General features: G+C 47.3%; 4 protein-coding genes across 9 annotated transcripts; 1 reads left to right on the top strand and 3 right to left on the bottom strand.

Annotated features, from left to right (window-relative positions):
- Positions 1 to 3,540: 3,540 nt before the first annotated feature.
- LOC142588206 (serpin B9-like) lies at positions 3,541 to 8,523 on the bottom strand. The gene is made up of 4 exons (XM_075699739.1): positions 7,827 to 8,523; positions 7,591 to 7,749; positions 7,014 to 7,169; positions 3,541 to 4,720 (listed from the first exon to the last, which is right to left on the bottom strand). The coding sequence occupies exons 1-4, from the start codon at positions 8,289 to 8,291 to the stop codon at positions 4,181 to 4,183; spliced, it is 1,320 nt and encodes a 439-aa protein (XP_075555854.1). The 5' UTR covers positions 8,292 to 8,523; the 3' UTR covers positions 3,541 to 4,180.
- A 3,045-nt stretch (positions 8,524 to 11,568) lies between these two features.
- Positions 11,569 to 18,787, bottom strand: LOC142588208 (D-beta-hydroxybutyrate dehydrogenase, mitochondrial-like). Its single transcript, XM_075699741.1, has 4 exons — positions 18,442 to 18,787; positions 14,381 to 14,533; positions 13,349 to 13,557; positions 11,569 to 11,959 (listed from the first exon to the last, which is right to left on the bottom strand). Exons 1-4 carry the CDS (start codon positions 18,785 to 18,787, stop codon positions 11,654 to 11,656), a joined length of 1,014 nt encoding a protein of 337 aa, XP_075555856.1. The 3' UTR covers positions 11,569 to 11,653.
- A 13,101-nt stretch (positions 18,788 to 31,888) lies between these two features.
- Positions 31,889 to 86,757, top strand: Sos (Son of sevenless guanine nucleotide exchange factor). The gene is made up of 23 exons (XM_075699730.1): positions 31,889 to 32,406; positions 40,898 to 41,158; positions 41,508 to 41,669; positions 43,169 to 43,360; positions 45,013 to 45,153; positions 45,455 to 45,565; positions 48,068 to 48,166; positions 58,718 to 58,845; positions 59,693 to 59,823; positions 60,633 to 60,827; positions 64,401 to 64,518; positions 64,917 to 64,994; positions 65,119 to 65,328; positions 66,246 to 66,380; positions 69,411 to 69,567; positions 70,596 to 70,703; positions 72,907 to 73,062; positions 77,249 to 77,431; positions 79,005 to 79,122; positions 80,905 to 81,074; positions 82,046 to 82,162; positions 83,203 to 83,422; positions 85,595 to 86,757. Exons 1-23 carry the CDS (start codon positions 32,311 to 32,313, stop codon positions 86,122 to 86,124), a joined length of 3,816 nt encoding a protein of 1,271 aa, XP_075555845.1. The 5' UTR covers positions 31,889 to 32,310; the 3' UTR covers positions 86,125 to 86,757.
- BBS8 (tetratricopeptide repeat protein 8) lies at positions 86,334 to 126,833 on the bottom strand. 6 transcript variants are annotated; one of them, XM_075699735.1, is made up of 11 exons: positions 126,816 to 126,833; positions 115,720 to 115,930; positions 111,437 to 111,619; positions 110,242 to 110,391; positions 109,011 to 109,181; positions 101,702 to 101,812; positions 101,061 to 101,200; positions 93,429 to 93,600; positions 87,409 to 87,531; positions 87,251 to 87,334; positions 86,334 to 86,872 (listed from the first exon to the last, which is right to left on the bottom strand). In XM_075699735.1, exons 2-11 carry the CDS (start codon positions 115,909 to 115,911, stop codon positions 86,768 to 86,770), a joined length of 1,431 nt encoding a protein of 476 aa, XP_075555850.1. In that variant the 5' UTR covers positions 115,912 to 115,930; positions 126,816 to 126,833; the 3' UTR covers positions 86,334 to 86,767. The 6 variants fall into 6 exon arrangements, 5 of the variants coding, with proteins under 5 accessions (XP_075555850.1, XP_075555849.1, XP_075555847.1 ...); XM_075699734.1 differs by lacking the exon at positions 126,816 to 126,833 and adding an exon at positions 126,655 to 126,805; XM_075699732.1 differs by lacking the exon at positions 126,816 to 126,833 and adding an exon at positions 120,567 to 120,769.
- Between the last annotated feature and the right edge of the window lie 1,525 nt (positions 126,834 to 128,358).

The raw sequence follows: 128,358 nt of genomic DNA, 5'->3' as shown, positions 1-128,358 counted from the left end.
GCAATGGCAATAAAAATCAAAGAAGCAAGTAAGAAAAAGACTTCGGACTTATCAGCTAATTCGATTCCAAACAAAACTAAATCCTGGGATTTCACGTGCCATCATCACGACCTGATTATGAGGCACGCTGTAATGGGGACTCCCACCCGCCGTGGTTGCTCAGTTGCTATGGTGTTGGGCTGCTGAGCACGAGGTCGCGGGATCGAATCCCGGCCACGGCGGCCGCATTTCGATGGGGGCGAAATTCGAAAACACCCGTGTGCTTAGATTTAGGTGCACGTTAAAGAACCCCAGGTGGTCAAAATTTCCGGAGTCCTCCACTACGGCGTGCCTCATAATCAGAAAGTACTTTTGGCACGTAAAACCCCAAATATTATTATTATTAGTAATGGGGACTCCCGGATCGATTTTGACCACTTGGGATTCTTCAACGTGCACCTAAATCTACGTGCGCGAGCGTTGTCTTTTCTTTTTTTTTTTCATTCTGCCCGCATCAAAATGCGACTCGGAATCGCATCCCCGAACTCGTTCTTAGAAGCGCAACGCCATACATCAACTGCAAGCTACCGTGGCGGGATCTCCTGCAAGCAGTATCTGTAAAAAGATACGCGTATAAAACGAGATAACCGAGTGACAGAAGTTAGGGAGCTGTGGATAAGGCGTTGCAGAAACAGTTTCCTGCAGCTTTACGAAACAATTCGCGCATGCACTTATCGGTTCCTCGAATGGCACACCGGTGAGCGGGTGCTTCGGCGGACCAAAGCGCGGACGTGCCACCCGGCAGTTTTCACATGGCCCGCCGCGTTACAACACCATACATACACACTGAGCGCAATGTCGGCAACGTATACACGGCACGGTTTGCAGCCACTCACACGGATCGTCGTCCATGGCATCGGCCCACCTCACCCAGTGTTTGGTTTGGTTTCGCGCCTGGGGTTAAGGTTCGACCCACTACGGGGCGTAGGCCATGAATTGGGGTGGTAGTAGGGCGAAAAAGAAATGAAGAAAACCAAAAGAGAATTTTGTAAATTAAAGAAGAAAAGAAACACAACAGAGGGATAACGATAGTTGGTAATATTAGGTTTAGGGATATATTTAAAAAGCGGTGCCGTTAAACTTGTTGCTGTTAACGAGAAGGATAGAAATTTGGCCTTGCTGGTGCGACATGCTGCAAATGAAGCTCAAAATACACGGACAGAAGGAGATTACAACGCGTGCGCGATTTGCATGCGATATGGTATACGCAGGATGTCCCAACTATCAAGCGCAGCGCTTTTAAAAAAGATGGCCCGTTCTACGCGAATACAAGCAAGTGAACATTGTTCGCAGTCGAGTAGAGTAGCCGCCACTAATTTTTTATTCGTGACATTCAGTTTAATAATTCAGTGGAATTAGCTATTATTTTTCAAGTTATTGCTTTAATACCGAGCTGTCAATGAAGCATCTGTAGGAAATTGAAAGAAACTTGGAACAGGAATATTATCAGCCAGGTACTTCTTGCCTCTATTTTTTTCGACTGATAAAAAAAAGCCCGCGAAATAGAAATAAATATCACGTGACTATCCGTCCACCCGCACTTGAGTTACTGGCATTTACAGTAACCTCTAGCCCGCACCGAAAAGCAGCGCCCTCAAGCAAGCTCCGTAGCAGTTAACAGAGCCGGCGCTTTATCATGGCACGCCCCGCCCGCGACAGTGGGGCACGACAGATCGCCCACTGAAACTAACACGAGCGAGATTGAGCAGATAAGATTGTCGCGGGGAAGGCTTGCTATCGATGTGTAACTGAGAGTTTGTTTACTACATCTAACGGACTCTCCAATGCGCGAAGAGAGAGAAAGAAAGAAATAAACGTTTATTGTTGGAAACAGCGTCCCGATCGAGGCCCGGTGTCACCCTGAGGCGGGGAGGCTCCATAGTCCAGGAACCCTCTGGCTTCGACTGCCCTCTTGGCCCTGGCGACGAGTTGTCGACGGTCTTCCAGGTCCACGAGGGCGATCCTGGCCTCTTACGTTTGGAATAGCTAGAGGGTCTTCGTTTGCTTGTTGCGCTCGTTTCGCATTCGTTTCCGGTTTCATTCCGCTGCTTTCCAGCCACGGGCATTCCAGGAGCAAGTGTGCCAGGGTGTCGGGTACGTTGCAGAGTGGGCAGAGTTAGCCGTGTAGCGTCGGGTAAAGGTGGTGCATCATCGTTCCGCGAGTGTAGGTGTTACTTTGTAGGCGTCTGAGAAAAAAAGATGTACCAGGTGTAAATGCAAACTTAGTAAAGGTCACGTCGTGGCAGGGTGCATGTCCTGCTGCCAAATGTATATACGGCGCCACGAACAGCGCGGGACTGCTGCACACTGTGCACATGTACTGACACACGGCGGACTGCGAAGGGGCCTCACAGCTCTGTCCAAGAGATCTTGCGGCGTGCAAGAGTTCTATTTAATGTTTTGTAGAAGCAGCGGATGGCTCTTCTCAAGCTCTCGTGAAATTGTATAATGCGTATCCGTGAGTCGTGAGGCTCATAACTGCTGTTTACAGCCTAACTGAGTCAGAGGAATCGAATAACCAATGGAGTCGGGCAAATATTTTTCTGCGACCGTCTTAGTCCCTGGGTTCAAATCCGGCATCAGAGGGGGTCGAATCAGAAGCCGGACTGAGACAGTCCGACTGTTTTTAGCTGGAAAAAGAAAATGTCAGCGACGCCGTCGAAGCGAGGATGATGATAAATAAATGTTAATGAAAATGAGCAGACGAAAGTTTTGGTCGTCCCCATGTGTGTGGCTTCCTCAGTCAAGGATTCCATGGTCTTCGCCTGGCTCGCAGGACTCCCCCCCCCCACCCGCACCCGAGGCTAAGTCGAGCGGAGGCGGTAGTACTGAGACAGCTCCAGACCGGATCGCTACCGAGCCCGAGACTGATGAATCGCATGTACCCCGAGACATATCCGACCGATAAGTGCAGAGTCTGCCGGAGGGAGACCGCAGACTACACGCACATCTTGTGAGACTGCGTTAAAAATCCAGAAGATGCAACATCAAGAACGCTCCCACCGCGGCTCGAGGCAGCCGCGAAGAGCTACGACCGAGACGAACAGCTCTGGGCCCTCCAGCAGGTCTTCGAGGCGCTCGAAAGGCAGGGACCCAGCGAGCCGGCAACGGCGAGCGAAGACCCGCGCCGAGTAACGGCGACTTCGTAGATGACGTAGGCCCTCGTCGGGGCGCGCGAGCGCCCAACTGCAGGCATAAATAAAGTTCACTCCAATCCAATCCAATCCAATCGCCGCGGTCTGGCCTTGTCCATCTGTCGGGACTGGTCCTCAGGGCTAGAGCTGGTCAGCTGGTCCTGCCACTGCTCCGCGGCTGGGTGGGAAATGGGTTGTGTGTATGTGTCGTGCTCGCATTCCCATAGTAGAGTGTGTTGGGCTCTTGACAGTTCTTAAATCTGAAATCGTAGTTGGTTGAATATATAGCGCGAAGTAACGTACCATGCGTGTTTGTAGTTGTCCAAGTGTGACGGCATCTCTTCTGGACAGGTTGGCGTGTGGGAGAGGGTAGTTCATTCCCAAAAACTTACTTTCTCTTTTGTGTACAACAGATCAGTGACATGTTGTACTAATAATGTTTTTTACCTAACCAGACGGTGTTCCGACGAAATATCACACTCGCACATTAGTTGTGCCGTAGAAGAGTGGAGGCGGCCCGAATAGCACCAGCGAATACAAACGAGGTGGCATGGAATGTGGTAGCTTCAATAGAGCGTCGAGCCTTCGCTCACGGGCTCAACGGTAATGGCCATCGTAATGACATATAGCTATAAACTCATTCCAGACATAAGTTACGCGGAGTAGGGAGACTTGACCGGGACACTTCATCAGCGATCGCATGACGTCACCAATGGACGTACGGACGAGGATGCTTCGATCCTTGGGAGCTGGTTTATGAGTAAATTTTATTCAGCTGCAGGCAAGGTATGGCAACCTGTTCTAGAAAATTTATCAACGTTCGCTCCGAATCGGCCCAGGAATATCGTTGCGAACATGAGCTCACACTAGTTTGACTCTGCACTATATAGACAACTCGAACAGCTGCGAGACGGTCATACAATATCCGCGGATAATTAGAAAAAAAATTACAGTTCCTGGAAATCTTTTTCATTCGTCAGATGAGCGCGGCGGGACTAGAGAGGCGTTCACGGTCTGCAGACGGCGCCCATGTAGACGATGGAGTGGTTGTAGTGGTGCATCAGCACGTACAGAAACGGCCTGTTGGCACGGAACGCGATCATGGAGGCATCGAGCGGGTTCGGCGGCCGGGTCGCTTCGCCCACCCCTTCTTCGGTGGTGTCGAACAGCGCCTCGTGGATGAAGTTGTCGACGCAGAGGCCCGAGCGTGCGCCCGTCATGCGGCTCAGGTCGACGATGTGGTCGTCGAACAGGTTGGTGATGCCGAGTGCCTTCAGCGCCGGCACCATCTCGTACGACTTCTGCAGCCGGAAGCGCGGAATCCACACGGCCATCGACGTCACCGGTTTGAGGTCCTTGAGCAGGCGGCGCACGGTGCTGTAGTTGAGCGCGGCCACCAGCTTGCCCAGCGGAACGTGCCGGTCGGGCAGAATCAGCAGCAGGCTCAGCGAGCGGCAGACGTAGGACAGTTCGAGCGCCTCGCACGGGATGTGCGTGCTGCGGCAGTAGAGAGCCGTGCGACACGACTCCATCGTGTCCACTTGCGCCTGCGCGGTGCGAAGAAACTTTGTAGGGCAGCCCCGCAGAACGACGGACCCTTTTTTCGCGGAGCAGTTTGCTGTAGAGGCACGAGATGGCGCTTTCGGCGACGCGCCGTGTGTTGCCTCGGCGAAAGCGCGCGTATGCGATCAGCTGTCGGGAATACAATTGGGTATTCGCTAACGCACTGTGCTCTACTCATGCTGCAAAATGTGGAGCGCTAAAGGGAAGACATGTACAGTAGCAGGATGCAACAACAACATTACCGATGATTACGATACTTCCTAATGCGAAATTTGATCGCAGCTGTTAACGTGTTTTCATATAGTTTGATCGCAGCTGTTAACGTGTTTTCATATTGCGATATGTTTGCTAGCGCGGACAATCTAGCTCGTGCGGCGCATTGCAAACGGAGCGATGTGTGGCGCGACTTCCTCGCTAATCGGGAGATCACGAATGGCAGCGCGTGGGTGACGTGTGGGCTTGGTCCACAGCAGGCGCCGCAGACAGACCTCCGCTCAGGCAGCGCTTTGTTTCCGTATAGGGCATCGGCGGACGCGCTCGCCGCATGCCATCGGTGAACAGACGATGGCGCGCTACTCTGGCGCCATCTCTTAGTGGTCGTCGCCGCAGAGCCCGTGTTGCGCGGCACTAAGTTTTTCTTATCACGCTTTCCTCATACCCTCCTCCTCCGTTTTCCCCCTCTAGAGCCATAGCTGAGCTCATTTAGGCTTCGCTATTGCCGCCTTTCATCCCCCGCTGCGCTCCGCGTTCGCTCTTTCATCCTTCGCTGTGCTCGTTCGCTCGGTTACGCCGAGGGACGCCGACGCTAAACGCAGGAACGGGTGCTTAAGAGCTAGGCTCTAATAGTGTTTGCCCTAGGAACGAGTGAATCTATGTGACCAAGCCCTCGGACAGCTGCTACATAAGAACTCTGTGTTTCCGGCCCTTCGCGATGCACGGCTTTCCTTGAGGATAAATAAATTAACTCATCTATCACCGTTGTATCGCTGACCTTCAAGGAAAGGACGTCAACTCCGGAACGTCGGCGAGAGTTCGTAGCGCTCGTTACACATGCTAGTGACAAAGGGAGTTTCCGCCGCTTCCTGGCATAGTACATTTCCAGCACCTTATCTACACATTCATCCCCTCTCACTCACAAACTTACGCCAACTGTGTCGCCAACGTGTCAAGAATAAATGAATCAACGCAGGCTTGAATAAATGCGCCAAAGCATGGCTGACGGCGACTACGCCTATACAGCACACGGATGTACGACGCTTACCCTACGGTTCATAGGGTAAGCGAGTGACTAGCGATAATGCGTATTTGCTACAAGCTATTACAAAGTACAGAACATCTATGTTCCAAGCCTTATGCGCTGCAAGAAAATGCCTATCGCAAATGAGCACCCGCGAGCGATTAGGCAGAAAATAAACAGTCAGATAGTGACCGCACTGAGGAAAGTTACTGAGTCAGAAACGTGACAAGACGCTGCGTCAAAGTGTTTGCCGAACAAAGGACGATGAGAAACACGCTGATCATGATTTAATTCACATGCGGAAAGTTTGGGAAGCTTGGTATACATATCTAACCCCGCTTTTAGTACAAGCGCCGTATACTCTGCTCGCGCAGTTTTGACAAGGCGTAATGCTTCGAAAGCGCTTACACGTTCTCTGAAGCTATGGTCAAAGCTTTATGTTGTCCACCCAGTCATCGTCTACGATATCCGCCGAAACAGAGGTTTCCTGAGCCGCACCAGTGTCATGCCATCCACGGAGACAACGCAGGCAGCTGAGACAAGCAATGGACGCGTCACCACGTGATCAAACATGGCGGCGCCCAGGGAATTGCTGTGAAAAGGATCTATTCGTCCATCTCACAAGTCGTTTGCAGCCCTTTTGAAGCTGAAGGACTCCTTAGCCAAAAGGAAGGCCGAATGCTGCTCCAGACGTGTTCATCCACGCCGCGTCGTCTGCTCACCGCCACAGTAATTTGCGCAAAGGTAAGCGCAAAGGTCACCGTCACCTATCGCTGTAACCTATCATGTATACCTAGCACAAATAAAACTATAATACTACCAATAACGAGACAGTTGTGCCCGGAACTATATTCCGCTGCACAAAAATATTACCTGTGTACGCCTCGCACCTTCGGCAGTGCTGCAGACGACTTGTGAGATGGAGAATAGAATACCGAGCATACATAATTTGTTTAGGCTGCTTTGAACGCAGGCTAATCTCGGGCCTGTGGGCCTGTAACGCGTCTGCATTGCAGAGGAAAACAAAAGTGTCGGCCAACCGTCTCCCTGTTGCTGACGTAGAAAGGCGCCTTGACGGGTCCGTAAAAGGGCTCGCTCCATACACCCCGAAAGTAGATGGCGCTGACCAGCAAGAGTCGAGTGCTCGCCGACACGTCGCCTTCTCGCATCAGTTGCGTCAGGTTGCCGTCGGTCGCCTGCATCAAGGCACGCTTGGCGCTTTTACTTCACAAAATGTCATCTCTACAATCACTAGAGCTCGAGCGAGTATATACAGTAGAAGAGAATGGAGTCTTACGAATGTACTACTTGCAAAGTTTAGACGCAGTGTGTTGTGCCGTAGCTTAGCTCATTTAGTTGAATTAAGACGGCAAGCTGGGCGAGTTGGTGATTGAACATGTTCCTATGGGTGGGCAGCGCAACCCGGACGAAGGACGAGAGGAAGTACACAACACTAGTTGTTAGTCTGCGCTCGTGTTGTGTACTTCCTCTCGTCCTTCGTCCGGGTTGCGCTGCCCACCCATAGGAACATGCTCATTTAGTCGCAGTAAAACCAATTCTGCGCGGCTCTTGACCCGTTCCAAAGTTATAAAGTCATGCATGTGTGGCGCAAGTCACCTGGGCGGCCCAAGCGTTGATCTCCTGGGCGGCCGCCTGCGGGTTCTCCTTGAAGTTGAGCCGGCCCAGGTCGCACGAGAAGGTCTCCACCAGCGTCTCCCTGAACTCTGGCAGCACCGGTATTTCCTTGGACACGTATATCCTGCTGCCCAGCGACACCTGCGTCCAGGAGGACACACCGCGAGAAGAAAGTGAAGCGCGGCGTCTCCGTCCCCGCGCACGGCTGAGGCGCGCACCTTTGTGTTGGGCATGGCGCCGTTAAGCATGGACAGTATCCTCTCGCAGGTGCGGTACAGGTTGTTGGAGTCGATGGCGCCCAGGGCGTGCACCACCTGCGCGGTGGTGGCGTCGCCGCTGCCCACGATGGCCATTCCCAGGGCGACGGCCACGCCGAACGGCGACAGGCACACGTTGGCATCCTGGGACTCCTGCAGCGCGTACGACACCAGCTTCAGCCCGAAGTCGGTCAGGGTGCAGAAGGGCCGCCCCGTCGTCGGTGTGCCCGGCGTCGGGGGCGACGTGGTGCCCAGCTGGGTCCGCATTGGGCTCGCACTGCCGGCCGACGCCATCGCCTGTGCGGCCGCGATGTCGATGGCCCGGCGGCTGACTGAGAGGCTCGCGGGAATCATTCCGCGCCATTGTTTCTTTCCTCTGTTTTCCAGACTGCGTGCACTCCGCCCAATACTCCTCCACCTTGGCATTCCTATCAGGTTTCAACGTCGATGAGGATCTCCCGGCCTTCACCTTGAAAGGCTTAGACTATGCGCGTGCGCAGTTGTATTTGCTGCATTTTGGCTCGCTGGACATTTTGTTTTGCGGCCGTGACGATGGTGACGACCAACTGAACGAATTTTCGGACTGACTTGTTTCTGGTAGAGTGAAACAGTGCATCCTGGCGGCGGGTGACAGGAAAGCATTGTCGGCGGCGGTTGTGGAAACGAATCACGACTTATAATTGACTCCTGTTTATATTGCAAATTCGATCTTACCCAACGCACGATCAGTGGGAGGCGTTGCTGACCAGTTCGGCATTGGAAGGCCAGCGAAAGCTGATCGCCGGAGCCGGAAGTGCTGCCACCACTGTATGGTGTCCTGGACTGAAGGCTCCACCCAGCCTCGGGCTCTTTCTCCTCCCCGCGTCCGATCGAAATAAAGTTCTCTCTCTCTCGCTCTCTCTCTCTCTTTCATGTCGCATGCGGCGGCTACAATTTTATAAGGCATGCCCCCGTTTTTTCTAAACAAATCTACAACCTCCGCGTAAAACGCGCCTCGCCAGTGGCGGATTTATTATTTATTCAAGGGGCAGTATAGCAACCTTCTTTAAAGTGGGGGTTCCTTTGACTTTAACCGACTGTTTGTGTGGACGGCATTACGGAGTCTCAAACTTGGCCGCGATCCTAGAGACAATGTATAATTAAAGGTGCTGACGTATGCTTGGTGGACCAATTCTGATACCGGAGAACAATGTGTGACCGCGTAAGGATCTTAATGGGCTTTGTAACGTGGGTATAGGGCCGTCGAGGCAGTTCAACGTCGCAGCGCCCCACACGCTTCATGAGAATGACAAGTATAGCTACAACCGATAAGTGTCTATACGAACCACGTGACGTCGTCTATGCGATACTAGAGCGCAAGTTATACGTTCCGGACAACATTCATTTGAGCTAGATGGTGCATACTTGAACTAGGAAAGAACAGCATTAACTAAGACAATCACGAGCGGGAGAACGACACAGGACGAGCGCAAACTTCATCTATTCATTGAAATAGCAAATATAAGGAAAATCACAGACATGCGCACAAGGACCACAATGTATCATCTGCCAAAACGTTCAAGCTATGACATCTCGCTCTAAGAGAGGGTCACAGAAGTATCACTAACACAGGTTTTTTTTTTTCTCTCTATTCTCTATATGGAATGCTTCCGAAACCTCACGTGCCTTTGCATCTCTGCTTCGGGTATCGGTAACAGACACGACTGGGACGCAGTGTCTGTTTGCCACCTTTTTTCACATTGTGAGCGATTCTATATGCATACGGAACCACTTCCGGCTTCGCAGCTTGTTTTTCTTGTGCGCACGGTTTCTTGACCGTGGCACCTTTGATTTTCTGCAAGAGCGCTTCAGCCACTGCTGTGATGACCGTGCATGGGAACCCGGCCGAAACCAACCTATGAAATTGCTTGTCATAGCTCGCACACATGGCATGGCGACACGATTTCACAAGCGCAGGCTCAAGACAAAGTTCAGCAACGGAACGTTTTGCAGTTTTTGAATGAGCCGACGCATAAGGAAACAGCTCCTTTTGTTCTCGATGCGCGTACTGCATGCCAACATGCATGCTCTTCGCCCACGGTTAATGTCCAAAAAAACTACAGGTGCCCCCGCGAGTGTAGTTCATGTGTGAATACCAACATCCGCCCCTTCTCTTTAAAGCTGTCTAGGACAGTGCGTACACGGATCCGGTCGTATCAATCTCTTCTCTACTTTCTTTTTTAGCAATAAGACGCTTTGCAGAACCACCAAAACGAGGCTATATAGCTTCGCATAGCATCGATTCCTACAGTCCTCATGGAATCTGCAAGTTTTGTTTTGTGTCAAAATGTTTGTCTAATAAAAGTGTGTGGAACTTTGCTGAAGCTATGCAAAATACGTGTATGAATTTTGTACATTCAAATTTTCAGCCATGCGTTCGAGAATATACTCGTCACGTGACTGCGAATGTGGCCCTCTGCAGTACATAACACACGCTGGCACGCTGCTCGTGTTTTATGTAGTTATGTACAAGTCGCAGCCATGTCGTAGCAACTATGGCTTGGCTATGACTGCGACACTGCATGACGGCCATGCCCTGTACTAACGTTGTACCTCCAGGTTTACATGCCTACACGTCATTTGCAGCGAGGAACAGTCTATTTTTTTTCCTCCACTTTCCTATCAGCAGTGGATCAAGCTACAAGACTTAAAAATTTTAGGCCCACCTGTTTGCCTTGCCTCAAATAAATTTGCTCGACATGTTTGTAGGCGTGATGTACGCGGAAGACACTGCCTTGCACGGTCGCTATCTCACCTGAGGTGTCGCCGGCAGTTGGCTCTTGCCTGGAGGCGACCTCGTGGTTTGTTGCTGTGATTTGAATTTCAGCTCACAATGGCTGGGGAGTCTCACACTCTCGTACCATGGTGCCCTATAGCCAGGGGGTGGCACACCGGTCACGAGCATCCCCTCCCCCCTGATTTCTCTGTCAGTATAAGGTCTGCCCAGACCCACGCCTCCCTCGACAAATCCACCCCAGCCGCAAAACACAATTACTAGAGCTCAATAAAGTTTTCACTCACTCACTCGCTCTGACTACACCACTCTCGTATTGTCACCACTGTATACGCTGATGGCTGCGTCCAATCGCGGAGGCAACAGCGCGTCACTCATTCCTCCAGAAAGGTACGAGCGAGTTCTCGACCGTAAGCGCCCGCACAACTCGCTGTTGAAGACCTTGTGGATAGTGCTGCCTCGGTGACAAAGCGACACCGCCAGACGCGAGAGAAAGCAACAGAAGGAAAGGCAGGGATGTCAACTGGACGAGCGTTAGGTCTGCTACCCTGTACTAGGGTTAATCGGAGGGGGAATAGAATTGTAAAAGAGAGGGGACAGTGGACAATGCGTGCACGCGGGCGGATGCACAGGACTAGGCAAACGGTCACTCGATGCACTTAACAAAATCCACTACTGCGCGAATAGCTATTGGCGCCACCGAAAGATGTGGCCACGGCCCGAGTATCCTTGACTCAGAAAAATGGTCTCCAGTCCAGCCGGGCTAAGTTGTTCCGGAGCGAGAGGCGTTAGACGTCGTACCGAGAGCGCAGGTACACAACTGATGCTCAAAAGTTACCTTGCACCTGGAGTAGTCGCACGTCAGGCTATGGGTCATTCCACTACAGTAGGAGTCTGACAAAACACCGAAAAAAAAATCTTCCCGTATCTTTTTTGCCGTTGAAGAAAAACGTTTTCTTTCTCTCTCTCCAAAACGGACCACAGCGATACAGTGCAATGTACAGACACGCGCATCCTAAGAAGCTCTGTCGCCGCCGAGGCGCCCGAGGAAGATGTAGTAGAGCGCCCACAGCGCGTCGGACGCGGTCGTGGGCAGCAGGGCCAGCGTGCGCAGGAACAGCGGCCAGAGGCCGCTGTCGCTCACGTAGAGGGCGCGCGGCCGCCGGGAGCCCAGCGCGTGCTCGACGTGGCCGAACAGCGGGCTGTCGTCGAGCCGGCCCGGAGACAGCGCGCCCTGCTTCGTCCGGCAGCCGCGCGCAAAGCCCGCCAGGTGGGGCCCGTGAGCGAGACGCTGCTCCTCGTCCATGGACTCCCACATAGCCTGCGTGCGAAAGAGACCGTTATAGGGAAAAGGATCTATAGGAGATCATGGGAGGTGGACCAGAGGCAGTTCTGGTCATTGCGCTGTAACTTTTACAACTTTAAAAGGTGTAAGCGCGCGAGCTGTAAACCCTATTTGCACCCTTATTCACTTTTAAGGGTGTAAATTGTTTAACGGCGTATCATGAAAAAGACGAGAACCACGTGGAGAAACAACAACTGGGCAGGAGAGGGCGTGTCATAGCTCTGAGAAAGAAACGAGACTTTTGCATCAGCGATTCGTCGGCCTGTGGCCCTGCGCAGCAATGAATGACAATTTTTTTGCGTGCATACACTCTTAAAACGGTTGCACCCTTTGGGGTGTATATTTGTCCCGCGATAATAATCGTCATCTGCCTTGCTTGCATTTCCTTTCTTGAAAACTCAGCGCTCGCTACTTTCCTGCCGATAATGCTATGTCACGCTGATATTGCTCAAGCCGCTAGTGACATGGAAGTACCGGGCTCGCAGCGTTAAAGAAAGGAAACGCGGTAAAGTCAGATGACGATTATCGTTGTGGGACAAGATATAAGCCCTAAAGGGGGTAAATTTTTTAAAGAGTGCACGCCATAGCAATTTCGAATGATTTATTTGTCCGATTTCGATGCGCAAATGTGTTTGGGCACGTCGGCACACCTCCCACGTCTTCTCTGAATAAACCGACATTGCGAGTGATGCTCTTTCCTGTCCGGTTCTCTTCTCGTGGTTTCACGCGCCTGTCTCCTTCTGACGTGCACCCCAGCCCAGCCAATCAGAACTTCAGCAGCAGACGAAATGGACATGTTCACTAGGTGGGCACTTACAAAATGACTCCCCCCCCCCCCTCACCCCAGGTGTCACGACGAGCATTGTTGGCATTGTACGCGATTCGGCCGTATTGTCAAATTCGCCATCTTGGAAGCTGAGATAGGCTCAAAACGCCGTCTCGACGGAATTTGACCACATAGCGGAACCACCCTTGGCGCATCGATCCGCGGCGTACGCATATTCTTCAGCAGGGAAGAAGTTTGGGCGTGTTAGTAGTTCAGTCGTAAACTGGGATACATAGCGCAATGACGACACGAGGACGAAGTGTGACGAGCGCTAACTTTCAACAATTGACTTATTGCAGCTGGTAAGCATGTATATACTCACGGAGAAGCCACTGCAATAGAAGCATAGTAGTCACATGACTGCTTTTCCTTTTCTTCTTTCCCTTCAGTATGTCTATTGCAGTGGCTTCCCTGTGAGTATATATATGCTTACCAGCTGCAATAAGTCAACTGTTGGAAGTTGGCGCTCGTCCCGTGTTCTTGCTTCGTCCTTGTGTCGTTCTTGCGCTATGCGTCCCAGTTAGAGTGCACACACTCGCCTCGTTTTCGTCGGCCTGGTGGTCCATGAGCGCCGTGTGCTTGACCAGGTCACCGGGCCGGACGACGCTCGCGTGCGCTCCGTGCCGGGCCAGCTCGAGGCGCAAGCAGCGGCTAAATGACTCGACGGCAGCCTTGCTGACGTAGTAGGCGGCCATGCAGGGGAAGCTGGGCGCCGCCGACACCACGGTGCTCAGGCTCACCACGCGCCCTGTACGCGAAAAGAGGGATTGAGAATGTTTCGATTCATTTTATTTTTGTTTTCCTTTTTAGAGCGCATTATTAGGTGGCCGTTCCTGCGTCGGCGTCGTCCTCGTAAACGAGCGCAGAGAATGATGAAAGACGGCGGTAGCGAAGAGAGCGCGAGCAGGAAGGTGCAGCGGAACCATGAGGTGGAAATCGGAGGAGGAGGGTATGGCGATATCGTGAAAGGAAAAGCGTAGTACCGCGCAGTACGGGCTTTGCGGCGGCGATGGTTACGAGATGGCACCAGAGTAGCGCGCGTCGTCTGTAAACCGATGACGCTACCGATGCCATACATAGAAACAAAGCGCTGCATGAGCGGAGGTCTGTCATGCGCGGCGGCTGCTGTGAATCACGCCCACGCCTTGGTCACGCGCTTCCTCTCTCGATCTCCCGACTATCGAGGCAGTCGCGCCACACTTCCCTCCGTTTGCAACGTGTCGCACGAGACAGATTGTCCGCGCCAGCCAATATATCGCGAATTGAACCGTCTCGCGAGGCCTCGTTCGAACGCGCCACCGTTCGCGTGACCGTACGCGCGAACGACCAAGCATCGGTGTCCAGCACGGGGGCGAACATATTCGCTCGCGATCCGGTCGCAGTGAGTTGGACTTACTCGATTTGTCGAGCGCCCATCGGCACGTTTTGTGGATAGCAATTCGGCTAGCAGGCATTAGTGTATGAAAGGCACAATAAGTGCCCTTGCACTACTGTGTCGTCGTTCCTCTGTCCCAAGAGCACGGGTGAGGCCCCCCGCAATTTCACTGCGAGAACGTGGCCCCGCGTCGAACCTTTGCTGCGTCGGATGAAGGGCAGGCAGGCCTTTGTGAGCCGTAGGGTGCCCAGCAGGTTGACGGCCATGGTGCGCTCCACTTGCTCCGGTGTCATCCACTCGAACTCGCCGAGCACGCACACTCCGGCGTTGTTCACCAGTCCCCACAGGCCTGCATGCGGTGAGCCACGTGATCGTTTATAGCGCGCTGAGTTTGCAGAACACCCGCACTTACCTTGTCACGCACGTGTCATAAGCCACGGTTCAGAGTTAACAGACGGGCGTCGTATGGCCTTCTAAATGGAGGTGATTACGGCGGAAAAACGCGAAACCATATGAAGAAAAAGCTCGGCAGGAAAGAGCGTCACTCGCTCTTGTTGTAATAACCTGTTGCAGTAATAAGTTGCCCTTCCAAAATGCAACAAGAGCCACTTTTACCACAAGGGCAGGCTTGAGAAGTCATCAGAAGAAACGCAAAACCCAAGCGCGGTTGGCGCCTCTGCTCCTGCACCACCTCGCCGTGACGTCATGGATACTGGTGTCGTCTGCTTAAGCCTAGTTTTTTTGTTTTTTTAATCCACAAGTATGAACTCCATTGTATAATATAACAGGGCCAAATAATGAACTTATCAAGCATGAACAACTTTTGCTCTGCCACAAGTGCGTAAATAATAAATACGGAGAATACGCTATACGAAAGACCGGCGAATTCCTGAGCATAATTATATATATATAGTGTGCGTGCGTGTGTGTGTGGGTGGGGGGGGGGGGGTTGTAGTCGACCGTGCAATAGCAAAGCCACCGTGTACATGGTTGGTACCGAAGCGAAACTGGTCGACGGCCGATGTTTGGCAAAACTTGGGGGGGGGGGGGGGGAGAGCTGACACTGCCAATTTTCCCGACCAGCCATGCATCGGCAATAGGCGGGCCAAGTTCGCTGGCCGACCATATACGCTGATGCAGAATTGGTCAGAGGACGGCGTACAATTAAGAATGCCACACAATATATTTTTTTCAGGTCATAGCTACAACGGGCCGATATATTCCTGCTTTGCCGGAATGCAAAGTTGGAATGCGTGACATGGCAAATTCTTGACACTAAAGTAGCGAGCCCAGAGTTTTCAAAAAAGGAACGCAAGCAAGACAGATGGTGATCGTTGCCGTGGGACAAGATACACCGTGAAGTATTTAAAATGTTCGTTTTTTTTTTTCGGGGGCGGGGGGTGCTTACATAATAATGGGCCAACCCCAGGTCTCGCCAGAATTCGTTAGCGTTTTCGACAGCTTCACCTCGTCTCCTATTTTAAAGCGAATAGTTATCTCTGACTATAGCGTGAGAAGGTCGACAAAACCCGGGGCACTATATCGTGCGCTTCGTTTTTGGACGCGGTACCTTGCGTATAAAGGAGAGCTGGCGACAGCCCTTCTCCTCAAGTAGTAAAAGTAAACGTATTTAATATGCAGTGAAACATGATAGATCAAGGAGGCTAGGTGACTAGTCGCCGCCCAGCTGGGGGAGCCAGTCATCATCATCATCAACTCTCCCGCCGCCGCCCGCCCCGTCTGGTGGTTGCAAGAGAGGGATTAGGCACCAGGAGAGGAGACCTGCGCTGTTCTCCACATAATTACGCCGTGAAACAACGAACGCTACCTAAATAACCTCACTGCAACGAATGCTTTACAAGCGTAATGCGTGGCCGAACTTTAGCGCATCGAAACTTGGAGCGCAGCAAAAAAACACGGAACCTCGTCTTCCGCTGCGCTGTAAGTTTCGATACAGTGTAATGCATTACCAAATCGCCCACGTCTATCCATCATATCCCGAGTATGAGATTTTCTGGGGTAATTATGAGCTTTGGAGATAATCACTGAGCAGTCGTCTTCCTCGATGTCTTAGAGGGCTCTTCACCAGCAACCACCGGGAATTTGGCTACTGCGCTAGAATTTATGAAGATAATACGCCATCTTTGAACCGTTTTACTGCAACTTTGTTTCTTTTCTTCTTTTTTTCAAATTGGTTCAGAATACAGGTGATAATAAATATACTGAGATGTCGCGAGACCGTGCTGCAAGGAGGCAACCTTCACTTAGGCACTCTCTCCCTCTGTCTCGCAAGGCTCTGCAAGCAACAATGCGCGTCATCCTTATACGTCGCGAGCCCCGCTTCAACTGAACGTGTATTTCAAATACTTAAAGTTCATTAATTCAGTCAATCTATTTTTTTTTCTTTCCCCTCTTCCTTTGATGCTGCACGGCGCACTTCCGGGTCGTGGGTTCACGCGTATCTGCGCTTGGAGTTCCCGCGCTTTTCTCGATGCTGCTGCTTTGTGGCGCGAAGACGACACTTGGCAAAAAAAGAAAGAAAGAAAGAAAGAAAAACCGCACACACGCGCAAAGCACTCGAAAGCGTTATACAAGCGTTACGAGCATTTCTTCCAGGCGTCCCGAGGGGAACAAAATGTGGCTCCGAAGTTAAATTTACAGGAAGCTCACAGAGGCCGTACCGTGGGTCTTATGTTAACGAAGTTTTCGTTTGTGTAGTTTAATTACACGCATTAAAATGATTAGAAGAGAACAGCTTGAAATAAACAGCTTCGCTGGAAATTTGTTTGCGATTCTGCAAGGTCGCATAGCTAAGCTGTTTTTTTTTTTTTTAACCTTCATACAGTCAGGTCTGTTTTTTGTGTGCTCTTGTCTTTAACTTTATTGACGCATTATGGTGCTTTTATGACACTATATTCCTTACGTGTCGTTTCTGTACTAGTAGCAGTACATGCGAGTGAAAATACGTAACGAAAAAAAATAGAAATGTTTATGGATTCTGCGCACCCATCGCATGCGCGTGAGCCGTGCAACATCAACCGAGATTTTCAGTGCCCTGCTGCGATTTTCTGTCTTTTAAATGATCGTTAACTTTGCTCGGCGCACTTGACGCAGAACTCGCCGCTGTGGCTATATGACACTGATGCCGAGTACAAGGTCAGCACGGGTCAAAATTACTCCGCATTGAACGCCGTGGATCAATGATGCGTCTCTCATAACCCGCCGTGCGGTTTCGCGACGCTAAACACCTGAATTTGAACTTATCAATGCGAATACACTATGTGACCCATGAGGCAGAAAAGCCGGCCCTGTCCGCAACGAGTGGTAACGAAAATCATCGTCGTCAGTGACGTCATCAGCATCTTGTATGACGTCGCAGTAGTAATACAGGATTAAAGGGCAACTCCGGCGATTTTTCGATGTCCACTGACCTTAATAAAATTTTGAATATACGTTCTCTTTTGTACTCTGATTATCTGTGGCAAGCAACATGGCTGCAAGTCATTCAGTTTTCCTGAAAATGAATTTTAAAGATTGGTTGCGTTCCGGACTCGTGACTTTTTACTGGCCACCCTGTGTTTGTGACGTCAGAGTCTACATCGCCACCGTCGCTGAAATCGCCGCTGTCTAGTTCGAAAAATCTGTAAAAGCTGCCTGTGTCGTCAGGAGACATCACCAGCTTCGCTTGTTTGCTGTTAGCGCCACGTGTACTGCGTGTTCAGCACGCGTTCTGCGTGTTTCCGTTATGGTAGTGTGGAACCTGACGTCATCGAGTCATCGTGACGTCAGACGCAGCAGCTACCCGCTTTGGTATCTCATTTATCGGTTATTATCGATGAATTTCTAAGCAAATTGAACCACCCCACCGGTGACAGGACTATCTATGCCATTTGAAAATGACAATGTGCTAACATGGTTAAAAAACGCCAGAGTTGCCCTTTAATGTTAGGACGAGTTAGAGTAAGCTGACTTAAGGTTAAGTAAAGTTATTTAAGCTGGAATAAAGTAAATGAAGATGAATTAAACTGAATGAAGAGGAATTAAAGTGAATGAAAGTGACTTAAAGTTGGTTAAGGCTGACACACATTATCGCTAGGTGAATTAAGGTGGAATAAGGTAGAACGGTGAAGGACACGTGGCAATATATGACGTCACGTATCACAGACGTAACCAATTGATTTGAGGCGTCACTATGCTTTCGCATTCAAATCACGTAAGGGTACATAAATCGCTGTCAGTTTTCCAGACTCGGCTGACCTTTGTCCTGCACCTGTCCCTGGACGAGAGCCCGTTGGACGCTCCGGTCACTGGTGACGTCCAGCGGCAGCACCTGCACCGGACACTCGCCGTCGCACAGCGTCGCCAGGTGCCGGGCGCCCTCGCTGTCGGCGTTCAGGCAGCCCGCCAGCACCCGGTAGCCGGCGCCTTGCAGCCTCTGCGCGAGCCGCAGGCCGATGCCGGAGTCGCAGCCGCTCACCAGCACCCGCCTGCCTTCGCCCGCGAGACGTTCGCGGCCGACCGGTAGCCAGCCGAAGACGAAAGACGCCAGACGTACTAGCCACCGTACCAGACGGCTCACCAACTCGAATGCGTGCCGCAGCATGGTCTCCGCCGCCCGACTGGGACGACTCGCAACCGACTTCGCGGCTTGTGCTGTACGCGTTGACTAACCGCGCGCGCGCGGAAAAAAAACAACTACGGCCCTACCGTATGAATGCGAACACGCGGCCCAGTTTTCGTAACTCTTTATGCACGCATCGGCGTCTGCTCTGCGAGCCATTCGGTTGCCGAGGTGCGCTAACGCCACCTAGAGGAAATTCGTTACACGGCTGGTCGGATCGCTCTCGCCCGACGGAAGAAACCGATAGGCGGTCGCTAGCCGATAAGACGTGCCCTTGATAGGGTAGGTTGGAGCCGGCGACCGGATCCGCACGTTAGCAAACAACAACACGCCCTGCGTGACGACGAATGTGTAAGGCGTGCGTAAAAAGACGCGGCGCAGCTTCTGCGAGCGCCACTCGTCTTGTTCTTGCGGAGTCCAGAAAGAAAAAAACGCAGCTGTCTGCGCTTTAATGACTTGTTTGCGGGCAGGTTGTTTTTGGGGCGATAGTGCACGTCTTGCAGAGCGAAAATGCTGGTGAGTGATAACGAAAGAGACGACGCGCACACAGGGGCGCTGTACTTTCAACTTTATTTAATTTTCGCAAGTGCGCACGATATACTGTACGTATGTACAGTGCAGCGAATATATTAAAACAAAGAAGCAAGACGTACAGACAAGTATCGCACACATATGTGGTCACCACATAACTGCGATCGCGTCCATCAGGAACATGGAAGAAATCTGATTCCTTTTTCCTGTGAACGCTATGGAAGCCATGCTTGCGTATGCGTCCTTTATTTATTTATTATTGTTATTTAATTTTGCATGCCTCTATACTTTCGTACGTCTACTTATTTGCCGCTCTGCGTGTAATGCAGCAGTTTCGGCCAAAAATGAATGGAACGTGCTTATGCACTGGGTATCACACGGCAAACGAGTGAATGAAGACCTGAATGGCCGGAAACAACCTTGGTGACGTTGTGGAGTTATGCTCGTTGAACCTATCGTTCAAGCAACGGGCAGTTTGTCCGATATAGTGTGCCTTCCCGCAGGATAAGGGGATTGAGTGTACACTACGTTCAAAGCACATTGCACGAAGGACGAAGCACTTACGATATTGGCTATAGATTACAGAAATTCTTCACCTTAGGCGTTCACACGCAATTGGAACATTTCTGGAAGCGTTCAGGAGCGTTAGATACCCCATGAACACCTGCCTTCCTCATACCTTTCTTGAGATTGCTTGAAATGAGGTGATGGCCGGTGTGTTGAGAGAGAAAAGACGAATGGGACCTTATTTTTCTTATCATTCACCGCTCACGACTCGCTGATTCTACCGATAACCTATAAGGGGGAGCGCCGTTCGCGCCCCTTACGAAGCGTGAAGAGGAACATAATTGGAATGGAATCGTTGCATTAACCCGGCCCCTATGTCGCCACCTCTGGTAATGTTACTCTACTCTGGTACGTACCAGTAAGTTACTCTGGTAAATATACTCTACTTCGTGCCGGGAAAATCTTTTAAGGGCTCCTGACCAGGCCTCGTCGGAAATATTATACGTGGAGGGATGCATTTGTTGATATCACCTTTGAAACGGGGTGGTGACGGATGCTGTCAAGCTTGTTCACTTTTTTTGCTTTGGTCGCTTAGATTTTTGCGTCGTTAATTAGCGGCTCTTTAAAGGTACGCTATAAGAAAATGTTAAGTGGTACTTCATTGAAAGATTGGGCTTCTATAATAACGAATTCGTCATTCCTAGCGAGAACAGAGCTTTTGCAAGCGAGAAAATGGCTAAAAGGAAAAAAAAAATGGCAGTGGCTTAGCTCGGCTATGCCATGATATACGTAGCGAAAGCTAAGGCATAGCATGGTTAGCCTTGGTTAATCTTGATTGCAAGTCCAGGTTAGTCTGGTTGTCTAGCTATGTTGCGGCGTTCAGCCAGTCGTTCGGCGCGCTGATCGTCTGTTTCCTGGGCGATTCGTTTCCTCTTCATCTCGTTCCGATGTCGATTCCAGGCCTCCTCCTGCTTAACAGAATTGTCGCCGTCCATACTGCCGCCTCAACTGTGGTTGCGGTGCACGCGAGCTCTCCTTTTCAATCCTCCTACATGTTATCAGGCATGCGACGCAGCTGGCGAAGCGAGCGGAGGTGAACGCAACGACGAGGAACGCGGTGTGACGTCATGTGTCTCCTCGGTCCACCGCAACGGCGAAATCGCAAGTTCGCGGCCAGTAAAGCTTTCGCTTTAATATCCTCGGCGAGCCGCGCGTTATGACGTCATGTGCCTCCTCGGAGCACCGCAACGGCGAAATCGCAAGTTCGCGGCCAATAAAGCTTTCGCTTTAAAATTGGAGTGGCGCCGCCTGTTTGGGACCATAATACCCCTCATGTGACGTCAGCTCTTGCAGATTCGCAGGGAGCGGAAGAAAGGAAGGTCACGTGAGTATTACGTCAACTCGTCCGTTTTGGTGCAGGCGATTCCAGTTGAGGAGTAACAGCGGGACCTTCGGATGAAATTCGTTACTCAAGAAGTCATACCGGGTGTTCCTGTGAAGACATTAAGTAAACTTTAAAGATACTCTGTGGGTGATATCACAGTTTTAACCCTTGAGCAGGGTTGCCCATAATGCAGTTTTTAACTAATTACTTCGCATCACATGTTGCATTTTACAAGCTGTAGCCCGGCAGTTCGCAAGGTAGGACCGATTGAAACGAATTCTCAGGACGACACCAGTTTCGATATAATAATTCCCGAACTATGCGAAGAAATACAGCGGCGCACGGTCCAGTTATTTTTGTCCTTCAATGCGTAAAACGGCGTTTTGTTTAAAAAATAGAACGACAGTGCATTTTTACAGCAAGTTTGATGGTGCATATATGTCGAAAATGGTGCAATGCACAGAATTCTTTTCAAATGGATATGCCTTGCAGTCTCACGTGTTAAAATTTTTAAATTGCCATATGTGACGTAAGGTAATTAGCTTAAAACCTAAATTAGTGAATCTTTGTTGATTAGTGGATTCCGCCTCTTCGAGTAGACCAGCTCAAGGACTGGAATTGTGCTATCTAGGCCATTTTTAAAACTACTTAAAGTCTTCGCAGAAACACTTCGTACACGGCGCACAGAAGACGACGATAAGAGTTCTAGGCGAATAATATATCTATCTAATTTAATATGTTCATTTAGTATCCCATAAAGGGACTGACAATGGCGCCAAAATGTGTTGTGAGACGTTGATGGAAATGAACTGACCATCACTTATAGCAATGGGAAATCGAGCAAGCTGTTCACAATTTGAGTAGTAATTATACTTTGATATTCGCAAAGAAAGTGTCAAAAACCAGTAAGTTGCGCGAACTGGCGGTGAAACCTTGGTACTTCGGATGTAGTCTGTGAGATTACCGTACGTAAGCCGTGTGTTATTAAACATCGCATACTTGTCGTTTAAAATTAGTTAGTATGTTATCATATAGGCTCTCGCGCTTTATTTTAAGCACGTTTAGTAAGTAGAGTGCGTGCTAACAAGCCGTGCTCGCGTCCCTGGTTGCATGGCGGCGCACATGATTACTGTCGTGCGCGCGCGAAATTATGAGCACGCATGCGAGGTAAGATCTTTTGTTCCAGCTTGCTCAGGTCTTCGAGAGACGACGTGCTTCGGAAATCAAGAACGCCCGCGTTGGCTAGGGTAACGCGTTGAACTGCGTATAGCACGTGTAGAAGCGTCGTTTCGTTTTTGAAAACTTGGCTTGGCTTGGCTAAAAAAAAACCTTGTTAATGACCAAAGCTGTTGCACAGGAATCCGCGAAATCACGTAGCTATTGTCTAAATAATTCAACACTTCAGGAAACATTAATCGCAGGCGCATCGGCTTGATGATGATGATAATCTATTTTTCTTTCCACTGCAGGACGAAGACCTCTTCCAGCGGAGGACGTAGTGGGCGTGGCTAGAACGATTTCATAGGTGACCCCGGTCACTTAGTGGAGCACGCGATACGGGCCTGTGTAACAGGAGAGTAGTTTTTCACAAAGGCCAACTTTACGCGATGTTGACCAAAGCAACACGAGGGTGCCGGGTGCAAAATGGACATCACGGTGACGGAGGTCGTAGCGTTGCTTCTGTTTGTCTTGAGACACTTGTAGACGAGCGAGCGCAAGTTGGCGAGCATGGTCAGCATGGGCGATTGCATCACGGGAACAATCGCTAGTTGAAGATGTGGTGGACGGAGGCACAGTGTCCAGTGGTAGCGTCGGTTCTCGGCCATACAAGAGGTAAAACGGGAAAAAGGCAGCAGTTTCGAGACGGGAAGAGTTGTACGCAAAGGTAATGTAAAATAGAGCCAGGTCCCAGTCTCCCAGTGGTCTCCTATTACCTCTGTCCTGCGCCCATTCCAACTTGCGCCTGCAAATTTCCTATTTTCATCACCCCACCCAATTTTCTGCTGTCCTCGACTGTGCTTCCCCTCCCTCGGCACCAATTCTGTAACTATTATGGTCCACCAGTTATCTGCCCTACGCATTACATGGCCTACCCAGCTGCATTCTTTTTCTCTTAGTGTCATCTATATAGAATATCGCCTATCCCCGTTTGCTCTCTGATCCACGCCGCTCTATTTCTGTGTCTTGATGTCACGCCTAACGTTTTTCTTTACATCGTGCATTGCGCGGTCCTCAACTTGTTCGAGCTTCTTTCTCAACCTCCAGGTTTCTGCCCCATGTGTTAGCACCGGTAGAATGCAATGATTGTACGCCTTTCTTTTCAGTGATAGCGGTAAGCTTCCAGTCATGATTTGGTAGCGCCTGCCGTATGCACTCCAACCCATATTTATTCTTCTGCAAGTTTCCTCCTCGTGATCACGGTCCCCTCGAAGTAATTGACCTATAGTGGGATACAACTTAAGTCTGCAGTGAAGCCCCGCCCACGCCCTCATAACCGTCAGCCACTGTTCCTCCGCTATAGGCTGCAAATAGTTCGCACTTCAAACTTTCCCTGTTACCTAAATAAGGCGGTAACCGCGAAAATAAAATTATAAACGCGTCATTTTGTACGTTTTCACTCGTCTATTACAGCGGGACGGGGAAAGCCTAATTCTTTATTGAACTGAAATAAAACGCTTGCTCCGCTCGACTCAATGTCAAGTTTTCACTTCATTTGGCAGTGAAGTTTCACGAGTAAAATGGTCTCAGCAGTGAAATGAACTGTACCGCGGACTTTTGAAGAGTGAAACTCTCAGACTCCACACACTTTGTCCATGTCTGTTGCACACCTCATCGCTTCCGCCGATGAAAACTATCGAGAACAATAGATGCTCCCGAGGTATCAAGTACGACGCCATTTTGAATATGTCGCATGACGGCGATATTGTTTGCTTCTGTGATTGGCTGGCGGATTAACACAATCCCGCGCGGTGCGTATGCCGTGGTTGCCAACTGCTGTTTTTTTTTTATGTTGTGTGCTACTATAGATAAACGTGCGCGAACAAACTGCGCAAACTCTATAGGGGCTGACTGGCGATCGTTATTTCTTGTTCCCTTGCCGGGCTATTGAACATTACTTTTCTCTTCTGCATATTAATCTTCGACCCTACTCTTACACATTTTTCGATTAAGGTTCTCAATCATGTGTTGCAATTTATCCTCAGTGTTGCTGAACAGGACAATGTCATCTGCAAACCGAAGGGTGTTAAGGTTTTTGCTGCTGATCTTCACAACTAAGCCTTCCCATTCTGAAAGTTCAATACTTTTTCTAACCATGCAGTGAAAAGCATTGGAGAGGTGGTCTCTTCTTGTCTGACGTCTTCCTTAATCAGTAATTTTCTACTTTTCTTGTGGAGAACCAAGGTAGCCGTGGCTGCCTTGGACTTAATATCTCCTAGCTATGAACGCACTTGTCTGCCTCCCACCAATGCCGGCATATAATCGCTATCGTGCTCACCTAGCATTGTCTCCAGTATGCTTCCAGTCAGCGAACTTCAACATCCTCGCTGCAGGTCGAGAAATTCGGATAAAAAATGTTCTACGGCGTTTTCCGCGCTACCACTGCATGATTCGACACGCTGCCCGGTAACCTTTCCACTGCATCAAAAAAGTGGGTGCCATAAATGTTGGTCGTCGGTCCTTTTAAGATCGTCGTTGATAAGCCTAAGGCTTCGGATAGTGTGCCTACGTCGTCATTTGCCGCTGGGTAAATAGTACGACATACTAACAAAATAGGGTCTCTGCACTATATTTGCACACGCTACGCATATACATATGTATACATATTCTTCAGCGGCAAAATCTCGTGTCAGCACCTATTTTCTCAGACATCGCTATCTGGCTTCGATCTGTAGTGCACTCACGGCTTTTTCAGCTATCGCAGCAACTTTTTTTTTTCTCTGGATTTCATTATTTTTTTGCTGTCTGATATAGTTACATCGCTGGTAATTCTTCATCGTGCCTATCCAGTGTGATGTTTCTGACTGTCATGCTGAGGCTTCGGAAGTGTTATTTAAGATTTTGTGTGTTAGGGTGTAGGGGAGGAGGCCCAGGGGGTTTAAAAGATTTACAAAGGCGTGAGTTTTTGTTGGCTTCTCTGTGGCATACAAGTTCGCATCTTCTCGACCACTTATTACCGATGTGCTATGCCCGGAAACACCGGCGAATACAACATAAAAAGTGGAACAACGGTGCAGCAGAAAAGAAAACACAATCTTACTACTGAGTGTAATTCGAAAAAAAAATGAAGAAAAAGGGAACAATGATTAAGATACGAGAAATGGGTCTTTCTGGGAAAGTGATCTTTAGGATCATATAATTTTAAATTAAATTCTAGAGTCTTATGTCCCAAAACCTCGTTATGAATATAAGGCGCATGCCGTAGTAGTGCACTTCGGATTAATTTTGACCACCTGGGGTTCCTCAACGGGCACCCAATACACTGTACACGAGCGCTTTTTTTTTTTTTTTTTTTGCGTTTCGTTCTCATCGAAGTGCGGCCGCCGTGGCTGGGATATGATGCCGTGCCCTTGGGCTTTGCAGCGCAATGCCAAAGCCACTACACCACCATGGCGTCTATAGGATTAGAATAATTGAAGATAAAGAATAGATGCGCGTTCACAATCTTCATTCCCAAAGTTATTACCGCATTTGTTGGACAATCACTGGATATCCGCTGCAGTACCACAGCGTGAATAATCGCAACTTCATAATAATTGTACTTTTCCCGAAAGCTATAGGATAAGAAATAATCTTTACATAAGGACATTTTTTGTGTAAAAACCAGAAACGTCTAATATATGAACAAGACATGTTTCGTATACAGTCAAGAAGAGGTTTGCTGCACTTAGAAGGCAGTAAAAACTACAAAGGATAACAGACTACGAATCAAGCAAATACGCTTACAAATAGACAAGGACACGTTCCAGCGCGTGAGAATAATGAAAAGAGGGGCAAAGACATAAGGACAGCATGTATTTGACAATTTCCGGCTAGCCCAGCTCTCTGCCTCAATTGTTTAGAAATTAAAGCAACAGCTGTAATTACAATCTTGAAGATATTAATGAAGGCGGAATACATATGCCCTTATTTGAAGTTTCCTATATATGTCGGTGCGCTTACAAACATGTAAGATCCTTTGAAAGATCATTCGACGTCCAGTTCCGCCCGAAAGGTGAAGGCATCGATTGCGATAGCAAATTGATAGACAGCTAGCTATATGGAGTAGGAATAGTAGATTTATCGGCCGTATAAACTTGTAAGTATTCGCTTGATAACTAAATTAACCAGGATGGTGTCACGCGCGCACAAGCAAACATGAACATATCTCACTCAGTGACCGCGGAGACTCGCTGTCAAAACGCTGAAGTGATGAAGCGCGGCAGCAGCAGCGAGCGAATCGACCTTCGTGCTGCACCTCGCTTCAACGCAAACTAAGCAGCGAAAGCACAACGCACGCGAAGCTATCAGCACTCCGCGCACTCCATCGCAGATCGCTTTCAAGCGGGGTGTCGGAACGAAATCTTTTTCGTTCTGGTTTTTGTTTCGTTCCACTGAAAAAGCTGCGTTCTGGTTCTGCTCCGGAACGAAAAAAAAAAGGATCCGTAATGGTTCGTAACGCTTTTTGTTTGCATGCAAAAATTTTTGAAGCTGAGTAACGATAAGAGCACTATCTATTGCTCTCCACGATTCAATAATAAATTCTGAGATCATGCTCAGTGCCTTAATTCTCAAGGCACTGAGCATGATCTGAGAAGCAGAGCGTCATTAAGTGTACTCGACAATCGACAAAATGCGAGACCGCTGTTCTGATAAAACGAACTTAATCGAAGATAAAACCTCGGTACCGAAGCGGTGTACCCGTAGAAAGCGAAGCGATAAGCTCTTCAGTGCACACGCGCTGGGTTTTGCTACGATGCCGATTTGCTAGTGCACTGAGCGGCAGGCTTAGATTAGAGAAGCGCTCGAACGGCTCTCGCTCGCACTATCCCTGCCTGAGATATGCTGACGTTGCCTGACGTCGGTTTCGGATTGCCGACTTTCCCGTTGAACCGAAAACCGATAAAAAATATTTCGGTTTTAATAGCCTTTCGGTTACGTTTTTGTCCAGGTCAAAAATATCGCGTTTTTTTTTTTTGTTTTGTTTTCGTTACGTTACAACGCACTGCTTACAAGATGGCGCCCGCGCGGTCGCACCATACGCAGCAGCCGCCGCAGTAAACCCCCCCCCCCCTTTTTTTCGGTGCCTTTCGCGCGACAGAAGACGGCGCGCTTCCTTCCCGCTTTCCTCCCTTGCGCGCGCGAGATTTGAGCCGACATCGTCGTCTCACCTTCGCACACTTTCACTCGCATATATACAGCATACGCCGCGCCGCCGCGTTATCTCCCTTGAACTTCACACGGAGCATCACGATGACGGCTACAACAGCGGCAGTCCGGTTTTCTGTCGGTGAGCATGAAGAGTCTCGTGAGACGGGTCTGCGTCGTCATTTAGCTGCGTAAGTATAGGTCTTTACGCGCCTCAGCACGTTGAATGAGCGCTCTCCCGAGGCCATTGTTGAAGGCACAGTTAATAAAAGTTGTACGAATCTCACAAGCTCATCTAAGAGATTCATTGCAGTTTGAGACTCGGCCTTTAGCGCTGTCGCGGTGTCTTCAACAGAAGTCACGTATGTATAAAGTATGAGACTTGGCTAGCTATATTGGTGTTCTATATCTTGTTGAACATCGCGAAAACGAGACAAAATCGAGACTATATACATAGTTGGAAGTCAGCGCTTGTCTTCGTAATAGTTCATTGTTCGGCTAGTTAGTTCAACATATTGCAAAGGGGAGCGCATAGGCGGTGCGGATAAAAAGAAGAAAGACTAGACGGGAGAGACGTCCTCGTCTCATGTTTTTTTTTTTTTTTCGTCCTTTGTCGCATTTCGCGCAGTTTAGCAAGAAGTCCCGTCCCGGCCCGAAAGAACGTTTGGTGGAAGCGCAAGTTATGTCATTAAACTACTGCAGGTCAACATCACTGCTGCGGACACAGAGCGCGTCCATTATTAGCTCCTTCGCTGTGAATCGCTGTCCACTTGCACTACTAATAAGCATCGATCCCAGTTTCACCACCATGTGATACCGGGCTGGTCGAGCCGGTGCTTTAATTCGGTTGATACCGAGTCATTGGCTGTAAAAAATTATTTCTGCGTGAGGTCAGCCTCCTCACCAAGCGCGACAGGAGCAGTGGGAGTACTCGTCAAATACCTAAATTGGGCACGTTGCTTTACAATTCTAGTCCTGTAGGTGTCCAGTACCAGCTTGGCAGCAGCGTCTTTCGTCTGTTCCCGAATTCCAGTGAAGATTTGTTCTGTTCTGAGCTCTAGCATCGCAGGACACAGCGTTGCAGTTGGTTGCTTTGTTCCAGACGCGCTTGGATTACCCTTCTAAAACGACCTGGCGAGTTGCCGACAAGGCCCGAACAGCTCTGCTGACACGAAGCCGAAAGGCGTCTCGAACTGATGAAGCAACTGTGACTATCATTTCATGATTGCTCTCCGGTCATCCCAGATTGAACCGGTTCGGAGTCTGGAGCAGTTCTCAGATCGTCGTCAAAACTCTGCTACAGTTCTCGACAAAGCGCTCCATAGACTTAGCTCTAACTGACCAGCACGTTGAACAAAGGTGCAAAAGACTGGCTGTCTTGGCAGGCATTTCTTGTGCATCTTGACGCACGCGTGGAAGCACTATATACCTTTGTAGACGCTTTTTGAGTCAGAATGGTATTCGATCAATGGTGTCAAGTCAGAATGATATTTGACACCCCTCTTACAACGAAGAGCGCTTCTGCAGTTATCCTGCTGCTTCGACCAGCTTCCGGTAGGTGTCAGATCTAAGGAATGATTGGCGCAGTGCTCGTACGGCCCAGCTCTTCTAGGGGTGAAATTACCCGCGTAACGAAGGAATAATTGTGGCCTTGTTCTATTGTGAGCTGTGCTGCGCGCGACCTTCACTACGAAGTGACTTGTATAACGAATGATTTCGGAGGACCCAAGCACTTCGTTGTAAAGACATGCGACCGTATGTAGACTTCGACTGTGTGGGGTCTCTCACACCCATACTCTTGGGACAAAGGAACGACAACAAAGTAGTGCAAACAATCACAAGGGCATTTATTGCACCTTTCATAGATCAATGCCTATCCACAAAACATGCCGATGGGCGCGCGACAAATCTAGAAGTCTGACTCACCGCGACCGGAAGCGAGCGAATATGTTCGCCCCATGCTGGATCCCAACGCCTGGTCCTTCGCGTGTATGGTCACGCGAATCGTGGCGCGTTCGAAGGCGGCCACGCGAGGCGGTCTCGCAGAAGCATCGTCGGCGGCGCGCGGGATGTCCACGCCGTTCGCCGACGCGCCGGGGAAGAGACAGCCCGTCCTCCCCTGCGCCCCCAATTAACCCTGCCGTGAGGCGGCGTTAGCAACGCAACACTCGCGCCATCTCTCGCACTGCGCCCCAACCACATCGACCGCCGTGGGCATCACGCAGGCCACGCGGCGAAGCCGGATTACAGGAGACGCGCCATGCGGGAAAAACATATCAGGGGACGCGCGAGAGTCGCGCATCCCCACAACTGAAAGTCACTCACCTTCTTCTTAAGACCTGTGAAGCGGCCCGTCGAAGCAACCACCTCGTAAAGCGCTCCGATCGTGTCCCAAACGACCATGAGCAATGTGTCGTCCTTGTAGTATGGAGGGCTATACAGTCCAATAAATTCCTCTTCAACATCGAGCGAATCATTTTCAACCCAGCACAAGCACAATGTGAACTGCTCGTCACCTGCCAAATACGTTGTACCGCCAGCAATGGTGACAAAAAAACGGACTGTTTCTAACTTCTTGGCCTGTGCTGCCTAAGGATAACAGAAGCTGACGGCTAGGAAAAGGAGCGAACTTAGCCCTGCCCCCGACTTCGGAAGCTCCTGCTGTCAAGTCCACACCGTTAACGAAATATTTGCCGATAAGTTTTCTCATTCTTTGTCTTCACTGTGAGTTGTTTATCTCTCCCCCCTCTCTCTCTCTTTCTCCCACCCACCGATGCTACCCTGTATCCTCCCCTGGTACACATTCACAAAAGCACCGCCCTTATTTGAAGAGCACCTTATGGAGTCGCTGGGCGTGTTAGATGCGAAATATGTTCCTTCCAAGAAACAAAAAACAGCACTGAAGACGTGACATGAAGAAGGTGACGTACATACGACAGTGCTGAAGTAACAACCAAGTGTTTATTGAGCTGGAAGGAATATACAGTCGAGTCTCGTAAAAAGCGTCAAAAAGAGGAAAGAGTACACGGAGTGATTCTGGGGAATTCACGCTGATAGGAACTCGATTTCTTTCTATAGAAGTGACGTAGACTGATAACTTACGCATGCGTCACGGATATATTGAATGATAAAAGCTTCAGAACGCAACTTTGCGCGCTCATAGCGAATTTTAGCCTAGCGTTGCCGTTCTGTCGACACTAGCGGGTCCCGAGGGGGAGCCCCCCCTCCTCCTCCCTCTCAGGTGAATGATAAAAGCTTCAGAACGCAACTTTGGGCGCTCATAGCGAATTTTAGCGTAGCGTAGCCGTTCTGTCGACACTAGCGGGTCCAGAGTGGGAGCCCCCTCCTCCTCCCTCTCCCACTTGCCTTTATTCCGCCTCTACCAACACATTAGATACTTCTGTAACAAAGGCAAGTCTGCGTAAGTTACGTGCACCGTGGCCACGTGTTCCACCATGTCTTCCATTTGTCAGTGTTTCTCTTGCGCTACCTACACCAAATCTTCGATTCAAATTTCGCGCAATGCTCCTATCCCAGCGGTATATTTCGTTTATATTCCTATGGTGGCGTGTGGTCATGAAGTGTCTTCCGTGTAAACGTTATCGCTTTAGAACTTTAAAAAAAGTGGAAACGTCGTCACATCGTTCGTTAAAGTGCCCAGCTGGTGCGCATATGTCCTCTCCGCAGCACCCCGGACAGCTTTCAGAGTAATGGAAAGCAATGGGACGCAGCATCATAACGAGCCCCTCCCCCGTCCACTCCCCCTCTAAAAACAAAGGCAATGAACTACTCTCCATTGGACCATGTCATTTTTGCTGCAATTAAATACTTCAGAAGTAATATGAAGCCTTATATTTTCATTAAACACTTTCCAACTTCATAATAATTCGTGGTTTTAAGTGTGCAAAAACTTTTGCATGGCCTCCGAGATAACAGCGTTCTGCGATTGCATGCGTTGTCAATTGCAACGACGGCTGCAACAGCCGTCGCGCGGAAGTTTTCTTATGCGCGAAAGTTCCGCACCGTATCAAAAGCATGCAAAAGAGCTTAGAGAAAGGAAAATTTATTTTCTTTGTCATACGAAAAATAAGCATTGATGACGTCATGACTGCCATAAGTAATTTTAAAATATGGCAGCATTGACGTCATAATTTTGTTTGAAGTATGCAAAAGTATCGCCTTTGAGATCCGGATATAATATTCTGCAGGGACCGTTGCCAGGGGTGCGATGTGGACACCACTTATTTTCTTGGACGCCGATCCTGACCGGCCGCTTGCTTGCGCCATCGACGGCCGGTTTCTCGTCTGGCTAGTGTGGCTCCGGCTCGGGGAGTAGACAACGGCAAACCTTGATTGCCTGCATGTATTCAAAAACAAATACAAAAGAGCGAAACAAGCGTTCCCTCCTCACCACCGCTGCATTGGCTGCATCTTGAGGGACGCGCAGAGATCTGCTGCTTTGTGTTTGTGTGTTTATTGCGGGAAGCGTACACAGAAGTGCTTCCAGCCTGCCGACACAGCACGGTGATGTGGAGCCTATGCCGAGATCGGACCGAGGCGTGCCATGGCTAGCGGCGAGACCGCCGCCGCACCCTTCGGCTTTATCGCGCTCGGGGTCGACCGTGCTCGAGACAGCAACAAGGCCTAGGCCTAATCAGACCGTCGGTGCGACTTCGAACCCGCGGCTGCGACCTCGAGGCCGTCATGGAGCAGCCGCCGAGCTTCTGACTCCTGCGACATGTTTTCTGTCCGGGACGCGGACTCCAACTTGGATTTAGACGGCCAGGAGATCGCGTCCAAGTGGAAGGGTCTGCTGGTGGCAGCGCTCAAGAAGGTGAGCGCAGTGGCTGCTGCGAGAAACCACCAGAACAGCTGTGCGTGCGGCTCGGCGTCCCCGCATGGTCCCCGCGCCTGCACCCGCGGTCACTGCGCTGCTCGCGCGCGCCACGGACCAGCTGCGCGTTCGCGAGCAGGGCTCAACGGGCGCGGCGCAAAGAACGGCCAAGTGCACTGCACCGCGAGCTCACGCGGGGCGCAACCTTGTTTGGCACCCCTGTCCGGTCCGAGCACGCGCGGCGCAAACTGTGCGCTACATCGCGCCTGACAACACCGTCGGCACCAGCAGAACCCGTTTTTTTTTTTTTTTTCTCCCTGACAAAAAAACGGCTGGTGGGCTTTTATCTAAGCTCCGCTCGCGCGTCCATCCTAGGCGGCAAACGGTCACACCTCATGTGTGTTATTTGAGATAAGTTTTCGTCACACGGCGTTTGCTTGATTGAGCTTCTTTCTTTGCTCGCAGAAGGGTTTCAGTGTCTTCATTTCTTGCGTCGCACGGTGTAGCAATTGCGCGGGCACCGAAGTGTTATCGCAGCCCGTTGGCGATGCATTTAGGCCTCGTACCTTATCAGAATTCTATCTGCAAGTATCCATGAGCGCAAATGCAACCTTTAGGATTGCACATGCTAAGACGAACTTTCCTTTAAAGGTTTGAAGCAATAGCCGTGTAAATGCACTTGACATACTTCGGATGTCATGATGTGATTTCGTTTAGAAAGGTGTTCTACGGTTTATTTAATGCTCTGGTTTTGATATGCAGTGCATTCAAGAAGAAAAAAATCATTTTTTCTCGTATACTAGTAAGCTTCTCTAGTATTACGATTTCTGATCATCACGAGTCGTAAACTTTCTATTCTTAGACCATGATATACTGAATTTCTTCTTTACGTCAGATGAGCACCATATGTAAACAGCAGTGTAAGTTGTTACCATGCTGCCGAGAATATCTTGCCATTGTTTCGTGTTTCAACCTCCTAGCACAGCGCCGCATTCCCTTAGCTTGCAAGGAAAAACAACGTTTGCACATGATGCATCAATGCGAAGTGGCCGAGCTTGAAACTGAACAACCCCAATTACAGATGTCTATCCAATTTCTGAAAGCCATCTCGTCCTTTGCTCGCAAATGTTGACGTCACTTTGTGGTTATGATCACTGCCTGCATCCTGGTAAAAGTAGAGAGAAAAGAAATAACGCCTTCATCCTGGATGCACAGTTACCTGCTCATGTGGAGGTATGTAAGCAGGGTAGGGAAGCCCTTTCATTGATCATGGAATGAACAGTACTGGTTGATGCTTCCAGGTCAGCATGCATATGTTGTTCAGTTCGTACAGGCCATCTCAGGTGCATGTGCACTCTGCAGTCGCGCAGACAAGTTAAATTTACGAGCGCTGTGACCACAGGTGCATTGGTGGGCATGGCAACTATACAAGCATTAATGTGACAACCTGCTTTGTTTACACTCTGTGGAAAGACAGCTGCTTTAAAGTAGTTCAGCTTATGGTGGTCGCCGTCAGTCCCGTTTCATACTGCTGGTATTAGTGCCATAATACTCGACAAACACTGAAGGCAAGGAAAATGAACATTTTTTTAACCATACAATTTACAGCTAAGGTTTGAATTTGTAATTTTTCTATTAATAAATGGACTAAAACGGAAGAAAAGACATTTTGCCACTGGTGAAAGCACATCCATGGTGGGGTTCAGCTCCCACCATTGGCAAAAACGTTTTGTTTGCTTTAGAAAGTCTAATGGCTGCAGGAGCGTTGCATACTTTCAAAGCAAGGCAATACCTTCAAGCAAAATGCTGCCAAAAGTCTTCATGCCAATTGCATACACTGCTGCAGGGATGTTTACTTTTTTTTTTTTTTTTGCTGATGATAGTACATTTGGCACATCCAATTAATGGTGCTTAGCCTTCGGAACTCATATTGTGCCTATTGAAAATTGTGCCACTGTGTGTTCATTCGAGTGCCACATTTGCATATGCATGCTACTCTTTTAAAGCCCTCCCCCCTCACTAGGCACCACCTGAAGTTTCGGTTTACACTATACGTTTTAAAGGGTCATCCAAGGATCATTCTGCCACAAATAAAGTCCTAAGGAATTGTGAGGAGACAAGCTACCCTTCCTGCGTGAAGGCTCTCTCCTGTTGCCTACAGCCAGTGTCCAATAGTGATCTTCATCCCCTGCCTTCTCCCATTATTTGTTTATTTATTTATTGATACTGCAATCTTGGTATCCGGATTATAGCAGGGTGAGAAAAAAGGAATTAAGCAGATTCACAAAAAATGGCAAAATGTAAGCAAAGGAAATAAGGGTGCAGGTTGAAGTTCTGCAGCCAGCATCAGGCATACATTTGAACGAGATATCAAACAGTAAAAAAATAAAATACACAATAGATGTTGATACTCCATGTTTGAGTAAAGGGGCCTTCTCTCCTTTGTCACAGCCCTAGTGTCCATAGAGTTTCCGTACAAAAAATTACTAAAAGAACTTAATGCCTTGGGGTTTAGAGTGGGGACCTTGTGAAACTTTCGTGGCTGTAATTTTGGGGTGGGCGGCACCCTGATGACAATGTGTCAACTCTGAAGGCAGACTGCAGCCACAAGGAATGCATTGTGGCCGATATCGCATGCTGCAATATTGATGCACTGACACTGGGCAATTCCTACGTTAAAATTATGGCCGAAATGTGTTTCATGCCATGCAGGACACTCACGTGCACAGCTTCTCAACTATTTATGGTGTCGAGATGTGGCAGCATGCTTGCATGCACGTCTTGGCTTGTCTGCTTGTTTCATTTCGTTGCTATCTCGTAGCAGTGAATGGCAGTCGAGGGGGATTTTCAGTGCATTTTGTGTCTGAGAGCATGGTAAATGTCACTCACTTATGGGAGGCAAAATGCACAAGGTGACACAGTGTGTTCTTGTATATGCCGTAGACTTATGATTACATGAACACTGATAAATTCTAGATAAAATGAATTACTTTGAATACTTTGGTTGGTGCACTGAGCTTTCAATGCATTCTGTGCAGCTAAATGAGTGTTTTTGGTTATTCTCAACTGTCAGGTTTTGCGAAACAGAGAAATGCAGTTGTTTGAAGAAGTATGTTCATAAGCTACAATTAGGTAAAGCATACTCTGATACTGAATCTGCCGTGTGTGTTTATGAGGTGCCACTGGTACACCATGTGCTTTCATGTATCTGTTATAGTCGAGCATCATTGGGAGAGTTAAACAGCATTTCTATTACTGGTATTTCTAAAACCAATTTTTCGTGTGCTGCGCCGCTGTGTAGTCTTCCGGCGCCTTCAACCACGGACACCGTGTTGCAGCTCATATTGCACGTGACTGTACATGTTTACAGCTGTACATTGTCATGTTGAAAGCGTTTAGCAAGTAAGGTGTCGCAAAAATGGGGGAAGGTAACAGCATAAACTTCGGGGGATGCGAGGATAAAAATGGTAGTGGTTTGAACAACTGGGATGCGAGACCTGTTGTGAATGGCTGGTGCACCAAGGTGCATACATAGTGGATGTGTGGTGAAGGCCTCTGCAGAATTCATAGCAGTTGGCAATCTATGGGCTGTGGCGAAGGTGATGTTCAGGAAAGCTAGCATAATGTTGGAGCTGATATGGTGCTCATACTACCAGCATGCTAGGACAGGTCTTTACACACAGTAACACTTTAGCGTTTGTATGATTGAGCTAGTGTGAGAGACCTGCTATTACATATGCAAAGGAACATGAAGCGCTGTAGGAAAATGTGGCTACATGAAGTGCTGTAGGAAAACGTGGTTTTATACCTTTTGGAATTAAGTGTAGTTGTCAAAAATACTGCCCAGGTTATCGGCCTCACTGTACGTCCTGTGTTTCACTGCTGCCTTCTTCGAAACATAGCTAACCATCTAGGCACATTCTGCACCTTGATAAATAAGGCAATCATTGAGAAGCAGGCTGATGGTAATGGAGGTTTGCAGTGGTCATTTATTGATATACTGAGAACAATAGCAGACTGCAGGCACATCCTTGATACCCTGATGTTACTGGGACGGAGTTGCTTAGGTACTTAATTTTGTGAGTAGTTCTGGACAAATCCTTCATCTATACTAGAATGTTAGGGTGCAAGTATGAAGAGCTTTATCAGTGATCAACACGGAACCTTGTTGAAAGCCTTAGTCATATGTAGAGAAATGTTATATTCCTATCAATTAAGTTGTACGTCACAAAGACAGATTGCCAGCTACGTCTTGCATGAAAAATATCTTTTGACATTCATGCTGCAAAGTTGGAAGTAAAAGATTGAAGTCCAAGGAAATCCATATTTAAATACTGTGTTTTATGTTTAATTTCTTTTTTAAGTTTTGAATTTAATTGCTACTTGGGATAAAGGTTCAATGTTGTGATTTATACAGGAAAGACCATTTATACTCGAAGTTTAATTCTCTCAAGGTATAGTTTTCCCCATATGTTAATATAAAAGGCAGTATGTAAGGCGGCATATAAAAGGCAGCAGTTATGCAGTGAAAACAGCGGCAAATGTGGAATATTGTGAGGTAATATTTTTGGCATTTCTAGTGTTGACTACTATCCAAAATTTGTTTGGATTATTGATTAGCAAGTTTTTGTGGGGAAAGGAGCACATTGCATTATGCAATACGTCCACATTGGCATTTTCACTTTTGCATCACTTCTTAGCATCTCCTAACCAAGTTGTGTTGAAATTTTAGTGAACCACACTTTGTGCTCATGAGAAGGGAAGCCAATGTTAGAAACACTGTTGTTAGCCTGAATTGATCGTCTAATTGGTAGACCCTTTTTGCTGCTGCACAAAACAAATGACACAAGAGCACAGAAAGGCATACATCGGTACCTGTTTGTTAGCTTGTTTACTTTATATTGAAACCATTTGGCAATAGCAAAAATGGTAATAAAGGTTTGTTTTGGACAAGGAAAATGAATTGATAAGGGCTGTGTTATAGTTGGTGTAGCCTCCTTTATGCATAAACACATGATTTATTTTCTATGTCTCGTGTTTCAGTGGGAAAAAAGAAAAAAGAAGTATGATTGATTTATGATAAAGCTTAGATTACCCCCATTTTTTAAACTACGATGCTTTGATAATTATACAAAGATATATGATTCCTTTGATCTTGAATTAATGCAAGTTGACTAATTTTGAGGGCGCTATTGTTATAATGTTTATTACTTGAATTGGTATCGATGGTGTGCTGCATAGAGGAGTTGACTACATGCTAACAACTTTATTTCAGTAATAGTAAGAACTATGTTTATGAATAGGTGATATGGTTTTCAAGATCTGTAATGCTTCATGGAACTTGTGTGATGACGATCTTTATGTTTGATCATCTGTGTGATGATGATGACCTTGCATGTTTCATCAGCAACCAACAAATGTCTGTTGCATTGCATAAGCATACACAAGGTTGCCTTACGAGCAGGCCAAGCAGGGAACTCCTAAGCAACTGTCCATAAAGTGACACCATTCTAACATCTAGTGCAGGACTTTTTTATATCAGTGAGCACTTGTTGACATTAATATTACTTTCTTCTGCTCATTGTGTTATGCGGTCATCATCAGTGACTGAAAATGGCACTTAAAGGGATACTGACATAATGTTTTCTCTAGTCTCTCTCTCTCTATCTCTCTCTCTCTCTTTATAAGTGAAGGTCCAGTACTTGTAAACTCCAAAAAAAAATACTTTGAAGCCCCACATACCCTATATAATTTAAAAATTTGGAGGATGCTTAAGTTTGTTTTTTGAGAGCGGAACGCGATAGCATTCAAAGATCCCCAACTGCTTTTTAAGCTTCCTGGCAACTGCAGCTTCTGCAACCATACTGTTTACTGGGTAGCATTGGCAGTGAACGCTAGGCGCTAAGGCAAGCTTTCTGGTACAAGCACGGCGTCTTGTGTGGGCCAATCCCGGAAGTAGTTCACAGCCACGCCATAAGAATTGCAGCATTTTCAGGTTTCTTTTATTGTTTCGCGCATTTAATATTTCAGTCTGAGAAGATTTAACATAAAAGGCATGCACTGTTGATGTTTTGTTTCATAACATTTGTTTGTGGACTGTCATTGTCAAAATTTCGAGGAATAACTTTGTCAAGAATATAAGACAAGGTATGAGCAACTTTAGGGATAAAATGGTGCGGCAGTATAGCCTGTATACACCGCAGGTCAAATAGCAAGGCATGCCATATACATATACATAAATATATATGGGAATTTTCGCTCATGGATTCACCGAGCGCTGACGTTGACACCGGATTTTCTGTGACGTGGGGCCCTTATTGCTCTCGTGTTAATATAAGAACTTTTCTACAGGCAGTATAGGTTTCGTTTCTACCGTGTTGTGTTGTCATGATGCACAATGTGGTCAAGTGAGAGCAGGACATTGTGATGTTTTAACATGTGCTCTGACTCGCTCACTTGACCGCTATGCTGCTACATCGGCCCTCACTATTGAGTAGCAAGCAGCATACGAGGCGACCGAGCAATTGTCGAGACATCGCGATGTTCTGGTCCCAAGTGACCACACAGTATCCTCCTGGGAAACAAAAACAAAAGTGGCTGTCGAAAAGATATCATGTTTAATTATTTAGTGCTTTGACACTTGTCACAATTTTTTTTTCTAAAGTTTAGAAGTCTAGGACCATCATTTAACAAAAAGAAGTTATTTATAATTGAAAATATCATGTCAGTACTTCTTTAACGCAAGTCCACCCTCCTACTGGGTTCTTTTTGGTTTAACAAGTGTCCTGCTCAATACAAACAGCAGTGTCCACTGAGCTGACATTCTGGAAGATGATCAGTTGGCAATCTGGCCTATGTACCCGGTGTTGCCCAGTATGCATAATGATTCTTTATCGTTATCTGCTTAACCGGGGAACGTGTCTTTAGATGCCCGCATTTTTTAACTTGATAATGGGAGCTGTGTCTAAGGGCTCACTGCATATTGTTTGGTGCCGAAAATTCTGTCTGTGCATTGTAATGATGTTGATAATTTAAACTAGGAAAATGTAATAAATTTTCACAGAAACTTCAAGCTAGCCCAGATTTCTTCTCTGGCTATGCACCTTGTCAGGCTGGTTAAATTTTTTTTTTACTCGTTGCATAGACAAGTATTACATTATCTCCTGATGGAGAAAAACATGCAGAATTCCAGATGTTTGTATTATATGAGCATTACTGAGCATTGGATGTTATTGCATGCGTAAGTGACAAACATATGAATGAAGCCAAACTATGGTGGCCTCATGCATGGCTTAGAGAGTGTGGGCGTGTTACATCATTGAACATGTTTTGCGTTGCGCTATAAATGTGTCCTTTGCTTGTCTCTGCATACAGTTAAACTCCATCCACTAATTTAGCAATGGCGCTTTCACTGAGCAATCGTGGAGAGCCGCGAGAATGCACAAAAATGCTGCGCCATCCATTTTCACTGCTCACAGCATTGCACATAAGTGAAGCAGGGTGCTATTGCACTGCCACCAGTTCCCATGAGCAGCACTTGGTACTAGAGGGATGGGAAGCTGTGAAACAGTTGTTGGTTCTAGTAACGTCGGCATGAACCGGGACTTGACTAGTCTTGCATATGTGAGAGGAGCACGAGATCACATGGAGGTAAGAATGAAGCTGCAGCTCTGTAGCCTCTGAATGTTCTTGTACTTTGGGCAGCGTGTCCCTGTTGACTTGGAGGCACTGTCTCTGCTGGAAAGGACAAGCTACGTGTGAGATTGTGCACTGGGAACTGCCGGACCTGTGGAGCCTCTGCTTTTATTACCGTCAGGTGGGGTTTTGGAGAAAAATGTACCTTGGGCCTCGGAGAGAAGGTCAGGCATGTCTTGGTAGTGCGGGAGGAAGTGGTGAGGCCAGACAGTCTGCTGAGGTGGTGTCGCGCTCTGGTGATGCTAGAGAATGCGATTACGGTCGTATTGAACAGGTGAATTTTCACTGGAAAATTCCACATTCTCATAGAAAAACAGTCATGGCATACTTATTCTCCTGGGTAATAGTTGTGGAAAAGGCAGCACAACAGGGGCAGTAATAGATGGCAAACCGGCTCCCAGTCTGTTGTGGGGATTGTTGTATGCCAGGGGACTCCCAGAGATCTCGTATCGGGAAGTAGTTGCATGAGAACACACAGCTGTGTTAGTTTGGCCATCATTGTCCTTGGCATTGCCACACATATTGATGGTGTGTTCCATTTATTGTGTCAACTTTCATATTTTTGGTCAACGTGTGTGCACCTACACCCTGCCCTCTTCTGTGGCTCATGTTAACCACGTACCAGCTGCAAGTTTCTCAAATGAAGCCATCGAGAAAACATTTAGTGAGAGATGAAGGACTGAAGTACCTGTCACTTGCTCACACCCATATCGGCAGCCGGCCACTGCTAGCTTGTGCGTCTATGCATTGTCTACACTGCATTGCAGTTGGTAAATGTGTTGTGTCCCCAATTCAGGTTCAGTGCCAGGTGCATCCCACGCTGACTGCCACTGAGGAGGCCCTGCAATATGTCGAGGGCCTGGTTCTGCGGCTGCTGTGGACGCTGTGCGGAGGCCGACCGCACTCGGTGCAGGACGTGGAGGACCGTGTGCGCCGCCTGTTCCCAAACCCCATCGACCTGTGGGCCATCCGGGATGCCCAGGCGGCCCTGGAGCGTGGCCGTCGGCGCTCCTCCCTGGTGCTGCCGCTTGACAAGATACACCCTCTCCTGAACAAGGTAGGCTCAGCTGAGGCTCTTCATGCAAGTGTGCAGCTGCGTCAGAAACGCTGTTTTTGTACTTGTCTCCCATACTTGTAGCTCCTACTTGAATATCGCAGTTTGTAGGCCAGTGGCCAACTCCACTCAGAAACTGCAACTTCTGATACTGCACGCATGTCAATCATGTGCCTGTACTTGCCAGCACTGGTACTAGAAAAATGCGGTGCTGCCTCCCTCATAGGGGCAATGGCTGCGTTCAGTCTGAAAGCACAATATTCCTGACCCCGATGCTGCTTCTGCTTCTCGTACAATGCCCAGTCTGCGTCCTTCCTTGTGAGGCATTTTGTGCTGTTTGAAACTGGTGCAGGTACTGGGCTACCGGCTGGACCTACAAGTAAGCCAGTACATGGTGGCTGTGCTGGAGTACATTGCAGCTGACATCCTCAAGCTGACTGGCAACTACGTCAAGAACATCCGTCATGTGGAGATCACGTGCCAAGACTGCAGGGTCGCCATGTGCGCTGACAAGGTGTCGTGTCTTTGTTTCCTCTGTCTTTTTAACTTATGCTTGAAATGCAATCTGTCCCCGCATCATTCTACTGGAGAAACCGGCTTTCGTGCAACCTTGACAAGGACTTGGTGCACCCTGGTCTATTTATGCGGAAGCGAACGCGGCATTAGCTCATCATTTAGGAAGGTAATTGCACAACTTTGCCTTGATAGCTCCACAAGGAGCAGAGTTGCATTTTGCAGTGAAATGACTAGCAAATCTGAATTATTAACTTTAAAAACGCTTGTTGTGTTCTTTGTGGAAATTTTCTGTTTGTTCAACAAGATTTTAGGTGCACTGCCTTTTATGGGAATCCAAAGGGGAATTACAATTTGTTGTCACCTGTTACGAGATTTGACTGTACCTTAAGATTTTTTTTTTTTTTTTTACAAGAAAGTAATGTTTTCTGTGCTTAGGTAAAATCTGGCAGTGGTTGACTGGTACACCGGCTTCGATATCATGCCCTCTATTAACATGATTACATTCTGGTAGCTCGACTAATTCATCTTCTCGAGAGTGGTGCACTGTACTGAAATGCGAAAGCTTACAACTGTCATTGTGATTGACAGTTATCAGAATGCCAGATGAGGATATTGCATTCTTAACCCTTTGATTGGGAATTCTTTTGGCCAAATGTAATATTTCCCGTAGGTAAGCATGCATTGTTTATTCATAAATACAGATGGGCTGCATAGATACCTACAATAAGAATTAAAGAAGTATATTCTACACTGGAATCGATATGTTCCGAGTCGGCACTTGGGCAGTAGTCCGCATCAAAGGGATCACCACTCGACTCGCATGCAGATGAGCAATCAGTGCCAGCGTCAATGGCATAATCGCTATTGCGCACGCAAGAGAGCTCTACAGTTGTGCGCTCTTCAAAAAAATCGAGCGACTCAGGAACTTGCTGTGTAATCTTTTCTTCCATTGCCAACAGGGGGCAATCACTTTTTGTGAATCTCAAGAAAAAAAACGCAGGCACGGCAGCGTTGTTTGTAGTACCAGTGCCCGCCTGTGAACAGATGTAATCGAACCCTTGTGAACAATAAACGAGCAAGCATCTAGCAGTTATCCTTTGAGAGATTAGAAACCAGATGGACATCAATTTTTGCGAGCATGACAAATGGAAACAGCCCGCGAGACAAAATCAAAACTAACTGCCGTGCGCACGCACGGATGTACAAGCAGTCACCGATGCGCCAGCGTAAACGTGTCGTGGAACTAAAACCAAGAGACTATGGAGTGAGACAAAAATTTATTGTATCCACACAGGGTGGCAGCACTTGCCGGGCAGTGAAGAGTTGAAAAATTGGTGCGTTTTTCAAACATACAGACGGTGTCAAATATACGGCATCAGCCATTTGGGACTTGTTCGCGGCACTGTATATTTACATCTTTGACCCTCAAAGGGCTACAGTTATGTATTTTTTCTGTTTGTATCCTGACTGTGCCGTCTACTGTGCATGCATGTCCAGGTGCTCATGGACATGTTCCATGGTGAAGACCTTGCAGCAGCCGAGGAAGAGTCCCTGGGCAGCCGGCCACCATCCTCGTACGACGAGGAGGTCAAGGACCTCATTGCTGAGGAGAGGCAGCACATACGGGAACTCAACATGATCATCAAGGTTTTCCGAGAGCCCCTCGACAGGCTCTTCCCAGGGAGCAAGGTGTGCCACCTTTGAACTGTCGAATGGGTTGTCCTGACCCCCTGCCACCCTGCCATACTTATCGTAAAAGTTGAGCCCGGTTTCCTCTTGTAAACTGTTTCTAACAGAAAAGTTCCCCTGCAGAAGTATAGGCGTTCGGAGCACATCAGTGGAGCAATAAACGAGCTGTCATGTGTAGTTGAATCTTTGGAAATTTTAATGTGCAGCTTGAGGATGTTTCTGTCAAATATTGATGTAGTTGGGACACCCCCACAACATGTGTTTAGCTGCCAATCAAGTGCCTCTGTGGCACATTGAGCAAGCAACCATTGTAGCAGCAGCAGCATTGACCTGCGGTCACTTTGCTTCACCATCTGTTTCCGTACTGGAGTTTTCCGTTCCCTTGCTGTTGTAGCCCACGGCATTGCGGTAAGAGATTTATTATCATTTCCTTTTTTGTCTGGGAACAGAGCCATAGTGTCATCTCCAATAAAATGCTTGAACGGAAGACATGCACTAGCCATTGTCAGTAAAATGCAAAGTGGGTTCAAAAGCTTCGAAAACAATATGCTGTGATTATTAGTAAGTTAAGTGTGTCACATACTTGTGTTCTCTTCTTGGATCTGCATTAATTCTGTGCAGCAATAGGAGATTTATCAGCATCGACAAAGCCCCTATATTGCAATCCAGTGGTTTACTTAGGCCTAGCTTGACAACTGCTGTTATTCTTGAACATTACTTTTGCCACTGTTGCGCCTTTGTTTCATCTGGATGCCCTCTCTGAGTGGTGTAATCTGTAGGAGTCATCGGGGTGGTGTTCACTTAGAATTAATGGTTACTCTATATGTGATGTTTGATACCCAGAGCACTAGCGGCATTTACAATCGCAGGCAAAACAAGTCTGCATGGAAGTGTAAAACTTTGCTGCTTGTAGAAAGTGATGTGAAAATTTACTGCCTAATTCAAGGATTTCAGGTTTCCTAGCATAACAGTGTAGGGGTACATTTCCTGGTGACAAACAACAAAAGCTGTACAAAAATATTCAGTTCCGTTAAATTGTGTATCATATTTATGAGATTCAGTGTGGTTGACTTCAGTGAGTCAGTTCGGGAAGTCTGAACAACATTCAAAGCTAAATCCAGGACAGTCGCTGTGCTGTTTATCATTTCTGTGTTTGTTGAACAGCCATAGCAGTGCCATAGACAGTGGTACCAGATTTGGACTAATTTTTGAGTGGAACTTAGTGGAACTAGTCGGCTGCGCATCACGCTGTTCAACACTTTCAACTGCAGCCGCGACATTTGGCTCTCTAGCCTGATCGAATAGAACCGCACTTAGGGCTACAGTTTGGTAGCCAGCATAATAGTACAGACGCATTTTCCTTTTCGCGTTCTTAGCACTTTCTTGTTTCCATATTGCAATTTCTTCTAGTCTTGTTTAAATATTTGTGTTTCAGAATCAGCTTGTTGATAATAGTTGGTGTTGTTTAGGAATCTGTTAGTGGACTTCTTTTAAACATAAATAGGGAGACAGCTTGCTGTACCTGAGGTTCTCTTTTTTTTTTTTTCCTCCTTCCTCTTGCTGCTGCTTCTTTTTCCTTTTTTTTTCTTTCTTCTTTAAATTTGTGTCTCAAACTCTTCTCCTGTGTTGTTGCTGTTTGTGTCTTTCCTCAGGATCTGGACGTCATCTTTGGCAATGTCATGGAGGTGTACGAATTCAGTGTCTCCCTCCTTGGCTCCTTCGAAGATGTTGTAGAAATTACAGACGAGAATCAGAGTCCTGCCATCGGTTCCTGCTTCTATGAAATGGCTGAGGTATGAAGGCCGCCTTTTTATTTATTTCTCTTAATGGGCTGTCGCACCAGAATGAACTGCAAACACAAACATACTAAAAGGCACATTTTTCACATCTGCCAGCATGTGTATCTGATTAGTTCACAGATGCTCACAGATGTTCACAGTGCTTGCTTGTGCCAAGATTACACATTGTAGATTCCAGTTTGTATTTCATTTCTGTGCAGTGGTAGTATATGTAACAGTTGTGTATTTTGCCCGAGTGATGATTTGGAATATAATTTTGTAAATTGCTCTTCTGTATACCCCCGTCTCATTGCAGTATGACGAGTTTGATGTCTATGATGACTACGCACAAACCGTGGTCCCCAGAAGCTGTCGCGACATGTTGGCCGAGCTGCTACAGAAACCTGATGTGGCCAGCTCCCTACAGGTGGGTCGGTTCAAGCTACTCTTGCTGGGGCATGCGCCGTGCTTTACAGGGCATATAAGCACCATTGCTGGTGGGTCACTTCGGAGTGTGCAATGGGCAGGCGCCGCTTGCCCATTCTTGTCGCTGCACAATGATGCTGAAGCTTTAGTATGCCCTAAAGCCCCTCCATACACATTTCCGCCGACCAGGCTAAGTACCGCCAACATGCCCTCCTCCTCCACGCTCCTCTCCCACTCACCCCCTTAGCTTCCGGCGTCAAGCGGAACTTGCGTAGCTGCAGCTTCCTGTTTCGAGTGGAAGTGCCGCTTTGTTTTTTAGCGTTGTTTACTTTCGCGTCGCTGGAGAGGCTTTAATTGCATGAGCTGCGGTTGAAACTGTGAGTGCGATTCCATCCAAGAACCGGCGCGTACTGTAACCAGTGATCTGCTTGTGTTCGCTGCTTCGCATCAACCTGCGACGGGTTGTGGCACGAGCGACAACGTACAGTGGAATGTAGTGCCTGGGCGCTTGGAGACCACTGCCGTTTTTCGTGCATTTGGAAACCAGCGACCGCGAACTACTACTTCAGCGGAATACAACAGCTTGTCCCCTTTGCATTCTTCTTGTGGTGACTGCCACAGCTCTGCTAAGCATGCGCGGGCGTCTCATCATCGTCTAACAGCAGTCAAAGCGGAAATTCCCGCAGCGCAACTCCAGGAAGCGCAAATGCCGGAACCGGAAATACCAGAACCAGATTTGGTGTGAGGGGAAAAGGCGGCGCACAACAAAGGTTGTCGCTACTTAAGAAAGCAGCGGTGGCGCGTGGATGGAGGGGCTTTAGTAAAGCCTTCTTGGCATGGGAAGCATGTGGGAAGCCAGGCAGTGCCACAAACACACCACAAGGTGTCGCATGGTCGTGAACGACCTGTCCCTGACCACTCTCATGCTGTTGACAGGAGTGCTGGATTTGGACTGAGCACTGTGGCTGGTTGCTAATGGTTCGCCATGATGAACAGTGTGTTGAGAAAGACTATAGGAGTGTGCCAAATGGCAGCGGAGGCCACAGACCACCTGCACACGTGAATAATGGGGCATTTATGAAAATGAGGAACGCTGGCAACGTCGGGCTAATTACTATTTTTATGTAAATGATGCATGAGTGGCCAGCTGTCCATTGTTGAAGCGGAAGCTTGCAGCTTTGTCAAGCTGCCTATTTGTTCGGCAGCTTTTGCTGCATCCTTTGGCCATCATGTACATGTGATGGGAAATAAAATTACCATATTTACTTGATTCTAACACGCCCTCGATTGTAACGTGCACCCATCTTTCGCAACCAAAAAAGAAAAAACATTCTATCGATTGTAACGCGCACCCGTTTGCCGTGACCTAAAAAAAGAAAACTCCTTTACAGTACCACACACCTCATTCTTTCATACATAAAGGCAACTTTCTCTCATTTGGGAAAAACAAAAATTTACTTCCAATGCACTATAGTTGCGATAAATAAAAAAAGTCACCGTTTCACCCGAAAGGAAAAGTAAACGGGGCACTGTCACAGTGTCCCTGTTGGTGCTTATGGCTACCATACGTTATCAGTGGACGTATTCTGCGACGGCCACTTCGTCGATACTATCACCTTCGCGTGACGTAGTGGTCAACCAGCCAATCAGTGCGTGCCTGATGGGGATACTGTCGCCAAAAGTCATTGTCGCAGACTCTTGTCTCCGTCACAGATCGTTTTCAAAATAGGGGTCGCGCCGCACGTAGCAGCCGCCGGTGTAGAACGCCTCTCCCGTTTGCGTCAGTCTCGCACGTAAGTTTCGGGAACTCGGAGCGCCCGTGATGCGGCCCAATTTCCATCCATCGCCGCACACGTGATCGCTTTCCTTTTAATTGCGGCATCATGTTGAACTCGGCACGTCTTTGCAGTCGGCACTTCCATGCTGATGGAGCAAATGCAGAAAACGGGAAGACGGACGGTGCACTAACTTAAGCCAAAGGAAGCATTTCCTAAGCACCCGTACTGCAGCATACGGCGAAAGCTATCTCGAAGGGCGTACGAAGCGGCGATTTTGAAATGCCGATGGCGATATGGTAATCAAGATTTCGGGTCGTACTTGATTCTAATGTGCACACAATTTATGGGCCCATTTTTGAGGAAAAAAAGTGCGCGTTAGCTTCGATTAAATACGGTATTATTATTAGTTAGGGTATAAAAATGACATCACAACAGGCTGTTTCTTCTTTGTGTCTCTCTTTTGCCGCACTTATCATAATTATGTGTGCTTGGAGTGTCCTTCTGCATGCTTTGCCTTGAAATATTTGTTTGTTGTGCACGTGAATGGGTAATGCTAATAGGATAGGTCTGTTATAGCATCCGTGATTTCATTACCTTGAAAGTTGCATTGTTGTACTACTCTTTTAGGGATTCCTTGCACACGGTTTCATACACCTGTGAAACCCACACGGATGTTTCAGGTGATTTATGTTGCTCTTTCTTTGCTTCCTTTCTTTGCTTCCAAGACTGCTGGACATGGCTTTCTGCTAGCAGTGAAGTATGTGCTGCCAAGGTTGCTTGTGGGTCCTGTGGCCCACTGCTTTCAGTATTTCGAAGCCATCAAGGTGAGTGCTGCGACTCCACTTTTGCATCAGTGCGTCATTTCTCTGCACCCGTTTTTTTTACTAGTCGTATGCACACATTTGAAACGTTGAGTATTCAGTTCAAATGGGTTAGTATTCGGTTCGATTAGAAAGGCTCTTTTTCTATTCAAGATACTAAAATCCACCACTACTCCCGCAGTACCGCCGCAGTGCCGTCGCGTTATGCGGCAAAGTGTACAGATTGTACATTAGCCAAGCGGTGAAACATATCAAAAGTAAACAGGGCACTGTAACGGTGCCATTGTTGGGTACCGTACGTTATCAGTGGACGTATTCTGCGATGACCACTTCGTCGATACTATCACCTTCGCATAACGTAGTGCTCAACCAGCCAATGAATGCGTGCCTGACGGTGATACTGTCGCCAAAAGTCATTGTCCCGGAATACGTCCCCAGCTCAAGTACCCACATTGTACTGCCTCTTGCATCTGGACAACACCAGCCGCCAGGTGGAAACCTCTCTGTCTGCTACTAATCTGGCTATATGCTTAAATACAGTTTCGAAACTACAAATTTAACCAAGTAGCAAACTTGGAAATGTTTTTAGACCCTTGCTCTAAAGTACTTGTGCATCAACAGGATGCTTCAATGGCAAACTGGGTTAAAAACCTGGCTTTGGAAGGAGTAAGGAAAATTTCAACACCAAGGAACCCAGAGGCCAGTCAAAGCACAGACATATATGCCTAGTAGGGGTGTGCAAATATTTGAAATTTCTGAATAACGAATTGAATACTGTCCCATTCTATTCATTCTTCGAATCGAATAATCGCTATCTGGAAATGCGAATATTTTTTTAGTGTTTCAAAACATCAATTGCAGCCAACTAAACAAAAAATTTGAGCAAAAGTATGGCAAGTTTTCACCCCCACGGGCATAGTATAGGCATAAAACATGAACTTGCATAGTGTATCAGGCTACGTTGCCTATGTAGCCAAGCTTTAAAGGCTGTACAGTGGTAAAAAAGATCAAATTGTTGGATTTTACTTGCCAAAACCAAGATACAATGATGAGGCACATCGTAGTGGGGACTCCTTGACCACCTGGCTTTCTTTAATGTGCACTTAATGCATGAGTGCTTTTGCATTTCACTCCCATCGAAGTGATGCCGCCACGTGCGAGATTCGATCCTGCTACCTTGTACTTAGCAGCGCAATGCTAAGCTAAAACCACTCGGCAACTACAACAGGTCTCTGTACAATGATAATTCATGCTCTCTGAAGAGCCCTGTGCACGTGAAGAAACTTGTTTGCTCCTGATGCTCTGTGTTTTTTATAAACGCTTCAGAGTGTACTATGTCATGACAGAAACTTGCAAACTTTAAATATGCTGGCATCTGAACATCGTCTTATCTTAATTGTGATTATGGCTATTCATTATTCGAAAATTATTTGATAGTCTATTCAATTCTGGTACTTCTTAATTCGTATTCAATTGGGTCTCGAAAATCGTTGTTCGCACACCCCTAATGCATAGCATTGCAGTCAGGGCCGGTATCATGTAGCAATTTCTTCTGTTTCTAAGCCACTCGTATCATCCACTGTTGATGGCCGGCTCATGCCATTGATGTGCGAGTCGAGTGCTGCTCTGGCCACTAAGTACAACGAAGGAATGACCTTGAGATAAAATTGTCGCTTTATCCCGTTCCTGTATATTGAAGAACATGTTGCAGTTTGGGAGAGTTGTAACATTGAGTGCAAAACAGTTTTGTGCATCTAACACAATGTTTATATCAAGTTGCCATTTATGCAGGGAAAAAACACGTTTATGTACTATAGCGAGTTTCACAATTGAGGGTGCTGAGGTAAAGGTGACTCACCAAACTGTAAACATTGGCAACCACAAGCAGACATACCACCAGTGTTACTTTGATTATGTTAAACCACATATTAAATTTATACCACTTATAACACAACTGCTTATAGTGTAGAACTGGCTTTAACGCGTTCTTTTCTGACTCCGGTTTACCCTTCTTTAGAACTCCGCATATATGCACACCGCTATTGGTGGATCCACACGACGGACGGCTCCGCGAAAATCTGTTCTGCGGATGTTTATTCCGCCGCCCGTCTGGATGCGAAGCGCATCCAGACGGGCGAAGTGACCAAACGGCCGCGCCGAAAAAATAAAGATGGCGGCACCGCCCAAAGTGACTGCCGTCCGCCTCGAACCTATCAAGTCGTCGTCGGCGTCCACTGTGTGGCCCGTTACTTTCAAACTGAGACTTGTCTTTGGTTTAAATTTGTGTCCAGAAGCTTCGACAGCAAAGTACTCATGATGAGTGGGCACTGTTTGCGAAAGCCATACTCAAATTCTCGGCGTGTAGGCTTAGAGTGGCTGTGTTGGCTGAACATGGCCTCGAAGATGTTGTGGCGGCCCGGGCGGATCTCAGTGGCCGTAAGTTACAAATCTTTGCTTGTTTCTACTCTAGATGGCGCCATCTGTAATAAAGACTGTCATACGTGTTTTTCACTCTGAATGAAGATGGAGATCAGAAGCAAACGACGTTGGCCACAATGGCTGTTGTTTTGTCCGAATTGGATGATGACGAGTACTTGTTTCATCGAAAGAGGTCTTGTTGGCAAAAGGACTATATCGCCAACAAGCATCTCGGTATACAAGACTACTTGTACCGAGAGCTGTTGGTCAGTGACATTGAGGAATACCGGAGGCTGCCTCGAGTGACAAGAGCAGTTTCTTCAGTTGCTGCCAAATCGTCTATTTCGCTCTCGTGTCGCGTAATCGGCGAGAGTCGTCCCACAGCGCGGGGAACTGCTCCACAAGAAGAAAGTTGCCTCGTCGCTCAAGTTCATTGCAGTCGCTCTTGTGCGAGTCGCACGTGCAAACAGGCACGAATAGTGTCAACAGCGATGAAGCTGCTTGAGAAAGATCCCGGAGCTGCGCTTGTTGCCAGACTGTAGAGCATGCTAGGCTAAATCCGCAGCATTCGATCCCCAGAATCCGGATGCGAAAAATAGCTCTGCATTTTCCGTCCATGGGGGTCGCGGACGGCATGAATCCGTGATGCATAGTCACATGATGCACCATCCGTCGCGGGAAAAAATGGAGTTAGTCCGTCGTGTGGATCCACCATATAGTGCGGCCTTACAAGACGAAATACCGCTTATAGTAATGCAGCTGCCAGAAAATGCCGCAGACAAGTGAGGCAGTGAGCTCTTTTTAATGTGGCGGAGCTCTCCAGATGAGGCTGGAGTGAAGAGAGTGCTCAAGGAGAATGCAGAGGAGGGGGAGGGGACTCTGGGCAAACAAACAAGGGGCAATAAAAATGCCGCCAGAGCAGACGCGGCAGAGCATTGTATGTATTCGCTCTGTAGGTTGCGTGGGTTGCCGCTTTTCAGTGATGCACGCTCCATCCCAAATGCACGCATATTGTTGCTTTTTGGCTGTTTATTTTGTTTGTGGAAAGTACAGTTTTTTGCAACTCTAGTCTCGGAGAAAATTTTCCCCAAATTTTGCTGTATGTTCCCCGACATTTAGCTGCCCAGCAGTTTCACCAGCTGGGCCTAGCAGCACTGCCTTGTTGGTAGCCAGCGACCAAAGTTGCAGTTACAGACCAGAGTCAACAGAACTCTTTGCTATGTCTGTGTAGCACTTGGAAAGCAGAGAAACTACCTTGACAATGAAAATAAGGGCACTGGTGGCAACTTGGATTGCAGTCGCCATGTTTTGACATCGCACGTGCAGATCAGTCTGAGAAATCAAATGAGGCACTGTGTGTATGGTGTACGAAATTTCGATCCCCGTTCTAGTACATCAGTTCTGTGGAGTCATTGGTGGTGCCACATTGAATTCCAAATAATTGAGCATTTCTGAAAAGTTAATTGGTGACTTACAATTCTCCTCTTTCTTTTTTTTATCTTATTTACATTGCTTCCTGTGAAGACCATCGGTGCTTAGACGTTTACCTTTCAAGTTTCATAAATTTCAAATGGATGGAAACATCCCGGTCGCATGCTTTGATTCTCTGATTCATTGATTCTACATGTTTTGCATGTGTGCAGCCATTGAAAAATAGTGTTTTGGTTATATTGTGGATATCCACGACTTCAGCGATTTGCGTTACAAGTGGTCTATGCTTAATTAGATTTTGTTTAGATAGTTCACTGTTGCTGTTGTAAACTGCCAGTTCACCCTAGAAATTTTTCTTCCTCTGAATCGCCCAACTATTTGATAAGGGTGTGTACTTTAACAATTACCAAATATGTCATCATCATCAGCCTGGTTACACTCACTGCAGGGCAAAGGCCTCTCCCATACTTCTATCCCAGACTACAACTATCCTATACAACTATCCCGGTCAGTTGCTAATTGTGGCCATGTTATTCCTGTAAACTTCTTAATCTTATCCACCCACCTAACTTTCTGCCGCCCCCTGCTACGCTTCCCTTCTCTTGGAATCCAGTCCGTAACACTTAATGACCGTCGGTTATCTTCCCTCCTCATTTCATGTTTTGCCCGTGCCCATTTGTTTTTCTTGATTTCAACTAAGATCACCCTCACCCAATCTGCTCTTTTCTTATCCCTTAATGTTACACCCATCATTCTTCTTTCCATAGCTCGTTGCGTCGTCCTCGATTTAAGCAGAACACTTTTCGTAAGCCTCCAGGTTTCAGCCCCGTACGTGAGTACTGGTAAGACACAGCTTTTATACACTTTTCTCTTGAGGGATAATGGCAACCTGCTGTTCATGATCTGAGAATGCCTGCCAAATGCACCTCAGCTCATTCTTATTCTTCTGATTATTTCCGTCTCATAATCCGGCTCCGCCGTCACTACCTGGCCTAAGTAGATGTATTCCCTTACCACTTCCAGTGCCTCGCTACCTATCGTAAACTGCTGTTCTCTTCCGAGACTGTTAAGCATTACTTTAGTTTTCTGCAGATTAATTTTTAGACTCACCCTTCTGCTTTGCCTCTCCAGGTCAGTGAGCATGCATTGCAATTGGTCCCCTGAGTTACTAAGCAAGGCAATATCATCAGCGAATCGCAAGTTACTAAGGTATTCTCCATTAACTGTTATCATCAGTTCTTCCCAATCCAGGTCTCTGAATACCTCCTGTAAACACGCTGTGAATAGCATTGGAGAGATCGTATCTCCCTGCCTGACGCTATTCCTTATTGGGATTTTGTTGCTTTATGGAGGACTACAGTGGCTGTGGAGCCACTATAGATATCTTTCAATATCTTAACATACGGCTCGTCTACACCCTGATTCCATAATGCCTCCATGACTGCTGAAGTTTCGACTGAATCAAACGCTTTCTCGTAATCAATGAAAGCTATATATAAGGGTTGGTTATATTCCACACATTTCTCTATCACCTGATAGATAGTGTGAATATGGTCTATTGTTGAGTAGCCTTGACGAAATCCTGCTTAGTCCTTTGGTTGACAGAAGTCTAAGGTTTTCCTTATTCTATTTGTGATTACTTTAGTAAAGTGGATTATATGAAGTGGTAGACATTACCTGCGCTGCAAATTGAACTGGTCATGTAGGTAATAAAAAAAAGATGCTCTGTAACCTTTATTATTCACTTGTTCAGATTGCAAAATTGAAACCGATGCTTATGAAGTCGCATCCGCCTGGCATAAATTGTGAGACTAGCATCACTGTCTAGGTATGAGTCTCCAAAATGTGCTAAAATGTGCGTTGGCTTTGCAGTCATTATTGTTCTGAACTCTTGTGAAACTGTTTGAAGAAAAGCAATATATTTCATATCGCATTTTTGACACATATGTCAAATTTGGTGCTAGTCTTAGGATTTCCACTACGCATTCATGACTGTCTAACTGCTCAATTTCAAAATGTTAACATGTAACAAAGTGACCAAAGTACCTACGAACGTGTGCTAAACGCTACAGGTCAGTAGCATTCTGCGCATTTTTATCTCGCCGTTAAGCTAATATAAAACTGCCCGATATATTGCCGTGTGCGCAACAAAAACAAACGGTTGGTAGTTTGCACATCATTTTTATTTCCTTCTGTTCATGCTTTCCCTTGCGCTGTTACTTTCTTTAAACATCCTGGCTACCTATGTTCGAAGTCGTGTATGCCTGTCCTACGCGTCTCGCTAGGGGAGACGCTCGGGTGGCACGAATATCTGCCCATGCCAAATGCACGCCGATACAACCGATCTCAGTAGTAATGACAAATGAGTGCCTATTGCTTGTCCTCAACGTGAGGTGAGGCTGAGTGACGGTCGATTTTGCCATTTATCTATTGCTATCACGACGGAGAGCAAGTACTACGGGCGGATTAGGATCATAGTGGGCAGCCTCAGCTTCAATGTTGTTGCGCAAACACGGTATATGGCGTAATGTTCCGGTGAACTTGCATACTGGAGTCCGCTGAACTCCGTGCAAGCGCAGTCGTGGTAGCCGGTATACGGTAAAACTCGCAGTGTGCGGTAATGCCCTGCTAAAGCTGTATGGTGTCTCGATTCAACACTGCATGCCGCCAATGTCTGGACTTGTCAGAAGTGAGTTCATGCAAAAGCGCTCGCGTCAGGCTCATTCAGAGACAATTTCTGACTCGACCCGCTCGCGTCAGGTTCAATGTAAACGTAGACATTGTTGGCTCACATGTTCACAGGAGCCTCGTTAACAGATTGGTACTCCTTGATCGTATTCATTACGAGGAAGCTTTAGCTCAGGCCCAACTTCGACGCGGCCTATTCAAATACATGTAAAATGCAAAAACGTTTTTCTGAGATAACCCCTGCACCGATTTTAATGAAATTTGTTGTATTTGAGAGAAAAAGTTAAATTCTAGTGAATGTTAGGAGCGGAATTTCGATTTAGGGCCTCAATATTGTTACAAAAATTTTCAGAAATTTGGAAGTTTGAAAAAAAAAATAGAAGCACCAAGTTTAAAAATTCATAGCTCTGCATCAAGAATAGAAATCGCGGTTCTGTGAACGGCATCCATTGGATCATTGAAAGCGGACAAATTCGTTATGTCATTTTACATATTACGTGAATTTGTTACGTTGTTTACAAGGGTTCTGCAAAAGCTGTATTTCCATTTTGTTAAATTTTTTTAGATTCATGTGTAACATATCAATTTTGTCCGCTTTGGATGTACTATTAGATGCATTTCACAGAATAATATTATAATTTTTCGCTGATGAGTTACAGAGTTGTAAACTTCATAGTTTCGTTTTTCGAAAATTTTAGATTTCCGCCAATTTTTAATAAAAAATTCACTACCTAAATCAAAAATTCAAAACCGGCACTCACTAGACTTTAAGTTCTTCTTTTAAATGCAACAAACCTTGCCAAATGTGGTGCAATGGTTGCCGAGAAAAACGAATTCTCCTTTTGCATGAAATTAGATTGGAGCACCGGAGCTAAAGCTTCCTCTTAAGATCAATTGTTTGTTTAGGTGCTGCTAGGTCTAGAGGTGCCTTCGCGTCGACTGTGTCCTGTAGGACTAGCAGCATCAGAACAAGCAACCGATCTCAATAATGACAAAAGAGCGCTTACACTTCGTCCTCGGCGTGCAAGCCCCGGTGCTGCCATTTTATGACGCAAACACGGTATGCCGCGGAGCGTTCAGGAGACACACGGTACGATTTGGCGTCCGATCCGACCTGCGGCGCTGAATGCTTCGGCGTGCGGCATATACGGCGATTCGGGGCACATGGTGCGTGCATCCGAAAGATCGAGCGGAGCGTAAGCTCCGCCTAGGTCTGGCCCCCCAGCTCGACTGGGGAATCAGATCCACGTCGGGAAACGCAATATAAACAACTCTGCACGACACTACTTCGCTTTACGCGAACAGTGTCAATAAAATTGTGCCCCTGCGAGTGACAGAACACTTCACAATGGCGCGTTGTCCACTGACGACTCCGCTAACAGCCAGGGGGCCAGGGATGGGGCCGGTAGGCCTAGCTAGGCGGACGCTGCGGCTGACGGCGCTTGCGAACCGGCCCGAACTCGTCGAAGGGCGCTTATTTTTGCCAAAACAATTAACACTGTACACTTGGGTCGCCCGGGATTAAGTGCAATTGGTTTACTCGACGCAGTCGTTGCGAAGGGCAAACGTGCAAGCGAAGCGAGCAGCCTCGCTCAGACGGTTGGTGTGTGCTGTCTGCCCGCGAAATGCCCTCGCGTCGCGGCTCCCGATCTCGCCAGTAGCTTAGTGCTAGTGTACTAGGCGCTGCTTTGCATAACAGGCACACATTCGAGATAGTTTTACTGAACTGGTAACTATTTCGTGTCGGAAACAAAGTGCAGCAGGCAACGAAAAAAGATAAAAACACTCGAGAAACAGGCCATGGAGCCCGCGCCGCCTCCGTAGAGGGAACGTCAGAGAACGTCACATGCCAGCCGCGCTGTCATTGGCTGCGGCCAAACGACGGTGTCGCACGCCGGACGTCCGAACAGGCTCCTCAGCACTGCAAAACACCTCGATTCCGGCTGCCGTTCCGGCGCGTCGGACGCCGGATCTGACACCGAATCGGACCGTGCGTCTCCCGCTTCCCTCCTGAAAATGTCTGTGTTCAAGAAATGTTTCAGGGACCCTCTAATAAACGCTTGACGATGTTACTTGCCTGGCTTGCCAAGAAAAAAAAAAAAACTGAATTTGCCTTCGTTGGTTCACATTGCAGTAAGTGATCATGGAGGCTCTGTCACTTCCGCTGTTTGCAATACGGCAAAGCATTGCCTTCGAGATTCTTTCGCTTAATGAACGCAAGATTTCTTTCTATTTCTTTTTTTTTTCAATTTTTAGAGAAAGATGCGCATCTATGTATAAGTTATGTTTAAATTGAGAACAATGTTGTACTTATAATGTGAATAAATAGAAAAAATGCAGCATAATACACTTCCTCAATAAACTTTCCGCAAACCAAAACGCGGAACGATTTCGATGAGAGTAGCGGAGCTACGCGCATTGAGGCGGGCATTTTGTGCACGGTTGTGGACGGTCGCCCGCCATCACACGTGTAGGGACTCTTGAGCCGCGCGCACGCGTTTACGACACGCGCGTCTCCTGCTCCGTGTGGTCGGGTCATCTTTTTCACTGTGGATGTTCGGCGTCATCTGAAGGTTCTGAAATCGCGAGGGCCACAAGCTTGCGAGATGGGTCGTGCGCTGTCCAAGTCTGTCGGGACCCGCAAACCGGGCAAATGCATCACCAGCCCGACGGTTAGCCCACTAATAGCACGCCATTTTGCCCCCGCCGTGTGCATACCAAGCTAGTCTTGTGACGGATTGCTCAAAGATACGAGAGGGTACCGATACGCGTTTGCCCAAGTCATCCGGAACGGGAGGCCGCCTTACATGGTATCTCAGAGATGGTGGCCGTGAGCAACTTTGGTGCCCAAACCGTACATTAGCTTTCCTTTACGAGGCACTCTATCGGCTGTCTCAATGTCAAGCTGCCGCTGCAATGAGATCGGCGTCAATTTGGCACCAAGCTGCAACTTCAGTCGCCGGCAGCTGATTAGGCCTAACTGCCTAGTCTATGTCCCCGTGACAAAGAGTCGCCGCCGACTGATGTGATTACCGTCTGTAAGCCGCCGCTGGAAACTTGCTCCCAACGTATTCGTGCAGGCGGCTCGTTGGCGATCGGTCCCTCGATTACGCGCACAGATTTGACGGCTGTTGAAGCGCCGTTCGGGTCCGCAGGCGATTAGCCAGCAGCTGCCCCCGCGCGCATGCGTAACCAGTTCTTTTGCGCGCGCGCGTGTGACCACACGTATTCGATACGATGTGCGTGCAATCGGTTGGCTGATCGGTCAGATCATCACACTTGCTTTCCGCACGCACCGATTTTATTGCTGTACCCGCCGTGGTTGCTTGGTGGCTATGGTGTTGGGCTGCTGAGCACGTGGTCGCGGGATCGAATCCCGGCCACGGCGGCCGCATTTCGATGGGTGCGAAATGCAAAACACCCGTGGACTTAGATTTAGGTGCATGTTAAAGAACCCCAGGTGGTCGAAATTTCCGGAATCCTCCACTACGGCGGGCCTCATAATCAGAAAGTGGTTTTGGCATGTAAAACCCCATAATTAAATTAGTTATTTTATTGCTCTCCCCTCTGTCTGTGTCACAAATGAGGATTGTTTCATTCGGTTCTGTCGATCTTAACGAATCATGCACCAACAGAGACTGTGGAACAGCTGCATGTATGAAGGCACTGCGGCTGGGTCTCTATTTAAAAAATGAAATAGTAGATATTCGATTCACGAATCACATTGTTTAACATCTTTCACTCGGGTTCGAGTATTGGCGCACTCTTTTGGACATTGTGTTGAAAATCGTATTCCTGCGTTCTGATGCTTACTTGGTCAGAAAATTTTTGGCTGCAAAAGTTGGGGAGTTTTATGAATCGTATTTGCTGACACCCTGTTTTGGTAAGAATTCAGTTCAAGCTGAAAATTGACTCTTTGCATACATTTAGAAGAAGTGATGTGGCAGAGTTAGGTTTGTTGAGGCCACTTCAACATGCCCAACTCAGCATATTGATATTTCTTCTGTCTATGTGCAGGTGTTGCAGCAGATGGCGCCATCTGAAGAAGATAGGGAAACATTGGAGCAGGCAGAAGGATTGCTCAGAAGGCTCAAAGCCCAACTAACACGTACCTGTGCCGACAAGCTGCCACGTAAAAGGCCCGGGTAAGAGCTTGTGGTTAAGCCAAACATCTTTTGATTGTGAAAGCAATCTACAATTGCCCAGTTTAGCTTGTCACTGTAAGCTGGCTATATTCTGATATGGCGTATTGTAAATGGCGCAAAAGCTGTGTTGCTTTCTTGCCATTTTCGTGCTGAACTGTTGTTTCAATGGTAGGGATTTCCTTAACGAAACTGTAGCAGTAGTGCACGTGGCGGGTGAGCAGAGCTTGTCAGGTGTGAATGGCTCTTGGGAACAAAGGAAAGAACAACACCATGGTGAAATTCTACAAAGAGGGAATTTATTACTCCTTTACTGCAACACCAGCTAGCCAAAGTACATACAAGGAATAGTTCCTCGATGAGGCAGGCTGAGGAATTGAGACTCGGCTTGCTCGTGGTTCTGACACATCCATGAAGCACAGGCAAGCACATGGCCTGTTTGTGTGCATCTGTGTCCCGCAACGAAAAAGCAGGAAGCAAGTTTCTCTCACACCCATGTAATCCATGCTGTCTACGCATGCCAACATTGTAACACTTGTGCCATCAATAAATACTACTATAAACAAGCTATTGAAGAGAAGGGTTGAGTAACACTGGTGAAGTACTGAAGCTCGTGTCCTATTTATAGTGCTAGCTTGAGTAACATCACTCGTGCATTCCGCACAGGTTGGCCTAGGTTGGGGTAATATGCTTGCATGGGCATCACTTTGATCAACACCGTTATGGAATGTCCACTTAACATGCTCTTAAATTTGGCCCTTGATGTTTATAAGAACTTCCCCTACATGAAACCAGTGCATTTGTCCACGAGAATCAATTGTTTCAGCATCACCTCAAACATTGATTGCAGAGAGGCGTCCCTGCGCATGCACAGCCGTGACCGCCGAGCCATAGCGCTGCACAAGATGAAGGAGCTGCAGAAAGCTGTTGATGGCTGGGAAGGGCGAGACATTGGCCAGTGCTGCAACGAATACATCATGGGTGAGAATGGTCGCCCACCAGTCCCGTCTCTGTCATGTCTTTCACTAATGTGAGCTTGTGTTGGCAGTGTAAGCACGCCTTGTGCAACATGCACCTTGTGGTGGTGTGTGCCATTGCCGTTTACTATTCTGGCTGAATGAAACACGTCAGTTTAGGCCTAAATAAGTAGATAGACCTAATTTAGGCCTAACAGTTTTCTCTGGCACATTTAATTACACAAATATAGTATGTGTGCACCACACACTGCTTTAGTTACAATGGTATGACACGTACTGGTGACCTCTTGCTTGTGGCACCCCTGCACTTGCTGCCAATTTTGACGGACTCTGTGGGAGTGCTGAGATGTAGAAGGTTTGGCTTGTCCTGAACCATGCCCTGGTCTACAGCATTGTCATGGCTGTGAAAATACAAAGCCTTCTTGCATTTAAGCATGCATAGCGTGTATTGTTTCTCCTGTAACACATATTGATGTTACATTGCTCAAATATCACTAGTAAAGAAAGAAAAAAAGCCTATGGTTGAAACTAGAGCATGGTGAGCTCCCACTTTTTCATCTTCCAAGTTTAGCCGCACACCACAAAAATGCACAGCTGCTGACCGATTTTCCGCACACGGATGGGACTGCGAAAACATACCGAGTAATAGAGTAGCCAGAAACAAAAAAAGTTTCAATGAAAAACATACTCTCATTGTTTGCTTACAATTCCAGCTGTATGGACAACTCGTTCAGGCTTTTCAGTGACTGATTCACTGCATCAGGATGACAAAAAATTTCAAAGTGCATGAGAGATTTTGTCCGGCATGTGCAGAGGGAACCCTTGGCAAAGTGGGCTCTGGCCGCCGGCTGACCGAGCGGCACCTGTTCCTGTTTGATGGGCTGGTGCTGCTGTGCAAGCACAGCAATAAGCGCTCCAGCGTCACCGGAGGACCAACGCCTGAGTACCGCCTCAAGGAGTGCTTCTTCCTACGCAGGGTGGAGATCCTCGACCGAGAAGACACTGATGGTATGCTCATGTTCGTTGAAGGGCAGAGTTTGGCCTTGGTTAAAAAAAAGAAATTTTCTGAGTCGTTAATCCTCAAGTGGCGGTGCTTAAAACTTGTAGATATATGTGCAGTTAAACCTCGATATAACAAAATGTATTTGTATGCAATTTCAACATAACAAAATTTCACTGCCACCGTAAAGGAATGACAATAAATTGAAACTTCGGCAGATGCAAATGGTCAAATGATTGAACTGCAAATGGCTGCTTGCAAACGCCCCTCTCAAATTGCCCCCTGCATGACAAGAGCAACCGCCTAAGTGTAACCGCATCAGGTTCCGTATAAAGTCCTAGTGTGGTAAGATCCTATCACACCCACGCACTGTGTGCTTTAGGGGCAAGTGAAAGTGTGCGAGGGTGACACAAGAAAGATGGTGGCTTCACGAGTGACGCCTTCCAGCGAGAGCAAAGGGAAAGAGTGTGGGGAGCGAGCTCGTGGTAACGTGAGGGGGCAAAGTGGGGAATAAGTTGGCTTGCGACTCTGCTGGCCGTGGCTGCGCATGGCTGTAAGCACGGCTGAGCCGAGCGCATATGCAGCCCGTACGCAGCCGCGCACCCTGCTTTAGAAGTAATCAGCTGCATGTGCAAACAGTAGGCATGCTGAGATGGCGTGACACCACGTAAGCTGTTTTCCCATACCTTTAGTACTGTTGAAGCCCGATTTATCAAAGTAATGATCTCATCTGATTTTGTTAAATCGGGAAGTTCGCAAAATTGAGAAAGGGATTTGGTCCTTCAAAATGTAAAATTGTAACATAGTGACACTCAAAGGCTACTGCGGCATTGTTTTTACACTCAAAGGCTACTGCGGCATTGTATGTACCGCTAACCGTCGCATTTCTTGCGTCCTCTTGTGACAGCATAAATTATGTATGCCTTTTCTTCGAGATTGAGCACTTTCCTTTTCTTCTTGGGAGGCTCTGTGTGCGGGCGATGCAGGCCGGGTAGACGGTCGCGTGAAGTTGTGACAGGCTGCCGATACGCAAATACGCGGAGAACGAATGCAGTGATTGTGCGAGCAGGTTGAGCAAGGGGGAGGAAGAAAACACTTCATTAAGACAAAGTTGCAAGAAGATGATCAGCACCATCTTTCACTAAAACCATGAACTAACGAAAGCAACCACCGCCGCCCCCTAGAGCCATTTGGTACGTAACAGTGCTACCGACTGCCGAGGCTGTTGTTCCGTGCATTGGCATGGCATGCAGGCTCGCCAAAATAAAGCTAGGGCCTTGACTAGGGCGCCTAGATGTTTCAACGCGATAACGTTAGAGCGTATGCTCGCAGAAAAACCTATATGTGTCAAAATTCTAAAGAAATCACCGCTTCTTCTACTCATTGATTTCAGGAAAAGCTTTGTTAAATCGGTTTTTGTTAATCAAGTTTTCTTCATTAGTGTTGATGACGGCATTGAAACCTATGGGTACCTGCCGGGGAATGAAAATTTCTTCGTTAGATAGGGAACTTTGTAAAATCAGGTTTTGTTAGATCGAGCTTTAACTGTATTGGAGGTTGCGTAATCTCGAGTTTTGGTGGCCCAGTGGTGCTAGAGGCAGACGAAGCATTCACTCCCCACTGCAGGCATGTTTCCTGATTGCGTCGTCCCAGTGTGGGCAACACTATCAGCTGCGGGGGCGAAATGCATGCAGAGCGTGACTGGCTTCACTTAATTCGTACCACCCATGTGACGATACCGTCAACGTATGTGGCACGAAACCGTATCATTTGTCGCCGACTCCCAAATTAATCACAATGAGTTGTTTTCTCATTGAAATTTGCTTTCTTCTATTGCCCGATAATTCAGAAAATTTTATGGCCCCTTTCCGTGTAAGAAGAATCGATCACGACTACTTATTTGAATAAAAGGTCGAATTTCAATAGAAGGAAACTTCTCTATAATGAAGCAAATTGTCGATTTTACCGACTTCATTATATCGGGGTTTAACTGTATATCTATTTTTTTTTTTAAGAAGAAGAAGAACAAGAACAAGGAGAAGTTTATTTAGCACATAATTTTATTTCCTTATTTGATCAAATCCATGCTATGGTTTGGTAAACTATACGTTTATCAAACTGTTTATCAATTATATGTTTATCAAACTATACGTTTATCAACTATACATATAAGTTTCTTTATATAACTTGATCCACTTGATTATTCAACATTTGTATAATAAAAAAATTTTTCAGTTTCACAACATGGGAATTGGCGAGGTTTTGCTGTAATATGCCAGGTTGTAGTAAGTTCTTTGATTCATTGTGACATTCATCAAGAGGCCGTGCACAAGCTATTAAGATAAGGGTGATGTGACAGGGTTACATAATAATTCCTTGGTTTACTACAAAGGTAAAATAAAAACAAGGATTAAATGACAAAAAAAGCCAATTTGCTCAACTCACAACTCAAGAAATTGAGTAATTATGCACTTTTATGGCACAATCAAGCCACATAAGCACTTCAAAACAGGAAATGAAGAATGTTGACGGAATGAACCCAAAACCTGCAGTAGAGAATGGTTGTGGCACACCTCAATTGACTCAATCTTTTCTTTGTCGACTTCACGTATGAATAAGCACGCTAGAAAGCCAAGTCCTCCTTCTTTTTTTGGACAGCATGGTTCTCTTTTGTGGTTTCCTTGTTACTCGACCTAGCTTTTTTAGTATGTCCCCTCCGAAATTTTTTTGTGTGTGAAAACATGAATGATTTTTTTCCTAAAAGCTTCAGTATCTTTACAAACAAACAAATTGGTGTCACTGTCACAAAATAATTGTAAACGGTGACCATATCAAGTTAAATATGTATTGGCACGTGCCCAGAGGCTTCAATATTAGCCCATTAGTGGGACATCTGTCATGGCTTTCTTTGTCATGGAAGAATTTGAATAAATTTTTGTGCAGATGAAGTTCTGCATGGATTCTTCTGCTGTTGTTTTTAGTTGTTTCCTGCTTGGCATACACTTTACCTATTTATCATTCCACAATACTTAAAGAAAGCAGGGAATGCTCATTTGAGTGGCATGGGTCCGTGCGCATGAATTTTGTTTTTGAGCAAGCACTCGACCCCCGGAACCCAGTTGGGCTCTCGGGGGTTGAGAGCCCAACTAGGTACCGGGGTAGCAAACCGGACGCTCGTCTGGTTGACCTCCCTGCCTTTCCTCTCTTTACTATCTCTCGTGCTCTCTCTCTGGTGGTGAAGTGGCAAAAAATAAAGCAGCTCTGGTTAGGTTCCCTGAGGGGAGAAAAAGTTTGGAAACCTCTATGTAGGCAGTTGCTACACGAACCATTCAGATAAAGCACACCCTTCCAGCTCTCTAAAACCTCTGTGTGAAGGGGTTTGGACTGAATGTACAAATGGCAATGAGAAAAAATGTGCAAACAAAATCAACCATTTCTTGAACTGTTTAAGCTGTTGTGTAGTGCTCTTCCTGGCAAGTCTGCTAGCGGTTGTTATTTCGTCTACAATATTTTTAGTGCTGTCTGCGACTTAAAAAGTGTTTTTGACAAGCTGTGCCTATTTTTCGTGCCTCCTTTTGCAGAGCTCAAGTTTGCCTTCGAGATAGCACCGCGTGATGCTCCACATATCGTGCTTTTTGCCAAGAATGCCGAGGAGAAGAGCAACTGGATGGCAAGTCTTGTCATGCTAAACATGCGCAGGTAAGCTGAAGTTCTTTTGTCAGAAGCAAAACAAAGTTTGCAAAGATGGTCGCCAGGGTTTCTGCACCGCTTGGGAGAGCCATAGCTCTACATGTGCCATGAAAGTTCAGAACAAGTCTTGTCGATATTCAGCAAGTGATGAATATATGCCTCTAATAGATGTCAAATATAACAAAGGTGGTGCATCTGGTGCAGCTTTATAATAACGAAGTTTGACTATAGTGTACAGCATGTGGCATGTACATTTGCGTATGCCTTTGAGGTACAAAATCATTTTAGTGCAGATTCCGAGTGTTTAGAAGTGAAGTCTCTAAAGATTGAGTAGAAACAGACAAGCATCTTGGCTTTACTGTGGAGTCGGCTGCATTGTGCTTGTTGATTTTTTGCATCCTGTGCAGCATGCTGGAGCGAACCCTGGACAGCATCCTGTCTGACGAAGAGAAGAAGCATCCGCTGCGGCTACCCGAAAACTACAGGTCAGCAACTCCATTCTGACTTGCAATTTCACTCAGGTTGCATTTCTAGGCCGTGCCTAAAAAGCATTTTTTTTTTAATGATTTGCCATGCTCAACTGCCTCGTTCTCTCCTCGCTACCTGCAGGTTCTCGCTGGAGGACTCCGAGTCCCAGGTGGTGCTGGAGGAGAGTAAAACAAACGCGGGCGTGCCACTCATCCGAGGCGCAACCCTTCTCAAGCTCGTGGAGCGGCTGACGTACCACATGTATGCGGACCCCATGTTCGTGCGCACCTTCCTCACCACCTTCCGGTCTTTCTGCCAGCCACACGAGCTCCTCGACCTGCTCTCCGAGAGATATCCTTTTTTCCTCTCTCTCTCTCTCTCACTGCAATTGATGTTTGACCTTTCGGGGCACACTATGTTGATGTGCACAAAGAAAGTTCATTAAGTGGGCAGCACCGTGAGCCAAAGGAAAGTTGCAGACCTAGTGCACACATAGTGCACTAAGTGCGCTGCACTATGCACTAAAGGTCGCGGGTTCACTCTTGGCTGCAGGAATGACCACAGCATTAGCAGGGTTACTCAAGCAAAGAGACTACAGCATTAAATCCAACAACTCAATCAACACGCTGCTTGTTTGAAAGTGCTAAGACTGGCAAGGTGTCTGTGCTTTAAAAATGCAATGACCATCATTGGCAGAGCAAGAATTGGGGTTTCCATAGGCTTGGACGCTTGTAACATTTAAAACAACATAATGTGTTTTGAGAACTAGCGCCGACCCTTCATTGAGTATTTTACTTACTTTTGATGCACTGTTGTCGAGGCTACGCACTTTGATGCAGTAAGGAAAGTTCTGAAGAAAGAAGCTACTTGGAGGGCAAGTGTGTTTTAAAGCGAGTGTCACTAAACATTTCTGTTTGACAGCCTGTGAGAAATACTAATTGCACAAAGGGCACTCGCTCAAAGTGACATAAATTTTGCCTGTCGGACAAGTGTCTTAGCTTGGTTACAAAATTTTGATTGGCATTCTCGCTTGAAAATGAAGCTGCAGCTGAAACTTCTGGCCTCGGTAACATCATGGTTGCTTACCAGATACACAGCCACAGTATAAAACATGGAAGACTCCTTTGTAGAATGGCTTGTGTTGTTGGGGCAACTTTTCTTTTTCTTAATAGCCATCCCATTTCTCATAGTACCGTGTCAAGTGGTAACACTGCATCTGCGATGCATGTTTGAAATTTGTGAGCGTTTTCCTTAACGCGAATGTGCACGTTTGAAATTCCTGAGCCTCAGGCTCCTCCCTTGGCCGAGCATGGCGAAGGAGCCGAAGCTGAAGCCGCACGGAACCTTCACCGAGAGTGCCTCAAACGCTTCCGCAAGGAGTACAGCCAGCCGGTGCAGTTTCGGTAAGCAGCCGTGCACCTGTGCTAGAAACATGTCATGACAGCCATTCTGTCTGGGTGCATAGAAGTGTCTGTAGCGGATTAGAAAAATGGCTATAGCTTGAACAGTGTTCAAAATCCTAATGGGAACTCCATGTATAGGCTGTAATACAATGAAAGACAGGAATGCTGCCAGTCATGAAAGAGGTGTGTGTCTGTGTGTGCAGTGCTTTGTCTGCGGCTGGCTAGGCCATATAGAGAGCCCACTCAGCTTCACTGGTTATGTAGAATATTTGAATGCAACGCTACAATGCCATTTGTATTATTTTGTGCCTTCATAGCCTGGCCCAGTCTCTTCCTCCCCCCCATGGAACACAAGTTGCAGTTGATGTGTGCTACTGAGCGAATGCGTGCCAACTGTATGTTTATGGTGGCCAGTCAGTTCTTAGAAGCGCACTGTTAGTAAATGGGCCCAGTGATAATTTTTAACCTATTTGGTATACATAGTAAAATATTTAGCGCGCACAATTGACAAGGACACAGTGGAGGGGGACACATAAGCGCTCGTGTGTCCCCCTTCACTGTGTCCTTGTCAATTGTGTGCGCTAAATATTTTACTATGAATTCGTACCAACTCGCCCAACTATTAGTTCTGCTATTTGGTATATGTACAGTAGAACCCCGTTGATACGATTCTGCATATGTTTTTTGGGATATGTTTCTTTTTATTTTCCAGGCCAACGTCCCATAGGAGATAGGAGCAGTATATTTTCATATGGCCATTGCAATCACATTTTCACCTGAAATTGAATAATGTGACTGCAGAAGTGGGCTTTTACTGGTACTTCTAAAGCTCATAGCTTCAGATTCCAGTGCACTAACTTAAGAGGAAGCTTTAGCTCGAGTGCTCCTATCTAAATACATGTAAAAGGAGAATTCGTTTTTCTCGGCAACCACTGCACCAAATTTTACGAGGTTTGTTGCATTGAAAAGAAAACCTTAAAATTGAGTGACTGTTGGTTTCGAATTTTCGAGTTAGGTCGTGAATTTTTTATTAAAAATTGGAAAAAATTGAAAATTTTCAAAAAATGGAACTACCAAGTTTACAACTCTAACTCAACAACAAAAAAAGATAATCAATTCTGTGAATTGCATCTAATAGTACATCTAAAGTGGACAAAATTGATATGTTACACATGAATATAAAAAAATTTATTAATATGGAAATACAGCTTTTGCAGAACCCTTGTAACCAACGTAACAGTTTTACGTAAGATGGAAAATGACACATCAAATTTGTCCGCTTTGAATGGTCTAATGGATGCCATTTACAGAACCACGATATGTTCTTGATGCAGAGCTATGAATTTGTAAACTTCCTGCTTCTATTTTTTTCAGACGGTCGAATATTTGAAAACCTTTTTAACAAAATTCAGACCCTAAATCGAAATTCCGCCTCCAACAGTCACTAGAACTTAACTTTCTTTCTCAAATTCAACAAATTTCATTAAAATCGGTCCAGGGGTTATCTCGGAAAAAGGTATTTGCGTTTTACATGTATTTGAATAGGCCGCGTCGGAGTTGGGCCCGAGCTAAAGCTTCCTGTTAAGTAACATTCCAGCGACCCACAAACAACGTGTTAAGCTTAACCCAGGCACTCTGGAGAAAGAACACGCACGACGTGCCGCTGGCGGTAAAATGATGCTGAGGCTGTGCACTGCTGCTCAGTCGAGTGAGGGAACGGCAGCTTCTTTTTTTTTTTAACTTCCAGAAAAACTTTCTTACGGATATGGAAAAGAAGAAAGTTCAGCACAAACTGACGAACTATTATTCAACGTTGCTAGATAAAAGTGCGTCGGCTGTGGTTCGTGTGGCGTCGAGTGATGCTGCTCCACATAATGTGTTGTGCAGAGCAGCATCACTCGACTCCACATAAACCTTTGCTATTGAGTTTGTCACTGAGTATGCTTATTTTCACACTATTTACAGCTTGCTTTGGATAATACAGTTTTTAGATGATACATTTTATTTTCCGTTTCCCTTGAAGATCGTGTCAACGACACTCCACTGGATCTGGTTATAAAGGGTATCACATAATGAATGCTATCCAGCAAGGAGTATTGAAGTGCCTTATATACAAGTGGAGTTACTGGCAGGCAAAACATTACTCTCCAACCTATTCATTGTTTTTGCCGCTCCTTCTTCCATGCCACGCACGCTAAATGTTATAAAGTGACAAACCATTGATCCCAATTTCCAGCCCACTATATGTCACACTGGTTGTGTTACACTTTTTGTGCACAGTAATGCAGAACCAACCTTAAAACATCCTGATCTGACAGCAACTCTGTCATAGACAGCGTAATGAGCTGATGGAGCAAACTTTAGTAAAACGTTTGTGGAACAGGTAGCAACAGAACGTTGGTATTAGGGCCAGGTGATGTTGGCCAAACCAGGTTATTTAGTGCAAAAATGGTAAACCTTGGACGCACAAAAATCGCAGAATACACAGACTGGACCATTATTCTAAATCGTGGTTTTATTGAAATGGCAACTGTGGCTTTATAATCACAGTTAGAAGTGAAGTGCACTGTGTTTTTTCTATATTTTGTTCTTTTCGCACTAAAATAATGGGAGGACTGACTTTTATCAACATGAGGCACTAAAAAGGCTGCCACCCACGTAACTGATTGTATGTGTGACTCTCATGAATTGCATTGTGAAATGAAAAACATGCGGAACATGGAGCTGCATGCGTGTGCGCATGCCCACAAAAGTACCGATTAACGTTGATTAAGATTGATTCATTACAGTTATGTTTTACATTTTAACAGGTACAGAAGACTTAGCACGATAGGGTGTCCCGAAATTAAAAACTGTCGGGGGAGAACCCTGGCCCAGCACTGTTGCAGCACTTATCTGAAAATTTGCAAGAATGTGTGTCTCACATTTGCTCCGAAACGTGCACCATAGCTGCATAGGCCAATCGCATCACTGTCTGTGTTCCAGTTACCAAAACCTAGCCTCATTGTGTGCTTTGCCCTTGTGACGCAGAGTGCTGAATGTGCTACGGCACTGGGTGGACCACCACTACTACGACTTTGAGCGGGACCCCACCCTGCTTGAAAAGCTTCGTTCTTTCCTTGACCGTGTCAAGGGCAAGAACATGCGCAAGTGGGTTGAGTCCATCAACAAGGTCATCCAGCGAAGGGTCAGTGCATGGTTTTGCTTTGGCATGTTAGTGAAGCTGTTCAAGGTGTTCAACATCTGGCAGATGTTGAATAAAGCTGAATTTAATTGAATTGATTGCACCTAAACTGCTATTAACATGCTGAGGGGACAATCGCTTGGAAGGGGAAAGACACATTGTCACCACCCTGTCATCCTTTAAACTTTCGCTTTTTCATGGGTGTGGAGTTTTTGGAAGGAGTACTTGGTGGCATGATTTTTCGCCAACGTGTAAAGCGAGATGGGTGGGTTATCCATTCATTGTAAGCACTTGCGGTGCCTGCATTTCCCATTTCTTTCGCCCTTCTGTACACATGCATGTCGCTGTTGGCGCAAGGTTAGACCCAGACGAACCTTGTACCAACTGCGACTGTGCACATTGGAAAGGCGGCAAGCGGTAGGGCACCAGCCATGGATCTTCAATTGAACACATTGAATGTTACAGAAACCAAATGGTTCATATTTTATTTGAATGTGCAGCATTGCACTGGTGGATGGCATACGTTCGCATAGACAAGTATACCTCTAGTTTAACATCACGAATTCACAATTGCAACTCGATACTGTGTGAGCAAGTTCCAATTGAAATTCAGGGTTGGACGGAATCCTGTCTGCTCAAGAAGAGGCCCAATATAAGAAAGAGAATGTTGACCAAGAACTAAAAAACGAAACATTTATGGGAAAATTAACACGGATCTGCTCGGCTCCCGCACGAGAGCCTCGACAAGGCTTGCACGGCAGCACAGAAATGTGTTGATGTATACCAAAAAAAAAAAAAAAAAAAAAAAATTAAAATAATGAGGTAACTTCAAAAAAATTAGCCACTGTGGTCACAGCACCTTCTGAAAGGCAGTTATCAACTGCAACAAGTGCCACGAGCTTGTTATCTGGATGCCTGGCTTTCTGCTTAGGCTTCATGTCAGCTACAGTTTTGTGGTGGTGATGTATGTGTGAGCGTATTTGGTCTGTAGGATTTTTCAAACTGTTGTGTTGTCACTTCATCGTTCGCAGAGTGAGCAGCTGGATGAACCCCGGGAGTTCACCTACAGCTATGAAAAGAGCCCGCCTCACATTGAGTGGTACCTGTGCAGCACTCCGGACAAGTTTGACATTCTGACGGTGAGCACGGTCCGCCCGGCATCACGGGGTACCTCGCAACACCTCACATTTGTCCACTGAATATTGTACGCTGCAATCTCGCAATATTAAAGGGGCCTTTCACCACTTCCTTCAAGGCCACAATTATTGCCCGAGATCTATTCTCAGCATATCAAAGAAGTAAGAGCAAAGGGAATTCTGGTTGTTAACATGGCTTCGTTATCGGTTGTAGAAGCTTCAAAATACAAGCAACGCGAGAGTTCTCCTCTACTCAAATTTCTGCAGCTCTGGGCCAGTATTTCGTGGCGATGCCTTTTTTCTGATGCTGATGCCCTTCAGCACTTTTCGCGTTCATAGGTGGCCGTGTTTGACACTTCGCCCTAGGTGGAGCGTCACTTGACCACTCGCAAACGTGAAAAGCACCGAAAGGCATTAGCATCGGGAAAAGGCACTGCTATAAAGTCGCGGCCCTGGGTGCCACATACTAATCCCCCCTTGACCTAGAACTGCAGGACTCGATCCAACAGGGCATTGACAATACATAGCAGAAATTGTTAGATGCCTCTTGCCAAGCTTGCTGAGCTTTCTGTTGGCATCACTTCAATGGTTACTACAGCTTCCATGTGGGTTCGTGATACTAATTGGGCAATGATCAAAATGGCTCTAAAATGTAATGTTACAGTTTTTTTGTTTTTGTTTCTTGTGGCACTCACAATATCATGCAAACCTAAATCGCATATTACATCTTTAATTAATGATCATAGTGCCGCAGATCGACATGATGCGAAATTGCCACATCCTAACAATGCTGTCGGTTCCTCCAGACTAGCATTCTCAGGCTCGCTGCAGGTTCCCTTAAGAATTCGGAGCTGTGATTCCCTGCACAGTCTGTCAGACCACAAGTTCATTGAACATGGTCAGCTGCACACTAGCAAATGCCTTTATGCAAGGTTTTGGCAGGAATATGCAATGTTTTACATAAATTTAGAGAGAGAATATGCAGGCAGCCGAGAAAGTTGTCCTTCATGTAATTAGGTAACTGCGAGACATGTTAGTTTGGAAGCCAATGCCTTTGTTCAGAAGAAGCGGCTCCGGAGGCTTAATGATTCCTCAGAACAGCTGTTGCATGAATGCCAAGTACTATTTTCAAATGAGACGGATTAGCAATGGACATTTGGAAGTGTTCTGGCAGAGTTCTGTCTCTGTTAAACTCCATAAATTGATGCAAGCCATGCATGCCATGTATGTAGCAGAACATCTGGGCTTTCAAGAATTCATGTTCATCTTCAATACTGAGTAGAGGCAACTACAGTACTAGTCCTGCTGCTGCTTAATGCACGTTTTTAAAAATGTTTATTTGTGGAGTTATGGTACATTCAACAGGTCACTTTCGTGTGCTCTAGGATGCTCTCACAGTTGATTTACGTTCGGCCAATAGAAATCAACGCTCGGGACGCATTCACCTGGTTCATTCAGAGTGGCTGGCGGTACTTCCGCATTCAACCTAGGAGTGCGACCGAGGTCGTACAGAAACTCTTTATCATGTGGCTACTCCAGTTTCTCTGGGAGCAGTGAGCACATTCAGCTAGGACAGCCGTTCTCTGGCTCAGAGAGGGCTCTGCGTCACTGCAAACCGAGTTGGTGTATAAGAACCAGTCGAATGTACCATTAGATGCCAGTGGTTACCTCACCTTCGCTAACAAAAATATTTCATTCCAAAGTAGCAGCAAGCACCTGTGGCCAATAACACACTAGGTGTTTGGCTACTGTAAAGCCGGTTTGTAAGGTTAAAACATGTTGCAACTCCTATTCTTATAATGTATCTTTCAGTGGTGTTTGAGTGCTCTTTATTGAGATCTAGTTGCTTAGTTTATTGGGATAATTTTTCTTTCTCTTTCTGTTTTGAGACTCGTTTAGTGGTAGTATGCATGGTCAATATCCAAGTGTACTAATGTTTCATTTATTTTGGCATCTAAGCGGTATTTACATTACAGAAAGCATCAGTATTTTTGTCACTATTAAGTTATGTTTTCGTTTGTTTTCACACTTCTGATTTTTCACGTTATGCTCAAACTGGTGATTGTGTCACGCCTTTTGCAATGTTCAAAAGTTGGGTGCTCTGGGAGCTTGCTCTCGAGGCGTACTTCCAAATTATTTGCTTGGAGATAAGGTTGCATCGAGTGGCTTGGACACTGACATTCTGCTGCACTCTCTGACCCACCAGCTCCACCCCATCGAGATAGCACGGCAGCTGACTCTGTTAGAGTTTGACCTGTATCGAGCTGTGAAACCGTCCGAGCTGGTGAATGCTGCCTGGACCAAGAAGGACAAACACAAGACATCGCCAAATCTCCTCAAAATGATCCATCACTCATCTAATGTAAGTTTCTTTGTTTCCCGCACATGCCAGGATTCTGTTTCTGTGTAGGAGTGAGCTAACATTCATGATGATGAATGCACTATGACCTCGGTTACTAACATTCATGTTTTGAGTTCGTACCAAATGCTAACAGGTCAAGTGATTTTATTCAACTTTTAAGTAGGATTCTCAAGTAGTTCTCAAGGATTCTCTGGGCTTCTGTCGCTGATTTAAATTTCTAAAGCGACCGCCAGTATCCGTGCATGCCAACATGTGCAAAAATTGCATTGAGCTCCCTTCTTTAATCTGAGAACTAGTGCTCTCGTGTTCATGAAACTCATCGCAGCATATGCCATGCCATGCAAATAAAATTGCAGGGGTGGAAGTGGTGCGCCATTTGCGCCATCCTGCTCCAAACTGCCGTATTTACACGATTGTAAGTCGACTCGAATGTAAGTCGACCCCCCCATATCGCTTGACCGAAAAAGAAAAAAAAACCCCGAGGGCGCATTCGATAACGAAAATTTATTAGTAGCTGACATGGTCACTGGACTACTCGTCTTCACTAATGCTGCCATCGTCATCGTTGCTGCGGTCCCACAGCGCGTCGTGGTCCAGCGAAATTTCAAATTTGGCAAACGACCGCACCAGGACATCTTGCAGAACAGCAGCCCACGCCAAATGCACCCAACCACACGCAGCCGTCAGGGAGGCTCTTTTGACAGGTCCGGTTGGCGTAATTTCGCAGTCTTCTGCCGCCAGCCACTCGTACTCGCGGCGGAGCAGAACCTTAAACTTAAGGCGAAGGTCCGGGCTTGTTTCATGACCACGTCACACTTCACTGGCAGGGACCGATCACGCATTTCAGCGACGCTGCCGCAAGCTTAGCCTACAGCTCCGGAAAGCGTCCAGACTTCGGCACGTGGGAAATTTCTCACTTGCCGCCACAGGGTGAAAATTTCGCTTCGCTGTAGTCGCCACTCTCGCACCACCCGTTTAGAAACATCGAAATTGCGGCCCGCTGAGCAGTGATTTGTTTCTTCGGCGTAAAGGATGGCAGCCCTCTTGAACGCTGCTGTGAACGAGTGCCGAAAGATTAGTGGGCCTGCAGCACTCATGACGACCGGGGAAGCATAGAAGTAGCACGTAGCCGGCAGTCAAGTGGAGCGCGTCAAAAAGTTGGTAAAACCAATGCCAATGCCTTTAAACAGAGAAAGAGAAACCCGCGAACGGTGTCTGCTTTTCCATGAACTACCGATACTCCCCAAAAGCGCCGCCGTTGTAAGGGTGCCGCCGCAAATGGGAACAGCGGCGCTTCCATGAACTATCGACACCCCCCATGAGTGTTGCATGCACTGTATTGTTGAAAAACCCTTCCGAAAAGCGAACAAACACGCGGGATAGCGAAAAGATACGGGTACGACCACAGAGCAAACATAAAATTGTAGCTACGTTGTAGCTCTCGTTGGTATCGCTTTTTTTTTGGCGGGGCCATGTTTTGGTTTCGATTGTGAGTCGACCCCCCAACTTCAGACTTTCAAATTTTAAAAAAGGGGTCGACTTACAATCGTGTAAATACGGTGCTTTCCCTGCGCCATCCTGCTCTAAAACACAATTTTGCGCCATAACTCCGCCGCGCCGGCCACTTCGATGTTTTACCATCAAATTTAGCGAAGCCTATGGGTTATTTTTCCTCTCACTGTGGGCTAGCCGATCTGATCCGATCCGATCTGATACTTCGTGCGAAGCTGTTTGGTGTTGTGTTTGTAAGCTGCTGCCGTTGGATGCTGGTCGCCTGCAAGCCTGGACAAGCAGGCGCTTCACCATCGAGCCTCTTTGTCAATAACAAGTGTGTCAAGCCTTCGTCAAACGAAAGCATACTTGAAGTGTTATGGGGGTGACGTCACAAAGGTGCCAATCACTAGAGATCTCCTGAAGTGTGTTGGAAAGTCGTACAGTGGTTATCGCAAACGCGTTGAAATGGAAGAAGAATCAAAATCACGCAAACGGAAATGTGACGAGCCACTGACAGAAAGCAGCGAAGAAAAAAAGCTGAAAGAGGAAAAGGCCACCCTGCAGTGCCGTCTATGCACCCTGAAGGCATTACTTACCAGTGCCGAGGAACTCATCAGCACAGGAGTAAAATCGAAGGACATGGACAAAGTGGAAACTGGAAACGTTTTGCTCGTTGATGTGAATTCCAAATTGCCGGCGGTGCTTGAGCGCATTAGAATGATAGATTCCACGCTGGAATCTAACAAGTAATTCTAACAAGCAAATTGAATGCTGAATAAAATGATTTTCTTTACGTTTTTTTGTATGTCAGTGTGAAGTTGCAATTATTACAAGTACCTTACTCTAGAAACATGCTCCAAAACACAATTTTTGTGCTCCAAAACATAACTTTTGTGCTCCAAAGCTGCTCCGGAATGGCATTATTACTGCTCCATGAGCTGCTCCAAAATGCTCAAGCCTGCTTCCACCCCTGAAATTGTGAAAAAGATGTTTCCACGTTGCCATTCTTAGTTCCTGTGGTTACAGCTTGCACAAAAGGATGTCTTAACAAAGCTTGTATTGACAAATGTTGAATAATTGTAGATGGTTAGATTACCTTCCTAGAAGCCCTTCGATTTATTTTAATTGCTTGCAATGAACAGCGTGGGTGTCGTGTAGTGTGTGGGTGTGTGTACCAGTGAAGCATTCAATCGCAGGATCTGGCAATGAAACAGCTCAAAGAAAAGAAGCACATAGGAAAGGTATCGGGGTTTTACTGACAATTCCACTGGAATAGGCCTTCACTCTGACGAAGTCCGGTCCCCGGTCAAAACATCGTTGGAAGGAACATATTATGGGAGCTTTTGACAGAGCAACTGCTGAAATATGGCAATCAGTGAAGTCTTCAGACTCTGAAGAAGACTAAACTTGGAGTCAATAGCTATAGTGATATTACGGACAAAGAAAAATACAAAAAGAAAGGAAATGTGTATGCACTGTGGAGAATGGAATGGCAGTCCTTGTGATATTAGGCTTGATGTATGCCATACTAGGACCTTCCTACATGACTAGATGTGAGTCTGCGTGACATTTGGTTTCATCACAATTCTCATGCTCACTTTCTTTTTTTTCACTTTATTTAGGTGAAAAACACCGCTTCAAGGAATGTAGTGAAGCCAGCTTTCTCTAGAATTAAAAAATATTCTTACTTGTGTTTTGGACATTTAATTTGCCTGTTCATTCAAGCACATAGAAAGAATTGGCATTTTGTAAACGTTTTTTTCCACATAACACAGAAGGTAAAAAGGTAAAGATATGTGAAGTCAAACCAAATAAGTCTAGCTGCAACACAGCACATTAATTGCCTTGCTTCAGTGACAACCTCAGGCACTGACACATTATGTTTTGTGATTTCACTCCCACTTACCTACGAAAGTTTACAAAGTGCATGCGTCTTCGGTATAACACAGCTCTCGTAATGCTCAACTTAACCAGTGCAAATTAACTGAGAACCTAAAGAAACTAAGGCGAGCCTTCACCAGTTTGCAAGCAAGTAGCTTCACAATCAGGTGCCTCATGAAACAGTAGGCTGTGGTTAAAAAAACTAAGAGAGCTTGAAAATTTAGAAAGATACATAAATTGAAGATTAGACAAATCCATGTACTGCTAACTATCATTCCCATGGTAGTTGCACAATTGTTAAACTAGAGTACCCGCATGTAATTGTTCTTAAGAAATTCTATGGCTGTGTTCTAATTCTGACAAAGCAAGCAAAAAATGACAGCTTTGCGAGGACAACACCGAAGTCAAAACTATGCAAGCTACTTTGTTGTTCAAACAACCTGGCAACTGAGCAGAATGGTTGGAAATATCACTGGAAGGCAGTCTGTTCACAAGAAAACAGTCACGCTTTCCTATGCACTCAGTGTAAGCTGCATTGTTTTTTTCATAGAATCGCACACGAATAAAGCTAAAGAACTAGCGGTCATCTGTGCTTGTCATGGGTTTTTCTTTTCTACGCAAGGTTGTGTCAAGTCGCAGAAACGACTTTCAGATGTGTTCCTTTACTTGGGCCCGAAAATGTTTTCTTAGCTGTCCGTGTAGACTGCCTCCAGTACTGTCTAGAATTGGAACACGCCCTAAAGTGAGATATGTGGACCAGCAGCAGGTCCTTGGCCATGGAAATATAGCAGGTTGTCGTCGGTCCGTGCAGTTTTCCTTCTGGTTGGAGCGGTGCATCGTGGAGACTGAGAACTACGAGGAGCGATTGGCTGTGGTGTCCCGCATGCTGGAGGTGATGCTGGTGCTGCAGGAGCTCAACAACTTCACGGGCGTCTTTGCCGTGTCCAGTGCGATGTCCAGTGCCTGCGTCCATCGGCTGGAGCACACATTCAACGTGAGTGAGCAGCAGCCTTGGACGCAATGCAGCGTCCTTTGTTGAGCAGCGCGAGGGAAACTACAGGCAAAAGTGACCCCTCGTATTGGGCACACCTGGTGACTCACATGTGTCATTTCGTAAATTTTACTGCAGGGTCAAGTTAGGAGCTGTCAGGTTTTATGATCACTTTGGAATGCTGCCGTTGACTCATGAGTGACTGGGGCTTCTAAACATCTGAAGCACAGAACAAAGTGAAAGTAAAGTCGTCAACCAATTCCTAAATTCGTAGTGAGCCGCCGAAATGTCCAAATAGTTGCGCAATCTGAGAAAGGTTGCGTTAGAAAAAATAATTTCATTTCATTCTTCTTCGCACCAGTGACATTAACAAACTTTCTTGGTGTTGTGCGTCAGTAAAATAATACAGTTGATCCCAGATGTATCGAATCTGAAGGGGATCAAAAAAGTTCAATATATAAGGTAAACATTTTATGCAAAAAATTTCAAGGGGATTTTACAGCTGTTCGGTGTGCTCAATAATTCCTTATAGTATGTGGGTTCGATATATCTGGGTTCCACTGCATCTCCATGAAATTTTCTGACGGTTTATGCCACAGATGCTCTCCCATCATGCATCATGTGCGTCATTATGATGACGAAAATTTTTTCCCCATTGTTTAGGCTAGATGGCAGCACTGCCTGAGGAATGCTTCTGCAAGCTCAGTAGTGAGGAAGGAGCCAGTGGTAGGAAGTATATTTCCTGGTGCTTGTTATATGGTTGAAAGAAGTTGCTTGTTACTCCGCGAAACATGTTTATGCTTGAAGTGTATCTAAGCACTGAAGAAGGCATTGTGTTGCCTTGGCCATAAGTGGTGTTGCTCTCTGCTGTTTAATTTACCACAAGCTGAAGCAGCGACAGTAGTGGCTTCTGGTGTCGTTTACAGCTGCATCACGTTTCGTTGCACCAGTCATTGTCTCTTCTTGTCCCTGTCTATGTTGCACTGTATCATTTCTTTAGATCCCTTCAAACATCACATACACAATCTGCGCTGTTGTTTAGAACATAAGATTGTATTCTCAGTTTTCACGTTAGCACAACATTAACTGTAATTTGTATTTGGCATAATGACCCCACCGTGGAGACAGCTCTTTCAGTTATCTTAAGTACTTTGTGTGTGTGTTGGAAGTCGCAGCTTTAAAGGTTGTAGCAAAGACTAAATTAGGGATTGTTGGGAGATCACGAGGTGTGCACAGATGCCCTCCACACGCCGCTGGGTGATCACGAGTTTCTCCTTTAGTGGGCTTTTTTGTGTGTACTACTGCCATATGGTACATATTGGCTGATAACCTGCAGAACGCACTCTGGGTGGGCTTCTGTCTTTTTATGACAGTGCAAGACCCCTTTTATGCTATTTGTACAAAATGTACTGAAAAAAAAAAAATTAGGTGTTTCCAGGGGCAGTGTCCTTCCTGGTCGCTGTTCACATGTGGCTCATCACTTATGCGTCCGCTTTCTCTGATTAGTTCGAGTGCTGTGTGGAAATCCTTTGGAGGTTGAGAGGTTGAGTTCATTTTGCCGTGATGGTTGGTGCAGAGTATCAAGTGCAACCTGAAGAAGGCACTGGACGAGGCATTCGACCTGTATTCCGACCACTGCCGCAAGTACCAGGAGAAGCTGCGATCCATTAACCCACCCTGTGTGCCCTTCCTCGGTGAGACTGGCTTCCTCAGTGGGTCATTCTGCACTTTGTGACATTTACTTATGTACCAGGAATCGTACAGGGTGTTGACAGTGTTGTGCATTTTGTTGTTTTTCCTCACGTGTCAATTAGGCAGCCTGGGGCTGTGTTTTGTAACCATCCGTTTTAACGCAAAAGCGTTAAGGACCCTGTGTCACAAAAAAAAAATCCGGTAAATCTGGTGTCTGCATGGTAGCGTCGGATTGTAATTTGAATATATGGGAAAACATGATTCTGTTATGCGAAAACTCGAACAAACCCCTTTTCCAGCATTTATAACATTCATAGACTGGCCACGGCGTCCACCATTTGCGCACCCCGGCATGTGAATATCTCAGGAGTCCACAGAGTGGCATGCTCGTTTCCTTGAAACACTTCCAGATGGCACTCTCCTGCGTCGCATCGCGGCCCACGCAAGAGGCCACATTTCAACCAGAAAGCCCGCATTCATGCATAGCGTTAGCCGTGAGAATTTCCCAGTAAACATTACAGTTACATACGCTGCAGTTGCCAGGAAGCGTGAAAAGCTATCGGGGATCTTTGAATGCTATCGCATTCCACTCTTAAAGGTGAAACTTAAGCGTCCTTGAAATTTTTAATTCCCGTTTTGAGGTTGAACATAATGGAAAATGAGATGGATTACTGCAAAATTAGGCCCCTGCTATAAATGAAAGGCTCATTCCACTGAGCTGCTAGCTTTTTCTTGCTGAAACTCTGCCCCTTGATGGACATTCAAAGTGTATCGTTTCGTTTAACCCTCTACTCCATGCAGTATCACGTATGATATACCCAGAACAACTTCCTCAAACTTAACAAGGGTGATAGAAAAGGAAATCTTGCGTATTTAGCCTGAATCTATATTGTGCCTAGCAATGATAGCTGCTGTAACTTTGTAAAAACTCAAGTAATTTTTTTTTTCTTGAAATGTGTTTGACGGTAGCTTGTCACAAAACGGGCGAAAAGGTCACAAATAGTTTATTTTCCGTAAGTCGTACATCTGTACGCACTGTGGAAGAAATATCATGGCATTACGTTGTGCAGTTTTGTGGGTTAGAGCAAAAGTTTGTTTCATTGTGAGAGGACACAAGCCATGGCAAAATATAGCTTCGATACGTTCAGGCAACTGCATGCTAACTTTACCTCTTGCACATCAAATCTAACAGTGTAATATGCCAACTTTTAATGTGGCCCTTTACAGCACAATGTATTTTTTAGTATGTTGTACACACTCTAGCAATAACATCGCTCCCATCATTTTAGCATGGCTTTATACACACACCACCACCTGGGGCTCTTTTACCAGATGTCACTTGTGCAAATAAATCCCACACATCATCTTCAACTGCATTCTGATAAGTGCAGAGATGGACCCAGGCGGGCACTGCATTTTGCCTGCTCTATCACGGAATGTGGAGCTTTCAAATCTTGCTGCTGCTGGAGTGCTGCTCTTTTAATGCATTCGCACTAGAAGTGTCAAAGCGGGGGGAAATGCTCTTTTAAGGCATTAGCATTATAATTGTCAAAGTCCAGGAAGAAGTGTATGCAAAGCCGGTCACATGGTAGAGGTATGCATATATCTACATACACAAATGTGGCGAAAAAAAGCTGCCTTGCTCTGTTCGTGTAGCCTCCGAAATGAAAATGACCTACATGGACAGAGGTGCAACGAATTTGTTTCTAATATGCAAGATAAATGCCGACGCATTTATCTTGCATTCAATGTTAAATCGCCACTGATTTTTTTTATTGGTGCAGGCATGTACCTGACAAATATTCTGCACATTGAGGAAGGCAACCTGGACTTCCTTCCCAACCACGAGGGTCTCATCAACTTCAGCAAGCGCCGCAAGGTGGCCGAGATCACCGGCGAAATCCAGCAGTATCAGAACCAGCCGTACTGCCTCACTGTCCAGCCAGAGATACGGGTATGCACCCCTGTTGAACAGAGTGCATAGACTGTGTGTGTCTATGCACCTGCTTATTACGTGGGACAGTCATAGGAGGCAGAGGCTAACTGCTGCTTATTGAAGGAGGCAGCATGGTATTACAGTGTAAAAATGCAGCCTGACAACACTTGTATGCTTCTAATGCAGTGATGAAACTATGGGATCATAACCTAGGGGTTGCCACATTACAGTGTTGTTGACGTGATTGTACAGCTTGAAAAATAAAGAAAGGCAACTTTTAATCCAACTCCAATATCGCTTTGCTAAGTGATCTACTTGCGCTTAACTGACAGTACATGTTATTCCCTTTTGCATTTATTGCATTCCTCACAAAGAAAGCCCCACCAGGAAAGGCTGCAAGAAATCGCACAGCATGAACATCTTGTTGAACTTTTAAGTTTTAAAGACTGTGGAAAGCTAAACTTCTCAAGATGGAAGAAGGTAATGTTGATTTTATCAGGACACAGTGAGAAGCGGGAATGTCCGTAACGACTGAAATCTTGCAGGCAAAGGTGAAGGCGGTGGCAAACTTTTAAAGCATAGCTCGGAACAAACAAGTCTAGACACCTGCCTACTTCAACATGCCTTCAACAACTCTACTTCACTTTGGGTTGCGGCAGAATGGGATGAAATTCTGGCCGATCTCGTAATGCGGGCATAGCATAAATGCACTGTGCATGTTCTTCTTGCGCTCGTGTGGCTTTTTTTTTTTCATTTGGATGACGTTCAAGGAAAGTTCTTAAAGTTTTCTGACCATCCAAATTTGGGGGTCGGCCTAGAGTTGAGGCCGGCCTGCATTTGAATAAATATGGTACATGTCTAAGAAACAAAGCTGGAATTTCTAGGTCAAATCTTCATGGTGCGAAAATGCTTCACAACAGAATGTCTGCGAATGCACACTAGGGATGGAATGGGCAATGACCTCTCCCTGTTTTTCTCCCATGTGTCAGCAATTCCTGGAAAACCTGAACCCGCAGGAAGATATGACGGAGAAGGAGTTCACCGACTACCTATACAGCAAGTCACTGGAGATAGAGCCCAGAGGTTGCAAGCAGCCTCCCAAATTTGTGAGTGTCCTGTCATTACTGAAAGCATTGTGAATTGGCAACATCCAGGGCCCTGGTAGAGCTGCGGCATTTCAGGTCAGGCCAAATTGGCATCATGTTGTCGATATACCCTCTTGACAATTGCACTGCATTTGTGATCATTGCAAAACAGAACTACTCTTGAGTTATGGATGCAGGTGCACATTTTATCTTTACAGCTGCGCATCTTTGTCGTAAAGCCAGTTGTGGTTATGGGCCTGAACAGAGAGCATGAACACTTCAATGATCGCTTCTGTGTTGCCCTCCAGCCTTGATGCCTTCAGGTAGCATACGATGATTTATGTTTATTTACCAGTTGCCTGCTTCTAAATTCATGTAGTGCTACGTGCAACTACATTTAAGTATCTGCCACCATGGCCACGAGTAATGCTGGCTAACGTTTCTAAGGCTGGATCCATTACTTGGTCACTAACACTTAAGAAAGTGGATGGGAGGATAGCCACTGCTGTAGCTCAATTGGTAGAGCATCGTGTGCCCGCTTCATCAAACAATGATTCGCCTATTCCATGAAGCTATGGAGTCCCTACTTTGCCTACTAGGCAACGTCCCCATTTCTGTAGGTGACCTGCAGTGTCTGGCTTTGAAGCCTTCAAAAAAAAAGGGGGGCTTGAGTAGAACACATGTGTGAAGCCCTTGAAAGAAGGCCAATAAGATACTACAAAGTGAGAGATAGCTGCCATTTTTTGGCAAGTCCACCAGTTAGCTTGACTCAAGAGCTGTACTACCTACTGCTTAAAGCCAGCGCTTCAGTCATGCTTGCAACCTGTGATCCACTAAAGAGGATGGTGTCATTCCCTGATCTCCAGGTGCTGGAACATGTAAAGTAAGAAAAGATATTTACCAGGCGTAGAAGTGAGGTGTTGCCATTTCACTGACTTGGTCCCTAGCCTTCGTCTCATTTTTCCTTCTTGCTGTACCTCTCCAAGTTAAAGCCATTTGGAACAGGCCACTACTGGCTTTGGCTGCCACTGTATGATTGGTGCGCCTGACTTGCTTTGCAGCCACGCAAGTGGCCTGACCTGCCACTCAAGTCGCCGGGAATCAAGCCACGGTTGACACGATCAGCAGGCAGCCACCAGGTGCTGCCCAGCTGGGGAGGTGCACCCCCTGCCTCCGAAGGGGAGGATGCCACGCCTCCGACCAGCCCCTCCACACCGCTGACACCCCCCTACGTCCAGCACAGCGACTCCAGTGTGTTTGCACCCGTTCTGATTGGTGCTGGTGAGTGCACACTCATATTTTTGTGCGTGCACTGCATTTGTTGGTTTCATTTATGGTGCATTTCTGGCACCCACCCTTAAATTTAGTTCAACGCAACAAAGACGAGAGACAGTGGGACCACGGGACCAGACTGTCCACTGTCCCTGCTTCTTTCCTTGCACTACGGAAGTACACTGAACTGTCCATATTCCCACCGCGGTAATAGAAAATGGTGGCACAACTTGCTCGCATCCAAGCTGACATGGTCGGGGATTGTAATCGTTGGAACAAATATTATGCAACATCACATGCACATGTGCCATGAAAAATGTCTTTTTTGCATCGCTTTCCTCCAGGCTTGTTCTCCGTGCCAGGGCTGCATGTGCCATGTACAAGGAGATTAACACACATGCACTGTCTATTGACGAAACATATATAAGCTCTTATTAGGCAGACATAAGTGTCAACCTAGAGTGGTTCCTTGGAAGGCCGCAAAGATCTCTATATGGAACCTTCAATTGATGCTCGAGCTTTCACAGGAATTACTAAAGTGTGCAGTTTACGTGAAAACCGGCAGAAACTTTGTGAAGGCAATGATTGCTGCAGTGCCGTTGTCCCTCTAAGGTCCATCACAAGTCCATGCAGATGTAAAGATTTTACTACACACTATGTGGGCTCTCACCCGCATGTATGCAAGGTTTACTTAGTTTGAACAAGGTTTGACCTCGTTCTCTCGTGACTATGATTGAAAATCACTTGCACATGCATGAGATGTGGCTGCAGAGTGCGGATTAACAGCTAGTGCTGTCCAAAGCTTGTAGAGTGGACTGATTTGAGCAGTCAGTCTAGGAAGCTTTCACACAAAGCTTTGTCAAATTCGAAGGCTTTCATGAGACGGTAAGACCCAGCAGTTTTATGTGCAAGTGCCGCATATCTTGTCTGATAGTGAGGGGAGGAAGAGCAACGGAGGTTGTGGAGGAGATGACCACTCCGGTTGGTCTTCACCTGCGTCATACATTAGCATGAACTACCAGTGAATGCAGGGACCGCATCATGAATAGATTGAGTTCATGAGTGTGCCTCTGTTGAGCATACTTTCATAGCTGCACTCTTTTCTGTCTTTATGCAAACTGGCATTTCATCCACATACAGAACAAGTGCCCCAGTATGTGACACCTGAATCAGCCATGTATAGTAACGTACTCTGTGTATGGTATATAGCTGTAGCAGACGACGACAAGCAACTGCAACGCCCGCATGCAATGAGCAAAGCCTCATAATGACTAATTTTTGCCGAGCCTGTCCATCTGCCGGAACTGTTGATGCTGTGGTATTCTCTAGTCGAGGTACCCTCCGTGACAGCTGCACCAGTAGCTAGGTCATGTAATGTTAGAGGACGTTAGGCTCCAAGCTCACTTGTTCGCTAACGTGCATCCTGCCATTCTGGTGTGTATTCTAGCAAAGAGAGTTGTAGCAGTTCTCCATGCAATTAACTTTTCTGTCCAGAACTTCAGTGCCACAGCTTGAAAGGTTCGTATTTTTAGCCAATAGATGCAGAAGCATGTATAGAGACATATTTTTTGTTGACAACGATGTATTTTAGCTGTGTTATCAAAACTGAACACATCTAATAGCGAAAACAGTGAACCTCTAATTAGCTTATGGCAGATCTCAACACCAAGACCAATGCCTAACCAGATTCAGTTGTAAGCAGCTAGGCCTCGTCAAGGAGGCTCCCGCTGAATGTAAATTGCGGTGCCGGCACTCACTCTGTCTTTCAGTCCCCGCAGTAACAAGAATCAAGGACTTTTGATAACACAGCTGTAGCAACTATTTGCATATCTTTTGCAAAAGTTTGCAGAGGAGGATTCGCTTACAGCATGTGCTTGCCATTGACTCCACCACTTTGTCGCTGCACGCTTCATACATTCCAATTTACTAATTTGTTATTGAGGTGCCTCTAATACAGAGAAGGGATAAAATATTGCTCATTATTTTGACAAATTTGTTTTTCTGAAATTCATAGTACTGAAACATTTCTACATTGATAAAGGAATATGCTTTTGGCTGGGTGAATGCTTTCAAACCTTCAACAATTTGAATGTTTCAATACAAAGTGTACAGTAACGAGGATATCAAGTTTAAGTTATTCTTATATGGCCACTCAACCAAGGTTGGCAATTCTTTTTACAGCCTTGTCACCTGCAACAACACCGTCTGTGCCACCATCCCACCCACCTCCACCACCCCCGCCATCCAACTTGCCACCCCTGCTGCCACCACCACCGCTGCCCCCACGCAAGAAGCGCGACTCTTCCACTTCTTCGTGCGACCCTTCATCACCTACAGGAACAGCCTTCTTCTCCGATGTTCCTGACCAGGCCCCACCACTGTTACCTCCACGTGATGGCCCGCCACAGAGGGACGTGTCTCCGCCACCACCGCCTCTTCCCCCGAGGCGGGACGGCGGCTGGACCCTGCCGAGGACGCCGCCCCGTACTATGCCGCTGGACCAGCACCAGCCACAGCGGACTTTGTCTCGCCGAAACTCTGCCCACAATGGGGACCTGGCAGCACTGCTGGTGCCAGGGCCGTTGCCTCGCCGAGACATGCCAACTGCCCTGTCCCCGCCTCCACTCAGGCCGCCGCCCTCAAGTACCCCTCAGCTGCCCCCGAAGACGCACAGGCAGCCGCAATTGGTGGTCAACCACAACAGCAGGTAGCCCCCGCCATCGCCCGGGACGGATGGTCAAGCTCTGCTGATGTGTACTTTTGTTCCTGAAAGCAAAGATAGTGGTACGCAAGTCAGGCCCTGGTAATTCGAGCTGGAATGAAGTGACAGGCCGAGCAAGAGGAGCCAAGAGGCATTGGCAAAACGAACTGGTCATCACTTTGTGGCAACGTCAGAAAGCCAGAATTTAAAAAGGCCCCCTGTGATTCTGTGCCTCCAGATCCCTTCACTTGGCCCACAGCTGAGCCTCTAGAAAGTCGGGCCCCAGAGGCAGGCCCGCAGGCACGGACCCGACTTCTGCTGAGACTACGCTATTACTTGGGGGAGGCTGTCCTCATTTAAGAGGCCCACTCTGTCTGGACTACAGCGACGTGTAATGAAATGGTCCCAGAGTCTTCGACCAACGGGACGAGCAGCGCCTTGCCATTGCAGCAAAAGACGTGTACATAGACCAGTGCCTGTGGACGGCAGGACCGGCAGGCGGGCATTCATTTGTGATTTTTCTTTTCCTTCGTTGTTGTTGTTATTACCCGAGTGTTGGGTGGGACACTGTATTTTCTTTATTGTGCTTGCCACACTAGAACAAGGTAATTTATTTGCCCAATAAAAATGCAGTGGCGGCTTGCCGGTCTCTCTCAGTGGCGCTGGAAAAACGCCTGCACCTTCTGTAGGAGATCTGCACTGGATGCGTGCTGGCTGCACTTGCTTGCAGCACGAGCACAGCCTTGGAGGTCTCCCATCTGCAAGAGTTGAGGTCAACAGTACCTTCAGTCAATGTCCACGCAGTGGAGATGTCCATTTCATCTATTGCTTAAGTTCTGAGCGGCTGGGCTGAGGTTCGGCGTCAGAAAGAAACAGGCTCCAGCAACCAAACAGCATTTCCGCAGCAGACGAAATGGTCATGCCCACTAGGTGGACACAGAATAGACTTTAGAGTCGCTGGACTCTATACACCTCCCATGTACCCCTCTTGGTATTAGGTCCGTCTTAGTGCCCTGTTGTGCTGACCAGCGAAGGCGCAGCAAACCAGTCGCTGTACGGTTCTGCGGCGACCAATAGGGCAGTCTGTGACGCCGCATGGGCTTGTTGCCACTCTTGCGTGAATCACATTTGCTCACCTGTTCAAGCACGAGCGCGCGGTTGTATTGAGCCTCGCACAGTTCCGGTGCCATTTCGCCGGCCGTGACGAAGTATGATGCCGCCTGCAAGTGACGAGTACCGGCATATAGGGTTTAAGCTTGGAGCGCCCAACAGCGCCACGCCGCATGCACATCACCTGGTCAACGTTGCCGTTAGTGAGCTCGAGGACGCCAAGGTTGTTGTACGACTCCGCGTGGCAGTTGTCGTAGACTAGTGCCAGGCGAAAGGCGCGGGTTGCCAATGTCTTGTCTCCGGAGCTCTGTGAGAGGACGTGGCTTAATTGTAATGTGAACATTTCTACCGATTCCACCTCCCTCAGCAACTGCAGTACCGTGTCTGATGCCGCAGAGGCTCATACACGTCTGGCTAAATCGCCAACAGTAGCCCACCCAGATACGGTAACCCGCTGCGACAGCCCAGTGGCTACGGCCATAGAGAAAGCTACGGCATTGTGCCATAGAATAAAGAGTGCTGCTGAGGTTGCAGGATCGGCTAGCTTGCGGCAGTAGCTACATTTCGGTAAAGGCAAAATGCAGAGACCCTCGTGCACTCCGATTAAGTCGCACGTTATAGGACGCTGGGTGTTCAAAATTCATAATCAAATAGTGGTTTTGGTGCGTGAAACCCTAGTATTATTTTTAGCATATAATGGCGGAGGGAAAACAGCACGGAAGTGTTGGGGAAGGGGGAGGAGGGGGCAGAGTATGATATCGAAAGCGCAATCCTGCTGCGCCTGTGCATAAGGGATCGGCACCTCGGCGTAACTGCGCCCGCCATCGCTGTCCAAGAAGTGTGGTTAATAATAAAGGGAACAGACGTCCACCCGTTCGTAGCAATTGCATAAAGGAAACCCACACGGGTTCCTCGAAAGAAAATCCTCGCAGTTGAACAAAAATTCGTCCTGGTCCGGGACGAACCCGGGACCACCGCTTTTCCGGGGCAACCGCTCCACCATCAGAGATAACCAGGCGGCTAGCAGATGGCGGGGCGAAGTCGAATTTGTCGACGACTCGAAGCAAGGGCAAGGGTTTGACGTAATGGTTCCGCGGAGACCCGCAAGGTGGAGGGAAGCAAACAAAGGGAAATCGGACATCCAGCCGTTCGCAGAAATTATTTTCTCTCCACCTTGCGGGTTTCCGCAGAACCATTACGCCAAGAAATGCGGTTAGTTGGCGCCAAACACGGACGTCGATCGCCATTTTTTTTTTTTTTTCAAAAGTGTTCAGCCATGCAGCGACTGCAGTTCATGTTTACACGATGTGCCGGGGTAGGTGGAATACGTAGGGAGGAACACGGAGCAGAGATGGGACGATAAGAGGCGTCGTCATGTCATCGTCTTCGTGTCCCACAGGTGCGTACTTGGCGTCGCATTGCGTAAGGCAGTTTGGTCCGTATATATACGTACTGGTCCCTAATATACATAGTCCGCCTCCTGCTCGGAACCTCGTTCGCTTCGCGCCATGAAACTATAAATAGCACTGCGGAACAAGGTCGTCACAAAGTGCATAGCCTCCACCATAGCCACCTGTATGCATCCACGGTGTCCTTTTTTTTTGCCACGCGGACGATGTTTATGGGCTGCGGGGCTCGACAAACACCTGTTAAGTGCGCTGACAGCGAGCATGACAAGTCCTGTATGAGGCTAAACAAGGACAACTGCGCCTTCTGGTTGGTTGGTTGGTTGGTTGGTTTGTTTGTTTTTCTAGTCGCGTCTTGTCCACGTGTATCGTCGACGCTCTTCAGTCACTGCAGAGGAGCCATTTTCTTTGCAGCTTATTCGTTTCACTTTCAGGTGAGCACCATATGTTTAACTTTCTTTTCTCGTGATGCGACTCGGCGAATGCAAGCCTCGGTTTTGATTGTCCCTTCGGCTATGTAGAGCACATTGTTTTGGGTGGAATTAAAGCTTACTGATGGTCGTCAGGTGCTTTTAAAATGCCATTGCAGGCCCCACGCTAAACAGTACTGGATACCAGAAGTATAACATAACCAATATAATAAGAATTCGCATGCAAACATCATGCGCATACTTCGACGTTGTACGAAACACGCAAAGTTATGCACTGACCGTGATTAATAGTAGCGAGTTCAATTATGTTCCCGCAGCTCGCTTCCATACGGAGACTTTATTCACAATCAGACCTTGAATCGCACACTGAAATTAACAGAAACGACGGGACATTTTCCGACCATGTATGTGCTCGCGTCATGTACTACGTACTACCGGTCGGTGCTTCTTCACTTCGCTTTATTGGGCACGTATTTTCCTAGCCAGACAGATCGCCATCAAACGTCTTAAAAGTAGAACTAATAATAAATACTTAAGTGAACTAGGGTGGTTGCTTGAGCTAGTTGGTAATTCATGATCAAAAATAACGTACAGCGCGAAAGACAAGGACTGCGAAGACGACATACACAGCGCTGATGTTTTACGTTCCAAAACTACAGTCCGATTATCAGGCGCACGCAGTGGTCCGGGGGGGGGGGGGGGGGGGGGTCTCCATACTAATTTCGACCAGCCGGGGTTCTTTGACGTGCACCAATTATAAGAACACGAGCGTGTCTGCATTCCGGGCTCCGTATCGGAATGCGGTCTGGATCGAAGCCGCGATGTCGAGGAGGATGAGAGGGAAATAACTTTATTCGAAAAAAGAAAATAGAACGCATGCTCAGCAGCTATAGTGCAACGCCATCCACTGAGCCATTGTGGCGCTGATACGTGCATGCGCGTATGGGGCCGCATTATCGATAGACCGAGTTCGGTGCGTTGCGGAGATAAAAACCCAAGGGAAGACCACGTGACATAATGGAACGGCGCGCCTACGATATTCGAGTAGTTTTCAATTTGCGTATAGTTCTCGATTGCAGCGATAGCAGCCCAGCACCGCGGCTCGGACGCTGCTTCTCGAAAGAATTAAGAGGAAGCTTTAGCTCGGGCCCAACTCCGACGCGGCCTATTCAAATACATGTAAAACGCAAAAACGTTTTGCTGAGATAACCCCTGGGCCGATTTTCATGAAACTTGTTGCATTTGAAAGAGAAAGTGGAATTCTAGTGACTGTCGGAAGCGAAATTTCGATTTATCGATTTACAGCTTGAATTTTGTTTTAAAAATTTTCAAATATTCGACCGTTTGAAAAGATAGAAGCACGAAGTTTACAAATTCATAGCTCTGCACCAAGAATAGATATCGTGGTTCTGTAAACGGCATCCATTAGATCATTCAAAGCGGACAAATTCGACATGTCATTTTACATCTTACGTGAATTTGTTACGTTGGTTACAAGGGTTCTGCAAAAGCTGTATTTCTATATTACTATTTTTTTTATATTCATATGTTACATATCAATTTTGTCCGCTTTAGATGTACTATTAGAATTGTATTATCATTTTTCGTTGTTGCGTTACAGAGTTGTAAACTTGATGGTTTCGTTTTCTGAATTTTTTTTATTTTTGCCAATCTTTAATTAAAAAATTGACAATGTAACTCGATAATTCGGACGAACAGTCACCAGATTTTAAGTTTTTCTTTTAAATGCAATAAACCTCGTCAAATTTGGTGCAGTGGTTGCCGAGCAAAATGAATTCTCCCTTTACATGTTTTTATATAGGAGCATCCGAGGTAACGCTCGGGTGCTCCTATATAAAATGCGTCGTTGCTCATGCTTCCAATCATCTATAGTTACTACCTTTTAAACGCTGTAAATCTATTTACATGTTTGAGATGGCTTAAGGGTGCAGATTGGTCTATATATAACTCCACATCCGTAGGGTGTAATGGTGCGAGTTATACAGAAAGCACTCGTAGGGATGCAAATTGGTTTACAGTTAATTTAGCTGCCCTTAAAAAAGAGTAAAAAAATCTTGTATACATAAGAATCGGTGTTCGACAGCTTTCTTCCCCAAGTGTGTGTGTGTGTGTGTGTGTGTGTTTGTGTGTGTGTGTGTGTGTGTGTGTGTGTGTGTGTGTGTGTGTGTGTGTGTGTGTGTGTGTGTGTGTGTGTGTGTGTGTGTGTGTGTGTGTGTGTGTGTGTGTGTGTGTGTGTGTGTGTGTGTGTGTGTGTGTGTGTGTGTGTGTGTGTGTGTGTGTGTGTTTTACACAATCGAGGTTATCCTTGAATTATAGAATTGAAGTTAACGTTGCAGCTGACGTTAGCCAAGCTACTGAAAAGTAAATAATAAAAGCTTTAAAACACATGGTTAAAAATTAAATTATGGGGTCAAGGCCGTCCAGAGGGCCCAAGAACTGGCGGAGCGTCACCACGTTCCCGTCCCGACTTGGGAGTCGCCTACGGTTTCTGCCGGAGGAATCCCCGCGTGGGATCTCCAACGGCTTGAAACTCCTCAGGACTTCAATAAAGTTCTTGACTGACTGACTGGGGGTTTACGTGCCAAAACCACCATCTGATAATGAGGCACGCCGTATAGTGGGAGTCTCCGGAGATTTATTTATTTATTTATTTAGTCATACTGTTAACCCTCACTTGAGGGTCGTTACAGGGAGGGTCGGTAATTGAATTGTACATAGAACAAACACAAACATTTGAAGTAGAACATTTGTAATACATAGAACATTTGTAGAAAAAAAAACACACAGCTACATGCAAGGAACAAATATAAGCTATACAATGTGAGCGAAATACTTATCAAGGCCAACCTCAAAATCACTCATAGCATTTTTTTGTACCACATCATTCGGTAATTCATTCCACATTTTAATAGCGTCAGGAAAGAAAGAAAAGCGGAATAAGTCTGTTCGAGCTACTATTGGTTGCACGAATGTACTGCGTGTTGTTCGTGGTAACCTTTTGTGAAAGAGCGTCAGATAATCATCCTTGTTTATTTTCACATCTGCGTGTAGTATTTGAAAAAGCAATTTCAATCGCTGCTTCTGCCTTCTTGATTCCAGTGGTTCCAAGTTACATATTTTTAACATTTCAGTTACCGAGTCACGTCGTCGATATTTAGAGCAGATAAAGCGAACTGACATTCTTTGAATTCGTTCTAGTTTATGTTTTAAAACCTTTTGATGGGGGCTCCACACAGCACCAGCGTATTCTAGGCTCGGACGGATATATGTCTTATATGCAATCAACTTGACTTCTTTCGTCGCCTGGCGTAATTTCCTTTGCAAGTAGCACAACTTCCTGTACGTTGATTGACAAATATTTTCAACATGAGGACGCCAGTTCAATTTATCTGTTATGGTTATACCTAAATATTTGAAGCTACATACTTTTACCAGTATATTATCAGCAATATTATATGTGAACAAGATCACTTCCTTTCTTTTTGTTATGTGTGTGTAAGTGGTTTTTTTTAAATTAATTTCCATACCCCATTTTTGACACCATGAGCTTAAGTTTTGAAGGCACTGGTTGAGTTTAAATTGATCTTCCCTGCATGTTACCGGACAATAAATTAGGCAATCATCTGCGAAAAGCTTAATTTTTACAGGTGATTGGACAACCGCTGAGATATCATCAATGTATAGCAGAAAAAGTAGTGGCCCTAGTACGGAACTCTGCGGCACGCCCGAATACACCTCACGATTTCCTGAAATAGTATCTGCCACTCTGACTGCTTGTTGGCGATCAGTTAAATACGCTCCTATCCAATCGAGAACATCCTCACTAAGACCGACATTGCGAAGCTTGTAGAGCAGTTTACGGTGTGAAACTTTGTCGATTTGGACCACCTGGCGTTCTTTAATAACATGCACCTAAATGTAAGTACACGGGTGTTTTCGCATTTCGCCCCCGTCGAAATGCTGCCGCCGTGGCCGGGATTCGGTCCTGCTATACTTCGTGCTTAACAGCCGTAGCCACTAAGCAACCACGGCGGGTTTAAAAGACGCGGTGCAAGAGAGACTTTAAAACCTACCGCGCACCGTGATCTCTCTCTCTCTCTCTCTCTCTCTCTCTCTCTCTCTCTCTCTCTCTCTCTCTCTCTCTATCTATCTATCTATCTATCTATCTATCTATCTATCTATCTGTCTCTATCTATCTATCTATCTATCTATCTATCTATCTATCTATCTATCTATCTCTTCTTTTTTTTTTCTTACAGCTTTGCTAATCTTGGCTGCCGGCGCTTGTGCATGGTATACGGATGATCTCGGGAGGGAAGCCTCATGTGTGCCTGCGACGTACTGACCAGTGCGACGAGCCCCAGGTTGTACCAGACGTCGGCGAGCAGCTGGTCCTCGGCCAGGGCCAGCGCCCGGTCGAAGCAAGTGAGCGCCATGTCGTATTGCTGCGCGTAGAAGCAGCACAGCGCCAGGTTGTTGTACAGCTCGGCCGTCGGCATGCCCAGCTGCAGCAGGCGTCTGCGTGTTTCAAGCGGGGGCGCCAGAACGGCTCGTAACTGCGCAAAGCAAAACACCGCTCACTAGGGTTGAGGGTTGGGCGAGTTGGTATTGCATTCCAGAACTGGTACAGCGCAACATACAAAGGAAGAAACAAGCCGGCCGGCCTTTACCTGGCCGGCTCAGCTTGTTTCTTCCTTTGTATGTTGCGCTGTACCAGTTCTAGAATGCAAAAGGCTGCACCGTGCGCCTTGGCACGATGCAGTCGCTGCAGCACCGCCGCAGGCTATAGACGTGTACTGCGTCGTAGACTACGTTTATACAGGATAGGGTATACCAACTCTAATGCACCAAGATTTAAGGATATGCAGGTGCCACGTAGCTGTGCAGAACCAAGGTAATGCTTGTTTGCCGTCGCTTGGAGATACTCAAATTAGTTTTTTTTTTTTGCATTCCGCCTAATTACATAATTAGCCTTAATTAATCAACTTCTCAAATATTATAATTAGTTTAAAAGTGTCAGTAAAAAAAGTTGCGGAGCAACATGTAAAAACTCCCGATACCGCTTTCTGTTGCTCAATACGTGCTACATGAGTGTTTTTCCGAGCCCAAGAGAAGCCCGCAAATACACACAAACTTGCCGCGCGACTGGCTGCTGGAGGCGCTGAATACACAAGCACACACCGCAATATGCGAAAGAGGCTACAATACGGACAAACATACCGCAAACTATAGGTGAAGTTCCCTCAGGAATGCTAATCGCATAATGCAGCACTCGCCGCGGTATAGTTCAGTGGCTGTGGCGTTTGCTGCACCACGAGGTCGCGGGTTCGATCCCCCCAGGCCGCGTATGTATGTCAACCTGCTCCGTCCCGGCCTCGGCGGCAGCATCCCGATAGCGCAGGAATGAACAACGAAAAAAAAAAAATACCCTCGCGCACCGTGAGTTGAATGCGCGGTAACAATTCTAGGTGGTCAAAATTAATCCGGTGTCCCCCCTTACGGAATGCATCGTAATCGTGCGCGTGGTTATGACACGTAAATTTAACTCCAGAATTTCTGTTTAACGTGTGATCCTCTGATAGGTTAGCCACCGTAAAGTTGAAGTATAGGTTGAAAAAGAAAAAGGCTAGAGCTCGTTGACATATCCGAACACATTAATTGAACTGTTCCAGCAACAGCTTTCCTTAAATCCCGAATAATACGGTCGATGACCTTTAAAAAAACATACCAATTACCGAATGTTTGACGTAACTAGAACCAAACTTTATATGTAGAATGGTACACTTTAGACTGAAAAGATCAAAAGTATACCGACCATATAGTTGTGTTGAGCTGCTATGGCTGTTCTTGAAGTGAAATTAGTGGGCTAATTAGTTTAATTATGCAAGAATTTAGTTAAATGTTCGTTCTAAAGCTTGAGTCGTATTTTCAAAATTTGCAGAGCGTGCTTAGAAACACCAAATGAAGTTGTTTCCTTGACGTTTGGTTCTTTTTGCCGGGCTCTGAATATGGCCGCAAACTATTAAAAAAAAAATACGTAACGGCGTTCAATAGTAGAGAACGCTCAGTCCGAAATCTCGAGCGAAAAATGCGAACTGATGTCCCAAACAACTATGCCGAAACTAGAAAAAGTCGTCGCCATTACGGCTCGCCGCAGTGAACCACAGCCCAAACTCGTCTTGACCCGGACCGAGGTTCCTGATCTTTTCACATGTGCGCACATGCTGCGCATAGTGTATATTACAAATCGAGAAGCTTTCGTAAACTCAAAAAAAAAAAAAAAAAGAGAGAGAGAGAGAGAGAGAGAGAGAGAGAGAGAGAGAGAGAGGAGAGAGAGAGAGAGAGAGAGAGACGAGAGGAGAGAGAGAGAGAGAGAGAGAGACGTGCGGTTCATTGACGTCACATCTGTCTCAGCGTGTGCAGCTGCGCGGCACAACGCTCGCGGCTGCCCGTGAATGGCGAAACAATGGACAACTAGCGCGATTCGAGTTGCTGGCTCATTGGCCTTTGCCCCTGCCATTTGTTACAGCCGCTTCGTTATCTCAATGCATGTGTATAAAGATCGAGCGACTGCCATGGAATGACGGCTTGCAGGGTTCGAACCTGTGAACCGAGATGCATTTTTCGTCCGATGCGAAGTTTTCATTTCTCTGGACACTGTACGAGCTGATTCGGCTTCATTTAGGTTGGTGGAGATATATGGCGTATAGTTCACATTCTGGAAGACCAGCGCAAATTAGACGAAACACAACGGGAAGGGGGGGGGGGGGGGATTGCCTGTGGTTTACCTCTGGTTGACGCTAGTTGAATTGCGAAAGCAAGAGCTGCTTGGCTACGCTTGTGGTGTTAGCTTGTGTTAAGCGTTTGGTTTAACCAAACGCTTAACCACACGCTGACACCGCATACAATAGAGCTAATTAGCTCTTGTATGGACACAAAACAGTGTACACTGTTCAGGTAACGACTGGGTAACGTCTACGCAGCGTCTCATTCCGACGCTCTCGAGAACTCAAAGCGGTCTCTTCCGCAGTTGAAGAGTCACTCCGGGACGTGGCACGACTTCTTCTATAGTCGGATGCAACTTTAGAAAAAAGGAGAGGCCCCGCCCAGATGACCGAAGCGCGACAGCCGAGTGCCTCCGCGACTAAAATAGTCCCGCTAAAAAAATCGTGCTCCTGAAACGCGCACTTCTCGGTATAAATAAAGACTTTTGTATTTTGATGACTGGTTTAGCAGAGCTCTCATGTGCTACAGCACATGCCGGATAGCGACAGAAAAATAACACCGTGCCTTCTACAAGGCTGCCCGTCGTCTGCTCTTTAGCTTCATTGCAAGTCACAAAAGTAGAAAGAGCAGCTCTGCATGGCTTTTGCGCTTGTTCGCATGTACACGGCGTATCTACTACTCGTTTTCCAAGCTTAAAATAAATCAGTTGCTATTGAAAAAGTACTTATATAAAACAATGCGTTTATCGCTGAAGCACAGAGCTGACGCGATTTGGCCCAGTTCGAAGCGCGGGCGGCCGTCTTCTCCGTCGGCGGGGTCACCGGCCGTCTGGATCATGACGTCAGTCCAGAGTGCGCGCCCATTGGTGGATGCTCGTGCGCATCCGCGTCGGAGGAGTAAACGCCCCCTTTTTTCTAAAGTTGTATCCGACTATAGCTGCATCTTCGTTACGACGCTTCTCGAGTCGTACGGTGCGTTCTTCTGGCGTCTCTTGAGCGCGTTGTCTCTTCCTCGCTTCGTTCTGTCGTTGTTGCGTCTCTTCCGCGCTCTCCATAACGACTAAATACACTGAGGCAAAGCGCATGTAATATACCCCCCGCGAGGCGACACCTCCTCTCCCTCTACCCCAGCGAACACATCTGTGGTGGAGCGAGCGGCGACGGCGGCGTCATCTGAGGGAGCGCGGCTGCGGCGTTGCTAGGCAACGGCGGCGCAAGGTCGTTCGTCGACCACGGCATACGGCATACGGCGCGACGAGCCGAAATGGCTCGCTGGCTGGCGTAGTAAAGCTTTCGCTTTAAAAGGGGAGGGGGGATTGCGGCAGAACCCATCCCACGATGACTGTCGACGCTAATGCATCAGCACTGAATCAATATAGCGACACAACGTATTGCCACCATCAAAACGAGGTATATGTATGAGACGTGTACTGCAGTGGGACTCCTCTTTTGCGCACCGGATGTGGATGGGTGGATGGACGCTATGAGCGTCCCCTTTAAAACGGAGCGGTGGGTTGCGCTAGGAAGCTTTTAGAGCGATAGCTCTACTGTTCCAGGTACGAAACCTAGAAAACGCCGGGCTCCGTAAATCTGACCTTCAAGCTCAGCCAAGGTCAAACTGGGGCTTGGCCCGCCCAACGAACAGCGGTTCAAAGTCAGTCTTTCGTGCCGCCACCGCTAGAGGCGCTGGCTGCATCCAAGTTCACTGTACCGTTCATTTGTTATAGCCTCTTCGTTAGGCCAATGCATCGAGCGACTGGGCTTCCAGAGTGTGAACTATACGCTATATATCTCCACCGACCTAAATGAAGCCGAATCAACTCGTACAGTGTCCGCGGATAAAACTTCGCATGGTACAGTTCACAGTAACTCGGAGGCGATTGGAAGAGTGGTGGAAGAAAAGTAGGGAATAAAACGACAAAAAACGGAGACGTACAAAAAAAAAGTTCGCCATAGGGGGTCAGAAAATTTGGTTATGGGAATTCATCGTGCGTTTTTCTGTTCTTTTTTTTTTAACCTAGGTAGGACATTAGGCAGTATAATAGCAACAGCTTGGTGGAGCAACACACCGCCCCGTTCCAAAGGGGACGCTCATAACATCCATCCATCCTTCACTGCGCGTTCGCGCAGAGAGCGCCGACGGCGCCGAGCAGCGTCTGTGTGTTGTCGTGCAATTATAGATGCAGTGGTTGCTGCAACAAAAAGTTAAATCTCTGCAAATCAATGGTCTCGTCCTTTCCCAAAGCGAGCAAAACCGAGCTATCGCTCGACAAAAACTTATTTTAACCGCGTTCAACCACGGCAATTTTATTTCTCTTATTTGTCTAATGTCCCACCTATATGTTAAGAGACAGAACATTCCCAGCATCAAACTTTTCCAAAGTTCCCAATAACGGGAACTTTGTTTTTGTACGCCTCCGTCGTTTGTGGTTTCCTTACTTTTCTGCCACCAAGCCTCCAGTCGCCTTTTACTAAGCTCTATGCGGGCATGTTTACTCTTATTCTGCTATTTCTTAGCCCAAGAGCTTCAAGGAAGCCAGCGGAGCCTAAACTGACAGCTGGGTAGATATCTTCTCATTATGAAAATATATATGTCCCCTAGTTCCCTAGCTTTACAGCACGAAGTACTTGCTTCTTGTTCCTTGGACACCTCGCATTGTAGCTATATACGCGACGGCATCCTGATCTCGCTTTAAAAAGTTGACAGCTTCCCCTTGAGTTATCATAAATTGTTTCATTCCCGATATCGTTTTTATTTCTTAGGTAGTAGCTCATAGCAGGTTTTCACCCGCCGCGGTTGCTTAGTGGCTATGGTGTTAGGCTGCTAAGCACGTTGTCGCGGAATCGAGCCCCGGCCACGGCAGCCGCATTTCGATGGGGGCGAAATGCGAGAACACCCGTGTACATAGATATAGGTGCACGTTAAAGAACCCCCAGGCGGTCAAAATTTCCAGAGTCCCTCACTACGGCGCGCCTCATAATCAGAAATCGTAGTTTTGGCATGCAATACCCCATAATTTTTTTATAGCAGGTTTCTTTTCAATTTCCGCCACCCAGGAAGTTGTCTGAGCCTCTCTGACTTTGCGTTTGACGTCTGTTGTCATGTTGCATACTTGCTGGTACGCTTCCTAGTTCTTTTGTTAGTGCTTTCTACAGAGCTTCCTTTCTTTGTGGTTCTAGTTCATTAACCAGCCTAGCGGGAACCTCGTCTGATCCTGTGGCTGTGTGGTTCGAAATTTTCTCTTCAGCTTTTTTCCGGTCGAAATTTCCCTAAGAACACTCGGCGCCATCTAGCGCCGCTGCCGCGAAGCCTGCGCGTGGCCTCCGACATGTACGGTGCGCCGGTGCGTGCAAACGTTCTCGCGCTTCTTTCTGGACACGCTGCGCCATCTAGTGCCACTGCCGCGAAGCCCGCGCGTCGCCTCCGAGACCAGAAGCCTAGCGCAGCGGCACCGCGGCGCCTGCGAACGCTGAGAATAGGGAAGGTTCCCTCGCTTGCCGCATACTTAGTGCCCCACACACCGTGACCCAAGTTGGCGAGAGGTTAATTGAAGAGCGACACATACCCAGTGCATTAGTGGAGCTGCTCGCTAAAGCGTTAATGCATGCATTCGTCAAGTGGAGCAAAGTGATGAAAAGAAAAGTATTTTACGTATGCAGCGCGAAGGACGGGACGGCGAAGACGGGCGCGGTTTCATCTTTCGCACTGCATATATTAGATGCGAATTCAAATTAACTTGCCGAAAAAGACAGTGCAGATGACGCACACTGCATGGAGGCAGCGAACCCCGTGGGCGAAGCGAAACAGTTATTTTGCGAAACGATTTAGGCTTGCCGGCCCGCGGTGCATGCGGGCGTTGGGCTGAGACTGGCTTTGGGTCAGTCCGCCTGCATAGTGACCGGTTGCCTGTGCCCTGTGCTTTATGACGTCACGCTACTAGGCCCGAAATTTCCATTGCCAAGCTCGGCGTGACGAAAGTGCTGACGTCAAAATTAGCGCGGCTTACTTGGGGGCATTCCGACTAGATTCTATGGCAGTTGGGCAAGGTAGCATGACGTCATTGATTCGGAGTGCACAAGTGGCTTTTAACGCACTCGCTGCGCTTACCAAAGCGCATGTGAACACAGTTAACCCGGACTGAACCCTAGGGGTGTGCGAATTCGAATTTTCAGCGACCTCTCGTTGTCCGCCGTTGAGTATGAACGAAGATCGAATTCCGTTTCTCCGCGTGGCCGACAACTTTCTCCGGACAAAATTAAAGACTCCTCGCGCACTTTCTCCGCTGAGACGTTGGCTGGAATCCAGGCTTCGGAGCAAGCCTGTCACGTGACAAGCGCACAACCGAGGCATATCCATGTCCAGGAATGCTGCGATTTGCCGTTTGCACCACGGACCATCAGCACCGCGTCCCACGACGATCTTTGGTCATGTTTTATTTTTATTTTTTTTTTTAAGTCTCACCTTCGCTGAGTGGTCCGGACCGCGGAGAAAGGTTCTCGCTCCCTGGTTCGGACCGAGGGACCAATGGTGTTTAAGAGTGCTCGAAGTTTGTCATCCAGGCTCGTTCCACTGGTGTGTCGCACTGTTTTCTGCGGCATCCCATACGATCACCCGCAATCCTCTCGCTCATGCCAGGGTATATTAAAGGACTCTGCTCATACTGAGGGCAACGAATTAAGCCGGCCATACGGGCGTCTCCGTTTCGAATCTGCTGTGTGGTGGCGAGAAGGTGCGATAGCGCTGTTGGTTCGCCACAGTGTGAAAAGATGTACATAGTTAAGGCCGTGTTGACTTTTCTTTTTACAGGCCTCCTGTGAGAACTCGTCGTTCATTTATCTGTACCATCCGTCTTCCTACCCGTCGCTATATGCGCGTCGGCACCCATGTGAAAATATTCAACTGGAATCCAACTGATTTCAACTGGCATTAGCTGGGACCAACTGGTTCCAGTAGAAAACCAACTGGTCAGAGATCAACTGGGATGCAACTGGTTCCAGTTACAAGCCAACTGGGCAGCAACTGGTTTCAATTGGGATCCCAACTGGAACCATCACCAGTTCTACTGGAAGCGAGTGGTTCCATTTGGATTCCAACTGGAACTTTGACCAGTTGTAAAGTAGCAACCGTAGTAGTTGGGATCCAAGTGATATCTTGACAAGTACTCGTGCAGCTGTTAACATAAAAAAAGTTGAGTTAAGTGATAACGACCGAGTCCGAGTCACATCAGCGCCCCCGGCGGCGAACCCGCGTACCTGTAGAACCTGAGCGCCATCTCCGGCTGGTCGGCGTAGAAGTGGTGCGTGGCAACGCAGGCGATGGCCTCCACGTGCACAGCGTCCTGCGACAGCAGCTCCCGGTACAGCTTGGCCGAGCGCTGCAGGTCGTGCAGGCCCTGCGAGCACGGCGCGCGCTGCAGCGACATACCCTAACCCTGCACGCGGTTTGGCGAAAGCGGACGAACGACTTCTACGCCGCCTTCAGACCAATACTTTCCTTAGTCCGGCGGTCGCCCGCCACTTCATGCCGGAAATCTCAGGCACGTGCCCGACTTGTCAGGTGCTCGCCGATACCTTTCACGTTGTGGCTTCGTGCCCCGCAGCTCCACGTTCCTTTTCATCTCCTTTCCCCATCCCTACTAGAGAGGCTTGGGAGGAGTACCTGCTCGGCTGCTGTATACCTTGGAAGCTCAGCGTTCCTTGGTGGCGCGCGCCCGGGCAGCGGCCATCTCCAATGGCGTCCCGGAATAGGGGCTGCCACTCAGGCGCACAGCAAGCAACTCTCTCATTAACTTCTTGAATAAAATGTTTCTACCACCCCCACCATCATCGGCACGCGTACGCGCGCGCGCGCACCCTGCGTATGCAACGCAGTGGCGGCCACGATGTGTACGTACCTCGTAGACGCGCGCCATGGGCGCCACGAGGGCGGCCTCGTTGGGGAACTTGTCCAAGCCGCGCCTGTACGCCTCCACGGCGGCCAGCGGCTGATCCATCTGCAGCTGCACCTGCGACACGAGGAGAGAGAGAGAAGTGGTTCTTGCGGGGAGGAGGAAAGGCTCGCACTATCTTCTGCAACCCTTGCGGGAGCACGGCTCAGCGCCAGTGGGGCGGGGAAGATAGATAGGAGGGACAAAGGTAGAATGTCGCCATGGCAGCAACGGAGCAGACCAACGGAATGTTCGAGAGCCTGTAGCAAGAGAGAGAGAGAGAAATTGTACTCGCGGAAAGGCAGAGATGCCGACCTGAGTCGGTGTGCTCTAGCGTGCTACTTGTCATGTGGGGAAAAGGGAAATTAATTAGAAGGGATGGCTGATGATGAGGACGTATTAGGAGGATGCTAGAAGATGCACGATCTTGCAGCACTGCTGATGGCACAGGCCCAGTTAGGTGTTCCAGACCATCTCTCAGTGAAGACTGCTGCACGCGTTTTTGTTGCACTAAGTCACATCACCCGACATGGACCGACGTGAAAATCTCTCTGCAGACCTCGAACACTTGTGCCCCGAAGGAGACGCGAGGTCGGACCAATCTATTGCTATATCCTCCCCGCGGGAAAAGCAAGGACCTTGACGGAATCGATCGCATCAACAAAATGCAGTTGATCTCTGACGACCAAAGAATTTACCCCTCTGAAACAGTTTCCTGGATCTGAATTCACCTGAATGGCTTCCGTTGCGGTAGCTCCGTGGTTAGCGCGAGCCTTCCTGCGCTGCTTCCTTCGTACGTCGGGCGAACTAGCCCATCAAATCGCGCTGACCAAGTCCAACAGCTTCATCGACGTAACTGCACGGAGAAATCACAGAATGCTTGTGGAAACATCATTCTACCTTGCTACGTAGGTGATGTTCTAAACTTCGAATCTCAACACTATCTTGAACTTGTAGAAGCTCCGTCCCACCGTCCCGAGCATATCGCCCAGCTAGAACTCTGTTCCTCTGAAACTAGGCTTTTGTTGAGTCATCGCTCGCACGTAGGGAGTACCTTCGGCAGTTTCTTGACCTCACACACAAAAGGAATCAATCACGCTGGGCTCCGGGGAAAAATAATACAAAGAATGTGTCCATCATTACCATATATCCCTTACATTAAAGAATGCTCCTTCCGCCGGGAGCTAGTTCCTTCCCTCAAACAGTTACCAAGACCACAGCTATCCGCAAAGTGGACGATTAGTGCCAGGAATGTTTCCCTTTAAAAAAACGCTATTGCATATTTGACGAACGGCTTAAGTACACGCACAAGTCTGGCGGGCTTATGGGGTCGCGCACTAAAGCTCACTGACACTCGGCGGTCATGAAAGTCTTTCGGGTGCTGCAAAACGCCCCAACCAGGCCCCGTCAGAAACTTCTGTTATACGCCAGGAGTTAAAGAAAAGACCGTTCACGAAGCGGCAGATGTCCCTCAACCGGAACATGCAATACAAGCGCAAGCGAATCACCATGTTCCCCGCTTCTTTCCTTATCCTTATTCACGTCCCTGCATTCCCTTTCCTCGAACACTTCCTCGCCACGGAGGCGTCGTTCCTAAAGCACGGCTGAAACGGAAAGCTGGTGGTATCGTGTGTTTGGTAGGTTGATCCCACCGCAACGACTGTTCACTTGCCAGAAGCAGAGCCACGGAAAGCACCGAGAAGGCCAGCATGAACTCGAAGGAATGGCTCGGACGGAAGGTCAAGGGGGCTAGAGGTATCGGCGCTGGTACGGTAAGCATGCGGCGAAGCATAACGGCACGCCCTGTGGTGGACAGGGAAACCATTCGCCCTGCACGGAAGAGCGTTTCGCACGTCACGTGTTAAGCGATAGGTCTGCAAATGAATCCATCGGTCGCAGGAGATTCCTGTGGAGGAAAAATTGGGGTAAAGTGCAGCGCTGTAACTGGCCTCTCAGTAGAGGAAACCTCAACCGCGCTGCACAAGAGGGAGAGGGAATGAAAGGAAGGAGTCAACAGCATCGCCCAACTCTGGCTGAGGTAACAGTGACAGATATGGAAAGGGCATTAGGTTTTCCCTGGGAACGAGGGCAAATAGACGAGAAAAGAGTGGAAGTAACGAAGGGGAGGCTAGAGGATTGGTGGAGGAAGTCAAGGAAGAGATAATACCATAAATCGGGAAGCTAATGTTTTCTATGCTATCTTAGATACTTATTTGGGGGGAGGAAGGGAGTGAAAAGTAGTTTGAGGAGATGGGGATATAAAGAAAAAAAAGATAGGAGTGGGAGCAAAAGGCTAGGTCGCGCCAGCCGCCGCCCGTTACAAAGGGTGTAGCCGCCATCTATCAACAGCACCAAGACGCCTCGGACGCGGAAGGTGGCTAGGCTCTCGGCCATCCTGCATAGGCGACGGCCTCTGCATTTGTGGCGCTAAAAAAAAAAAAAAGCAGAGCTTCTTGTGCGGCGTTCGGCCTTTCCTGGTATTCTGAAGGAGAGGGGGTTCTGGTGAGGTGGCCGGTACTTCGTTCGCAAGGTCGGTGAAGCCCTTCCCCTACGAAGTTGGCGCGGCATATTCAACGGCGAAAATACGAAGACAGAGAGGCGCGCAAGCACAGGAAGGATCAGCGCTGTTCAAATGAAAATTCACTTCCAAGTGACCAGCTTGCGCTGCCAGCCGTCTTCGTCTTAAGGTTTATGCTGTCCGTGCGCGTGACCTTGGCGTGATCACTGCTGCCGGTATGCAAGGGTACTTTTTCTTGAAGTCTGGAGGTTTGAATGGAAGGCGAATAACGTCATTTAAATCTATCGCGCACGCGTGCCGCGACGCTTAGTCACATGGTATTTACATATCTGTCGCCCCCATAGACCTCTCGACATTCTTCCCTCGACAAGCGCCACGCTTCGCTTTCGTCTTCCTGACGCAGACGGCTAACAACTGCAGACGACGAGGCTGGGCTCGTGCCATTTGCAGCCGCTGCTGTAGCTGTGTACCTCGCTAACTCAAACGAGCTTCGCGTCGTTTAGATTTCAACACTGCGTTGGATATGTGCGTATGCGTGTGCTTCTTTCTTTCTCTCTCTATTCCCTTCATGCCGCGTGTCGCATTTCGAGAGGCATGTTCTGCACGATCTGAAGCGTTTCGTGGGAATCCCCGACCTGTACCCGCAGCAGCTGCAGCTGCGCTGCAGGCGGCGTGACGTCACCTCGCTCGCAACCGGAATACCTCCTTCGAAGAGATGAGCGCCGGTGCGTTTGCGTCAATTATCAGTCGTTTGTTTGTGTTGCCATGTCTGCGGGGATGTGCGCGCATGCCGGTATCTCAGAAGCGGCCTCCTCGCGTGGCTATCATGTGACGATTACGCGCGCGCTAGCTGAAAGGTCGCGCGGAGAGGGGAGCTTCCGCCGCTCTCGCTGCTGCCTGTCGCACCTCGCCCGGGCGCTGAACCGTGCTCCCTGCAGGGAAGCAGAGAATGACCTTTCCCGTCAAACCTGTCTCTCTCCCTTTCTCTGTCTCTAGAGCGCGCGCCGCGCGGTTGAGGTGTCCTCTGCTGAGAGACAGTTACTGCGTTGTACTTTACCCCAATTTTTCCTACCCAACAACAAGAATCTCCTTTCTTGCTGCGACGCGTGCACCTCCTTCCCCATTCTCGGAACTGGGGAGACTCCTCCCCGCAACGTGGGGAGAAATCCGCCGTCCACGGTCTACTTCGTTCCCTAGATGCTGCTTTGTGTTTCTGCTAATAAGTGTGCGACGGCGGAGCGCTCTTCTCATCCCCGGTAGACGCTGCAGAATGAGATGTTTCATTGGATATTCTAAAGTGTGCGACGGCGGAGCGCTCTTCTCATCCCCAGTAGAGGCTGCAGAATGAGGCGTTTCATTGGATATTCTACAGCTTTACCAATTTCAAGTATTGCCCTAAATTTAACACTTGAGAAGTAGCTTAATTAATCTTGAATAATTATGCAACTAGGCAAAGTAAAAAAAAAAGACTGGCGGATCCCACGCACTGTGGGAATCGATATAAGCGAAACTTTGTATGCTGTCTGCTTTGAATGACTATAGCTAGTAGTGGTGTTGGTGCCGGATGTGTAATTTCTTCAGCGTTTAGTACAAAACGGGAGTGGCGAGTTGATGTAAAACGTTACCTCGCGTGCACCGCTGCTGTTTGTCTGCGTGGCCCACAGAACGCAGAGGGAGACGTGTTCGCGCCCGGCGTTGTTGTGCGTCATTGCTCATAATCTCCGCGAGAGGGTTGAGCATTATCATTGCCTCACATGGCACATCGCATCGTGGCAGAAGTGTTATTCTTTAATTGAATTATGGGGCTGTAAGTACTTAATTCAATCAATTCTTATAAAATTGTACGTACACATTGTATGTACACATTGTATGTACACATTAGCGGTCTGCACCACGTTTCGGTGCGTAGCGAAGACGCTCCTGTTCCGCGCGACGCTTCTTTCGGGCCTGGGCGTCCTCGACGGTGAGTGCACGCCATGGAGCCGTTTTGCTGGCGCGCTTTTAGGTGCTCCTCCTGCATACGTGGCCGCGGCACGCTGTTGAGACGTCAGCTCAAAGCGCGCTCTCTTCAGGCTATGGACGCGATTGTAATGTTCACACCGTGACAGCCCGGAACGCGACCTCCAAGCCCAGCACCTTGCATTTTTGTCGCATAGGAAGGCAAGCACAACACGTGCAATACGCACAAACCGTGAAACGCTGGTGCGCGGAGGCGAGCGCCATCTGGTGGTGTTTCAAGAAACCCAGCGGCGCGTGCGCCAAGACCATGAAGCAGCGCCCGGGAAGTCGGCACAAGAGGCCAAAGGAAACTTCGCTTTGAAAGGTTGTGTACATATACGTATATATAAAAAGCCTAAGAATTACCAGGCGCACGTACAAAACAAGCATTTATTTCGACGCTTCGGTTGAAAGGCCGGTCCCCGGCCGAATCGACGAACTCAATCTTCTTTTTGCACGTGCGCCTGGCACTTACGATTTATCAGCCACTAGACCCACAGAACACTTACGTCATATATATAAACCGAAGCCGAGAGAAGTTTGTGTGTGTGTGTGTGTGTGTGTGTGTGTGTGTGTGTGTGTGTGTGTGTGTGTGTGTGTGTGTGTGTGTGTGTGTGTGTGTGTGTGTGTGTGTGTGTGTGTGTGTGTGTGTGTGTGTGTGTGTGTGTGTAAAAGGTAGTGCATGTTAAAGCACAAAGAAATTCAAAACAAAATAATGCGACGATACGCCGAGTAGCAAGTTTGCGTACCTGAACTTCATAGAAAAGCTATATAAAGCTTATAATTTATACTCTCATAATCTTGTTCAAGTTGTTACAAGTAATTTATTCGCCTATCATATCGTAGCCTACGAAGAACAATCAAGAAATGCGTAGAAGTATGCTTACAACAATTTAGATGGTGTCTAAATATACTCTAAAGGAATTAAGATAGTCTAAAGTAATTCGGGTAAATCTACGCATGTCAAATCGAACAGCGTGATACATGCAGCACGCGCTGAGCTGTAAGTCACCGATCTTGCAGTTCAGCGCGTGCTGCATGTATAACGCTGTTCGATTTGATTTCGGAAGGGATGCATATGCTTAACACTGCACAACGTGTGTGTAAACACATATATATATAATTTAGGCTTTACCAGTAAGTTATTTGCAACAACTTCAAAGAAGATTATGAAAGTATAAATTATAAGCTTTGCAAAACCTTTCAATAAAGTCAAGTCACGCAAACTTGGTACTCGGCGTATCGCCGTATATTGATTTCAATTTGTTTGTACTTTAGCACACAGTAGCTATCACAAAATAAATGACCTCTCTCCTATCTTCTAGGCTCCGGTTTTCTTTTAATACGAATAGGATTATCTGCATTGTCAGACCAGTTTTCTTTCCGGCTATCTAACTATGCAACCAAATATATGGACCGTGATCCCGAAGATGGTGCAGTCTAGCCTAAGAATCTTGGCCGATAACGAATGTAGTGAGTCTAAAAATGTGGGCCTAGCCTCGTTCACCGCGAATCTTCAATGAACAAAAGAAAATCCTTCAAAATTTCTGCGTTGCTGGGCAGATTAAAGCCCGCGTCACAAGGCTTCCTGAAGCACAGCAGGCCGGCGCTTTTAATGCGCTGCGCCACGAACGCCCGCCGCGAAGGACAGATTAAATATCAGCGTTCGCGCGGGTCGCGCATCTCGGAGGCAACGACCTGACTTCGCGGCCGCACCGCTAGATGGCACAGGGGGTCCACAGGAAAGAGCGAGAGGAGGACCCGCGGCTGCGTACACTAAAGCCCCTTCAATAGCTTCCGCATTTTTTCAGTCCTAACCGCTGAGGAGCCGACGCCTCCTATAGCTCCGGTATGAAGTTTCTGCGCTGCTTTCTTCCGAACGTGGCCTTCCATATGTTCTTCCTGCTCTCGCCGAGAACACGCGCGCTCAGGCGGTCCGTACGCATTCCCGAGCGTAAGTACATTCGCACGCTGTCGCTGTGCCCTAAAGGAGTAGATAAGGTCTTCTCTCTATGCTTTTGCGATGCCGCACCCGTACAGCGCTCATCATCTGCATCTTTCACGCTGTGTCCATTCACACGTAGCGTGAATTTACTTCACACACTGTTCACCTTTAGCGCCATATCGGGGCACGACGAAGCTTCATCGAATAAAAATCGCAACCACTCTTCAGCTTATGCGGGTACAAGCGTCGGTATACGCTCGCGGAGAAAGCGGCCGGCGGCGCGGCCATGTGCGCGGCGGTGAAAGGGCCGGTAGAAATATAGCGGCATTTTCGCTTTCGTACGAGTGCAATCTCGGAGGCCACGCAAAAGGTTTTTACGGCGTCACCGCTAGATGGAGCAGCGTGTCCGGAGGGCAGCAGTCGAGATGAACAAGATACTGAGTACTGGTGGAAATAAAAGCAGGGAAGAAACAGAACCGGATCTGTTACAGACTTAGGTAACTGTACAAGGTATAGGTTTAGAGATTTTAAAGAAGATGCCTATTTGTCATCGCCCCATTTCATAAGGGATGCTAATAACTCATCATTATCGAAGTGCGAGAGAGGAGCCCAGCTGCAGTACCCGCCTCGTACATGACGCGTTTCGGCTATTCGTTTAATTGTACAGTTATCAATTAGTTCTGCTTTTTTTTTTGCTCGGCAAAGGCGGCAGCCTTAAGCCTTCGAGACATTGTGCAGGATGATCTGTACAGGGGGGGGGGGGAGGAAGATTGGTTACACCGCGAAAAAGAGCAAGGCGTCGCTGGACGTGTTACCCTGGCGAGCCACAGGAACGCCCTGGGCTGGGGGTCGCCGGCCTCCGCCGCCTTCCTGAACTGGTGCTCTGCCTCTCGTAGCATTCCCAGCCGCAGCAGACAGCGGCCGCGCTGCAGCGACCACCATCCACAGCAGTCGGTCGCCCGCTCCTGGCCGGCCAGCTCCAACGCCTGCGTGTACGTGTGGCTTGTCAGTCACCACGAGCAGTGGGATTTGTTTTCGCGAACTCCATACGAGATTAGTTTAGCCGACCCAGCCAGACCCTACCGCGTTTTACATACATCTTGCCAAGCCAGCCGGGCGAGTCAGTTTCACGGCCCTTGCTAGCTGGTTCATCGAACTCGCCTCGACGCTCGCTCATCCCGACCTGCAAGCGTTTACGCGAACCCGACGACTGGATTTCGGCCTGACAAGCCGACTCGACCTATTCTCAGCTCCGATTGGCCCACGGGGCTGCTACGGCCTCTCTGATTGGTTCAAAGGGCGAACATGGAGGAATTTGACACTATTCCGAATCGCAGCCCGTGCACGCTTTGACTGTACGTGCCCTGTTGAAGTGCGCGACACCCAGAGATCATCTTCGGCACGCGCGCGGCATCTTCGGTCATGGGGCGCCGACGCCACGGCGCTATTTTAACGCGAAAGCGTTAAGGAGCTCGTGTCGCAGAAAAACCGGTGTCGTCGGTGTCGTTGGCCGTGAGCGAAAAATCCTGGAAGGCAATTCATAAATAAAAGCAACTTGCAAGATGGACTGGGTGGGAATCAAACCAGGGTCTCCGGAGTGTGACACGGAGACGCTGCCACTCAGCTATGAGTTCGATGGTTCAAAGCGCGACAAAAGCGCCTCTAGTGAATGCGGTGTTGCCTTAGAAACGTGCCTTAGAAAGTTATACTGCGGTGTATATCGGTAATTATGAGCATGTAAATTACAGAAGTCTCAGTTAAACGGTAGCGAGGTACGTTTCCGCTACATTTCTTCTGCGCTTGGCGCACACGCAGAGCCATCTTGTGGCAAACACAGAAAACCGCCTCCTCGCAATGTACGGCGCTGCCCCGACCGGTGGCGCGCCACTCGCCCGCTTCTCCCCTTTGTCTCGTCAAGAGCATGCCGAGCGAATGAGTGGGCGGTGCGAACGGGGTGCGATAACGCTATCGCGTTCCGCTCTTGAAGGCGAATTAAGCTTAAGCGTCCTCCAATTTTTTTGATGTTCGTCTAGCGCGCTTCCTTACCTGTCTGACGTCACCTCGTTGGTGGTACAGGAAGCGGAAGAGCGGCTTGGAGAGCCACGGCTTGTCCGGCCAGCCCGAAGAGGCCGCGCCCAGTCGACCGAACTCTGCTAACTCTTGCACCATTGCGGGTGCCGCAGTCGTCGGCCGGGCCTGCATGCACGCAATAGAGTTTAGCGTACACGCTATTCCGGCAAACGCGGATGATTTGAGCGGATTGCCGGATGGGCGGGGCGTAAATGTGAGTGGTTGGTACAGCGCAGCCACCCGGGGATGCAAAGCACGAGCAAACAGAACCAAGTGTATACTTCTTCGCTGCTAGCTTAAATTTTCAACAGCAGTGTAACCGTGTTCACGATCACGCGGTTGCCGATCATTTGCACCAGCAGCGAAGGGAAATACACTTGCTTAGTGCCATCTTACGTGTTTGTCTGGTTGGGCTTTGCGCCACCTGGTGGCATCACCAATCCGGCCGCTCTAGGGTGCCTCGGTGTCCTCCTCGAAGAGGACGTCAGGCACCGTTGGCCGCTCACGTTTACACCCAACTCATGCGGCAAACCATTCGCGCTTGCTGAAAAGTGCGGGAAACATCCAGAATACGAAATAGATACGCGCTCGCGCGCCGCTACTCAAGCGCCCCCAAGCGAATAGCCACGGATACATGGCTTTACTAGCGGCGGCGGCTCGATACAGGGCTTCACGCTATGTGGTGGTCGCAGCATCAAGAGAACACGCCGCTGACACATTGGTAAGCGAAGCAGAGCCTTGTACGATGCGGCGACGAGAGAATGCAGCCGTATATCTTTCAATGGTTGCTTGTAGGCGCTCGAGTAGCGGCGTGCGAGTGCGCATCTATTTCGTATTTCGCGGGCATTTGTTTTTTTCTTGGGGAAAAAACAACCAGCACCACTTCAGCATGATATAAATGCTTGATTCGGAGGTTATTTACGGTGCCCTGCAACATTGTAATTAATATGTTTGCGATTCGAGCAATATTTAAAAAGTTCTCTAATTAAAAGCAATTAACTAATTGATACTTCGTGATGAAAAGGATACTGGCCGTAAGTACATACGACTACGGCTACTATGCAGTCGGTACGATTTCTCTAGAGCTCTTGGGGCGTTCTTAAAATATTGGTTCATATAAGGATGACCAACGAATTGCTCTACTTCACGCTGCGTGTGTGCATATACGTGCCGTTCTTCCTGCGGCTGTGGTGAGCGCCCTCTCGACGCCGTGTCGCGTGGCCGCGGTGCGGGACTGGGGTCGTCGCCGTATTCCAGTCAAGGGGCGACCCTCGCGGGTCACCGGGCGGCCCCCGCCGGTCGGAGGGGGAGGGGCCCGCAGGGAGGTGCCCGGGCGGCCCGTCTGCGCCGTCGCCTGCGAGATGAACGGATGCGCCAGTCAACCGACTGAGAGGCGCAAAATTAGGCCAGCTTGTTACGTGCACTCACGTTGCCGTTTTACGTAAACATCATAATAAACCTACGTCCACTGCAGGCTTCTAGAACCCGGCGGTCTCCAATTACCGCTGTCTAGCGCCAGCTTGTCCCATCTTGCATGCAAACTTCCTCATTTCATGGTGCCACGTACATACATCTCTGCCGTCATTCACTGCGCTTCCTTTCCCTCGTCACTCATACTGTAACCCCATAATAGACCACCGGCTATCTTTCCCTATCGAAACGTTCCGCACGCATTCCATTAATTCAGTATGACTGTTATGGAAACTTCACGGAATTTTGTACCTAATCCATACAGATTCCGTAAGAAACATACGGAATTCTTGGAATGGCGTACGGAACGTTTCGATACGCATTAAATAGCCTAGGTGCCCGGCCCCATCTCTCGCTATTAACGTCAACTAGAGAGTGTCGGCTACACGCGATTGCTCTCTGAGAATCCACATCGCCGTCTGCTTGTCTCTTAACGTCACGCCTAACGTGTTCCAGTTCATAAAGAGTAGTATTAAAGGAGCGCTAACACGACGCGTTCTCGAGGCGCCGAGGTTGGCTGGACGGTTAGTACTCGTCAATCATTATTGCTGTAAAGGCCGCGCACTTGTGCACGCATGGGCGAATACACGGCAGAAGCAGACGACAAACCAGAGTTGAACCTGTAAGCCGATTATTTTTGTCCGCCCTGTTTCTCGGTGCCAGTGTTTGTCCGCTTTCGTGTTCGTACGTGTGTCGCAAGTTCGCTACCGTTACGAATTTTGCTCGGTGTGACGACGTCAGGATGATATCTGTGACGCCGTGAGCCCGGCATTTCGAGACGAACTTTAGTATATCGAGTTGAAATGTATCCGGCAAGTGTTCCCCAACCTTCGTACTTTTGCGATTTAGCGTCATCATTTCGCTTAATGTCGAGAAGCGCGCGGTAGAGTTTTGTAACTTGGAACGGTGTGCGTCAGTAAATACCGAATTGGTAAATGACCTTGTTGAACTTACACACACACACATGTGCAGAAGCATCGATGATGATTGTCAACGTGAGCGAATAGCGGGAAGCTTCTAGAAAACTATTCGCTTTATCGAGGGAACGACGCCCTTGAAAGTGTACGTAGGTTTGTCGCAGGGAGGACATGGGCAGCTTATATGTGTGCATCGTGCACCTGCTGCACGTTAAAGAGCCCCCAAGTGGTCTGATTTGATCCGGGGTACCACGGCGTGCCTCATGATCAGATTGCGGTTTCGGAACGCAATACTCCAGAATTTAGATCTACATATGTACAGTCAACAGCAAAAGTTTACGGGATGCGGTTTCCCCTTCAAATGTGAATCCCTGCACTGTTAAGGCAAGACACTTCGCATGTGATGGATCACTGTGTAGGTGGCGAAGGCTGCTCCATGCTGGAACATTTATATTCGAGGCTGTGTGACCACGCTTCGCGAGAATTGAGCTTCTTGGCGGATCCTGCGTCCCGTAAACTTTTGCGGTTGACTGTACATATAGGCCGATCCCTCGTGTCGTCGCATGAGTGCGTTGTCGTCTCCAACGGCGCGAGCGTCGGTGTGGAAGGCGACTGCCACCTCTAAACCCTCAGGGAATCCGCAAAGCTCTCGGGCAAAAGCAGGCGCCTCTCAGAGAGACATGTAATGGAGAGATTGGAGTGTAGCGTGTGCCGACAAACGTATAATGGCGTATAGCGTTACCTTATGTGTGATGCACACACTGCGCGTGCGCAGTACACGCAAGCTACACACGCTGCAGGGCTCTTGCTAGCGTATATGTTATAACGTGACAAGCTAGAATTATGCCTATAAGCTTTTCCCTCTCTCCTCCCCCTACGATGTTACGATGCCCGCGGGTTTTTCTTCCCGCTCACCAGACAGTAACTACTACTACTACTACCTCCACCGCCACTGCTATACTGCCCGTGAATGCTTCGTACTGTGCTTACAAATGCAGTGGTAAAGAGAGAGAGAGATGGAGAGAGAATAAGAAACAGTAGCGCGGTCTACTCGCGCTGCTATCCCTATTCCCCCAACTGGCCCTCCCTTTCCTCTGATAACGGCTCTCGCATTCCGAACCCACGTCGCTGCTTGCTCGCGCTGAGACCCTAATATCTCTTATTGCTTCGATCACTCCTACAGTCGACGGTAGGTGTCGAGAAGGTCGAGCATTATGGCGACTTCTGTTTAGAGAGAGAGACAGCAATCGTGGTACATGGTCCGTTCCCCAGCCCGTATGACAAGGGAGAGGAAGGATTCAGCGCCCTGCTCGGGGCGGTGGCGACCGAGAGCCTGTTCATTTACTTGAGGGTGCCTGTCACAGTTGTCTGTCATCGCTCAGCGCAGCAAATGACACATATACGCGGTCTTGCAGATATTTCTATTGCAGTGAACTTGCAGCCAGGATACCAGGGACAGTGGGGGTTGCCAAAGCCCATCCATACTACCACCGCTAAAATAGAGTAAGCCGATGAAGAGGCTTTAGGGGTTGCTACGTTGTTTCAGCTGGTGTGCTGTGATTACAAGATGTACACTACATCACAGGCACTGCAACCCATTATACCCGCTGTCATGTTTATAACATTCTACCGCACTACTAAACATTGTTGCTGGCGCTCTTTGGCCGTTGTAGCCCTTGCGCCATAAAACACTAATTAATAATAATAATAATAATAATAATAATAATAATAATAATAATAATAATAATAATAATAATAACAATATGTACACTGTGTCATGGTGTCATCCGGCATTGTGGTTTGGCAGCGAGGTTGCCATTTCGTGCCTGCTGACGTGCCTGCTAGGTTTCGTGATCGGAAACGATCCTGCACTGCTTCACAGTATGTCTGTTAATGTAGTGTCACGGGGGCATCTTAGATGGATGATGCATATTCAAGTGATCGACGAATGAAAGTGGCGTGGAGAAGCTTGCTAAGTGGTCGTGGTTCTACATAAAGGTTTCTTCGTCGGCTACCCAAGTGCATGGTTAACTTTGGCGATGACATACTTCACGTGACATACTTTGTAAGATGAAACCGACTCGGGAGAAGCGTTAAGAAGATAGTGGTGAGACGCGAAGATATGCTAACGAGACGCGAAAAGCGCGAATTAACTTACATTCACAAATTTTTATTTCCGTGTTCTGCGACTGGCACCCGGCAAGCATTGTCGTATGCTCTAGATATATTTAAAAATTTGGGCAAAAACTCCCCACACTCTCAAAAAAGGTTTACACCCTTTCGGTTGTATTTTGTCCCACAACAATAATCGTCATCTGCCTTGCCCGCATTTCCTTTCTTTAACGCTGCGAGCCCGGTAAGGCTTCCTAGTCACGAACGGCTTGTGTGTGGCACAGCATTCTCGACAGGAATGTAGGGAGCGCCGAGTTTTCAAGAGAGGAAACGCAAGCAAGGCAGATGACGATTATTGTTGTGGGACAAGATAAGCCCCATAGGGTGTAAACATTTTTAAGAGTTGTGCACTGGAAAATTGTCGCTTTGTGCATAGAATTCTGTTGCTTATGAATACTCTGCCCAAAGCTTAAACTTTCCAAAGAATGCCACGCACACTCTGACGATCTCCCCAGTAAACTCGTTTTTACCATCATTATAGTGTTCGGCAAATGAAAGAAATCTTGTAGCGCTTTGTTTCTCGCACAAGCTGTCCACCGACGCGCTCGCCTGCGTTCCACACTGTAAAAAATGTTTACACCCTTAAGGGTGTTTTCTTGTCGCACCGGTAACACCCTTACCGTAAGGGCCTTACAAAACTTTACAGAGGCCGACAACGGAGCTCTAACGAGAAGTACGATGACAAAAGACGTAGTTGAAAACTATGTAATCATTCCGACTGCCTTAGGCGCACAGAAATATCCAACAAGAGAATTTCACAGAGACAGACATGAAACTCTCATATATATAAATATTCTGAACTCTCGCAGCCCTCTCCTTCTACCACGTGACCGGCTTCCTGCATTTCACAAGCGTACTTCTTTTCTACTTTGATAGGGAGGGGAGGTTGTTAGACCTGGTCGTCGAGTAGCTCCTCGGCGAGCGACTGCAGCCCCTCGAGCTCGAGCTCGTCCAGCCACGCGTGCTGCGTCAGGGCCAGCATGCCGAGCCACTGGAGCTGCTTGGACGCGTGGCGCTCGCACAGCTCGGCGCACTCCGTGAAGTGGCGCCGCCTGTACAGGCTGAGCGCCTGCTGCACGGGCTCCATGTCCGCCGCCGTCCCCGAGCTGCATGGGCGCGCGCGGCGAGGCTTAATGAGGGGGGCACTCGCGATCCTCGAACTGTGGACGTTTTATTAGAATGTGAAGACATCTATCTGCCCAGCGGTCGATTTCGGCACCACTGGCCTCCTTGAAACCCTTGGGTTCAGCGAGAGTAGGGGAAAAGTAGACGTGTCCGCAATAAAGATTAGTATTGAGGCGATTGGAAGATTGGTGGAAGAAAAGTAGGGGAACGACAAAAGACGGAGACGTGCGAAGGCAAAGTTCGCAATAGGGGGTCAGAAAATTTGGTTGTGAGAGTTCATAGCGGTTTTTCTTTCTTTTTTTTTTTTTTTAAAGCTTGGGTAGGACATTAGGCAGTATAATAGCAAGAGCTTGGTGGCACAACCCACCGCCGCGTTCCAAAGGGGCCGCTCATAACATCCATCCATCCATCCATCCTCGTTGCGCCGAGAAGTAGCAAAGTGAACCGCTGTAGCTAGCATGCTGCTGCGTTTCGAACTTGCCTTAGGAGGAAGCTTTAGCACGGGTCCGACTCCGACGCGGCCTATTCAAACACATGTAAAACGCAGAAACGCTTTTCTGAGATAACCCCTGGACCGATTCTAATGAAATGTGCTGTATTTGAGAGAGAAAGTTAAATTCCGGTGACTGTTGGTAGCGGAATTACGATTTAGGACCTGAATTACGTTATACGAATTTTTAAAAATTCCTAAGTGTGAAAAACAGAAACAGGAAGTTAAAAAAATAATTGCTCTGCATCAAGAACAGATATCGTGGTTCTGTAAACGGCATTCATTAGATCCTTCAAAGCGGACAAATTCGATGTGTCAATTTATATCTTACTTAATTCGTTACGTTTTGTGCAAGGGTTTTCCAAAAGCTGTATTTTCATATTACAAAATTTTTTTTGAGATTCATATGTAACATATCAATTTTGTCCGCTTTAGATATTCTATTAGATGCAATTCACAGAACTGTGTTATACAGAGTGGTAAACTTGTTTTTTGCCAACTTCTAATAAAAATTGACGACTTAAATGAAAAGTTCGAAACAGACAGTCACTATAGTTTTTCTTTTAATGCAACAAACCTCGTCAAATTCGGTGCAGTGGTTTCCGAGGAAAACGAATCCTCCTTTTACATGTATTTAGATAGGAGCTCCCGAGCTAAAGCTTCCTCCTAATAGCCTCCGAGATCTACCGGCGCGCCGCCCGATCTCGGAGGCTGTGTTTTAACTGAGAGAACTACCTGGAGTGCTAGCTGGACAGTGTCAAATTCCACCATGTTGTGTAACTTGTGATCTGGCCAGCTTCGATTGGCCAGCTACGGCTTCTCTCATTGACTCAAAATGCCGCCACTGCAGAATTTGGCAAAAGGACGAGTTATTTTCTCAGCTAAAACCTATGCTGAAAGTGTTCGCACTTCAGAGAAAAAAAGAATTATTGGCTGGTCGGAACGCTCGCAGTACACTGTAACCTTTATACCCCCTTTTGATATTTTATTAGATACATTTTTTAATCAAACCAGTGTGACCAATCATCCCCCCCCCCCTCGTGGTTACGAGCCATGTTTGAGGCAACAACAACTACTACACTGTAACCGCAAAGTGAACTCTCACAAAGGAGGAAGAGGAGCTTCGTCTCGACGAGTTCAACAGAACAAACAAGATATTAAATATTCAGTTACAGTACGAGACCTTGACCCCGGACAGGAAGTTAACGTAAATAATCGAGTACTTACACGACATGTTTCGGCTTTCATTGTTGTTTTCGTTGTCTTTTTTTTTTTTTGCGTTAAAGGGACCGACAACCAATTTTTGTGGTACCCCTCTTTTTAGCTCAACGGAAAGCTTACCGGTCTGAGTGCCCAATCATACAGTGGTAACGCGGAAAACGCCGTGTAACATTTTGTGTCCAAAATTTTCCCATCTGCATTGAGGATGTTGTCGTGCTCAAGAAACCTGCTGGAAACAGTGTTAGGTGAGCGCGATAGCGATTATACGCCGGCGTTTGTGGATAGCAGACGACAATTGCGGCGACAGCTGTTAGGAAGTGATATTTTGTTTATCAAACCGATGTTCCTGCGGTTCATATTCCCTGAAGTGATGAATAATTGTTGCAATACTAGGTGGCGTCCAAATTTACGCCCAAGCGACGGCTCCCTCCAAGTAACAGAAACTGATCTCGAATACCATGGTGTTGCTGGCTGCGTGCGCTAGGCTGTGTTTTAGCCAAGCCAAGTTAAATGCTAGGATATGCAATTGTAGTCAGATAAAACTTAAGTCTGCAGTGAAGCTCCGCCCACGCCCTCATAACCGCCAGCCATGGTTCCTCCGCGCTGCTGCAAATAGTTCGTACTTCAAACTTCCCATGTCACCTAACTAAGGCGGTAACTACAAAAATAAAATTATAAGCGGGTAATTTTATGTTTTCACTCGTGGAACGGTGAGAGCCTAATTCTTTATTTAACTGAAATAAAACGCTTGCTTCGCTGCAACTATTTACTGTCGGGTTTCACTACAGTTGGCACTGAAGTTTCATGAGTAAAACTGACTCAGCAGTGAAATTAACTGTACCGCGACCTTTTGCAGGGGACTCTATACACTTTGCCCATATCTGCTGCACACCTCATCGCTTCCGCCCATGAAAAGGCTCTTCAAGAACAGCAGACGCTCCGGAGGTATCAAGTATACGAAGCCATATTGAAAACGTCGCATCACGACGACTTCGTTTGCTTCTGTGATTGGTTAGCGGATTAACACAACTCCGCTAGACATTCTAGTACACTCTAACTCCGCGCGGCCCGTGTGCCTTGGTTGCCAACTGCCGTTTCTTTTTAAGTTGTATCCCACTATAGTGATACGGCACTCATTCGCGACACAATTCGTCGTCGGTGGCATTTTGTATCTCACAGAGACCACAGAACTCGGGCTACTAACTCGCAAATTCGCGCGCTTACAACAGCTTTCCTGCTCAGGCATGCAGTGAACAGCTCTGCCCACGTTGGGCTGCTGAGCACGAGGTCGCGGGATCGAATCCTGGCCACGGCGGCCGCATTTCGATGGGGGCGAAATGCGAAAACACCCGTGTGCTTAGATTTAGGTGCACGTTAAAGAACCCCAGGTGGTCAGAATTTCCGGAGTCCTCCACTACGGCGTGCCTCATAATCAGAAAGTGGTTTTGGCACGTAAAACCCCAAATATTATTATTAACAGCTCTGCCCACGGCCACTCGATGCAAAGCAAAGCAAGCATCGAACGGCCGTGCTTTGCCACTCCACTGGTCACCACGAAGGCAACGTCACTCGGTAGTTTTTTTTTTTTTACTTCGTTATGCGCATAGAACAAAGTGCAAAAGCCTCATAAGATAAGCACTACAATTTCAAACAATAACTACGCGATGCTTAATAACAGCCGACTTACCTACTGTGATCTACATGTACATCCGAAGTGCCAAGGCTTCACCGCCAGATCGGGCCACTTGCCTGTTTTCGCGACATTCTGTGTCAAGTTAAAATTATTGTTCTTAGTTAAATCACGAACGGCATGCCCGATTCTGTTACGATAAATCACGGTCTTTTCGTTTCTGCCAACATCTCGCTACACGTTCCGGCCGGTTGTCAGTCCCTTTAAATGAAGGCCCTGCAGCACCTTGAAAGCCTAACCAAAAAAACTGGCAAGCCTCACAGCGTTCGAAATAGCTTACTATAATGAGTTTTCTACGGGTCAGTTTGTGTCTCATTTGCCGGGAGGTGTATGTGTGTCGCGACCACCGACGTCATGACGCAGAAGCAGAAGGCCCGGTGGTAACGTGGGAGCTGCAAGACGTCGGAATGTTTTGGCACGTCGCTCAGCAGTCCGTAACCGATAACAGACCACCGAGCGATATAACAATCACCGAACGAAACACGGTTCTCCTGAGAAACGAAACCGGAGATTGTTCGTAGAAAAGCTATAATATAGTATATTATTTAAGGTGCTCTGAGTGTTGCCAGGTATTTTTTCTGGGGTTTCGAGGTCCACGATTTTCATTCAGCTAAGAAAAAGGAACAAATGTGAAAAAATAATGTCATGTCCTTTAAACCTGTTCGTCGTCTCCTCGACAATGCTTGCACTCACACTCCTATCATGGTTTTGGCACGCAAAACCCCAGAATTATTTCGACAACGTTCGCCGTTTGTTTCTTATATATATATATATATATATATATATATATATATATATATATATATATATATATATATATATATATATATATGCTCAGAATGTTTTGCATTTTATGCAGTGCTTTATGCCAGTACATGCGTCTGATGTCTAGGACATAATTACACTGTACTGTAACTAGTACACTGTAACACAATGTTTCATGGCACGTGTACCGTTGCGCCCTCTGCTGAGCTTTCTTCTTTTTTTGTTTTTTTTTTTTTTGCGATGAAGTATATTGACAAGTCACAGCTCAATGCCGCAGGAATAAGTGCTGTCTCTTGCAGCTGTGGTTGTACATCTACAGCGTTTCGCAGCTACTGCGCCGTCCGCGCAAAGTGAATCGCGGTCGCAATAACAGCGAGGAAGTAAGGACACGTGCTTTGCGCCGCGGAAGGACGTCGCGCTCAAACGTGCGAATGCGCGCAAACACACTCACTTGTCCGTCATTTGGCCTGCAGCGCTCGTCTGCTCGCCCGACGTACCGCTGAAGGTGTTGGGGGGTGTGGGTGTGTGTGAGTCGGCACGACGCGTTGCTCCGGCAACGATCGCTTGCGCTGCTGTTTGTTGGAAATGCCGGCAGGCGGCGCACGCGATCGGCAGCAGCGCGCAGCGTTTCGAAGCCAGATCGTAGCCAAGCCGTCTCCTCTAACGCGGTGTTAGAGCAGACGACTTGTCGATGACGGCAATACTTGCGTGTAACGTTTGGTCATTGTCTGGTACACTCTAGTGTGGAGACAGCGCGAGAACCATATAGGACACATTTCGTTAGGGCGTCGCAGTGACCCTGCACGAGGCAATGGGATTTAGGGATTGTGAAGGAAGGGTTAAGGAATCCGCAGTGGAAAAAAAGAAAAGCGACTAGAGTATTGATGGTGCAAAACCAGGGAACATAAAGGATTTGTTTTAGAGCAGTGGATGTCTTTCGCAATTAATGACTTGTTAACACGAACCGTGAGCCTTATAAAGACCGAAAGTAGGCACAGAAGAAAGTTAGAAGTGACGAGCTTAGCGGCATCCGCCACCACCCGCTTTCCAATAGGACGCTCATAACATCCATCCATCCATGTATCCGTCAGGTTTTATGTGGGGCTTGAGAGCGCTAGATGCTGTGGCGCTAGCTGGGAGATTAATCAGTTTATTTATTTATTTACATGATACTGCAGAGCTATTTGATCCAAGCAGGAAGGGCAAATTCAAAGAAGGAATACAATGCTTTGTGCAAACAGAAATGTGCATATATGTTAAGATGCATGCACGTAGATATAAAACACTTCCAAATGCGTATACAGATCTGGCACCTCCAAAAGAATCGCAATGCAAGGGGCAAAAAACTCTAGTAGAGGTTAAAAAATATCGTTATAACGGCCTTTTTTAAAGTTTCCACGCTTGAGGTAGTGAATTGCAGTCAGCTTTTGTTTTCGGAAAGAAAGAGAGCTTGTGGAAATTTGTTTTTGCGAAATGAAGAGTTAAGCGTGTGTGTGTCGTGTCTTGCGGGTTAAAGTCGGCGTAACATATGCCGAGCTTTCCGTGTAACAATGAGTGCAAAAATTCTATCCTCGCTATTTTTCTTTTGGTACAGAGAAGTTTTGTTCGATTACTTTTCATGGGGAGAGATGGAGAGTCAAAATTCCTGTATTTGTTGTAGATGAATCGCACGGCGCGCCTTTGAAGGTTCTCAATCTGTGCAATTTATATATATATATTTTTTTTCGTGTGAGGATCCCACACTACGGCGGCATGCTCAAGTTTTGGCCTAACGATAGATCCATAAGCTAATTTCTTCACACTATGAGGGGCTCCCCTTAACGTGTGTCTTAAAAATCCGAGTTTTTTTCATAGTAGATGAAGTTATAAAGCAAAGGTGGTCACTCCAAGTAAGCTGGTTGTTTATGATCACGCCCAAATATATGTATTTTGTGACCTGAGTCACAGATGTAGTGTTGAGGGTGTAGTTAAACGTAAGAGGCGTCTTCTTCCTGGTGACGCTCACAAACACTGTTTTAAAGACAAAACATCATTCAGAGCAGTATTCGGCAGGCTTTGATGTAAAGCAGAACGTATTTATTTAAACAACATGCAATCATCGGCAAGAAAGTTAATTTCGACGTTTTCATCAATAAGGGAGGCCAAAACATTTATATACCCAAATACAACAGAGGTCCCAGCACACTCCCCTGCGGAACACCTGATGTGACCTCAAGTGGAGAAGAACAAAAACCGTCAATTTCCACATATTGTGTTCTCTGCTTTAAGTAAGCAGCAATCCATTTTGTGAGTGAACCGAACGTATACTATTCGCAATAGCCTATAGTAACTCAGACCTTTCTTTTTACTCATCACTCACTAATTAAGTTTAATTACCCAACTTTTTTTCATTACTGGTTGAAGACCCCAAGCATGACACGCAGATTTGTAGAGCACCTTCAGAAGCCACCGATCGAGTTGTTTCCTTTACAATACGTCTCACGTAGTCCTTTTTTTTTTTTCCCGAGTTGCAAAGAAAGCCCGCGAAATATATAAAAAAAAAAAGCCACGCGACGGAGCGTTGCGCAATGGCATCGTGCTGCTCTCAAGCGTGCGTTCGGTGAACAAGGCTTTCCCCCCTTCCCCTACGGGAGCAACACTCATCTCGTCAAACCCCGCAAGCGTTTTCCAGACAAATCGCTGCCGGTTAATTGACCCCCCTTCATGTCCGCTTGAGTTACCGGTTGGAGGCCCTCCGCGTAACGGGTTGAAAAAGCCACCTTCCTCGCCGTCACGGCTGAATTCCACGAAACGCGCTCCTCACGCGTGCTTTGTCATCTCTCGTCTCACCGGTGTCGGGGGGCGCCGTCACGGCTCTCAACATAATTTCCCTGACGACCCCCGTGCGCACTGTTGAATGGCCTCGACGTCATTGCAGCTGCATCCAGTACGGAGAAGACAGCTAAGAAAAGCATGGCGAACCGTAGCAAATGCTACAACCTCTACGCTCTCAAAGTGAAAAAAAAAAAGAAAACGAGAAAGGTCTAGCACAAAAATACACAAGAGGTACGTTCGATTGGCCTGCACCACCTGAACCAGTTCACGAGTTGCTGCACCCCGCCGTTCGTTTCAAAAGGTTGCTGGAAAGGTGCAGGGCTGGTTCGTGATTTTGCTGCACCCACTCCATGGCTGTCGGCGCCGATTCGGTGTAAACGTACAGGTGCGAAGCAGCAGCGTAGCAGACGACGCAGCTTACGCACGTCTGATGTGTCTACGCAAGTGTGTGTGTGGGGGTGTATTTACGCCCCAGTAGCCGATCATACCTCGTCGTCGTGTCGTCTTTTCACCGTGTGTTCGTTCCTTTTAGCGCTACCATCAGTTTTAAAGATCATACCTGTAGTACAGGACCTCTCAAACATACACATTCCGTGCACGTTAGTCGGACATAACGTCTGCACTGCGTCTGCACCTCGGCATTCGTCTCGAGTACCGCGTTGTGCCTGCACTACAGAACTCGAGCAGCACAGTTAACTTTTCTGTACAGCTGCACAGGTAACCTTCTATGCAAATGAGGGGGGAAGGGGGCACTTTTACTAGTACAGATGTGAATAATGCCCACCATTCGGCATGAAGACGCGTAAACCCGCAAAAGAGAGATGAAATAACCTGGATCTCGCAGGTACGCCCTGTGAGATGCACCTCTCCTTTACTTGGCAAACAAAGGGCCACATCAAATGGACTCGCGCATGAAAGATGCTCAGGAAGAACTTTGCCAAAAACAAGTTAACAAGCGAAAGTGCAAAATAAAGATTTCTAGTATAGCGTTTGTTTGAATTAGCTCTGGAATAATTATAGAGAAATATAGATTTGCGGAACATACAATCAGAGTTATTTTGGATCCCTCGTTTGCTGCTCCACCAAGTTAAGTGCCAGAACCGACACGTATTGTTATTTGGGAAGTTGCGTAGCGATGCGTGGTCACCGGGTCCAGTACAACAGCTTAGAGCGCAGGACGCTGCCGTTCTAGACGTGCTGCGCCCACCGCGGAAGCTTAGAAAAACACGCACGTTAGCACAGAAGTTGCTACGTCAGGCGGCTCGATTGATAAGTGTACAAGCGTCATTCAGAATACACGGAACTGTTCTCCACTTCCGGCGGCGTTTTCTCTGCTTCCTTTTTAAATAAAAAGTTGTTGATCCATAAATATTCTCACAAACAATTTTCGCTTTTCCTCCCTGTTTGGCTGTTGCCTTGGCTCTCTCCCTTAGTAGATCGCTTAATTTCCCAACTTCTTGCGACTCTTGTTTCCAGTTGCCAATTTTGCACGAAAAGAGCTCTACAATTAGGGAAAAACCAGACGAGTTAAAGGGTGACAGTCATATTGCTTATGGGTTTAACGGTTATTGCAGGGTCTGATGATGGACGCTCTTTTGTATTATTTTATTTTCCACCCTTATCTAACCCATATCGCGGGTATATGGTTCCGAGGATCTGTCAGCGTCGCGGCGAGCCGTCACTCGAGGAAATAATGAAGCAAAAGGAAAAGTTAAACGCAATTGGCATTTTCTCCGGCCAGAACTCGTTCCGCGAGCATATAGACCAGCTGACTATATGAACCAAGTCCCTTTCCTGGCCCCTGGATCAGTCTAAACAAGGAAGGTTGAACTAACGAAGCAACAGCGATGCACGTGATAGTTTAATAGATGGTGACATAAAAATTATGTTGGGCATTATAAATAAAATAAAATATAATTAAATCGATAAAGTACGCCCTGCCTGCTGCAATAGATGATGACAACTGAACTCATCTTCGAGTTAATCGCGCGGGCACCGAATCTGAGAAAACTCGCTTCCACAACCCAGGAGATGCCGATAACTACCGCCATCCAAAAGGAGTGAAAAAATTGTTGGCAACCATTCCACTCTGTGAAGATGGAATGGCAACGAGAGCTGACAACAGTCAAAGCTCTCATTTCGGCATTTCATTGCCATTAAAAAAGAAAGCCCCAACGCAAAAATTAATCACTGATTACAAGAAAGCTAACTTCGACGCATTTAACCGCGAACTTGCACACTTCTACGAAGATTTTCGACAGTCATACTCTGCTCGCTCGGTCAACGCCAATTGGGAATTATATAAAAACACTATGCTAAACTTAAAAAACATATATATCCCTACTATCCTTATAAATACCGACAAAAATAACCAGTGGTTCACGCAGCACCTAAAACGTCTACTTAATAAGAAAAAACGCCATTATCGGAAAGCAAAGTTAACTAATAACCACAGAGCTTGGGATAGGTACGAACTAAGCGTCAAAAAATACATCAAGGAATTGAAAGCTTCCAAAAACAAATTTTTTTCAACTGACCTCTTATCAATCCTTCAGTCGAACCCTCGTAAATTCTTTCAGATTATCTCCCCGCCTAAGCGCCAAACTCAGCTGCAACTATCAGACGACGACAATGTACTAATTGACACTGAAAAATGTGCTACAGCCCTTAACAATTTCTTCACGTCAGTATTTTCTCCTGCTATAAACTTCAGTTCTGACGAATTAGCATGCCACTCGCTGTCCACAATGCCCGATATCCAAATTAACACTGATGGAATAGCTGCGCTAATACAGGCTCTAAAATTATCCTCCTCGGCTGGTTGCGATCAAATCAGCAGCAAATTACTTAAAAACACCAGTTCCCTGTCAAGCGCAATACTTAGCTTGCTTTTCCAACAATCAATCAGTACTGGTGAAGTTCCCCACGATTGGAAAAAGGCTCAAATCATTCCCGTCCATAAATCTGGTGATCAAACAAAAGCATGTAACTATCGTCCAATTTCTCTAACCAGTATCCCCTCTAAACTGCTGGAACATATCATAGCAACCAATCTAATGCACTACCTTTAATCAATTAACTTCTTCTATTCATATCAGCACAGTTTTAGAAAACTATTATCCTGCGAAACTCAGCTCTCTGAATTCACCGATGAAATCTTACAACACATGGACAATCACCTACAAATTGACGCCATCTTCTTAGACTTTTCGAAGGCCTTCGACCGCGTCCCTCACAATCACCTACTTGCCAAATTATCTACTCTTGGAATCCCCCCATCACTGATTACTTGGATCGAACATTTCTTAAAAGGACGCGTACAATACACATCCGCTAACTCTCATGACTCGCACCTTTCTGATGTTACATCCGGTGTCCCCCAGGGAGCAGGCTTATCCCCGCTGTTATTTTTAATCTATGTCAATGACCTGCCATGTAACACAAAAACTAGACTGCGTCTTTTTGCTGATGACTGCGTCATCTACAACGCCATCCATAACCCTGGTGATTCCATTGACCTACAAGAAGACATAGACACTATCGTTTCATGGTGTGAAAAATGGTTCATGCCTCTTAACCTTAATAAGTGCCAATTTATGTCCTTTTCACGTAAGCGCAGTGCTGCAAATTACGCGTACCACATAAGCTCAACTACAATACCACGAACAGACTGCTATAAGTATCTAGGTGTTCACTTGACATCATCATTATCATGGGTTACTCACATTGAAACAATATGCGCAAACGCCTCGCGCACACTTGGTTTCTTGCGTCGCAATCTGAAATCTGCATCGCCCGCTATAAAAAAACTTGCATATCAGACATACGTTCGGCCGAAACTGGAGTACGCATCATCTATCTGGCACCCCTCGCAAGCATATCTCACCTACGAATTAGAAGCCATTCAGAATCGTGCTGCACACTTTATCATGTCAAACTACTCAAGTAAAACCAGCATAACTGAACTAAAACGCACACTCGATCTTCCCAGTCTCCAATCACGTCGTATCATATCGCGTCTATGCATGCTTCACTCTTACTACTATCACCCAATAGCCAGACACCCTCGACTACAACCCCCGCCTAGAATCTCTCCCCGCCTCAACCACAGCTGTCCAATCGCGCACATTCAGTGCCGTACGTCTTCGATGAGGGATTCTTTTTTTCCAAATGCAATAGCGCTGTGGAACACTCTGCCCGACAGTATTGTTTCTTCCGCCGACCACACGACTTTCCGTGAGAAACTAACAATCCACTACACCTAGAATGGTTCGTCTCAAATGCATTTGCTTATTGACCCCTTCTAAGTAATTAAATGATAGTGATTCGTTCTCACGCATAATATGTTTTTAATAGTATTTATGTACTATATATTTTGTTGTATATTATGGTTTCTTTACAGTGATTTTGATGATCTACTGCTTGCTCGGTTCCCTCCTGAGCGTTGTTTCCTTTTCTATTCTTCGTCTATCTTTTCTTCCTCTTTTCCCTCTTTAGCGTGATGAAGAGTACCTGATACTTTGTTTGCCCCCGCCTTATGTAATGCCTCCGGGCCTTTAAGGCTTCAATAAATGAAATGAAATGAAATGAAAAGCAAAGTGCGAATTTCACCTCCGCCGCGGGTCGGCCTGAAGCTAGTGCAATGCCGGGCCGACTCGCGGCGAAGGTGAAACAGGTGTTAAGCACTCCCCCATACGTGGGCCGATGCCGAAGTTAGCGTAATGCCGGGCCGACCCGCGGCGGAGGTGAAGCAGGTGTTAAGTGCTCCCTTACGTGGGGCGATCCCGAAAATAGTGCAATACCAGCCCGACCCGCGGCGGAGGTGCAGTTCGCCATTCAGGGGTCCACATACACAGCTTCGCTGGTCATCCTTCTTCACAGAGTGGAACGGCACCGAGATTTTTTTTAAGGGCTCGGTCTCGCTCGGTCAAACAGCCGCAACAAAAGCGCGTACATCTTCTGTCTCTGCTTTCCCCCCGCCCCTGCGGTAGCAATACCCGCGAGCATCCATCCCTAACTGCGTGTCTGCGCAAGATGAGTTCGCATGACTTTCTGTACCGCACACCGCGTTTTCCAGAGCACCGGGGGTATAATGAGGCTTTCGCCTTAAAAAGCGATCGTGGCACAGTGGTTAGAGTACCGGGCTTCTGTGCTCCACGGCAGAGGTTCAATGTATTATTCCTGTTGTTAGTTACACGTTATACTTCTCTTTTTTTTTTATTAAGGCGAGGAGAGACAGTAGTATATATACCAACATACCTATAGCGGAAAACGCCAAGAACGAGGCAAGGAATGCGGTCGCATTAGATACCCCTCGCATTCCAGCCCGGTATTGTCGCGTCGCGTGGCAACTGCAGGGTTAAACGCGCGCGCCGCCACGGCGTATCCGCACGCGTTTGTTTTCGCCAAGGGGGGGCTCCAGCTCGGGT

The sequence above is a fragment of the Dermacentor variabilis genome, chromosome 7 (assembly GCF_050947875.1).
Source record: "Dermacentor variabilis isolate Ectoservices chromosome 7, ASM5094787v1, whole genome shotgun sequence".
Lineage (NCBI taxonomy): Eukaryota > Metazoa > Arthropoda > Arachnida > Ixodida > Ixodidae > Dermacentor > Dermacentor variabilis.
The sequence above is the reverse complement of the archived record's forward strand: the minus strand, read 5'-3'. Positions and strand labels throughout refer to the sequence as shown.

What these genes read in the sequence shown, in the direction of transcription:
- LOC142588206 (XM_075699739.1), bottom strand. Translation starts at nt 8,291, where the DNA reads ATGCCAAGGTGGAGGAGTATTGGGCGGAGTGCACGCAGTCTGGAAAAC. An exon ending in GCGCCATGCCCAACACAAAG is followed by an intron (nt 7,750 to 7,826) that starts GTGCGCGCCTCA and finishes TCCTGGACGCAG; the next exon opens with GTGTCGCTGGGCAGCAGGAT. An exon ending in ACGTCAGCAACAGGGAGACG is followed by an intron (nt 4,721 to 7,013) that starts GTTGGCCGACAC and finishes CGCACCGCGCAG; the next exon opens with GCGCAAGTGGACACGATGGA.
- LOC142588208 (XM_075699741.1), bottom strand. Translation starts at nt 18,787, where the DNA reads ATGCTGCGGCACGCATTCGAGTTGGTGAGCCGTCTGGTACGGTGGCTA. An exon ending in CTTCATCCGACGCAGCAAAG is followed by an intron (nt 13,558 to 14,380) that starts GTTCGACGCGGG and finishes TTTCGCGTACAG; the next exon opens with GGCGCGTGGTGAGCCTGAGC. An exon ending in ACCAGGCCGACGAAAACGAG is followed by an intron (nt 11,960 to 13,348) that starts GCGAGTGTGTGC and finishes TTTCGCACGCAG; the next exon opens with GCTATGTGGGAGTCCATGGA.
- Sos (XM_075699730.1), top strand. Translation starts at nt 32,311, where the DNA reads ATGTTTTCTGTCCGGGACGCGGACTCCAACTTGGATTTAGACGGCCAG. An exon ending in CGACCGAGAAGACACTGATG is followed by an intron (nt 60,828 to 64,400) that starts GTATGCTCATGT and finishes CTCCTTTTGCAG; the next exon opens with AGCTCAAGTTTGCCTTCGAG. An exon ending in GCAAGCAGCCTCCCAAATTT is followed by an intron (nt 82,163 to 83,202) that starts GTGAGTGTCCTG and finishes CTTGCTTTGCAG; the next exon opens with CCACGCAAGTGGCCTGACCT.
- BBS8 (XM_075699732.1), bottom strand. An exon ending in CCACAGCCGCAGGAAGAACG is followed by an intron (nt 110,392 to 111,436) that starts GCACGTATATGC and finishes GCGTGCATGCAG; the next exon opens with GCCCGGCCGACGACTGCGGC. An exon ending in ACCTGGGGCTCGTCGCACTG is followed by an intron (nt 87,532 to 93,428) that starts GTCAGTACGTCG and finishes GTCCTCTCACAG; the next exon opens with AGCTCCGGAGACAAGACATT.